General features: G+C 41.7%; 3 protein-coding genes, 1 long non-coding RNA gene and 1 other non-coding gene across 9 annotated transcripts; 4 read left to right on the top strand and 1 right to left on the bottom strand.

Moving 5' to 3' along the window:
- Nucleotides 1-17,409: 17,409 nt before the first annotated feature.
- Ybx3 (Y-box binding protein 3) lies at nucleotides 17,410-40,540 on the top strand. The gene is made up of 10 exons (XM_034511452.3): nucleotides 17,410-17,984; nucleotides 21,391-21,454; nucleotides 22,392-22,425; nucleotides 25,021-25,110; nucleotides 26,537-26,659; nucleotides 29,934-30,140; nucleotides 35,049-35,140; nucleotides 36,902-37,073; nucleotides 37,546-37,644; nucleotides 39,989-40,540. Exons 1-9 carry the CDS (start codon nucleotides 17,747-17,749, stop codon nucleotides 37,609-37,611), a joined length of 1,086 nt encoding a protein of 361 aa, XP_034367343.1. The 5' UTR covers nucleotides 17,410-17,746; the 3' UTR covers nucleotides 37,612-37,644; nucleotides 39,989-40,540.
- On the top strand, nucleotides 25,573-25,706 carry LOC117715925 (small nucleolar RNA SNORA70). The gene has a single exon (XR_004607706.1). It is a non-coding gene; the product is annotated as a small nucleolar RNA SNORA70 (small nucleolar RNA).
- Nucleotides 40,541-62,557: 22,017 nt separating the features above from the next.
- Nucleotides 62,558-113,901, top strand: Styk1 (serine/threonine/tyrosine kinase 1). Of its 4 annotated transcripts, XM_076940665.1 has the most exons (11): nucleotides 62,558-62,778; nucleotides 91,296-91,460; nucleotides 98,810-98,965; nucleotides 99,296-99,430; nucleotides 100,715-100,981; nucleotides 101,848-102,029; nucleotides 105,892-105,975; nucleotides 108,217-108,431; nucleotides 110,657-110,697; nucleotides 111,425-111,521; nucleotides 112,464-113,901. In XM_076940665.1, exons 3-11 carry the CDS (start codon nucleotides 98,902-98,904, stop codon nucleotides 112,666-112,668), a joined length of 1,290 nt encoding a protein of 429 aa, XP_076796780.1. In that variant the 5' UTR covers nucleotides 62,558-62,778; nucleotides 91,296-91,460; nucleotides 98,810-98,901; the 3' UTR covers nucleotides 112,669-113,901. The 4 variants fall into 4 exon arrangements, with proteins under 4 accessions (XP_076796780.1, XP_034368154.1, XP_076796782.1 ...); XM_034512263.2 differs by lacking the exon at nucleotides 91,296-91,460; XM_076940667.1 differs by lacking the exons at nucleotides 62,558-62,778; nucleotides 91,296-91,460 and adding an exon at nucleotides 77,713-77,785.
- On the bottom strand, nucleotides 106,726-118,997 carry LOC143443561 (uncharacterized). Its single transcript, XR_013112675.1, has 2 exons — nucleotides 118,614-118,997; nucleotides 106,726-108,409 (listed from the first exon to the last, which is right to left on the bottom strand). It is a non-coding gene; the product is annotated as an uncharacterized LOC143443561 (long non-coding RNA).
- An 8-nt stretch (nucleotides 118,998-119,005) lies between these two features.
- On the top strand, nucleotides 119,006-127,586 carry LOC117715449 (protein mago nashi homolog 2). Of its 2 annotated transcripts, XM_034512262.2 has the most exons (6): nucleotides 119,043-119,180; nucleotides 119,744-119,839; nucleotides 122,772-122,830; nucleotides 123,880-123,990; nucleotides 126,242-126,324; nucleotides 127,243-127,586. In XM_034512262.2, exons 2-6 carry the CDS (start codon nucleotides 119,827-119,829, stop codon nucleotides 127,340-127,342), a joined length of 366 nt encoding a protein of 121 aa, XP_034368153.1. In that variant the 5' UTR covers nucleotides 119,043-119,180; nucleotides 119,744-119,826; the 3' UTR covers nucleotides 127,343-127,586. The 2 variants fall into 2 exon arrangements, with proteins under 2 accessions (XP_034368152.1, XP_034368153.1); XM_034512261.2 differs by lacking the exon at nucleotides 119,744-119,839 and having other exon boundaries at nucleotides 119,006-119,180.
- The last annotated feature ends 16,593 nt before the right edge of the window (nucleotides 127,587-144,179 follow it).

Below are 144,179 nucleotides of genomic sequence, written 5' to 3'. Positions count from 1 at the left end.
GTACAGAATCCTTTAAAGAGACATAATCAGGACAAGGAATGGTGCTGAATCCCCAGGGCTGACAATAGCAGAGTAGCCACTAAAGATCCCAGGTTTCAAAGAGGAAGACAACAAAGTTACCAGATCCCAGTTTAAGGGAAATTACTATAAGGGCAGCCACAAGACAAGAACTGCTGTCTTCTGTAAAATGACCCATGACCCACCACACTGGGGGAGGGATCTTTGGACAGTAAATATCCCAACTCAGATTGTTCCCTTCCTTTTGTTTCTTAGTAATGCTTAGTAGTGGCTGGACCCAACCACAAGCCAGAGGCCATTTACAGAGGGTGTCCAAAGCTGTTAGCTTCCTAGGACTCAGAGAAAGAAGGAAGGAGAGGCAGCAAGAATGGACTTAAGGCACATACTGGCACACACGGGGTGGGGGGGGGGGGGGGGGTGCACACACACACACACACACACACACACACCAGCCTGCATCATTTTTCTTTCCTTCTGTGTGTTAGGCAAGCACTCACTCTAACACTAAACCACATTCCCCATTGTTTTTATTTTTTTTTTCAATGCTTTTATTTTGAGACAGGGTTGCACTAAATTGCCAGGGATAGGCTAAACACACTCTGTAGTCCAGGCAAGCCTTCAGCTATCTTCCTTTTAATTTTTCCCACTTTTAATTTTGACAGTGTCACACATACATGCAATGGATTGAGAACATACCCATCTTTGCCACGCACTCTTGTTCTCTCACTCCTGTTAACCCCCCTTTTCTTCCCAAGTAGTCCCCTCCTACTTTCACATCTTATTTTGTGTTTGCAGGTTTTGTACAGGTGGCCATCCTTCAGCTCTTCAATCTTTCTGCCCCCTTTTTGATGATGTTCCCTGAGCCTTGAGAAGGAAATATCCCCATCCAAGACCAAACACTCAACAGTCACTTAGTCTCAGCACTTTGTCCAGTTATGACTCTCTATAGTAACAAAAACCACTCAGCCAAGGCCAAGAGACGCACCAGCCTAGAGGCATACATGGATCTAAGAAGGCGCTTAGACTGCATGTCCATTCAGCAGAGCCTCAATGTTAAGATCTCCCTCTAGGACCTGTGAGCTCTGCAGTCACAGGACTTCCCCCAAGTTTACAACAAAACAGAAATCCCTTCCCATGATGATAATTAATCATGCTCTGATTACACCAATAGGAACATTTTGTCTGGCAGGCATGAAGGTCTTAGCAGTTTGCAAGATTTGCAACTAGGTAAGACCAATGATGCCTTTTGCCTGCATGTCACCTGCTGGTACCATGATGATCAGTGGCTTCCAGCTCAGTTCCAGCTTGATTTACGTAAGTGCTCCTTAATCATAGGGTCTTACTCTCTAGTTCTCCAGGGTTCTCCAAGAGCAATGACAATAGCCTCCATTGTTTTGGGATCCTCTTGAGGCTCCTAGCCAGTATCTCATAGGGAAATATCCCACACCTGGCACTGGAACTTCTAATAAAGACCTGTGGATTCTGAGGACAGCATTGATACAGGGTAGCTTTAGTCAGACTTTAAAATAATTACATCTTTTATTTAGCTTGCAAAATAATAGGTTTCTATATAGAGTTTCCCTGTATTCTAAGTTGAGGTTACTTTCCCCCAGTCCCCACTACCTCATCGGCCACCTATCCCCATTTGAACCTTTCCAGCCTAACAATCCTTTTCTCTACAGTACCACATGTACCACATGTTGTCATACTCCACCTGCCAAGACATTTTTCCTACACACACACAGTTTCTTCTATCACCTTTCTTGCTTCTGAGGTTTTACAGACACTCACTCCAACACAGAAATTTAAATTTTTAAAGCTAGGATCTGTACATGAGAAAAAAAAAACAAAAACAAAAACATAATGGCATTTGTCTTTCTGGGTTGTGGTAGCCCCCACTTGGTATAATACTTTCCATCTCTTTTCTCAACATGGCAAACTTTCCTTTCTTCTTCACTGATGAGAATTCCATTTGGTATATATACCCCATCTTTATTATGGAGTCATGTGATGCACATCTAGGTTGATTGCATTCCTTAGCTATTGTGAATAGAGCTGCAGTGTGAAAGTGTCTGTTGCAGGATATTTGATCACACTGTGAACCCCAAGGTTGTCTTAGGGTGTTGCTCAGCCCTTAGCATACCTAGTCCCTCTGGTTGGAATACAGACAGGTCCTTAGTGCACATCTTTAATCTCTAACAATGAAGGTAAAGTCAGTTTGTAGAAGGATGCACCCAGGTTTAAAGTTGATGTCTAATTGAGTGGCAGCTGAAGTGACCAATCAGAGAAAGATTTAACAGGATCGGATATGACCAACTCTCATGAGAAGAGAGAGGAAAGGAAAGTTTTTTAACAAAGCGATGCAGAGAGAGTGCAGGAGAAATGTAGTTTTATTGGGACAGGTGTACCAAATCAGGTTGCAGAGATAGAACAAGATAAACATAGATGAAGACAGAACGAACTAGAGAAGTCAGTAGGAGTCAGAAGATTAGAACAGATTGGAAGAGTTAGTTTGAAGCCAAACAGAGCAACTCAAAAGCTGGGAGAAGACAGACTGAATCAGTCAGCTTGGAGAGGAGTTTGAGTCAGAACAGGTGAGTTGAACCAGTCAGCCAGAGATCAGAAAGGACTTAGGAAGGATGAGCTTAGTTAGCAGTAAGTCTCAGAGGCTGAAAACATTCTAAGCCTAGATTGGATGGAGACTAGAAGCTTCCAGGACTAGGTCTAGGTTAGCCGACAGAGGCAACAAGCTTCCAAGATGACAATTACACCAGGCGAATAAAAGTTATTTTTACAAGTGTCTCTGTAGTAGAATGTGGAGTCATTTGGGTATATGCCTAGATATAGCTCGGTCATGTGGTCATTCTATTTTTAGCTTTTTGAGAAACCTCCATTCTGGCTTCCACAGTGACTACACCAGTTTTCAGCCACACCAACAGTTTCCTTTTCCACGTCCTCATCATCATTTGTTATTTGGGTTTTTTTGTTTTTGTTTTTGTTTTTTGTTTGTTTGTTTTTGTGATAATCATTCTTACTGGGCTGAGATGGAATCTCAAAGTAGTCCTAATTTATATTTCCCCATGGCTAAAGACGTTGAGCACTTTTAAAGATGGTTATTAGCCATTTGTACTTCTCTGTTTATTTCTGTACCTGCCTCCTGCCTTTTAAACTGAGTTCTTTGGTTTCCTGAGGGTTTTTTTTTTTTTTTCTTTGCATATTCTCAACATTAATCATCTGTCAGATATACGGGGTGGTAATGATTTCTTTCTCATTCTGTAGTCTGCCTCTTCCTTCAATTGATAGTGTCCTTTGTTATGCAGAAACATTTTAATTTGATGAGGTCCATCTATCAATTGTTAGTCTTAATAGGGGCAACAGAGATCCCAGTTAGAAAGTCCTGACCTTTGCCAAAACCTCATACAGTGCTCTCTGCCTTTTACCTTAGAAGTTTCAGGTTTTCATGTTACATCTTTGATATATTTACAGTTGAGTTCAGGACGAGAGATAAGGCTCTAGCTTCATCCTTCTACGTGTACACATCCAGTTTCCCCAGGACCGTTTGTTGAAACTCCTATCCTCGGTGTAGCTTGAAGTTAGGCGTGGAAAATTAACATTACAATTAACCTTCCACCCTGCTAACCCCAACCCCTCACTCTGCAGCACGTTAAGGGTTGCACTGGAAATCTGGAAATTTTTGTGCTTTCAAAAATGAATTTGAAGGTTGTTTTGTTTCATTCTTTTCTGTGAGGAATGGCACTGGCGTTTTAATTGGGATTGTACTGAATCTGCGGTTTGCTTTGATCATTCTGTCCCAGATTGTAAAGTATCAAGGATTAAAGATTTGAACTTTCAAGCCCAGCTAAATTATTCTCTTCTCTCCTTTTTTTTTTTCTTCTTTTCCTTTTTCTTGCTTCCTTGCTTCCCTCCCTCTCTCCCTGCCTCTCTTCCTCCCTCCCTCTTTTCCCTCCTCCAATCCTTTCTCTTTGTTGAGACAGGGCCTCATACAGCCTTGGTTGCCCTCAAATTCACTATGCTGCTGAGGGCTACCTTGAACTCCTAATCTTTCGGGTTCCCCAGTTCCACTTCTCAGGTACTCAGATATATAGGCAAGAAGCACCCTCATATGGAGCTTGGCTTGTTGTTAACTTCAAATTGGCCTTATCTGGAAAGCTATCTCATCAAGGTGATAAGAAGTTCAGTGATTAGCACAGGTCTGCCTATCCTCCCTGACCATATCCAGCTTGTAACTTTTACAAAGAACACACCCTTCAGTCTGTGACCCCTGTTCACATGTACACTGACCACTTTGCACCAGTGCCCAAGCTTAGTGGTTCTATAGTTCTGTACTACAGTGATTAAACAACATTTTTCCAAGGACAGCATTCGATCCAAATCCACCAGCATAAAAATCCCTCCACCTCACAGTCATTCCAAGAGGCACAAAAGGAGTAGACAAGAGTCTCAGTTACCCATAGTAGCTGAATGTTCCTTTCCTATCTGCAAGAACCTCCTTGCCTTGGATCTTGTCTTCATGTCTCTTCTAAAAGTCACCTCTCTCCTCCACTCCAAGCTCTGAAGCGTAGTTTCCTTAGTGGGTTTGCATTTTCACAAAGTCAACATCTTCTTAAGACAGATTCTGTGTTCAGCCTGCCAGCTACTAACTGCCAAAATCACAGCTTTCCTTTTGGAACAAGAAAAAAATAATATGTAAAAGCACAGAAACAGACCCAGTTAGAATTCTCTTGGATTTTTCTACTGCAACAAATAAGAGACAATTGAATTTACATAAATCAAATTTAGAAATGTAGATAGACTTGGAACTGCTTAGCAAAAGCTAGCATTGAGGATGAGTCTAGCATATGATAGAATACAAAACTCAGCTTGTAGGACATAGAATAGCTGAGCTTGGCACGGTGGCACATGCCTTTAACTCAAGTATTCTGGAGGCAGAGGCAGGCTGATCTCTGTGAGTTCTGGTCAGTCTGTCCTACATATGGAACTCCAGGCTAGTCAAGGCTACATAGTGAGATACTGTCTCTGGAAGAAAAGACAAAAACAAACAAACAAACAGATAACAAAGTACCTACAGCCTTACCATTTATCTCATTAAATAGATTCCCCCCCCCCCCCCCTTAGCTCCATGTACCTGAGCCTGGGAGACTGGAAGAAGGTGGGAAGATGAAGGTAGCCACAGGTTGAAGTCATTTCCCAACATCTAACTTGTATCATCTGTCATTCTAAGCAAGTGTTCTCCTGAATGAACACTGAATCACTGGGCTTTCTGGAGCTGGTGGAATCATATCATCTACTTGGAGAAAATAAAACAACAACCACCCTAGCTTTAACCATCCTGAGTTTGAGTCCCAGGCCTATGATTTCCTAATAAATGACAAAGTCAAGAAAACAGTCTGAATTTGGGCTTCGAAAATCTGGTGGAAGGATTAGAAATAATAAACATAAAGCCCCTTTGTACTACTCTGGAAGACACCAGAAAAATAATAGTATGTTCTACTAACATGGAACTCCTAATAAACCATGGAAACAGCAAACCTGCAAATTTGATAGAGCCAAGCTGAGCTGAAGTAGGCATGGTAACTCATATAAGTGCAGGGGAGATTGAGGCAGAGGGTCACTGCAAGTTTGAGGTCACCCTAGGCCATATAGTGAGTTTTAGGCAAGCCTGTGTTCACAGGGTAAAACCCTGCCAAACACACAAACAAACAAACACACAAACCCTGGACAGGATCAGTTGAAGAGATCAAGTCTAGGAGGTATTTAAGTCTGTTCTTTCTTACTTTCTTAGGGGAAGGAGAGGGATGAGCTGGGACAAAGGACATCAGGAATCCCAATCCAGCATTTTCTTGACAGTCTTCTATTGCACATAGCATCATGACCTATTTCTGTAGGCTCATGTGGCGTGCTAAATAATCTTGGCCATCACAGAGACCAGGAGGCTGCCAAATAATCTTGAGGGACAACACATTGAGGCCATCAGACACTATGATGAAAGCGTGCCCAACTACACCTGCTGAGCACTATTCATGAAAGTTATTTCCTAGGCCACAGAGAGTTGACTGATGAAAAGAGCATGGGTAATGCTCTAGAGTTAACTTCACCTGATGAATCTGGGTAATAGAACAGCCATGAAACCTACCCCTGTCTCACAGACAGTCAAGACCATAGCCAACCATCAACTAAAGCCTTGTCCTTAAAGATTGTGGGAATACCCACAATCAACTTCTTAATGTCATTATATTAAGTTTCTCCCCTTTCATACTTAATAAATAAAATTTTAGGTTAGAGCTGGTAAGATGATTCAGTGGGTAAAGGTATTCACTACAAAGCCTAATGAATACCCATAATCATTGTGGTCAAAGGAGAAAACAAACTCTCACAGGTTGTCCTCTGACCATCACACCATACCATGGCCCAAGCGTGCCTCCTTCAGCAAGTATGCATACATACACACAGAGAGAATAAATGAAATGTTTGAAAAGTCTTTAATTCTAATTGTTTTTGTGTGCACATATGTATAATGTGTGTGTGATTGTAGGCATGCACATGTATATGTGTGGTTGTTAGGTAGTAAGCTTCAGGAATTGATTCTTCGTTTCCACCATGGGTCCCAGAGATTGATCTCACACTTGGTGACAAGTGTTTTCCACACATCAATAGCATTATTCTGTTTTCTTAGGGCTTTATTTGCTTCTTGGTGCCCTTTAAATATGCTGTTCCTTACTTTAGTGTTAGGGAACTCATTCACTTCATGGGAGTTATGTTATATGAATCTTTTCTAGTTTCAGTGAGGAGGGTGTGATTGAGCGTCACTATGAAACCTACAATAGCCTCAAACTCTTGATCCTCTAGGCCTTAGTTTCTCAAGTTCTAGGATTATGGATGTATGCTTAAGTGTGGTTTAGGTTAGGAATTCTGAATGTGAGTCAGGCTCATGACATCAAAACACTTGAGAACGGGAGTCAGGACCTGATATCTAACCATAGCTTAACTACTGCCCATCTTCTGATTGACAGATGTGTAGGGTTTCTTGTTTTCTAGAATGGCAAAAGATGATAGCAGTCACTCAAAACATCACCTCCCAAGGCAAAGTAATGTGGTTACTTGATTCTTACGGTTTTGTTTTTATGAACTAATTTAATTGAACTGAAGTCTCCATGTTTGATATTTCTAATTTCGGTTTTTAATTTGCCACTCTCGAGACAAGTTTCAAATTAATTTTCTTGGTTTGTTTGCAGGTGTGTGTGTGGCATGCATATGGACACACGTGGGGGATAGAAGATAAAGGGGAACTCACAGGAGTTGGTGCTCTCCTTCTACCACGTGGATCCTAGGGATTACACATAGTCACCAGGCTCGCTAGCAAGTTCTCTTACCAACTGAGACATCTTGCCAGATCTTTAAAAAAAAATCAATGACTTTTATGGTGTGTGTGTGTGTGTGTGTGTGTGTGTGTGTGTGTGTGTGTGTTTTGCATGTCTGTATATTTGTAGGCCAGAATTTGGTATTGAGTGTCCTTAATTGCTTTTTGCCTGATTTTCAGGGACACCATGGCCAGACTTCCAGGAATCCATCAATCTCTGTCTCCCTCAGCATTGGAGTCACAGATGCACTCCATACCCAGCTTCTACATGGGTGCTAGGATTCCAAACTCAGACCCTTATGCTTGTGGGCTGGCATTTTACTGACTGAGACACTACCTCTTACCCCCATACCCACCATCTTATTTTTACATAGGCACTCGGGATCTGACTCCTACTCCTCATCTGTCTTGTAAAGGGCTGATAGTAATGGCTACAAGAGAGGCCAGCATAGGTAGAGGAAAAGAAAACGAACCTGCAAGGGTCTGCTGATGGTGTAGTCGGATTTCTGGAGATCTATTCACTTGAAAAAGGTCAGTAGTCTTTTTTATTTATTTTTTAATTTGAGACAAGGTATTACTATGTAGTCCTGGCTGGCCCAGAACTTGCTCTGTACACCAGGCTGGTCTCAAACTTGTGACCATCCTTCTGGCTCTCTTCCTGCCAATTGCCAGAGTTATAGGCAGGAGTCATCTACTCTTCTTGTCTATACTTAGTCCTTACTATCAAACTAAATATGATGGTAAATACTGCTATTTTGTAGTAATTTTTTATATATTTACATTCATTTCAACATTATAACTATCTTATGGACACTAAGATGGTTTCTGAGCTAATTTTTTACTAGTGTAATTTTATGAGAAGCCAATATCCCCCAAATTTCCTCAATCTCCAGTTGTTTAACTGGAGTACCATATATAGGGTGACAATGCTTCTCTCAGAAGGCATACGTTATAAACAAAATCTACCAGGCATAGAATACCTTCCTTCAAGTTTTTGGTCAAGACTGTCTCAAAGAACCCCAATAATACATCGGTTTCAATTGCCTATCAGAACTTGATGGTAAAACCAAATTGCAAAAGGCATCACAAACTTTGGTCTCGGGCATGATAAGTCAATGTGATACTGACCTACCTGATATGGCTAGGTTTCATAGTGCTAGAAGGTGTTTGGTAGACTTTTAGGAAGAAAATGCATCAAGGGTTTTACCCCCCATTCCTTACCTCACTACTCTGAACTCTACTAATTACAGTCATGATCTGCCTGGTAAAATATACCCATTGGTACAATAGTAGTAGCTAGTGGTGTGAATATTTTGGGTGTAACAAATAGCTTTCTGACTGGATTTACAACCTGCTTCACAAGAGGGAACTCAAGTCTGGTATTATAAACTTGCCCCTAAGCCCACAGCTGAGACGACCATGTGCCCCAGGGAAGAAATTGTCACTGTTATTATCCTCAATGGACAGAGCATTGAACTCTTTTCTAAATACTTATCTTTCTTTATATTAGCGCAGCTCTTACCCATCATCAGAGAAGTTTCTTATTGCAGCAGATGCAAGTTGACAGAGAGATTCACAATGAGGCAACGTGCAGACAATTCGTGATTATCAAATGCTAGAACCCAGATGGAGCCTGATATCATCCCCCTTCAAGGTTCAGAGACTAAGAAGAAAAACGTGACGGTGGGGATTGCAGGAAGCAGAAGTCAAGAAAGAGTGCATGAAATAGTGCCTCCTGGACACTACAGTACCTTTACATTCATGAACTCACAGCAGCATCTGTGGTTGTCTGCTCAACATCAAGCCAGTCTGTCAACATTCCAGCAGGGATGGGGGAAAGGACTCACTCAGGAGGCCTCACCCTTAGCTGATAGCTATTGGCAGTTGATCGCTGGCGGGAAGTGGGAGAGGGCGAGTTAGTTTTCTTCATGGGTGTGGCTCCTTGTAGGTTGGCCTTGCTCCAGTGGATGGCTCTACACACCCACGTGCAAACAAGCAGCTCTAGTTGGGCTCAGAGAAATATAAAGCAAAAGGAGAAGGAAGAAGAAGAAGAGGAGAAAGACAAAATGAAGGAGAAGAAGGAAGAGGAGGAAGAGAACAGAGTTGAGAGGAAGAGGTGGGGTGGGGGCATCTATGTCAGAAGATCCAGGAGGGAGGAATATGATCTAAACACGTTGTGTATATGCATAAAATTCTCAAAAAAAAATTCTTTGTGCTGGGGAGATGGCTTGACCAATTAAGTGTGTGATGTGAAAGCTGGACAGGAAAGCGATGTGGTGCAAGTCTGTAACATCAGAGCCAGGAGTGGAGGCAAATTTATCCTAGGGTTTGGCTAGGTTTCTGTTCCAAAATATAAAGAGGAGAATGATGGAGGAAGACACTGTATGACATCACTGACAGTCTTCCACATTTACTTGGAGGGGAAAAAGCATCTGTATACACACACAGAGAGAGAGAGAGAGAGAGAGAGAGAGAGAGAGAGAGAGAGAGAGAGACCCCAAAAAGAGAAGAATTACAATTAAAGGTCTGGACATGGCTCAATGTTAGAGTAGTTACTTGTATCCACCAAGTCCTGGGTTCACTCTTCAGTACCATACAAGAATCAGAAAGAGAGGGGGCGGGGTCTGATTGGTGACTCATATCTTCAGTTTCAGCACTTGGGAAACTGAGGATTGCAGAATGTTCATGATCAGTCTTGGAGACACAGTGAGTTCTAAGTTAGCCTGAGCTACAGCATGAAACTTTCAAGGAGGAGAAGGAGGAGAAAGAGGAGAAGAAGAAGAGGAAGAGGTGGAGGAAAGGAAGAAGAAAAAGAAAAAAAAAATCTAATTAAACAGTTGTCTGTAAGAGCAATCACTAACAGACCACTGCAATAAGTAGATAAACAAGCTTAAGAGAATCCTAGTAGAGGAACACTCATTAGAGATTCATTTTCTCTTTTTCTTGTGGTTTTTTTTTTTAGACAGGGTCTCATGTAGCCCTGGCTAGCCTTAAACTGGCTATATAATTTAGCATCACCATGAACTTACCAGCTGTTGGTCTCCAAGCCTATATATTGGGTTTACACTACCAGGCCTGGCCTCAAAAGGAACACGTTTAGTCTTTCCAACCCTCCTATACTTATTTTTATTTTTTCTTAAATCAGAAATAGGAGTTAATAAGTATATTTCGTGTTAAGACAAAGAGAAGTATTCAAAATAAAATAACAACCAAGAGCCAAGATCTGGGTTTCTCAGAAAAGTCCCAGAAGAAAGAAAAAAAAAAAAGAAAGAAAGAAAAGAAAATATTGCTATTGTTAGTCTACCGTAGGTAAGAGTGTATTTCTCAGCAATATCATGTGTGCCCAAAATTTAAGACATTACATCTTCCAGACAAAAGTTGATGTTAGGTATACCATAAAGTTGTCATGAAATTTAATTCCCAAAGCAATAGGAATATGAGGGAATAAACTATAAATTCATGAAGTAATTTGGACAATGAAATAATAAGCAAAGCAGATGTAAGTAGTTTTTTTTTTTTTTTAAAGAGGAAGCAAGGAAGGGATAAATATGTATGAAACGGCAGAAGAGAGCTTTTTACGGAAAGAGATATATTTTATTCCTAGTTTCAGAGTGTTCCAAGATGCTCTAAGAGAAAATTGCATGCAGCTGTTTAGTTTCCCCTGCAGAGGTTCTAATTGGAAAGATCTGCCCTTCTTCAGTAGCCAGCAGCCGCAGGACTCTGCTGGGAGGGAGACTCACACTCATTGTCTAAATGCTTAGTGGAAGATACCTGTACTTGCTCAGCCATCTTTCCAGCCCTCCTATATTTATTTTTATTCATTCTTAAAGCAGAATTCAGAGTTGAAACTTTTTAAAATATAAAAATATTTTATAGGCGTAATCACAAGGGTTAAGGCAAAGAGAAGAATTCAGAATGAAGTAACATCCCAGAGCATAGATGTGGGTTTCTCAAAAGAGTCCCAGAAACTAATCCATATCCAACTGTAGGTACAGGATCTCAAGGAAGATTTCACTCTTTTATTCTTGTGGCTTACAAAATTTAAAGTAGGGTGTGGTGGCTCAGGATGTCATTCCAGGCCTTTGGAGGCCGAGGCAGGAGAATCATTATGAGTCTAAGTTTGAGGCTAGTCTGACTACATAGTAAACTCTATTCCATCTTAGAGTATAGAATAAAATCCTGTCACCTCCAAATATAACAAAATGTGGGATTTAGATGCACATTGTGGTGGTTTGAATAAGAATAGCCTCTATAGGCTTATATATTTAAATGCTTAGTCACCACAGAAAGAAACGGAAAGGATTAGAAGGTGTGGTCTTGTTGGAGAAAGTGAGTTACTGGGGGTGGACTTTGAGGTTTCAAAAGCCAGGCCAGACCCTGTCTCTTTCTCTCTCTGCTTGAGGATCAGGATGCAGTTCTCAGGTACTGCTTGCACTAGCGCCTGCCTGAATGCTGATGATGGACTAAACCTCAGATACTGTAAGCAAGACCCCAATTAAATGCTTTCTTTTCTAACAGTTGCCTTGGTCATAGTGTCTGTTCACAGCAATAGAATCGTGACTAAGACACACATACATGAACACATATATACATAATATATATGTGTGTGTATTGTATATACATGTGTTACATATTTAATATACTTATGTATACTTATATACATAATGCACATATGTATTATATATGTGTAATATATAATCCACATATGTGTTATGTATGTGATATATACATGTGTGTGTGTGTGTGTGTGTATGTGCATATCTCACATTTGTGGCTCCAAATACATTACAGTCGGGGCAGTGCTGATCTAAATTATAATCTCCCCAAATATGCTGGCTATCCTTTTAGGTCATGTCTTTATCACCTAATGGGACCAATCAATAACTATGCTGAAAGTAATGTTAGCAAATGTGAATGGAATGGGATAATCAGGCTCCTATCTCCTCCCAATAGTGCCAGGGATACTCTGCAATGTTTACATTCTATTTATAGCCTAAGATTCTAACCTGCTTCCCTTCTGTGTGGTTTTAAGCATATCAAGTTTACATGACCAGTTCCCTGTTTTGGTACTTGAGTGTATTGTGGCTTCTTTAAAAACATATAGAATCACCATAGTCAATTAGGACCGTTTTGTTTCTTCTTTGAGGTGATTTGCTGGATAGTCTCCTGTCGACTCAGCCTTATCCTGAGCCTCTTTGGAGCTAGAAACTATACTTCCCAGCATTTCTTTCTCTATTACATATTTCCAGCTGGGAATCTGTCAGCAAGAGCCTTAGAAATCAAAAGAGAAGGATGCCATGGTTCCCCAAAGCCAGTTAAAGGAAGATGCCTGGGCAAAGTACAGGTTTCAAGACACTTCCAGAAGAACATCTGGAGAAGCTGCCAACACGGAGACAGCTGGTTGTAGGTGTGGTGCCAGGAAGGTAATAAACTTCAGAGCTCTTGCCTTTCAAGAACTTTTAGTGAGATTCTAAAACGACCTTAGCAAATTCAGTCTCAGAACTTGTATTAGTTACTTTTCTAGTGCTATAATAAAACACTATAGCTTACGGTTCCAGGGGACAAGAGTCCATTGCGGCAGGGAATCCTGGCACCAGGCAGCAGACATGCAGGAACAGCTGAGAGCTCATGTCTCAAATGGCAAGCACAGATACAGAGAGCATACTGGGAATGGCCAGGGACTCTTACACCTCAAAGCTAACCTCCAGTGACACACTTTCTCTAACAAAATCATACCTAAGGCTCCCCAAACAGCACCACCAGCTGGAGATCAAGTAATCAAATACCACAGCCTGTGGGGGAACAGTTTCCAACACAGAATTATAATTACAATAAAAATATTTATTTGTCTTTGAGGAGAGGGCACATGCTCAAGTGTTGAGTGAAGTCAGAGGCGAGGTGGTGAGGGTTGTTCTTTCCTTCTACCATGTCTGCCTCAGGGATTGAATTTAAGTCACCACTGTGATGGAAAATACCTTTACCACCTGAGCCATCTTGCCAGCCAGCTCTTTCTTTCTTTCTTTCTTTCTTTCTTTCTTTCTTTCTTTCTTTCTTTCTTTCTTTCTTGTTTTTTTTCAAGACAGGGTTTCTCTGTGTAGCCCTGGCTGTCCTGGAACTCACTCTGTAGACCAGGCTGGCCTCGAACTCAGAAATCCGCCTGCCTCTGCCTCCCAAGTGCTGGGATTAAAGGCGTGGGTCACCACTGCCCACCCTTTATTTATTTTCAAGGGAGGTCTCTGAATTGTTTTGGCTTTCAGTATCATCAAACTTGGATATACTGGTGAAGGACTACTAAGAGCTTCAGAGAGATGGCATAGACTCCAGAGGGACACCACAGGCTGAGAGCTTTGGGAATGCTGCTCTGACACTCTCCCTCTGCCTTTGCAACCATCATGGATGTTCTGACCTTCTTCTTACTAGGAAAATAGTAGCATTTGTTCTCAGGACCAAGATAAGATAGCCGCTGTCAGCAATTAGATTTTGTATCTACTTTATCTCAAATTTAAGAAATAACAATTACATACTTCTAAGAGAAATAATAAATGATAGGTATAGTAACTCATCCTATAGTCTCCAAACTTGTGAGCATGAGACAGTAGGCCTGTCCTAAGTTCCAGGCCAACATGTGCTACATTGGGAGACCCAGTCTCAAAAAGCGACATTTAAAAGGGTTGGAAAAAAAAGAAAAAGAAAAACACTTGAATGTCACACAGTGATCTCGGGGAAGTCTCAAGCAATGTCTGTTCTTCATAGTGCAGTGTTTTTTTACGGTGCACTGGAGCGATTCACAGTTGTGTGAGTGCAAGAGTGAATGAGAAAGTGGAGGACTGGGTGTCTATGTGCACTTGTATCCAAGGTGGTTCCAAGTTAACATTATTAAGAAGATGACATAGGTCATGTTTGCACTTGCCCCATTCTTTCTAGATTTATCTAGCTCAGGATTAAGAACTCTCAGCTGCTTTCTTCTTCTTTTTTTATGAAAACAATGAGTAGAGGAGAAATTATTACAGCACAAATTCTATGAAGCCCTAGTAAGAACATCTACAATTTCTTTAATGTCCTCCAGAGATTGGGAGTTATTCTCCAACAGCAAATATATTTTTCTTTTCTAGAGCTGTGGCACATCTGCCACCCCCAAAGTCAAAAAGTGGAGGGGGAAGTTGAAGGAGGTAGGTAAGGTGGGTAACAATCATGTTATACACATGTGTATTATACCTTGTCATGGAATAAATAAAAGGTATTCTAAAAATAAAAGAGAAGTGGAGTTCAAGGTCAGCCTCAGCTACATAGCAAGTTCAAAGTCAGCTGGGGCTACAAGAGACCTTGTCTCAGCAAACAAACAAACGAACAAACAAACACCATCTTGACGGGGCTGGAGACAAGGCTCATCCATTAAGGGTACTTGCTTCACTTGCAGATGACCAAGGTTTAGTTCCTAGAATCCACATGGCAACTCACCACCTCTGTATTTCCAGTTACAGGGGATCCTGTGCCTTTTTCTGGTTTCTGTGGGCATCAGACACATACGTAGAGCATAGGAAGTCCAACACTCATACACATAAAATGAAATACATTTTTTTGAAGCCTTGATATTGGATCACTTCAATGAGTTCAACTCCTCTCATTCGTTTTTCCTTGTAACACAATTCTGACTGGTAAGCAGCAATGATCACTATCCTGTTCTGATAAGAAAAGCAATGGCCAGCTGTCACCAGCATAAAGCAGAACTTACAGTTTGATTATAAAACCACAAACATGGGGCTTTTCCAAGCCACACCTATATTTTACATTTAAGAACAAATTCTTAACTGTTATTCATATTTCATATTCATATTTTCATTTGATTTCAATACGAAACACACAGTGATGCTATTTAAAAACTGAGAACTTATAATTAAACCTTTTAAAAATTTAAAAGATTACTTATTTATTTTGCTCTATTTTTTTTTTTTTTTGGTGGTGGAGAGATGAGGTTTAGTTATGTAGCTCAGGTTGGCCTTGAATTTATGATCTTCCTTCCAATCTCTCAAGTACTGAGATTACAAGGCTATGATACCTCAACCCTGTCTAGAATTTACATTTATTAACTTTTTAACATTTTCATTATTTTGTGTGTGTGTGTGTGTGTGTGTGTGTGTGTCAATAAGTATGGGTGGCATGTTTGCCACAGCACAGATGTGGAAATCGGAGGACAGATTTCTGCAGTCCATTCTTCCCTCCACCTGGTGGGTTCTGGGAAGTGAACTCGGGTCATCAGGTAGGGCAACAAGTACCTTCTTTACCTGCTAAACCATTTCACCTGCCCAACGATATTTTTTTTAATTGCGTTTGTCATGGATGTACTATATTGATAACGATTGCATTGATAAGTACATGGCTTTGGAATAATCGAGTCGTTTTCATTTTGCAAACATTTACTGTGTGCAAATTGTAGGCTTGGGATTGTGCTAACCAGTGGAAATGCAAAAATGTGCGTTGTACTTGAGAGCTACGGTCTTCATGGCAGATGGTGACTTGATCAACAATCTCCACGGTGTGAAAGGAGGGTAAATACGTCTCTCGGAAGAGGGAATTTTAAAGGAAAACTTTCATTGGACCAGACACTGAAAACATGTATAACTTAGCTTCTTGTCACCTTTGGGAAACTCTATAAAGGCTCTATGACAATGAGAAGCTGGCCCATATTAATTTGATTAGTAAAGAGAGGCACTGTTTTGAGCTCTGGGAGCAAAATGGCCCTATATCCCAGATAGTCTTTGGTACAGGGCTCAGTTCTTTGGTCACGCGCTAAACTTCACTCTGTAAAGGGTAATAGGGACTTCTCTGCTAGGAGAGTTTATGGGTAATTTGCGTCTTTTATGTCTTATCCTAGAGACCAGGAGGACTCTTGTTTTATTTTCCTTAAAAATGTTCTTAAGCTGGGCAGAGCAGCACACAACTTTAATCTAGTCGCAGCACCAGTGGGAGAGGAGGGCAGAGAGGTAGGAGGTTCTCTCAGAGGTTACCTGCAGAGGCGATTCAAAGACAGCCAGGGCTAACACAAGAAACCTGTCTCAAACATACATCTTTTTGTTTGTTTGGTTTTTTGGTTTTACATTTATGGGGGTGGTGGGGCCGCACACTGTTGCCGCAGTACATGTATGGAGGTCAGGACAACTTGAGAGAGTTTACTATCTTCTTCCATCTGGTATGTCCAGGGAAGAAACTCAGGTGGTCAGGCTTGAAGACAAGCCTGTACCTGCTGAGCCATCTTGCAGGCCCTACTCTCAGTTGCTCAAGCTTTCCCCAGTTTAGAGCTAATTATAGCCAACTGGAGCAAAAGGTATGATGTGGATTTATTTCACTCTTTCAACGTAGGTTATTAAACACATATTAACAGCTGTTGCCTCTAACTGGTGTAAACCTTGCATTTACAGCAATTCTGGAAGATCTAGATTTTCATTTTCTCACATAAAGCTGTTAAATGAACCTTTTAGTTTTTATAAGAGTAATTGTTTTGTTTTGCTGGGGGATGGGAGTGGTATTCCTGCGCGTGTACACGGCTCTTTGGAGAGAATCTCTTGCAGCCTTTAAACTTCTTCTGCCCATGATGACCTTGAACTGATCCTTGCAAGCACTGGATTCCCGAAGTTACGTCTCCAACCCCTTGCCTGTTTTGGTGTTACTACTTGGAAGGAAGGGTAGTTGAAGCACAGTCTCAGTAGCCCAAGCTAAGCTACTCTCAGGGACATTCCAGCCTCAGCCTCTTAAGTAGTAGTATTAACGGAGTGGGCCAACCACAGCTCCCAGGTTATTCTAGTTCCTAATCGCAGGACCCAGAATATTTTCTGGTGTCTGCTGGATGCGCAAATGTAAAAGAGGGTTGTTTTTTTTTTTGTTTGTTTGTTTTTTTTCTTTTGTTTTAAAGCGCTGTGTGCCTGCCCACTCCACCTCTCAAGAAGCAGGCTCAGGTGAAAGATGTCTTGGGGAGGGCACGTCTCCTCTGCTTCACCGTGACCTCGCCCCCGGTGCCCGCCTCCCGGTACCTACCAGCTCCGGGAGCCCTGCCGAGTAGCTCAGGCGCCTTTAAATGCTAATGAGCAGCCGCGGCGGCTTTCCCCACCCTCTCTCTCCCCGCCCCGCGCCCGCCTGCCCTCCCGCCGCCCGCGAGCACTTGCGCGGGGCCATCTTCGGGGCCGGGAGACCCAGCGAGACCGCGAGCGCGCGCGTCCCCCGCCCTCGAGCCGCCGCCCGCCGCCGCGCCGCGCGATCCGCACCGGCCTCCCCGAGAGCGAGCCGGCCGCCGCGACCGCCACCGCGCTAACCGCCGCCAACCGCCACCGAGGTGCCCGGAGAGAGCGGAGAGGCGGCATGAGCGAGGCGGGCGAGGCCACCACCGGCGGCACCACGCTCCCGCAGGCCGCGGCCGACGCGCCCGCCGCGGCGCCCCCGGACCCCGCGCCTAAGAGCCCGGCGGCCAGCGGCGCGCCCCAGGCCCCGGCGCCCGCCGCGCTGCTCGCGGGGAGCCCCGGCGGAGACGCAGCCCCCGGGCCCGCCCCGGCCTCATCAGCTCCCGCGGGCAGCGAGGACGCGGAGAAGAAAGTTCTCGGTGAGTCCCCGGCTGCAGCCCGGGAGAGGCGGCTGGGGAGGATGGACGTGGATGCAGGGCGGACTGGGACACGTGGGCCAGGTCTGGGGAGTCTTTGCCGTGGGTCCGGAAAGCAGCACGTTTCCTCTGGGGGGAGGATGGGTCTCCGGGGAGGCACGAGGGGGGGGGGTGACTTGGGAAGATTTTATTGTGTGGTGTATTTTTTTTTTCCCCTGGGCCTGGGAGGGTCAGGTGTCTGTCCCCGACGCCCTTCCCTCGTGGGCTTGGGACAGCGGCCATGCTCCTGCGAGCCACATGCCGGCACAGGGATGTTGCAACGCCCCGGGAAACTTGGGGCGGGCACCCTCCTCCCCTTGCTGTGCCCACAGATGCAAAGGGCCTTCCAGTACCCACCAATTGGTGCCCATTACCCTCTCCCGCACCGTGGGAACACACGTGGTGTGACGCCTGGGAAAAACTTAGTCGGAAATGGAGTAGGACGAGTGTCCAAAACATGGTTACCTTATGACTTGTAACTGGAAGGGAAACGGGACGGTGGGGACTGGAGATTTGGGGGGGGGGGGGACAGAGGGTTTGCAACGGTGGCTGTAGTAGCTTGTCGCCTATTTGGGTGTCCTCATCTTCCTTAAGGAACGCCCGGTGTGAGGCCTTCCCCAGGCTTGCCCAGCAGGTGGGTGGTGGATAAGCTCCCCGGAGGGTGTGTGCGTGCGCAAGTGGTTCACTATCCGAAACAGGAAAGTTAACAGATGGTGTAGGATGCTTCAGAAATGTTCACTGTTTTTGGGTGGGGCCGTTTAGGCTCGCCTGCTTTCCGAGCTTCCTCCCCATTTAGCAAGAAAGCTGAAGGAGTATTGTGGAAGAAATAGAACACCATTCGATGTTCCCCACCCCAGACAATCCTCCAGTTCTTGTTTTCCTAAGGCTTTAAAAACTCAGTTCCTGCCAATTTTTTCCCCACCCGCACTAAAAAGTTCCTTAAAGGTCTTGTGGGTGTTACATTGTAGCACTTTATAGCAGATGCTCCTTGGACCATTTCCACACAAAATGAAAGATAGAACCCTGTGTTGCTAGCCGAAGCAGGTTCTTAATGATACCTTACTAAGGGCAGGTGGAATCCTACAGGTTTTTACTTGATCCTTGCACTTTTGAGATAAGAAAAGTAGATCATATCTTTGGAGATGGGGGTGAGGGGGGTGGCGATAAAGGAAGGTTAGTTTCCGAAATCTCCAGCAATTTGGTTCTGTTTCTGCCAGATGCCTGGTGATGAGTCTGGTGTCTTTCATTCTGCCACTCAAAAGTCCAGACTCTCAAAATGAAGGGCAAGCCTCCACCTGACACTTTCAGCGCTGTTTGTCTTTGTCCGATGTGGTCTGCCATCTCCTGTGCCAAGCAGACACATGGATACACAAAGTGTTCTGGACTCAGTACTGACTGAAATGGATATCTTGGACGCTCTCATTCTGGTCTCTGCAAAGGGGCCTTAACTTTGGTTTATACCATGTAGTCCTTTAGGGAAAACAGGTTTATCCAAGTAAAAAGAACTGGATAGGCTTATTCTACCAACTGACTCCTTGTGTACTTGAATATAGTATTAAAATTATGAATGAATTTGTTTGGCTGTGAAGTTATTGGAAATATTTGTACAGTTAGTATTTTAAAAAACACTTCGAGAAGAAACACCTTCAATGGTGAAGACAGACTTGAGAATGTTTCTCATCCCCACCCCCTTCTGCTGTTACTATTGCCTTTCCTTCTCTTCTTTGTGTATCTGTTTTTGTGCTTTTTTTTTTTTTTGACATTGGTCTCATGAAGTAGCCCAGGCTGGCCTTGACCACACTCATTTTGTACCAGAGGATAACTTTTAACTACTTGTCATCCTGCCTCCACCTCCCAAGGGGCAGGATTACAGGTGTGCACCACCACACTGGGCTTCTTAGTGTTTCTTTCAGAACGCCCATGTGCATATCTGTATATATCCAGAGTTTTTGGAAGAAACACCAAATCCTGATGTGTGGAATCCTGATGTAGAGGCCATGCTGTTTATCCAAACCTGACTTCTCTGTGTTGACATCAGAAACATCAGTTATTTTTTCTTATTTGCTCTGCAGCTCACATTAGATTGGCTTTAATAAGCTAAAGGCTGAGGAGCACATCAAAGAAAGCTAAGAGGCTTGTGCATGCCCATCTTTGTGCCACACAAAACCACAGCATCTCCTCGCTGAGAGGCTGTAGATCTGGCGTGTCCACTCCTGAGCTTTTCCCTTCTAAGTGTAGTCCTGCCAGGTTTTCCTGTTCACTGAGTGTTGGTGACTGTCTTGGGCATTTCCTTAGTTTAGAACTATCCATTTCCTGGAGATACTAAAATGGACATTCACCATTGATCTCAGAAGTCATATTTGGAATCTACAAAATGTAGATTCTTTTTTTTTTTTTTTTTTTTTTTTTTTTAATGAATTTTCAAGTGAGGCACTAAAGAGAAATTATTTTGCCCATGACAGAGGATAGAGACTAGTAGTCAGTCAACTCTAGAGAATGCCAGGGAATGCCAGGGTTTCCTTCCCAGCTGCTGAAGACAGCAGGTAAACCCCTTGGTGTGAAAAGGGTCTGTTGTGTCATGTACAGAACTGCAGTGAGACAGCTTCAGTTCTTACTCTGGACTTCTGACCAGCCCTCATTTGGCCACCAGACAGTTTCTTTATATCTTTGTAGGTTGGTTACTAAGAAGGAGCTACTGTGTTGCTTTTTAAGTTTGTCTAATATTTTAAAGTACGAGGATTGATAAGATGACCCAGCTTATTTGTTCTTTCTCTGAGGTTCTTCCTTTGTACATTGGCAGTGTCTGGGTGAATAACAGGAATTTGTTATGTGTTTCGTGTTGTCTTTTTTTCCCCCTAATTGTTGGTTTGTGCTTCTTCTGAGGCTCACACCTGTTGCTTCTTGAATGAATGTGAAGTGTTCTACCAACTGAGAGCAACTGAGAGCCAAGTCCCCAGTCCTGGGAACTTTCTGGAGCCTTTTTGTTTTTAACAATAGTCTTCAGACTCCCGATCCTTCCTGCTTTTACCTCCTAAGTGCTGGATTTATAGGCATATGCAGCTGCCTCTCCCTTGGAATTGAATCTTTACCAGCATGTTTTTCTCAACTACCTTTCTCAGTTTAATTACTACAGAATTGTCCAGGCACATGGCCATCCCTTGAGTCCTTGGTAAAAAGTCTGCACAAAAGCTAAGGCTTGAAATAATCATCTCTTTATTACATTCCCACTTGTTTTTTGTTTTTAATTAAACCATTAATGGTTTACTCAAGGGTGTTTAGGCTTTGTGTAATGATACCAGGGCCTTAGTGATAGGAGATTTAGCTCTTTGTAGGTCAGGTGCTAACATATCTGCTTAATCCCGCCTTGTAGCCACCAAAGTCCTTGGCACTGTCAAATGGTTCAACGTCAGAAATGGATATGGATTTATAAACCGGTATGTGTCTGCATGTTTTGTACCTACTTTGTAGCAACAGCAGTTACAAATCCATTGTTCCACTTTCTTAATGGGTTGTATACATTTTAAGATTCCTAGGCGTGGTAAATAGTTTTATTTCTAAGCCGTTGGTCATTAAATATTAATATGCATTTCTAGAACATTCATATACTCTAGTATTTAGAACAGAGATTAAAAGTATAGTCAGAAATGAAAAGAACATTAGATAGTCCATATCCATACTCTAACAGATGGAGAGAAGAGAACCTGGTTAAGCAACTTAAGGTCACAAACTAGAGAGTAACTGAGCTGGGTTGTGAGCCCTGCTCTCGTCTGCTCCAAGTCCTGTGAGGAAACTAGTGTTAAACCATGGTGACTTGAATTGAGGTAACCACAGGCCACTTGGAGATACAGGGATGTATTTTACAGGGTGTTGATGTTTTTCTGTTTTCTTGCTTTTTAAAACCAATTCCTCCAGTTTCTTATCTGTCTGAGTTGGGTGGAGGTTAGGGTGGGGTGGTGGGAAGGATGTTTTAAGTTTCAGTGTAAGGAGAGCCTAGTTCACAGCTGTGCCCTGTCCTTTTGACTGTCTTGCTTTTGCTGGGAGGGAAATTTAGGGCTCTGGTTACATAGCATGTGATTGAGAAAGACATGAGAGCAAATGGGTGTTCCTGTGTTGTGGAATCCAATGCTTAGACTGCCACAGTGCAGTGTAAAGCAGGGAAGGGGCATCTGGATCTAGGAGAGACGAGGGTTGTGGGAATTGATTATTGGCATCTGTTTTGAAAAGACAAACTGTTTAAAAGGTGGTTTTTCCTTTTAGGTCTTGATCTTTGTTTATAATGCATTTGTTTTTTGAAGCTTCTCTGAATGCTCAGACCCTCTAATTGTGAGTTTTCCTTTCTCTCTCTTTTTTTTTTCTCCTGCCTCTCAACAGAAATGACACCAAAGAAGATGTGTTTGTACACCAGGTAAGAGGGATTACAGCAGTATACATTGACTGTGTGAGTCCTGCAGATGGTGGTAGTGTCCCGAACTCATTCTAGAATGCGAGCTCAGCTCAGCATTATTCAGAGTGGCAGATAAACCTTCCTGTCCCACTGTATAAACTGTTTTCACACATTTGGGCTGTTTTTAACTTTGAATGAAGTCATTTTCAGTTAAATTACTTTCTGGTTTTTAAAGCCTGTAAGTCGTTAGCAAAAAAAAAAAAAAAAAAGGAAAAAAATCTGCTTCCATGTCAGCACTGGCCTAATGGTGTAGTTCTTCTTGGTGCTTGGCCAGAACCGCCCTGGCTTTTTGCCTGAGCTGCCGTTGGAAAACTCCTTTGGTTTGTGAATAGCATCCAGAAGAGGATTAGATGTATGTAGGCCTCAGACATGAAAACGCTTCCATTTCTTAGACTATTTTCCCTCCTGTTGGTTGAGACATATCTAGCACATGCCCAAGTCCAAGGACAGTTTCCATCTGTTTGAAAAAAAAGAGAGAGAGCAAATAGGCATCGTGGATCGATGCTTCATGTGTCTTCATCCTCAGATGTTCTTCATTACTGTCCTAGGTTGTTTGCTTTATAAAGTAGGTTAAGAGAAGTCACCTGTTTTTGCTGTTCCTTTTGTACATTCCGTCTGAAAGGGGCCTGCCACTTTCAGAATCTTGATGAGAAATCGTGGCATTGGCCCATGGACCTGCACGGCTGTGATGCTGTACATGTTCCCTCCTGTTTGGGTTTGTGTGTGTTGGGCTGCAGTTTGGCATTTGGAGATAGTCACATCTAAGAACCTCTCTAGCTGTATTTTCCATCCTTTCTAGGTCTGCTTTGTGGGATACGTTTCTGTTGTACCTAGATAATTGGAGTGGATTTGTTGAGATATAACTTAGAGTCCTAGCAGACTGAAAAGGAAGTGTTGTACTTGTAACATGTGCAGGTTAATGACCCTTTGGAGAAGCGCCCTATTGAGTGACTGCTGGGAGAAAGGGCTTTCCATGCTAGTGGCTGGCCTCCCCTGTGAGCTAATGACCTGATTCCAGCCCCATGAGGCTGTGTAGTGAGTCACTTCAGTGTGTTGAGGCCTGCCCAGTTTAACAGGAAAAAGGGAACGAGCCGGCAGGGAGGGGCTGTTTTTTGGGATAGCTAAATCATGCTGTGCGAGAATACATCCTGTCCTGAGCTGCCTCCTTGTGGAGTGGGTGAGGTCTCTGCCCTATTGGCTCACTTTTCCCCCCCCTCTTCTCTCCCTCCTACTCAGAGTAGAGGAAGGCTGGATTACACATGTCTAATCGCTTTATAAAATAAGGTTGACCTAGTTCCATAGAAACTCCCCAGCCCTTTAACTGTTCAGAGATGCCAGCCAGGGAAATGGAAGTTTGTGAGGCTTCTTCTCTCCTGTATTTGAAAAAGAGAAAGAGCCTTTTCTTAAGCAGATGCTAGAGGTGCAGATGCCTTATGCAGAGTGGCTCTTCAGTTCTCTTGAGGGTTGACGTGTGAGGTGGAAAATGCTGAACATTCAGTATACAAATTTTCTACTTGCTCTTAGCTTTGTAACCCTGATCAGGTAAGGCACCACCTTGTGTTTCCTCTTCCATAAAGTGGAATACCTCAGAGACCAAATTAAATTACACTTGTGTGCCATCAATCCTGAAATGTTCTGGTTTATTATATTATCAGTAATTATGGGCATAAACGTTTATCTCTTTGATACTTCTTTTTTATTTATCACTAATGTGTTTATTTTTGTGAGATAAGTTTTTACTTTGTCTGCACTGGTCTTGAACTTCTGGTTGCCCAGGTTGGCCTCAAGATCATAATAATTCTTATGCCTCTCATCATCAAGTGCTGGTCATTCCAAACACGAGCCACTAAGCTGTCTTTCTGTATTTTTGAGAATCTAGTGTTAAACTCCTGATCATCCTCCTCCTTTCACCTCCCGAATGCTAGTGTTACAGGCATATATCACTATACCCAGCCACACTAACTTTTTAAGTCCTTTTTATTTATGTGTATATGTGTTACATGCAAAAGTGTACAGTGCTGGTACCAGAAGAGGAAATTAGATCCTCTGCAGTCATGGGCAGGTATCTATATAATGTTGGTATGGGAGCCCAACTCAAGTCTTTTCTTGCAAGAGCAGTGTATGCTCACAAATACTGAGCCATCACTCCAACATGCTACCCCCATGTAAAAAAGCTTCTGTAACCAAACCGTGCCCATGTTTACATAAGGTCTCATGCTCTCATGGAAGGAGCCTGAGACAGAACCTCAGGAGCCTTTTGGCTTGATGTAACAGTCTGATTCAATATCTTGATTGAGTGACAGGATGGAGCAGGTGTCTGTAGTGACTGCATCTCTCTGCCACCTACTGGGATACATTTTGAAGCGTCCCACAAATCAGGGAAGACGTGTACACTGTGGTATAAGAGTGTGGAGAGATGCAGGTTAATGGAAGAATGGGGGAATCTATTTTTTTTTAAAGCAAAATACATAGATAGTATTCTGGCTAACATGAAATTGATGAACACATTTCAGTATTGGAATACACTTCCAATGGTGTTTTCTGTTTCCCTGACAGACTGCCATCAAGAAGAATAATCCACGCAAGTATCTGCGCAGTGTGGGGGATGGAGAAACTGTAGAGTTTGATGTGGTTGAAGGAGAAAAGGTGAGAAGCTGGTGATGTAAGAGTGTGCCTGCACATAGTTTTATTGTATAACATGTGGCCTTTCAGCCTCCAAAATAATATTTAAATTTTTGTGATAGGAGGAAGTGGAAGCAGAAATATTCTTACTGGATGCCATTATAAATATTCACTATGTTCTATATTTTAGTTTCTTGATTAATAAGGGAACTCTGAAATAAAGCCTGGTTTCTTCAAAGTCTTAAGATACATTTTTGTTTGGACCTCACACTGTCTTGGTCCAGACATGTAACCCAATTAGTAGAGTGCTTGCTTAGCATGCATGAAACCCATGATTCAATCCCAAGCACCACATAAACTAGGCGTGATGGTTGGTATGTGATCCTTAGAAAGGCTGAAGGAGGAATGTTGAGGCCAGGCTATGCTACACAGTAACATTCTGTCTCAGAAGTGTACCCCTCCCTCCTCAATGACAGAAATGTTCGACTGCAGCCAGTTAAGCCGACCAGCTTTCTCTCCTGGTGGAACCTGGTGTGCAGTAGCTGCATACAGCAGCCTCCTGGGTAGTGTATGCTGCCTATTTTTTATATAGGTTGCTCAAAGGGACCTAGGAGACAAAACTTTCCAGGAAGTGTTCATGTCTCTGATCTTACACTGTCCAGAATTTAGGCTTCAGACAAGTATTGAGGGTGACTTTGGGAAGGACGAGGGCTTCATAGCCAGAATTCATATTGCCCAGATCGTGATGTACTTCTGTACCTAGCTGCATAGTAAAGAATATGTGATTGAAGTTTCAGACAGGCTTACATTGCCTGGTCCCTAGAATATCCTATATTTCAAAGAAGTAGGGCTTTTTAATCCAGATTTGTTGCAGGTGAAGTTAGTGATGTAGTAGCTGGAGATGTAGCTCTGTGTTAGAATACTTACTGCCTAGCATGCTTGAGTTCTTAGCTTCATTTCCTAGCACTTAGGGGGAAGAAAAAAAAAAAGCAAGTTAATGTCAAGAATATAACAGGAAGACTTAAAGGAGGACTATATGGAGACTATTCTTAAGTGAAGGCCCTTTTCTTCCTTGTTTCTGCCAAGCTAAACAGTAATTCAGAGTTACTTAGTGCAGCTGGAGCCGGTCAGTCAGGATTCCAGTGGTACCTCGGGGTACCATAGATTTCAGCACGTGCTAAGGTTTCATAGTATTTTGTCTCTCTTCCATTGAAGTGTCCTGTATTCATTCATTCATGTTTGATGTATGCACTGCTCCTAACTTGGCTGATCAGACAAGGGGGTAGAGTGTCTCAAACTACAAGTATGTAGTTCTAGAGGTCACCCTAACTGAGATAGTAAAACACTATTTTTGAGATATCAGTAGGGCTTCTTAACCCTGTAGCTGACTATTACTGTAGTTGGTTACTTGATTTCTTTTAAATTTGGAGACTTTTGTTTTCTTCCTCAGGGTGCTGAAGCAGCAAATGTGACTGGCCCAGATGGAGTTCCTGTAGAAGGGAGTCGCTATGCTGCTGATCGGCGCCGGTACAGACGCGGCTACTATGGCAGGCGCCGTGGACCTCCCCGTAATGTATGTTGTCTGTGTCCCTAATCAGTGGTTGCAAATGTTCCGGTACTTAAAACTGAATGAACTTAGGAACTGATAAATACCGTATTTGAGAGTGCCATATTCTAGACATATGGCATATGATCTTTTTTTTTTTTTTGAAAGGAAACTTTAGTTTCCAGAATTTATTGATAGCTAGAGGTCCCATTGGAAACTTGCCAGTAAGAAGTTGTATCATTTAAGGTAGAGTTGGCTGCAAGTAACAGACATTCACTTATCTTGTGACCAGATTTAATGAAGGTGCCAAGTTTTCCAAAGGCTTTCTCTTCCTTTGGCCAGATCCTCATTACGTGGTATTTACTGGCACCAGGATTGGGGTTCCCATCACAGCTGTGCAACCTGTTTCCTGCCTTGATGCTGAGACAGCTAGCCTCTGAGAAAGCCTGCATTTGTCTGGCAAGAAAGAGTGGGGCTATCTTAGGAATCACGGTGCATGCTGGCATCAGATGTGTTACATGACATGCCGCAAGTTAAGAGTCTGCTTGGTGTAGGAAAGCCTTTTGTTCTTAGTTCAAAGTAAAGTGGTGAGAAATGACAGATCTTTAGGTATTTGGGTTAGTCTCCGTCCAGGTGAAGCATCTTTAGGTGAAGTGAATCTGGCTGGAACATTCTTAGGTTGAGTTTAAAGGAATATTCTCAGGGTAAATATAATGAACCTATTTGTTGTCATAAGGACCTTGTAGATTTTCAATAAAAAGGTATGATATAATGGTCTATATTTTTAATGTAGAACCGGGTGCTAGTACCACAGACTCAACAATCAGGGATCTCAGCACAGTAAGGAAGTTACCCATGTCACACAAAGAAAAACTCATAAAAATCTCAAAAGGACAAAATATCTTCAGATTAGCTAGTTGTGGTGGCTCATGTCTGTAATCATACATAGCATTTAGAAGAGTGAAGCAGGCAGATCTCTTGAGTTCTAGGTCATCCAGAGCTACAAAGAAAAAAATACACAGATAAAAATGACTTGGCGCTATTTTGATACAGATGCACCTTCTGTGTACTTCTGCTTTCAAGCTGCTATCCACTCCTGTCCTGTGTTGATTTTGTTGCATTCCTTATATTTCATCTCTGTTTTCCTTTGACTTACTATGTTTGTTAACAGTTCATGAGGGCTGGGGAAAAGGCTCAGTCAATACAGTACCTGCCATGCAAACATGAAGACCTGATTCCAGCACACACTGGGTGTTGTTGCAGAAATCCCAAGTTCTGGGACAGAGACAAGTAGATGCCTGTAGCTCATCCAGGTATCCTAGCTGAGTCCATGAGCTCCAGGTTCAGTGAGAGACCCTGCCTCAACAATATCCAATGGAGATTGACTGAGAAAGATACCCAATGTCAACTTCTAGCCTCAGCATGTATGTACACACAGACAGGTACACATATGTATTCCTCTTAATCTTTGAGGGGTAGGGATGGCTAGTTTGCTTTGACTTAGTTCATTCACATTCTAGATCTCTAGCTATGATCAGTTTAATGTCTAGGTCAATTCAGAAGTAAAAGCGGTAGAAAATCTTCAGTAAAAATTTTTCTTGAACATTTTTTCCTCCAAGAGCTGGAAAAGAAATGCAGTTAATGTATGTGGTGGTCTTCCATTGCACTGACTGGAGCATGGTCAGCAAGGGTGGCGCCATTGTGATTGTTTCATAGAGGTCTATATGAAAGATTTAGGTGTATGAACTTAAAGATAATGCCTTCAGAAATTTATGTGGTGAATATTTCTTATGCAAAATATATCTTTACATAACTGTGAATCATTTATTCATACAGGTTTTATAAAGAGTAGAATGAGCTAGGCCTTGTGGCGCAGGTCTGTAATCCCAGCTACTCGGGAGGCTGAGGCAGGAGGATCGCAAGTGCAAGCCCTGTTTGGGCTACAGAGTGAGTTCAAGGCCAGCTTGAGTAACTTAGGAGACCCTGTCTCCAAATGAAAAGTAAAAGGGCTGGGCTATGGCTCAGTGGCAGAGCGCCTGCCTAACACAGACGGGCCCTTGAGTTAAGTCCAGTCCCTCAGAACAGTGTGTTATTGGTGTGTGAAGTTAAACCAAACCAGTTCTGTGGGGAGTTTAGTAGTTGGGTGTGGGTTTAGTGTGGAAGCTCTGAAGCTTAAGTAACCCATCCTCTAAGAGAGACTGGTCACTAGCTTACTAGTGTTGAGTGCAGTTAAAAAATATATATATATATTGCAGGTGTTTCTTGTAAGACTTTGTCATTTCATATTCTTTAAACTGAGATTTGAGTTAATAAATTCTTTAGGGATATTTGTTTAGTTTTTAAAGTAAAAAAATAGAAAAATTAGTTCTATATTTTAGAATTGATTAGTATGAGGATTTCCTGCTATTAAAATACAATTAAACCTTATTTCTACACATAGGAAGTATGATGCGCTGGATCTCAGCCCTCGCGCTGTTTGAGTTTTGAACCCACCTTTAGGCTTAGATGGTGTTAGGATCTCAGTTATTAATAGTATGATACTGCTATTATATTAGAAATTAAATAGTTAATTTAACAATAACTCATTAATACTGGTAACGTTTTGATTGAAAGTCCTGTGCACATTGGGAGAGAAGACGGGCGTAGTACTACACCATTGCGTGCCTGTGGTGCATGGTTTGATAGAAGATAGTCTGGTTCTTCTGTCTGCTTTGTGCTTGGTCTTTTGAGAGTGCCTCCCATTCTATCCCGGAAGATCCACCACATGCTGGTGAGAGAGAGATGAGCATCTTAGTGGAAGTGTGGTAGTGCTTTGCCTTTGTAGCCCACGATGGCTTCAAGAGAGCCAGCTGCCCTAGGAAGCTTACTGCCCAGGTCAAATCTACTGATGCATCATAAAGTGGGTTTGGTTTTGTTTTGTTTTGTTTGTTTTTCTTGACCGTTCTTGACTTTCCTCACTGGGTAAATTTGGGAGACACATTAAAAGGAGCCAAACAGTGTAACGCTGCTGTTCTATCTAATTCAGTGTCTTTTTGATTTGGTAATAGATTGATTTGCTCTTGCTTTCCTGCTGCTCGGTATGATATCTGCATAGATCTATTTTAATCTCCATGTAGTTCATCCCAGTCAGTCATTTGATTGTCTGGGCTATGTGTGTTGTGTCTGCACAATGTTGTTCACAATGAAGGGTCACTGCTCTGGGAGTTGGGATTTTTCCTGGTGATAGCTCATCCTAAGTGGTGTTCTTTGGTTCTTGCCTCGCTGTAACTTCTTCTGAAACTATGTTTCTTTGCTTCGCTAGTACGCTGGGGAGGAGGAGGAGGAAGGGAGCGGCAGCAGTGAAGGATTTGAGCCCCCTGCCGCAGATGGGCAGTTCTCTGGGGCCAGGAATCAGCTGCGCCGCCCCCAGTATCGCCCTCCATACCGGCAGCGGCGTTTCCCGCCTTACCACGTGGGACAGACCTTTGACCGCCGCTCTCGGGTCTTTCCCCATCCCAACAGAATGCAGGTAAAATGCACCTGAGACTCCTCAACAGTCCTCACCCTTCGTCCTTCTGTGCCTCCTCCTTCTCCTCCTCCTTCAACTCCAGCTATCGCTGTCGGAAGTAACACATTGCTTATTGCTTGCAGCTTCCCGTGCTACCAAAGCTGCAGCAAGGCTCCCTCTGCCTGTTTAGAGCACTTGTAAGAACATCTTTAGAAGTACATCATAAGCCATGCATATCATGGGACAATGGGTAGGGTGTCTAGTTTGTAGATGTGTAAGGAAAACAAGCTAGGTCTGATGATGCTTGCTGAGGCATGTTTTCAAGACTTTGTACGCTTACCTCAAAAAGCGCCTAGATTTTATTCCTGTCTCTTACACTTTTTGAAAAAAAATCAGGTTTTGGAGAGATGAAATTTGCCTGTGAAGTGGAAGCATGGGATGCCTTTACTAGAATGTTGTATTAAACATGAGAGCGGGGCACAGAGTACAGTGGAAAATGTAAAATACCAAATTAGATGAGAGTGCTGTTTTTCTGATACACTAACAGAATGAGATTGTTGAGTGTAGGAAAGAGGTAGAGCTTTTGAGAATCCGTTAATAAGGTTTACATTTTAATTTCCAGGGAGCTTGGGAGGCTGAGAGGGGGTTCTTATAATCACCAGCCACAGTTCTTCCCTCTCAGTGTCCCTGGGCTTCACCACCCCCCACTCCCCCCTAAATGTTTTGACTGAACATTATGTTCAGTCTCTTTGCTACACTCCTCCCATTCCCATCATGCATAGCTGTTGTTTCTACACGGCTTCTTGTTTTTCCCTTCTAACTCTTCAACAGCTGCCCCTGACAAATGTGCTAAAAATAACAAGGAGTGTCAGATGTATGGAGACACTGGGTACATGAGGCAGAGCAGGCATCTTCAGGGCAGCATCTGAGGCTTCTAGGAAACAGAAGCAAGAGCACTCAGCCGGGGTCAGCTCTTTAGCAGCAGCTTCTGACCTGTCCCTACTAGTTAGCATATAAGGCACACTTCCTGAAACCATTGTGGTGGGGTTTTTTTTCCCCCATGTCTTTTAAAAGAATATAGTTCACAGTAAAGACAGGGGCAACATGATTTCTTGGTGTCATAGAAAGAGTAGCATGTGACTTAATGCTGTGTTTTTGTTTTTTTTTCCCCCAGCAGTGTGCTTACTCTTTTATTCTTGGCAACATAAAGTACATGTGGTTGTTTGGAACACATGCCAACCATAGCTGTTCCATCTTGGAAACAACCCATGTTAGATGTCTGCAGCAACTTTTCCATTACACTCTTTCATGCATACTACTGCACTATTGATACACGGTTACTAAGTCAATTGATACAGAGTTACTAAGTCTCCTTATACCAGATCAATAGCTCAAATTGGAAACTTCTACTTGTAACTAGACATCTTCAAGGACATTGTTGTAAACTATTTTTTTTAAAAAGTGAAAGTTGATCTCTAGGGTAGCTGCTACAGTATATTAAGTTCAGGTGGAAAAGGCTTTGACTCCTGCAGAGTGAAATTTTATGGACCAGTGCAGGGCAGCATGGGAAATGATGCCATGCAGCATGCAGGGCAGTGGTTGTGTAATGCTGAAGGACATACATACATACATACATACATACATGCATGCATGTAAAATCAGCCGCCAGTGGTGCCCATTCTCAAATAGGATGGTTATGTGTATTTGAATAAGCTTCAGAGGGTAATTGAGAGAAGGAAGCAGCACTGTGGCCCCTACCAGGGGACAGATGTTTGAAATCAGTCTTAATTTTGTCTTTGGCCTATGGGCTAAGCAGTGTTGCTTCCATACTTTTTCTTGTTTTTCTTACAGATGAAGAGATTTGAATGTTTTTAACAATTAGCAACTTTGATGACTTTGTCAGTGGTTCTCAAAGCACTTGCCATGCAAGCATTAGATCTGAGCTCATATCCCCAGGAACTGTGTGAAGCTGGACATTAGCACTGTGCATATGTAGTGCCAGCTCTCCTACAGCAGGATTGGAGACAGACACAGGAGAAACTACAAAAGCTTGCAGGACAGTTAGTCTGACCTCTACAGAAGCCAACAACAAAAGACCCTATTTTAAAACATGGTGGGATGCAAGGACCCACACCTCTGGCTGTCTTCTCTCCTCTACAGGTGTACTGTTATATTTCTATATCCATTCTACCACAGTGACACATTCTATAGCCAGACAAGTTCTTCCACACCTTTTAATACCAGCTTCTGAGTTTGAGGCCAGCCATCATTGTCTTCAGAGTGAGTTTCAGACAGCCAGGGCTACACACACACACACACACACACACACACACACACACAATCCTGCCTTGAAAAACCAAAGCTGGGCAGTGGTGGCTCATATCTTTAAATCCCAGCACTTGGGAGACGGAGGCAGAGGCAGGCGGATTTCTGAATTCGAGGCCAGCCTGGTCTACAGAGTGAATTCCAGGTCAGCCAGGGCTACACAGAGAAACCCCGTCTCGAAAAACCAAAAGAAAAGAAAAACCAAAAAAGAAAGAAGAAAGAAAACCAAAAAAAGAAGGAAACCAACCAAACACACATTATACGTTCCTACACAAGATAATGCATTAGTTACTTTTCTGCCTATCTTTTATTGGTGGTGGTATGGTCAAGATGTTAAACGTAGACTTAGTTTGGTTGGGATGGTGAGTATGGGGGAGGGAGGGAGGGAATGGGGTGAGATCTTGGCGAGGACGGATTGTTGCTGCTAAAGCTCAGTAAGGACTGTCGTCTTGCTGTGAGCATGATGACATCAGGATGGGCGTCAGATCCAAGAATAAGCATCATGAAGCTGTCCTTGATAACCAGGCTGTGGGAGGAGGGGCAATCAGAAATCAAGGAGATGGTTGGGTTTGATAACTTAGAGGACAGTGTTCAGTGAGGAAAAGTTTAAATGTGGCAGGGAGTGGGAAGAGAGAATGCATGTTATTTGACGTTCCTAGTGCTTGATAGTGATGGCATAAGTTTTTTTTGTAGCCAGTGAATCTGTAAAGGACTAAAAGAAATGATTCATTTTTTCTATGGTGCTGAGTTGCCTCTTGCCTCACTTGTGCCCCCTAACTCCCAAAGCTGTTAGATGAGGCGTATGCATGGATCACGTTGGATTGCCTGTGAGTGTGTAGCAGGGATGCGCTAGGATACCTCCGCAACGCTACGTGTGGCCCAGCCTGAGCTGCTTGTTTCTGGGTGGGATTCTTTGATAGAAAGAAGCCCCTTTTAGAAATACTAGTCTTCAGAGCTGGGTCAGAGAAAATACCAGTAAAAGCCTTGGCCATCCTGTGCCAGAAAGGCAGAAAGTACTCTAAAGATTGTTGGAGACTTGTCAAGAAGCTATGAGCCTGCGTGCAGACTTCCTCCTATTAGCCAGTAGTGATTTGTTAAAATTATGGCTCACTGAATAAAATCAAAACCCCAGAGTCCATACAGGCATAAATAAATACACGAATCTACTAAATATTTGAGGAATAGGGCTATTTCAGGCTAAGGGACCTTGCAAAGCACTAACTGGAGACTTTAATCATCCTTCAAAGCATATATCAGCAGTGCTATGATACCACCTCACAGGGTAGGAAAAACAGATTATTCTGCTACTTAGTGGCTTTTTTATCAGAGGTACATGAATTAAATTTAATGTATCCCAAATTTAGGTGCTCAGATCAGAAAGCTAAGAATGACCAAGCATCCTAGCTTAAAAGAAAGATAAATAAATTTAAAACAGGATTCTAAGTTAGCTTGCTTCGTGTGTTGAAAACAAAGTGTGGATGTGACCATGATGCCTTCCCTTATTCATTGTGAAAAAAAAAAAATGAATCATAGGAGGCTAGTGGGCATACTGGGGAATTCTGGAAATGCTCGTTTCCCCTTTTCTTGAAGAGGTGAAACAAGGAGGTGGGTTTTTTGTTGGTTTTGTTTATTGGTCTCATCATGTAGCCTAGATTGATCATGGACTCATGATACTCTCCTGCCTCAGTCTTCTGAGTGCTGGAGTTAGAGACTTGGGCCACTATGCCAGGCAGGGATGGGTTGTTTTGTGAGTGAATATGTGTGTGTTTGTGTCAGAGGCACCATTGTAGTACTTTGTCTTAGCTCCCCTCCTTCCAAAGACATACTTTTAAATGTTACACTTGTCATAAGCAGATGAAAAAGCTTCGCCGGGCGGTGGTGGCGCACGCCTTTAATCCCAGCACTTGGGAGGCAGAGGCAGGTGGATTTCTGAGTTCGAGGCCAGCCTGGTCTACAGAGCTCCAGTACGGCCCAGGCTATACAGAGAAACCCTGTCTGGAAAAACCAAAAAAAAAAAAAAAAGCTTAAGGTATGCTTTTAGGATTAGTCAGGACTGGGTTGAAGCCAGTCCTTAACTCCTGCCAAGGAGACACCTCCTCAACTTCCTTTAGCTATGGGTGACATAAACATGACTTTGAAACCTGTGTACCTTAGTGGGTCAGTGCATCTGAGTCTGAAGCAGTTGAACATGCTCCATAGCTCAGAAATACAACGTTTCCTTTATAAATACATTATAAATACGTTAAATTTGTCAGCATTTGGTGCTGGGAACTAGTACTTCTCACATACTAGGTGAGAGCAAGGCAGGTTGAGCCCTTAAAATAGTCTCTTCAGTATTGAAAGGGTCAGATTTTAATATGTGTAAAGCTAGGTGTCCTGCGCTAAGGAAGGGCAAAGGCTATTGTTGTGTAGGAATGAGTTTTCATTTCTTTCCTGTCATTCATAAAAATAGCCAGTGAGTAACAGACTCAGTTACTTGTGCTTCAGCCTGGCAACAAAGCTCTTGACTCAGATTTGCTTTTAAAGCCAGTCTTCTACACGGGACTGTGTGCTTTGAGTCCTGCCCTGTGTCCTGGCTCATTTCCAGCTGTCATTGCCCTCTAGGCTGGTGAGATTGGAGAGATGAAGGATGGAGTCCCCGAGGGAGCACAGCTCCAGGTCCATCGGAATCCAACCTACCGCCCGAGGTTCCGCAGGTATGAGTGCCATAACTATGAGAGAGGTGGCGGAATGGATGAGGGAACTGTGGGTCTGTTTCATGGCCTTGTTTGTGTTATTTAAAGATATGGTTGCTTTGTGATGGGGAGCAGCCCAGGTCTTCACACACATCTCATTCTCTGTACAGCCAGAGGGCTGTTCTCTGTCTAACAGGGGCTGGTCATGGCCTGCAACTTGAAGTGGCATAAATAAATCTCTTCTTTTGTTTGTTCTGACACAGGGTCTTACTGTGTAGCCAGGTCTTCATATTTATTATGTACCCTTGTCTGGCCTTGAACTTCCTCTTGCCTTAGCTCTCCCCCCCCCCCCCACGTCTGGAATTATAGGTGTTTGGCGCCATATTTGATTTAATGCCTAATTTTAACTAAGCTAAACAAAGTAAGCATTAATTGATGTGCATGTTATTGTGTCAGAAATGGAGGGAAATCGAAATAGTAAACATTTTAATTAAGGTAGTCACTGGGGCTGTTTGAAACCTGGCTGAAGAACACATAGCCCATGAAGAACCCAAGAGTTTAGTTGCTCTGTATCCTTTGGCATGTTTCTGGCCTCTGCTGTGGCCACCCAGTCTGTACCTTGGACATTTAAAAAAGTCATTTAAAGCTGGAGGCAGGGGCAGGTGAATCTCTGAATTTTATGCCAGCCAGGGCTAAACAGCGAGACCTGTCTCAAAAATAAAAGTGAGGGTTGCGGGGGGGTGGGGGGGTGGGGGGTGAGGCTGGAGTAGTTCAGTGCTAAGACATTTACACGAATAAATGGTCACCGATGCTTACCACAATGTCCTCTGACACCCTGAGTGTCAGTACCCCTGCCATTACTGTCACTGAAGGCTGGACCATTTTAATGTGCTTTGTCTCTTGCTATTCCTCATTTGGGATAGACTCCCTTACGATCCTTTGGGTTGTGGTTTTGTTAGGTTTTATTCTTGTGTGTGTGCCTCAGCATGTATGGGGAGGTCGGAACACGCATCTCTCATGGGTTCCTGGGATGGAAACCAGGCCTCAGGTCATGTGTTCAGAGTGCAGGTGCTTTTGCCCACAGAACCTCTGGAAGCTTCATAATAGAGGCTTTTGTCAGTACCATGTCACCCTCAAGGTGAGGGGAACAACTGGGGCTTCCTGGATTGTGTGTCTTACATGCTGTCCCTCCCCTATCTAAAACACTGGTTCCAGAGAGCTATTCCTGAGTTCAGACTTTGGAACATTTTCATGTGTTTTATTGGTTAAACATACTAGCTTATTATCAATAGGGGTTTATTAAAACAAAAACAAAACAGACTGGGAAAGAATTTGTACCAAGCCTTCCTTACATGGTTGGTTCCAGTTTGCAATATTGGTTAATCACTAAGGAGTCTCACAGGAACAACCTTGGTTTCTGTTAGATCATCTTATGTGCAGGCAACAGCCTGGGCCATGCTTCCTTCTCCAGTTTCCTTGGTGCCTATCACAGTGTTTGGTGAGACCCTATGTATTTTACTGTATTGTGTGTTTACTACAAATATGTAAACAAGCAAAAGAATGGAGAAATACTGGTTTTCACCAAACACCATCCCATCTGCATTGCATGCACTGGTCTGGTCTGTGATAATTGAGCAAGTACTTATTAATTAGTTAATCACTTGGCTCAATAGTAGACAAACCTCATGCCCTTGAGTACTCCTCCCCACCCTACCCTTCAACCCCACCCATCCCACCTTCCCACATGTAGCTTTCTTATGTAACTTCTGTTCCCTGCTGTAGGGGACCCGCTCGCCCACGACCTGCCCCTGCTATTGGAGAGGCTGAAGATAAAGAAAATCAGCAAGCAGCCAATGGTCCAAACCAGCCGTCTGCCCGCCGTGGATTCCGACGCCCCTACAACTATAGGCGCCGCCCCCGTCCCCTCAACGCTGTTTCACAAGATGGCAAAGAGGTAAAGCCAGCAGCCAGGAGGGGCACACCCAGATCAGCCTGAGGAGTTGTGCCATCCTTTTTAAAGTCCTAAGGATGGTCTTTCCCCATGTGACACTGAACACTCACCAAGCACAACGTTGCTTAAGTAGGCTCCATCTGTAGACAGGATTCTCTCCTGTAACGCAAGCTAAGCCGGTGATTTGAGCTTGTTAAACAGTCTCTGGAGGAATTAGACCAGCAGGGATTGGGAGCTTAGTAGGAAGGATAGCAGTTAATAGCAGAGAAACTCCTGGTGCACAAGGACAAAGTAACAGCCATTGCGTGCTGTGAATTCTAGGGTGCAAGGGATTTATTGGTCAAGTAGAAGCCACTTGGTCTCTGAGCCATACATAAAAGAAAAGGGAAAACCCGTACTGTTATGTTTCTTCTTAGTTACCCTTAAACGCTACATAGTCCTCTAAAGGAGTTTGCATGTGGTTTTGCTCTTTCAGACCAAGGCAGGTGAAGCACCAACTGAGAACCCCGCTCCAGCCACCGAACAGAGCAGTGCCGAGTGACCCTGGCTCCCAGGCACCTTCACCAGCAGCAGGGTGAGCCTCGTTCCTGTTCTCAGCAGCACACTGGGCCTCCATGGTACCTGCAGTGGTCTCCATTGTACCTGGGTGGTTGTGGAGGGACGGGGATATGGTTGGGGTGTTCAGTATTTTCGGGACTGGTCCTATATAAGGGTCAGTACCTAAGTTAAGGTATAAATATGTAGACAGGTTTAATGGTTGCTCCTTGTAGGGTGAGTCAGTTCTGTTGAACATGGGATCTGGAGATGGAGCTCGGAAGGTGTGAATAACAAGCGGCACCTTTACCCACTGAGCCAACTTGCTGGCCCAGTTTTATCTATTTATTTAGATAATGCTTTTTTAAAAACTTAGTGTCCATAAGTTTGTGTAGGGATATGTGCTTGTGAGTGCCAGTTCCCACTGAGTCCAGAAGAATCTATCAGATCCTCTACACTTAGGAACCACCCAGTGTTGGTACTGGAAACTAAAGTCCTCTGCACAGGCAGCACACTCTTAACCCACTGAGCTGCCTCTCCCAACCTATTACCTGTTTTTTTTTATGCACATGTTTGCTGGTGGTGTTGTAACGTGTATTGCTTTGTAACCCTGGCTGACTTGGTACTTGCCCCTTTAAACTTACGGTAATCTTATTTTAAGTTTCCCAAGTGCTTGGGTTTACAGGCTTATGCCACAAGCCTGGGTTGACAGTCAACATTTGTGTTTGCAGCGAGCAGAGGTTGCTTTTTTCTTCTTGTTCTTTCCCACGTTACTTGCTGGCACAGGGTCTCAATGAGCCCAGTGACTAGACTGGCTGGACAGCAAGCTCCAGGGATCCTCTCTGTCTTCCATGGGGCACTAGGGTTGCAGACAGCCCACTGACTCCAGCTTCCTGTGAGTGTTTGGAATCTTTCTTGTCCTCATTTTTGTGTGGCAGGCACTTACGAGCCATTTCCACAGCAAGGACACTGGGAAAACCAGTGCTATTCTGTCACCTATCAGCCAATGTCATTGTTTTATTTTGTAAGACAGTCTTTTAGTAGCCAGGAGTGGTGGCATACATTTTATTTCCAGCACTTAGAAGGCAGAGGCAAGTGGATCTCTGTAAGTTCAAAGCCAGCCTAGTCTACATAACAAGTTTCAGGACAGCCAGAGCTACACAGAGAGGCTCTGTCACAAAGAACAGACAAACAAAAAGACAGTCTATATATTCCAGGCTGTCTGAACCTGAACTCAGCGATCCACTTTGGTGCTAGGATTGCAAGCATGCACCGCCATAGTGGGCTCAGTTTGTTAATTTAAAACTTCCTGACCAGAGCCTGCTTTTGAATTCCAGGGAAGTGTTGCCTGCAGCATAAATGTGAATGGTTTTTCTTTGCCCTTCTTCCAATCAGTGTTACTTGTTTTGTGGCCATGCAGTTTGGTATGAGATCTAGTGAACCTCTGCAGTTCTGGCCTGCTTGGGATTGAGCAATATTTCCTCTGTGGCAGTGATAACAAACTAGTGATGACAAGAGATGTCACAGTGGTTGAAGTACCTAAGGTATTCAGATGGGGAATGGAGAACAGCAGCCCTTTTTCTATCTTGCTAAAGATCTTGTCAGTTTTATCTACGTAGATTGAAGTTTAGCCAAGGCTGTCAGAGTTAGGCTAATAATGACTTTATTCCGTATGTGATTTTGATTTGGGGTTTTCTTTAGGTGGGCTCAGGGCAGACAGTCAAGGGCTCATTCTGTAGGCTCCAGGTGGCCAACAACTCACTGTAGTCTTGAATTTTGCCCTGAGTGTTCGAATTACAGGCGTGTGCTTGAGCACCTGGTTCATTCCCTGGATTTTACCTATCGCCCTTCTAACTCATTTTTATGTATTTCTTTCTTTCTACATTTATAAACCCCACTCTGCCCATGCCATTTTATTGAAAGTACAGTTTGGGGTTTATAATGAGCTTCCCCAGTGCTGTGCTGTGGGATTGGAGTTGCCTGTCTGTGAGGGCACACTGCCGTGCAGGGTAGCAGCATTCCTCGTCTCTCTAGGCAGAATGGACAGTCCCCCTTCTGGACCTACATTAACCCATTGATCTGTGTGGAGAATTAGGCTAAGAGCCAGCAAGCCCCACCAGTCCCCTGTTCTACTTTTTACAACACTGGCTTACGGTGTTCATCCTCATGCAGGCTTCTTATGTACTTCTGTATACTGACTCTTCTACTCTGTAGAAGTATTCATTAAAAATAAGCACTTTTGTCCCATTATGCCTGTGCAAGACATATACCTGATTTAGAGCCTTGCAAATAATTTTGAATTGTATGGAAATATTTTTTGCCTGTTCGTCCTAACTTTTGGTCATTGTATATCATTCTTAAAATCTGATTTTAACTTCTTCTAGGTGACCTTAAGAAGTAATGACCATTCAAAAACAAGGCAAAAAAGCACACCCATGACCTTACCAACACCAAAGAAACATCTAAGCAATAAAATGGAAGACTAACCAAGATTTGGACATTAGAATGTTTACTGCTATTCTCTACGAAACTAACAACTGCAAAGTGAACGAGCCAGCAAGTGTCCACCAAGCTGTGTCCCGGGAACCTGCACAGGCTCAGGAGAGCAGCCTCCCCAGTTTCAGCAACCTAGTGCTTTATATTTTTTTCCTGGTTTTTACTGTTTTGGTAATATGAATTAAAAGAAGAAATATTAATACCACATGGGGATTGCCCCAACCAAAGAAATCTGAAATATATAGTAAATGCTCTTTTTCCTTTGTTGTTCATTTTGGATGCTGGTGCTAAACTTCCAAGTGTCATGATTTAAGAAGAAATTTTATGCCCTTATTTATTCCTAGGATGAGGGGAGAACATTTTTGCTTTCTTACATAGCTCTCTCTGAAATGTGCAGTAACAAGTTCCTCAAAAATAAAATTTTTACCTTCAAAGGAAAAGCTGCGTAACTGTTGTGTATTTCCCTTTTCCCCTCTTCCTCCTCCTTGTGTGAATGTTTGACCTGTGCCCATGTTGATAGCACAGGAGTGCCTGGTGCACTGAGGCCCAAGAGGGTGTTGGGAAGTTACGGGTGACTTGAGCTGCTGAGTGAGTATTGGGAATCAAGCTAGTCTTTTAGAAGAGCAGCAGCCTGTGCTTTTGACCACCATCTCCCCAGCCCTGTTAAATGCTCAGCCGAGCACAGTTTTGTTGTGAGTTTGAGATTGTAGGAACTGGGTTGGTGTCATTGAAATATGCAACCCAGAGATAAATTTATTTCTGGTAGGTGTGAGGTGTTACAGGCTGAATTTCTAAACCGGTCATCAGAGCAACAGTTGGATGGCCTTGAGGTGAATGGTTTCAGATCCACTGTTGATTTTCTGGGGACTTAATGAAGAACTCTTAACTTTATGCCTGAGGTTTTGAGATCAAACTGCTATGTCTCATGTACACACCTGTCTCTGGCTGTTCATTCAAGGGATATCTCTGAACACCTTGAACCATAATCCCTGTATGCTCATAGCCTTCACTAAAGTGGAATATCTCAGCCCTTGTCATACCTAGGTTGCCCGCAGACAAGGTAAATGCCCTGTAAATAGTTTACAGCTGTTTTAACAGGATAAGAGGTGGTAGCCATAATGGGTCAAAAAGGCAGGAGGGTTTCTACACGGTTCTCCACACGGTTCTCCACACTGAACTCCACTGTTCACTTCAGTGTGTCCTCTAGTCCTCATCAGCAGAAAAGGCTCTGCTCTGCTTCCCAGGAATCCACGTTCCACACATCCCAGTAGGTAGTTTGGTCCACAACATGGTGTGGAAGGAGATACATGTCTCCCCACTGGTTTAGAGCAGGCTAGCTGCTGACTAGGATTGACAAGCTGTCCCTGGAACAATTACTTCTCTGGGCTTAATAAAACAGATGAGTAATTTGTAGTCAGGATGATGTTTGAGTAGTATGTGTAGTACTTACGGCTAGGATATAAGACTGCTCTTGTTTTTCAGAAAGCATACTTTACATTCGCTCTCAGTTATTTCTCTTTCTCCTGCTCATTTCCTTCCTCTCCGAATCTACATTGTGTGTGTGTGTGTGTGTGTGTGTGAGTGTGTGATATTCTGAGTTTCATTTGGGTATTATGGTTGGTTTGTGGAACACTAGCAACTTCCCAGTGATTATGAGACTGAGGAAATTTTCTCCCTCAACAACTGTTTATGCATCCTCTGAACATTAACAGGCCTTATCTTCAACCAGATACTATCAAAAAGATAACTTCTTAACATGTATTTGTAAGCTTGTGTGTGGGTGCTGACACATGTGAAAGTTAAAAGGATTGCTTCCCTTTGATGAGAGTTCTAGATCTAGTCCCATAGATGCTCCCACCAATTTCCATTATCACACTCAGCCATCTGTCAACACCCCTTCCCCTCCTCACTCCCAGCCAGTTTCCTCTCTTCGTCTACCTCCAATGACTGTTTTGTTTCCCCTTCTGAGTGGGATCCATGCTTCCTCTCTTGGGCCCTCCTTATTACCCAGTTTCTTTGGATCTCTGGGTTGTAGCATGGTTATCCTGTGCTTTATGGCTAATATCTGAAGGGGTTTATTTGCATTTGATGGATTTCCTCACCCACAAAACCTTTTCTCGATTAGCTGATTGTGTCTGCCCGTTTGCTGTATTTGAGACTTTCACCACACCTGTCATGCTCAAACCTAACTGTTTCCTCTCTTCATCTACCTCCAATGTCTTTAACAGGCAGAGAAAAGGAACTTCATTTAAGATAGTAACACGGAATGAGAGCAAATCCTCCAGGGAAAAGGCTTCCTGGTAAATTTCAGGTTGATTCTTCAGTCTTCTACAGTGTTGTTTAATTGTGTAGTAGGAGGAATGTTGTACTAATATCGATTAGTTGTGGCTTGAAGACAGTGCTGTTATCTACTATCCATGCCTCAATAGACTAACTATCTAAGGTAGATAGTTTCTGCTTCAGTAATGTATGGGGATCAACAAGGGAATCTAGATTCCACATATTGACTGGGTTGTAAGACCTCATCTGAGCCCCAGCCTGAAAGAAGAGCACAGTATTAGCTCCTTTTCTACTTTGAGATTCACCTGTAGACTCACCTAGGGCTAATATGTTTCTTAACTGATGGGAAAGTTGAAGGTGGAGTGGGAAGACAAAAGCTGTAAAGGACTAGAGGTGTTATCTCAAGGCTCTAATCCCAGCTGTTGGGAGGTAGAAAGTAGATTAAAGAGGTCGAGGCCAAACTGAGCTACTAGTGAGACCCAGGTCTGTTTCAAAAAGGCAAAACAAAGGCCAGGTCTTGAGGTAGCATGTTCTTTCCTGTGTGTCTAAAATAAAGCTGAATAAAGAACAAGTGGCAAAAAATCAGAAGTGGATTCTCTTCACTACATGACACACCTGATCCAGCTGCCAGCATTAGAGACCCAACGTGCTAATTCTTCATCTGCAGGCAGCTTTAAAAGGCAATGTGCTCCTCCACTCCAAGGCAAAGCCCCCTGCATTACAAATGTTCACTCACCCACATGTACAGAACAAGTCCTCCAGTGCATGACTCATTTCTAGAGCCCAGAACATTGACTTTAAAAGTGATCTGTGAAAGAGTTAAGCAAAAGAGACATAAAAGGAAAAAATGCACATCCAAATTACCACTAAGAGGAAGACCAGAAGGAAATGAAAACAGAAGACAAAGGGACGTTGTTTCCATTTTCACCATCAGAAAATGGAAGACCCAGTTGCTATAGAGGAAAGTTTTAACCCCCAAGCATGATGAGAGGTGGGTTTCTTACCCACATTGATAAACTGATATTATCTCCTTAAGAAATCCCTGAAGCAATCAGATGCTGTTGAAGAACTCAAGAAAGCTCTCGAGCCCGGAGCACTGGTTCCTTCCGGTCTGGGCCCAGGAACTGAGAAGATCAGAGACGGCAGCTCTGCCCCCAATCACACAGAACCCAGAGGAAGCAGGGCTCCCAGGAACTCTAACCCGGGCAGTATCTTAGGTAAGCAGACAGCAAGGCTCGCCCCAAACAGGGAGTAACTGGGACCCACAAAGACCCAGGAAGTCACTCCTGGCCCGGAGCACTGGTTTCCTTTGGTCTGGGCCAGAGCACTGAGCAGATCTTGGGCGGCAGCTCTGCCCCCAATCTCTAAGAACCCAGAGGAAATGGGGCTCCCAGAGCTCTCACCTGGGCAGCATCCTGTCTGTGCTTGAGCACTGAGCAGATTTTGGGCCCCAAACCCCAGGAGTTACACCCACCCCACAAAGTTCTGATACAACCAAGATAATAGGAAAAACAGGCTCCAGTCAGGGACAGGGCAGGTAGCACTAAGGAGATACAGATGGTAAAAGGCAAGCACAAGAACATAAGCATCTGTAACCCAGGGTACTTGGCATCATTAGAACCTAGTTCTCCCACACTAGAAAGTCCTGAATTCCCCATATCACCAGGAAAGCAAGATTCAGATTTAAAATCACTTCTAATGATGATGATAGAGGACTTTAAGAAGGACATAAATAATACCCTCAAAGAAATTGAGGAGAACACAGATAAACAGGTGAAAGCGCTTAAAGAGGAAACACAAAAAGCCCTCAAAGAATTATAAGAGAACACAACTAAACAAGTGAAGGAATTGAATAAAACCATCCAGGACATAAAAATGGAAGTAGAAACAATCAAGAAATCACAAAGGGAGACTACACTGGAGATAGAAAACCTAGGAAAGAAATCAGGAGTCATAGATGCAAGCATCACCAACAGAATACAAGAGATAGAAGAGGGAATCTCAGGTGCAGAAGATAACCATAGAAAATATCAACACAACTGTCAAAGAAAATACAAAATGCAAAAAGTTCTTAACACAAAATATCCAGGAAATCCAGGACACAATGAGGAGACCAAACCTAAGGATAACAGCCATAACCTACTGGTAGAAATATGTATAATTGCTATTAAGATGAAGTTATAATTTCTTAAATGCTACAAAATTTACTTTGATTTCAAATTTAAGGTTTTCATTGGTACAAGCTTCTTATTAATATAAAAGTGAGATGAATATTGTTACTATCATAGGCATTGCGCCTGTATAACACATTTAGGAATACAAGGCTTAGACCCAGTCCTTCGTTAACTTTTTTAACTTATTTGAGACGGTTAGCCTGTGAGTTAAGGGCCTATAGCAAATTCATGGCTTTGAGTTTATTGTTAGGGTGTTTTCTATATTTTCTTTAGAAATAGCTGAGAGGAGTTAACAGATAACAGTCCAGATTGCCTTACATAAATAGTTGGTTTTCAAAACATCAGAAGTCCACAGAATTGATGTTACAAACATTTCTGTATTAATGTTCATTTTGATTAGAGACCTGTCTGCTCCTGACAGCTTCCTGTCTTGGATTCTAAGAAGAAATTGAGCATCTTTGGAGTTATTCCAATTGTGGTGAGTCAGCCACTAGGCAAGAATTGCCTCTTTCCATCTACAGACAAATCACTGTCCAGAAAAGGACACACTTGCAGAATAGTTGACTGATTATATCTGCCAAAACAGAGTAATCAGCCCTTAATAATTCTGCATCACTAGGTCTGTCAGATGACCCTGGGCCAGAAGGCTGAAGATCGGATGCTCCAACATTCTGTAGTATAGGGACTGTCCAGGTGTTCAGCGGTCTCTATAAATTGGCTATGTTTTAACAGCTATGCTTTGTGCTTTCCATAATTTCAGTTAACTCAGTCATGAAAGTAGTGTCTTTCCTCCCACTGAAGATTTATTAACAGAAGGTGTGAAGGTGATATGTCTGGAGTGTGGCCAATGCAAGGTCCTAATATGTTCTGAATTCCCAAAGAAGGTGAATTCATGTTTAGAATAAGAAAATGGCAACAAAGAAGTGACTGTCTAAAAAGAGAATTTGGGGGACCAAAAATACCGGACAGAAGCAGAAATGCATGGGAGGTTGGTGAGTATGTGGATGTTAAAGAAGGAATACACAGAAAGGGTAGAGAGATGCCTCAGTGAATAACCCAGATGTCCCTCAAACTGAAGAATTGATACAGAAAATAGTTCATTTACACAATGGAATACTGTTGCCGCCAGCAGCAACAGTGCTGAACCGGGTTCACCTGTAAGAGAGGCTGAGAATAGGGAAACGGGTGAGAAGAGATGAAGCCAAGACAAAGTTCTCTGATCAAGGCTCGAAGTTAAATAATTTGCTTTCACATATAAAGGGGAAGCCCCACCCCCCCAGAGTCTCTTCTAGATTCAGCCCAGGGGCTGGGCAAGGAGATAGCTCAGCAGGCAGTCCATTCTTCTTAGCTCAGGTAGCAGGCTCCAAGGTGCCAAGGCTGGTAATGCAATGCATCTCCTAGGTCCTACTGTTGCTTGATCTATTGTGGTAAATGACTTTGCCGGCCTGCTCAGGCCTGGGGGAAGGGCACAGAATACCATTCAGCTATTAAAAATGAGAACATCATGAAGTTTTTCAGGCAAATGGATTGAACTAGAAAATATCATCCTGAGTGAGGTAACCCAGGCCCAAAAGGACATTCATGGTATGTACTCACTAATAAGTGGATATTAGCCAAAAAGTACACAATACCCATGATACAACTCACAGACCATATGAAGTTTAACAAGAAGGAAGGCCCAAGTGTGGAAACTTCAATCTCACTTAGAAGGGGGAACAAAATAATCAAGGGAGGCAGAGGGGGAGAGGGACCTTGGCGGGAGGGTGGAGGGGGATGGGAAAAGGAAGGCAGGATCAGGTATGGGGAGGGAGACAGGGGAGAAGCCCAAAGGGCAGGAGAATGAATGAAAATATGCAACTGTGAAGGTGGGGGATGGGGAAACCTCTAGAAAGTCCTGGAGACCTGGGATGTGACAGAGGCTCCCAGGACTCAATGAGGATGATCCTTGCTGAAATGCCCAACAGTGGAAATGGGGCCATCCACTACCTTCAAAAATATGACCAAGAATTGTTTCTGCCTAAAAGAAATGCAGGGACAAAAATGGAGCAGAGACTGAAAGGAAAGGGCATCCAATGACTGGCCCAACTTGGGATTCATCCCATGGGCTGGCACCAAACCCTGACACCATCACTGATGCCATACTGTGCTTGCAGACAGGAGCCTAGCATGGCTGTCCTCTGAGAAGCTTTACCAGCGGCTGACTGAGACAGAGGCAGATACTTACACTTAAGCATTGGACTGAGGTCTGGGACTCCTATGGAAGAATTAGGGGAAGGATTGAAGAACTGAAGAGGATGGCAACACCATAGGAAGACTAACAGTATTGGCTAACCTGGACCCCTAGGAGCTCCCAGAGACTAAGCCACCAACCGAAGGATGTATACATGGGCTTTGCTGTCCCCTGCCATCCCAGCTCATATGTAGCCTTGTCTGGCCACAGTAGGAGAGGATGCACCTAATCCTGTTGAGGCTTGATGCCCCAGGGAAGAGGGATGCTAGAGTGAGGGGTGATGTGGAGGTGGATGGATGAGGGAGGGGGAACCAGAAAGGGGGTACCATTTGGAATGTAAATAAATAAATAATTTAGTAATAATAATTTTAAAAAGACAAAACCCGCCAGGCGGTGGTGGCACATGCCTTTAATCCCAGCACTTGGGAGGCAGAGGCAGGCAAATTTCTGAGTTTGAGGCCAGCCTGGTCTACAGAGTGAGTTCCAGGACAGCCCAGGCTACACAGAGAAACCCTGTCTCGAAAAACCAAAAAAAAAAAAAAAAAAAAAAAAAAAAAAAAAAAAAAAAGACAAAACCCATACCTCATTGCATTTCCCACCAGGTCCAATCAGGGCCAAGCATATATCCTGACATGAAAGTCTCCTGCCTGCATGTTTCCTGCCTATATCCAATCAAGCACACTAGGTGCAAACAAACTTGATTGGGAAAATAAAATCATGTGACTTGGTATTTCCCAAGAACTACAACTCCCAACATTCTAGTAAGTGGGGTTTACAGTTAATTTTGGCTCTTACTAAGAACTCTGGCTGCTCTTGCAAAGGACCCTGCTTTGATTTCCAGCACATACATAGCAGATTACGGCTATCGGTAACTCCAGTCCCAGGGGATCTGACATACTCATCTGGCCTCTGTTCACATGGTATGCAGATATCATATTCATATATATATATATATATATATATATATATATATGCAGGCAAAATGCTTATATACATACCATAAATCTAAAAAATATTTTTAACAAGAATACATAGAAAAAGGGATTCAAAAGGAAGAGGTATACATATATATATATACATATATATAGATAGATATACATATATGTACATATATATGTATACCTCTTCCTCATACCTCTCTCTATATATGTATGTACATATGTATATATGTATGTATCTATATATCTATATATCTATATATAGATATATGTGTGTGTGTGTGTGTGTCTGTGTGTGTGTATGCCAACCCAGAGAATGAATAAATTCTTAAAATAAGGACTGCCTAAGGAGAAAACTAATAATAATCTGAAAAATTTGTCAAAGAATTACTACTCAGTTTTGAAAACACTGATATCAACCTAGGTGCTACTTCCTTGATTAATAAAATAATAAAAAAAAAAAAAAATCCCAGGTGTTGTTGAAACTTTTTATAGTGTGTGTGCAAGCACATGTAGTTGTGAGGGCCAGAAGAGGGCGCAGGAAGCCCAGGAATGGATTTACAGGCAGCTGTGATCCTCTACTATGTCCCTGTATGTCCTTGAAAGTGAAAGTTCCTGGCAGCTACTCATTCTTCTCATGTTGCTTCTATTTAGAAAGAAAAAGTGTGTATTTAAGCCACGATACCATGGTGTCGGGTCCTTTACGGCAAGCATCCCTGAAATCAGAGGTAACATGTATTCAGAATGACGGAGAGTGTATGAAGACATTTTCTGGACATTGAAAATTTCTGGCTCTTTGTTCCCCACATGCCTCCGCAGAGTCTTTTGCTGATTAAGTTTCCTTTTTAGATGATATACTTGCTTTGCTGGTACCATGCACAACTTGGAATCATTTGTATCATTTCCAACAAGTAGCAACTAGTGAATATCAGAATATTAGACCAGTGGGATTTTTTTTCTAGTAGTTCTAACACTTTTTATGGATGTAACTGTTGTTGGGAAGTTGTGACTCTTAAATACAAGTGTATCTTTGGCTGTGAGGTGCCTAGAGTAAACATTACTTGGGAGTATGTATATTAGTAAATTTATGTATTTATTTATTTATGTATTTGTTTATTCATTTATTCATCTGGTTGTTTTTGTTATTGTTTGGTGGATTTTGCTTGTTTTGAAGAGGTCTTGTGTAGTCAGCATGATCTCAAGCTGATTATATAGCCAAGATTAATCTTGAATTCTCTCCTTTTTAAAAGGGGAGTTGAGAAAGGGTCTTTCTATTTTGTAACTGTCTATGTAGACCAGGCTGACATCTACCTTTCTTTCCCTCCCAGTGCTGGGATTAGATGCCTGTCCCACTATATCCAGCTAGCCTTGAATGCTTGATCTTCCTACATTAACCTCCCAAGTACTAGGAATATAGCCATACTCGGATTGTTGGGGTTTGGTTGATAAAATATCACCTTTATTGCAAAGCTATTTGCTTTTATCAAAACTGTTCGCTGGCTCAGTGTACTCTTCTCAGGAATGATGACAGCAAAAGTACAGGGTTGTCCTATAAATGGAAAAAAACATAATTCAAGTGTTAGAACTAAATAACTGTCACATGATAGCAGGAAGCTTCTCTGTAGTATGAATTAATACTGCATACCCTACTTTCATTTCAGGGTACACTATATTTATTACTTTGATTTTATAAAGTAAACAACTCTGACAGCAAAGACTCACTCATTCACACACACACACACACACACACACACACACACACACACACACACACACACATACACACAAAGTATCTACCACCACAGCAGTTAATACAGTTTGCTGTCATAAGGACCAGAGTCAGAACCCAAGCACCCATGTTTGGTAGCTCACAACTTCCTGTAACTCCAGTTCCAAGGGATCTGATACCTTCTGGCTTCCAGAGGCACCTGCACACATATGTGCTGATCCCGCCTCCCCCCCCCCCCAAAAAAAAAACTAAGTAAAAGAGGGTCTTTCAGATGGTTAATCACTTCACTCCATTCTTTTTTCAGGATGCTTTTCCTTCCATACATGACACAGACTTTGCAACTGCCAATGTGCTATTGTCACTTTAATCTATGAAATTTTGAGATTTTAAATGAAACACAACTACCTTTTTTATTCAATATTTTATTTAGTTACTTTTCAGATGCCATCCCCTTCCCCATTCCCCCACCCATTAACCCCTTATCCCATCCCCCCTCCTCTTTTTTTTTTTTTTTTTTTTTTTTTTTTTTTTTGCCTTTATACTGTTTAAATTACATGCAAGTATTAAGGTCAGTTCTAGGTTGAGGAGCTAGCAATACAATAGATACAAATAGTCCAGGAACAAGGAAGACAATAAACCCAGATAATCAAAGAACATGCACAACAATAAACAGAGTCCTGTGATCATTCCTGTGATCAAAGTATCTGAGCCTGCTTCCCTGTCCTAGCCCAAAGTCGTTTTCATGCCTGAAGCCTATTTCTTTGTTCTAGCCTAAGATTTAGATTCCTGCCTGAAATTTTTTCTTTGTTCTAGCCTAAGATTTAGATTTCTGCCTGAAATTACTTCTTTGTTTCAGCCCAATGTCAGATTCCTGCCTGAAGTCCATTTCCTTGTCCTTGGCCTATGTCAGATTCCTGCCAGGCAGCATCAAAAGCTCCCCACCTCTCCTCTTTTTTATTTCATAAACCAGACTGAGTCTGTCTTAGGTCATTCTGACAAGAAAGCCTTCCTTATCCATCATGGAATAAACATTATCATAAGCAATGCACTTCTGTCTTAGGTTGGTAAGGCTCTGTGCAGAATCTTATTCATCCTTGCTTGCCAGCCTGTTAAACTGATAACTCTGTCTGGGGGTCCATTTTCAGTTTCAAGTCATGTACTTTGGTTGCCAGCCTGTTGATGTAGTTAGAGACAAGCTTTAACACTATGGGAAGGAATAAAAGTATTCCCAGGACAAGAAAGGCTAGCCTGATCAAGCTATATATGCCATTCCTGAGGTTTGACCAAAATGGAAATACTGACTTCAGGCCATGGATAATTTTATCAGCATTATCTGCAGCATCAAAGCTCAACAAAGCAGCATTCTTTTGTTTGTTTGTGTGTGTATATATTTATATATATATATATATATATATATATATATATATATGTATATATATGTATATATATATATACATATATATGTATATATATGTATATATATATATATACATATATATACATATATATATATATATATATTTCTTTAAAATACATTTCAGATTTTATCCCCTCACCCCATTCCCCCCACCACCCAGGAACTCCCTATCCAGTTCCCCCTCCTGCCTCCACAAGGGTGTGCCCCCACTTACCTCCCTCCCCCCTTCCCACCCTCAAGTTCCTCCACACTCAGTGTTCAGCCTTCATGGGACCAGGAATCTCCTCTCCCACCCATGCCCAACAAGGCCATCCTCCCCTAAGTATACAGCTGAAGTCATGGGTGCCTCCCTTTGTGCTCCCAGGCTGGTAATTTAGACCCTGGGGAGCTCTGGTTGGCTGGCACTGTTGCTCTCCTCTTGGGGCCACCAACCCTTTCCTTCAGTCCTCTAACTCTTCACTGGGAACCCTTGATCAGATCAATGGGTAGGTGTGAGCATCCGCCTCTGGATATGTGAGACTCTGGCAGACCTTCGAGGAGACAGCTGCATCAGGCTCCTCTCAGCATGCACTTCCTGACATCCACATCTATCTTTGGTGACTCAGAGCAGCACTCTTTAAATTCATAATCTCACTATGCAAAGTTGACACACCCAGAGAGGTGTTAAGATTATGCCAAATATCCTACAGGTGTCTTTAAACTTTTTTATAATTATAATGACAATCATTGTAAATTTTAGAAGTAACACTACTCAACATGATGCTCTATAACCCATTCAAATTATCTGAAGGAGGTTCAGGGTTCAAGAGTTAGGAGCCATCCCAAGTGTCATGAAACCCGACTATCTTAATGAGGGTTTAATTGCTACGGAGAGACACCAGGATCACAGCAACTCTTATAAAGGAAAACATTAAGTGGGGCTGGCTTATAGTCTCTTAGAGGTTAGTCCAATTAGCATCATAGGGGAAAACAGCCACGTGTAGGCAGACACGGTCCTGGAGGAGCTGGGAGTTCTACAACTTGATCCACAGACAACACAAAGAGAATGTGTGCCAGACTGTGGCACACTGGGCATGGCTTGAGGATAGGCAACCTCAAAGCCCACCCCCAAAGTGATACACTTTCTCCAACAAGGTCACACCTCCTAATACTGCCACTTCCTATTGGTCAAACATTCAAACACAAGTCTATGGGGTCCATTCCTATTCAAACCACTAACTTATTTTCATATATTCCTCCCCTCTTCTCTCTTCCCGCTTCTTTTCTTTTCTCTTCCTTCTCCTCCTTGACGGATGAGGATTGAATTCCAGGATCCATCATGCTAGGTAAATCTTTGTATCATTTTCCCAACTTACATATAGCTCACTAAATAATCCAAAGACCAGGCACTTGTGAAATGCTATATTTTATCGTTATTGCAGCCCAACCTATTTCCCTTTTACTGACAAAGAAAATATGCCTCTGGAACATTCCTAGGATGGGTGTCCTTAGGGTGAGTAATGCCTGCTGCTGTTTTAATGTGGGGCCAGGGAGATGGAGAGGAGCAGGCCTGGAAAAGTAGGGCTGAGGCATGCCCAAATCCTGGAAATCTCATCCTGAGGTTGGCAGGGGCAGGATCACACCACTGCCCACTTTGCACTAGGCCTCTATGTCCTGGCAAATGTGTGCCCCCACCCTTGACTCACCAGAGGATGTCACATAGCCAGTAGCTAGGTTAAATTTCTTCTTCACTTATAAGGTAATGGCCAGCAGCACCTGGAATTTCTGCTCATGCAAATGAGGCATCCCTAGTACCCTGGCCCCAGTCAATGATGTACGCTGATCCCCAGAGCCTCTACTCATCCCACAAAGGTTCCATTAGCCTTTAGTTCCCCCAATAAACTGAACCAGTTCTCTGAAGCTGTTCCTCCAGTATGTATTTCTTTATCCATGCACTCACAACTGACCAAGATCCTGCCTGTACCCAGTCAACCCAGCTAAGTTTCCCTCCCTCCAGTCCAGCTCACTGTTCAATGGGCCAGACTACTCAGAAGGGAGAAGTGGACCCCAGACAGCATCCGAACAACCTTAAATCCCAGAAGCTTAGTGTGTTTGGTTGGATGCTTTTCCCCAGGTATGTTGTTCCCAGTGGCTACTCAGGAATGAAGTTTCCTTCAACTTGTGGCTCTGTCTCCTTTAGAATGTGGTTTCAGTCTTAGTTGTTATTCAGCCAGTACACAGGGTCACTACAGGGCCGTTTTCCTTCAGATAAGGTATACAAATTCCTGTTTCTAATGATATATAAGTAAGTGCTACTTATATGTAAATTATGTAAATGCATACAAACAAACAAACAAACAAACACCAACAAATCCAAAACTTAGCTTAGCTTAAATAAACTGATTCGAACAGCCTCTGCCACAATTCCAAGACACAAACTCCAAAGAGAAGGACCTAATTTCAAACATGCTGTTTCTGCGTTCTACATTCTCCTTCCCTTTCATGCTGCCTTGTTAGTACACAAAGGTGAGTTAGCTCGTAGTAAGGGCACAACCGTGGGGACACGGGATCTGAGCTCATTCTTATTTCTTCATAAATTACACAATCCTTACTTCATGAAGGATATTTTAATGCTGTGTTTATAGAAATGACATATAATGAGTGGCATTCTAGTAAGGTAAATTTTAGAATTTCCCTGGGATTATGGAATCTTTCAGAAAGATATTAAGTGTATTCACACACACATATGTATTCACACACATACACGTATTTCAACATATATGTATGCGTGTATGGCACAAATATATATGACATTAGAAAACAGAATAAGTGAAAAACTGGTAAGACAACAAGGTGAAAGAAAGACACTTTGACATCAAAACTGGCATAAAGCAATAAAGTTATTTGAAATATGAAACACTGTAGGGGTAAGGTGGGCTAAGAATTCAGTGAGATATACAACAGATGTACTTTTAAGTTAGAAACATTGTATCAAAGAGAGAAAATCAATTGCCTCAAAACCTCATACAACTGCACTTTATGCTTACTCTAGAAGGGAATATAAGCCAGGGATTTCTGACATTATCTATCCTTCACACAAATTGATACTGTGTGACTATTACATGCTATCCGTTGTTTTAGGGTCTGGGGTTATATCTATGAGCAAGACAAAACTGTGTTATGAAGTTAGGGAACAGAGAGGATAAATAACAAAGAATTGTTAGTATGTCTGGGAGTTGTGGGTACTGAAAGAGGAGCCTGGTAAGAATGATGGATGTATCAAGATGGGTTAGTATGGACATTCAGGAAAGGCATTACTGCAAAAGTGACATCTGAGCCAAGACCACGGAAGTGAGGAGGTTCAGTATGCAGACCCCCACTCCCAGTGCTCCAGGAGCAGCAAACCACGAAGGCACTTGTCTGGAAATGTTTAAGTTCTTTAAGAAAATTATTTTTTCACAATTTCAGATGAACATCCTGTGTTATGAGTGTATCTCAATTATCTCTTATCCCCTTCTATTTCTTCTTCCCAATAAATTCTGATCTTATGTTATTATGTCTTTTGGTGTGTGTATGTGGCGGGGAAAGGACTTTCACTTGGGTTGCTTGCAAGGAGGTGATGAGGGGTGATTTGCAGGAGTGTTGGCACCTTAACTAGTGGTTATACTGGTGGAAAAAAGTCCCCCCCCCCCCCCCCCCCCCCCGCTCTTCCAGAAACTTAATAGCCTATAGCTTCTCAGATGTGGTTGGGATCTTGTAATCCCCTTCTCCAGTCCATGGTGGAATGTTGATGGCTTATACACTCACAGATTCTGTGATTTCTAGAGAAAAAGATGTTATACAAAACTACCCTCTGAGCTTCTGATCCTCCTGCCTCCATCTCTCAAGGGCTGGCATTACAAGTGTATGCCACCCCACCCCCTCCTCCACCTACACTCCTGTTATTTACTTCTTGGTGCTTGGCTCCCTTTTTATGAGAATCTTAGGGACATTAGTAGGTTAATTACTCGAGATATCTCTGATTCTTTTTTCATGCAAACGCTTCTCTTAGAAATCCTTTTCTACCCCGAGGTTCTGGTAAGTTGTACTTCATTTTCACTTGATTCTAGGAATTTTACATGTTCATCCTGTCTTGTTTGTTTGTTTTGTTTCTCATGATTCATTGGTCATTTAAGAATCTGGGGCTCAGTCCTCACATATTTATAAAGTGTTTGTACTTTTGCTTCTTGTTGACATTTCTCATTTTTGCTCACTGCTTTCATAAGGTACATGAATTATTTTGATTCTTTTTAAACATTTTAGTTTAAAAACATTTTTAATTACATTTATTTTCTCATTTATGTGTGTATATGTATGTATGTGTGAGACCGAGAAAATGTGTGTATGTGTGTGTGTGTGTGTGTGTGTGTGTGTGTATGTGTGTGTGTGTATGCACACGCGTGCGCATGCAGGATATGCATGTGTGTTGGGCCCATTTTGGCCCTGGTTTAGATCTTGTGGACAAGCCCGAGCCTGCTTCGGGTTTCTTCGGCCTTATGGGAGAGCCTAAGCCTGGCTCAAGTTTTGAGACCTGTTTCAGTCACTTCCATAAGGGGTGACTCAGTAAGACCGGTTTCGCCCTGCCTCTGCCCCACCATTGCTAATGTAGAGCTTTGCCATTGGCCCTGTCAGTCACCCCATACCCTCCATCACCCTTCCCCGCCCCCTATGTCATCTCACCCCACCCAAACTCCTCCTCCCTATGCTTCGAGTTTGTATGAATAGGAGGCTGATACATTAGAGTTGAGTTCCTGCTTCGACAAGACTCCCTGCCTGCTGTGTTTCTTTCCTGCTCAGCCCAGAAGAGACCCAGTGGGACTGGGATCGCTCTCTTCTCTCCTGGACTTGCTAGCAAGGAGAGGACAGACTGGTGCCCTGTGTGAAGAACTTCTCCCCCCTCCTCCTGATCGCTGACTGGCCAATTGGTCTGCGGATGAGTGTACTTCCATAAGTTATGCAACAGTCCGCAGCTGTCCCTGATCCCACCCTAGAATCCCTGTATTCTTCCCCTGATCCTTTTGGGGAGGCTCCTTGGTTAAGCTTCCCCCTCCAAAGCCAGTTGCTCCCAATCCGATCCTCCCACTGATCAGTTCCATGTTCCTCCTCCTTCTGTGCTCTCCACTCTCCTACCTTATTCCGGCAGAGGCCCTGACTCAATGAAACCACTCACCTCTACCCCATTAATAACCCTGGGGGCGTGCCCTCACTACTGTGTCTCTGAAGAGTTGCCTTCCACACCAATGAAAAAAGAAGGCCAAGGAGCCTCCTTCTGATGCACAGGTGTTTGAACCAATAGTGAAACCAAAACATAGTCCTTGTGGGCCATTGCCCAAGGAACCTCTTTATTCCTCTTTGGACCCCTTTGACAATGTCCCTTGACTGGCCTCCAAGCAGGCGACAAAACTGGCCTCCCCAGACCCCTCAAGCAACCCTTCTCAGAGTCCCTCTGTGCCTTACAATAGGGAGGGGCTTGGCACCCAGTACACCACCAGCCTTTATCCAATGATTGTCAACCCTGGTGGTAATCAGCCAGCTGCCTGGTACCCTTGGGAACCCCAAGATCTTAAAGAACTCAAGAAGGTGGTGGCTGAGGATGGGCCAAACTCTCCCTGGGCTGAGACCATCCTTGAGGGCCTGGCGCACCACACATGCATCACCCGAGATTGGAAGGATTTGGCTAAGGCTGTCCTCTCAGGCCCTACCTTAGATGGACCACCTACTTTCAAGAAGAATGTTGAGTTCAGGGGGAGGAACCAAAGTGCTCAGTCCTCAGTCCCCATCACTGCTGGCGTGCTTGCTGGCACGGCAGATCAGTACTCTACCGACATCGAGCAAGTGGCTATTCCCCCTACACTCTGAAGATAGTGAGATGTTAGCCTTTTCTATTCCTTCTGTTAATTTTGGCGGGCCTGTTTCTAGGTTTGAGTGGACAGTTCTACCCCAAGCCATGGCCAATAGCAACCCCTCCCAATATTATATGCTTAATATTTTTTCATCCCTCTTAGATGATTCCAATATTTTATTTTACATTTATATGGATGATATTATTTTGGGTGCCCCTCGCTTTTCGGGCCTTCAGGAGCTTACTGATAAGTGTCTCTCCATCCTTAAATATAATAATTTTCGGGTTGCTCCTGAAAAAGTTCAAAAGGTGCCGCCATTTAAGATCCTGGGCTCCATGCTCTCCTTGGATGCTATGTCCCCTGTTAAGCCTCAACTTTAAATTCAAGATTCCTATACCCTCCCGCAGTTACAAAAGCTTTTGGGAGAAGTTAATTGGAAGAGGTCTTGGATCTCCATTGCCACAGAAGATCTAACACCATTATTTGACCTCCTTAAGGGAAATGACCTCTCTATCCCTATAGTGTTCACTTCTGACCATATCCAGCTGTTGAACAAGATACAATAGGCCATTGATTTGACCACCCTTAAGTGATATAATCCCAACCTACCCCTTATTTTATATATTTTCCCTGGAGAAACATTGTGCACCACACTACTTGGTCAAGAGGGCAAACCTGTCCTTTGGATACACCTTTCAGTGGGAGGGGCCCCTTGAATTTATCCTATGGCTAACCAGCTGGCCAACTGCATTGTTAAGGGGAGAGATCTTTCCGTTAGGCTCTTTGGGGCAGAGGCTTCTGTCCTCATTACCCCATTTAAAAATACAGATTTCCTTTGATTACAGAGAAACAATAGCCTGGTTGCTCTAGCCCTAGAGGGCTTTCTCGCTGGAATGGATTGCCACTTTGGACCATATAAGTGGATGAGTTCCTTTTACAGACTTGAATGGAAGCCCCAGACTCTTTCTTTCTAGACCCAACCCAAATTATCCCACTGTCTTTACTGATGGTGGGACCTGGGGTCCTCCATTGTTGCTTTCCCCACTTCCTCATCAGACAAAGGTCCATCGCCTATAAATTCAGACCTCCAAGAAATTGAGGGCTCTCGCCAATTTAAAGAATTGTTTGCAATGGTTATGGTGTTACATATGATTTCTGAATCTTTTAGTTTGTTTTCTGACAGCCTTTATGTAGTAAACTTACTGCCTAATTACCAAATTACCAAAGGCTCATATTAGGCTTGATTCTAACTAACCCCATCACCCCCCTGATGATCCAGGCACATACCCTACTAAAACAAAGACAACATCCTATTTTTCTTCAACACCAACATCAAGACCTCCCAGGGGTCCTATCCACAGGAAACTGCTTGGCAGATCAACTTGCTTCAGGCTTACAATGTCATAATACTGTTGCTGAGGTGACTCAGTTCCACTCATTAACTCATGTCAACTGGAGGGGCCTAAGACATACATAACCCCAGCTCCCCATAAAAGATCTTTAAAAGATCATCTGTACCTGTAATCCTTGTCAGCCATTCCTACAGATACTTCCCCTTCAGCCTATGGGGAACAATCCCTGGGGGCTCCACCCTAATAATTTTTGGCAACTTGATGTTACTCACTATCCCTCATTTAGAAAGCTAAAATATATATTTATGACTGTTGATATTTTCCCCCATGCATGCTGGGTGTCAGCCCATGCCAGAGAGAAACTTAAAACATGCTCTTAGCCATATGCTTCAATGTTTTGCCATTCTTGGGCTTCCAGATAACATCAAAACAGATAATGGCCCACGTTTTACAAGCAAAACTTTTTCAGAGTTTCTCCATACGTGGAAGATCTCCCACACTACGGGCATCCCTTACAACCCGAGAGGACAATTTTTGAAAATCAAAATCAAGCCTTAAAGTTTCAGTTACAAAACCAAAGGGGAGTCTTTACTCCCACATGATCAGCTAAAAAATGCATTATTCACTTTAAGTATTTTAAATTTTTCAAAAGAATCTTCAGTTGTCCCCATTTTAAAGACATTAGACCTTTTCCATCTCTTATAACTCAATATGAGTCAGATGGAGGTACCCACTGATGGGAGACTGGAGAGGACCAGACCCACTTCTAACAGCCTGGAGGGCATTCTGCTGCATATTTCTCCAAACTGAAAAAAGATCAATCTGGATACTGACCAAGATATAAAGTATATGCCTCAACAAGGGGAGGCTGACAATGGCATTTCCGGGGAGTTCACCTTTCCTGAGAACCACGCCCCCCCCCTTCTCCTGCAGGAGACCAAGATGATCAGGAAAATGACCCAACACCTGGCTACTGACATGCATGCTGCTCCCCATCTTGACTGAGAGAGGACTTGGGGACCCCCGAGGTGCACAAGAGATCTTTAAAAAAACTGTCAGGTGACCCCTATTACTGTAAAGGAGGAGACAAGAGCTCCAAGACAACATGTTGCTGACTAAATTTCATGGCCTATTACCCTATTTCCTTCCCCTCCCTGGCCCCTTCCTTCTCCTCCTTATCTTGACTGTTGGGCCACATGTGCTCAATAAACTGACTCAATTCATCCATTAGAGGCTAGAGGCAGTTCTGCTTCATCAAGTTGAGGTCTATTACCAAAGACTTGTCTCTTCCAAGCCAGGCTCTACATATTCCTCTATAGCTCTCCACCTGACCAACAATGGGTAAGATCTCAGATGTGCTGAGACAACCTAAGACAGGTCATGGAGCACCCCACCCCCCCTTGAGCCAGAGTGACACATGGTATCCAGAGATGGATAAGATCCCTATGTGGGGGACAACCTAAGACAGGAGCCATGTAACTTGCTCATTACAAAAACGAAAGGGGGAGTTGGGCCCCATTTTGGCTCTTGTTTGGGCCTTGTGGACAAGTCCGAGCCTGGCTCAGGTTTCTTTGGCCTTATAAGAGAGCCTAAGCCTGGCTTGAGTTTTGAGACCTGTTTCAATTACCTCCATATGGGGTAACTCAGCAAGACCCATTTGGCCCTGCCTCTGCCCTGCCATTGGTAATGTAGAGCTTTGCCATTGGCCATGTCAGTCACCCCATACCCTCCGTCACCCTTCCCCACCCCATATATCATCTCACCCCACCAAAACTCCTCCTCCCTATGCTCCAAGTTTATATAAGCAAGAGGCTGATACATTAAAGTTAAGTTCCTGCTTTGACAAGACTCCTGGACACTCACCATCCTGTTCAGCCCAGGAGAGACCCATCGGGACAGGGATTGCTCTCTTCTCGCCTGGACCTGCTGGCAAGGAGCCCACACATGTGGAGGGACAATTGTGGGAGTAATTCCTCTCCTTCAGTGTGGGAGCTGAGACTGAACTCAGGTTATCTGTCTTGGCATCAAGTATTACTCACTAAAGGAATCATTTTGATTTATTGTTTTTGTTAAGGTATGGTTTGTTTTGTTTTGTTTTGTTTGTTTGTTATACAGAAATGTATAACAGTGAAGAAAAGGTCAAACATGTAAATGCCAGGTGTGGCTTTGCTCTCCTGTTACCAACACTGAGGATGCTGAGGGAGTAGGGGCACCAGAGTAGGCCAGGCCAGCATAAGTTGCCAGTGATTTCAAGACCATCCCTAGTGAGACCGTCACCATAACTATTAAATCATCTGGAGTTTGGATGAAGCAGCCTCAGGTTAGTGACAGCTCCCATAAGCATTTTTTTCTGGACAGGAAATGGGCACCAATAAAAAGGTTAAAAAAACTTCTAATGAAAACAGGAATCCAGGGGGAAGGGTAGAACTTCTTGCCAGAAGGCAAGATAGGTGAACCGATAAAGTACACACAGAGTTGTAGCAAGCCTCTGCTTTATTCAGGCTAGCTGAAAGACTGTCTTCTGCCAAGGATCATGTGACACTCCATCTCATCAGGCCAATACAGGAAGAAATAAACACATGTTGTTTCTGTTGATTTAATCTTACAGTCAGTTAAAGGCTGTTCTATGTAAACTCAAATGTCAGGATGGGTGAATGAGACAGCAGATGGGAGCTAACCAAGTTGTACTACCGTGAACTTACCTTTCTAGCTCTTTTTGGTGTTAAGCCAGGAAGGCACAGCTATTTGTCATTTCTGTCACCTATTTGAACATAAGCTTCAGGGCCCGATTAGGGTTCCAAGCTGCTTTACTGGTTCAGTTTCAATTAAATAACATAGGCATTTTGAGTACTGTTTGCTGAGCTGTCTGTCTTGAAAGCATTAAGCGGCCTCATTGAGAATCTTCCTCCCTTTCCAATTTCCTAACCTCTGGCTTACACAACTACCTTCTCCCAAAAGAAAACTAAAGCTGGGGAGGGGGGTGTGGTTTAGTGGTAAAGGACTTCCAAGTGTATGTGAGGTCTTGGGTTTGATCTGTATGATTGAAAACGTGAAAGGACTCCACCTGTTACTGCCTTGCTAGCTTTGACGATGAAAGAAGAAGTGATGGAGTAAGCTGTCTGGTAGCAAGTCGTCAGCTCTGAGAAAGCTGGATCCAGAGTTGGATGCTAGCCCAGCAGCACTCCACTGTGGATAATGACTGTAGTAGGCACAAGTTTGGACCAAACCAAGGATATTGGAAAAACAAGGAAATGGATCTTCCCCAAGATTGCCCAGAAAGGAGTATATACAGTCATTTTAGTACAAGAAGACCTTTGTTGAACATCCAGAATTCAGAGCTATAAAATAATAACTGCGTTAGCCAAACAATGTCATTTGTGTAATTTGTTAAACCAGCCATAGAAAACTAACATGTGACTGAGCTGACAGAACTTTAAAGCCAACATAATTCACATAAGGACATTTACTCATGACCAACATTCCCTGAGCTACAACAACCTAGTGTGTTAACACAAGGTCACTCTAAGAGCAGCAGCCCACATTTACTTCCTCGTTTTTAGCTGATCATACAATACCTTTTTTTAACCTTACAAAATTTCCCTCTGTGACTCCAAGAATCCTCAGTGTGGTAGGAGATCTCATTTATTCCTATCTGTGTCTCGCAGTTTCTATCGCCTGGCTTAAATTTCCTCAGGACATGTGGAAATTGCTTAAGGTACCAGGCACCACTGTAGCAATTCCAGATCTGACCACAGATCCATCAGAACTTCTTTGGTGATCTCTTATTGCTAGGGAAGCCTTTCAGGGAAAGTTTGGGGGCATGACTAGGCGTTACGGTCTCTTTGGGGTCTCCTTGCTTTTAGATAAAGTAAAAAGAGTCATTTGCCTCACTTCATGTTAAATGTCTTTGAACGTTTCAAGGCAATGTGCCTTGGGATTGAACATCTTTAGGTTTTAAAAATGCCCTTTTGATGAAATAACTCTACCAGTTATTTCAGTTGAATTATAAATTCCCATCTATGCTTCAACTGTACATCAAGGGGACTTAGACAATGGAGTATATCTCCACTTTCCCACACACCTTTCCCCAGGAGGCTCCAGAACACAATAAATTTCTAAAGCTTCTTCCTACATATTTGATGAAGTACTTCTAGTACGTTCTTTTGCATTTATTACTCTTAGGTTTCTCAGGGTCGTGGTGGTGGCTCGTTTGGTTTGTAGCACCTGGCAAAGCCTTTGAGTAGATACTGTGTCTGGAGTCTTCCAGACAATTTCAACTTCCCGGCGAAACGGCTGGTACAGGTTCTGCCAGGAGGTGGCGCTGTTGGCCTTCACTGTGACTCCGAGTATCCTGGAGCAGACTTTTCTCTTGCACTGTTCATTCACCTGGCAATCGCAATCGAAAAAAAAAAATGAGAGCGTCGCTTGGCAACAAGTCCAAGTTTTACAGTTTCGGCCGAGGTTTCCTGCTGGTTGCTGTGTGGTGAGTTCCGGAAACCTCAGAGCCCACAGACTTCCCTTTGTGGGGAGCCCCGCCCCAACCTCGTCTTCTGTGGGCAGCCACGCCCCACTGGGGGAAGTTGAGACTGGAAAACCCTTCCTTGAGGCTGGCACACCTTGCTGTGGCTCACTTGTCTCTTCCAGTCCCCTGACTGGTCAGCTCCATCTGAGACCAGAGTGACCGGAGGAGGGACAAGGTACCATCTGGCTTCTGCAGTCAGAGGGAGGGAGAGGCACAGAGCGTGAATCTGAATGCTTTGAAGTTTGGGGAGAGGAATGGAAAGAGAGAGGGAGCTAGGAGTGGAATGGCCAGGCTGGCTGTATGAGAACCAAGGTGCTTTCCTTGATCGGTATTTCTTTGGAGCAAGTGTCTTGTGGCTTTTGACTTCTGGCTTTTTATGATATGAAAACTTCAGTTTTGGCGAAGAGAACAGTAAGATGAGATTCTCTGAGAAGGAACAGCCAGGACCTAGAGAGTATAAAAAAGAATGAAGGCATATTACTCATCTTGGGGTCTGTAATGGTATCTTGGGTTCAAGCACGCTCAGTCTTGGAATGAGGTATTCAGGTTTCAGTTACTGCACAAGGCTGTAGATACTTTAAAAGAGATAATATTTGTATTATCTCGTATTTCAAAACTGCATGTTGTCCTTTGTTGGGCCAAACCTTTTTTCCCCTCAGTTCCTTAATCTTCTCTCTCTGTCTCGTCTCTCTCCTCTCCTCTCCTCTCCTCTCCTCTCCTCTCCTCTCCTCTCCTCTCCTCTCCTCTCCTCTCCTCTCCTCTCCTCTCCTCTCCTCTCCTCTCCTCTCCTCTCCTCTCCTCTCTCTCTCTCTCTCTCTCTCTCTCTCTCTCTCTCTCTCTCTCTCTCTCTCTCTCTCTCCTTCCCACCCTCCCTCTCCCCTCTCTCTCATTTGTATTACTTCCTTCTGTAAAAATTCTTCTCCGAATGTGAGTTTCTTCTGTATATGAGATATTGCTTTTCCCCCACTTCCTATTAAGCACCATCAATGGATGTAGGAAAACAGCCAGAGGCTGCTGGTACACTGCATGGACCTGGATGGACACTGAACTTTGCTAAGCCCCTAATTTATATCATCTTGCCTCTATCAGCATCTCCACTCACAGCCACTAGAGACTGATCCTTTTACTGAGACATCTCGAAGTATTTGTGCCACTGCAAATTACAACCTACCCCCCCATCAGGGTTTGCACAAGCAAAATTCTAGTTTCAAGCTGTAGAAATGGCAAGTGCTAAGAACATATGTCTTCAGGACTGTTGCTCCTGAGCTCCTGGGAAGAATTTATTCTGGGTCTTTTCCCCGGGGGTTGATAGATGGCTGTCTTTATATTACAATGCCACTCCCCCTATGTTTGTCTGCCTTTGCGTTCTATTTTGTTGGAAGTAGATCAGTCATATTAGGCTAAGGCCAATCCTACTTATCTCACCTTTTAAAAGATTCTGTCTCTAAATAGTGCCAAATTTGGGGATAGGAGGTGCTTCAACCCATGACAACAGTTTAGTCTCTCAGATACCCTCCATTAAAAGTGTGTTAGGATCTCTTGTGACTTGCTCATCTGTCTCCTGCAGAAGCCTCCTTCCACCTTCCTCATCTCTCCCAGTGGTCTCAAAAAAACCAAAAAAAAAAAAAAAAAAAAAAAAAAAAAAAACCAAAAAAAAAAAAAAAAAAAAAACCCTAACCCCCCCCCCCAAAAAAAAAAAAAAAAAAAAACCACCAAAAACCATGCTCTGAAGTTGAAGTTGCATGATCTGGGATTCTACACTTCTGTTTTGTTATACCATGAGATCTTACCTGTGCTGCGGGTGCTATAACAAATAAACACACACACACACACACACACACACACACACACACACACAAAACCAAAACTGGTGGCATAGAATACACAGTCAAACATGAACGGGATGACCTCTTTTTTTTTTTTCCCCTGGAGACTCTAAAGGAAAATCAGTTGCCTGTCTTGCTTGTTTCTAGAGCTTCTGCACATATCTGGGTTGATGTACCTTTGTCCACCTTCATTCCCCACTCTGCCTGGGTTTATTTTCTTCAGTCCTTCACTCTGATGCTTTGCCTCCTTTTAGACTACTTAAGGGTATTTGTGACACATCGGACTCACTCTGTTTTTCCTTATTTGATTAATTCTATCTGTAATGTTAATCCCCATTTGCTATTTTAATACTAATAAAAATCAACATGTTAATAGGTTCCAGAGATTTAGGGCCTGGGCATTGTGAGAAGAGGGAGTAATTTTTCTCAGTCTTGTACTGAATTGATTATCATCTCCCAAACTCCCTACCCCTCTGTTTTTTTTTTTTTTTTTTTTTTTTTTTTCTCATTACTGGAGATTAAACTCATGGTCCTGTCACTATATCCTCAGATCTCCTTTCCTTCCTCTTTCTGTCCCCACCCCCGCATTCTCTCTCTCCCATACACAACGGCTTTTCTTTTATTAATTTTCACATTATGTTTGTGTTAGTTGCATACATAGACACATACACCATAATGTGGATATGTCCACATGAGTGCAGCCAAGAGGCATCGATCTTCTAGAGATGGAGTCGCAGGCAGCTGTGGGCCACTGGAGTTGGGTGCTGGGAACTGAACTGGAGTCCTCTCTAAAATCAATACCTCTTTAAACCACTGAACCATCTTTCCCGCCCTGTCTTAGCCCTTTTTTATTTTCTACTTTTCAACGGGGTTTTGGTTGTCCAACCTGGCTCTGAACTGACTCTGTGGCCCAGTCAGGTCTTGAACCTTCTGTTTTCATGCTTCAACTTCCAGAATCACTGTTAGTATCCACTTTTTACTCAGAGAACAGTGTTTTGCTTGCTATGTATAGCAAGGAAGTTTAAATCATTTAAATCATTTTTATAGAGAAAACATCAGCTTTCCCAAAGATAGAATGAAAAAAAATGTGTGTTCACTGGGCAGCAACTGGGTACCATGATACTTCCCGTCCAAAACTGTTTAAAGAAACTCTTTGGGGTGGTGAAATGGATCAGTAGGTAAGATACTTGTTACATAGCCTGACAACCTAAGATGAACCCCCAAAACCCATGTAATGGTGGAAGGAGAAAACCAAGCCCCAAATGTTATCCTCTGAGCTATACACAATGAGCATGTATGCATACACAGACATGGTCTCTCTCTCTCTCTCTCTCTCTCTCTCTCTCTCTCTCTCTCTCTCTCTCTTTCTCTCCAAAAATATATATGTATACATACACAGACACACACACAGACACATACACATTCTCTCTCTCTTCATACATACATATGTGTACACACACAAATACACACACACATATATACATATAAAACAAAATAAATGAAAAAAAAACTCACAGTTTTTTTCATAGTTGTCATTGCAGTTTGTTATGCTCAGTCAATTTCTATAGCTATTTTCTTATAAGAATGACTCGCAGATCCGGGAATACATTACATTTATAGACAAATTGGCCTATTCCGTAAGCCTCGGTTCTGGGGATATAGCCATAAAAAGGATAACCCAGCACCCACATCTTTATGCTCATGAATGTCCCCTCTGCTCCTGTACTCTTGTCACTTCAGATCTGTCCTCAGCAGTACATGTTTAGTTGGTCTTGTTTCCCACATGTTCCCTGTATCTATGTCTGTCTGTGCCGATGCAGGGTGCAGACAGTTGGACTGTGATGCCCTGCAGGGAATGAATGTGGGTGGGAGTGAAGAGATAATAATAGGAAACTTGGGTTAAGTGTGGGCTAGTGGGCGCTGAATGCTCTCCATTCTTTGGACTGTGCCTTGGACACAGTTTCCAAATGGGGAAAATGAAAGAAGAAATGAATTCCCCAAAGGTAAAGCTGCCAGGTGCTGAGACTGCTGAGTCCTGTCTTGAGTCCAGATCCTGAAATAATTTTATTTTTGTTTATTATTATTACTGTTGTGGGGATTTTTTTCTGAGTTGTTATTGGATTTTTGTAGTTGCTTGTTTTGAGACAGGTTGTCACATATCTCTGGCTGTTCTGAAATTCCCTATGTGGCCAAAGATGAGCTTGAACTTCTGGTCCTCCTCCTTCCTCCACCTCCCCAAGTGCTAGGATTCAAATGAGAGCCACTATGCCTGAGTCTGAGATTTATTTTAAGTGCTATCACTCTGTGACCAAAGACAAAAGCACACAGCTCTCTGTCTTTGGCTACACACACACACACACACACACACACACACACACACACACACACACACATATATATATATATATATATATATATATATATATATATATACACACACACACATACACACACACACCCCTCTAAGGACACATTCATGTTTAAAACACATTCATGTTTAAAGACTGGAACCTTTTATTCTTGAGCTTGGAAGAATTTCTTTGAGTTCTCTACCTAGAATAACAACAAGAAGATAGGTTAAAGTGTAGCCGGGGACACTTACTTTTGGATAGTGTAGCCTCTTTCCTGAGTGTGCCTATGCTTTATCAACTCAAGGCAGGCAGCCCTCCTCTTACAGTTCCCTTCCCACTGCACCAACTGAGCGGCATGCCAGGACTAAAGACTCGACAAGAAGCAAATTAGGGGCAGAAGAAGTAGCTAGGTTCATGATTGGAGACTTCCTTCTATCAAGATGGGACGAAGCATGGTAGTGGAGCTTGTGGTCCTGATGGCAGAAAGGGGACGATTTTCAAACGGGAGGGAATGTGCTCCCTCCCGTCTGTCTCAGGTACCTCAGGCTGGCTTTGAACTTTTGATATAGCTGAAGTAGTCCTTGAACTCCTTGATGCTGGGATTACAGGCTGCACCACGGCACTTGGCTTGACTTTCTCCTTTTTATTCAGTCTGGGATGGAGTCCATAAAACGGTGCCTCCCACGTTTAGGGTGGGTCTTCTACTCTCAGTTTAACTTTTCTGGAAACAGCCTCAAGGACACCAGCAGAAGTGTGTCTCCTTGATAACACATAGAGGAGGACACTGGCTGATGACAGCAGCATGTGGATGCAATGGACTCATCCACTTAAGTGCAAGCAACACACACAGACACATACACACATACACACATACACACACATGCACATACACACACATACACACATACACACATACACACACACACACACACACACACACACACACACACACACACACAAACACACACACAGACTTAGTATCAGCCTCTTTGAGGTCAGATTTGCTGGACTGGCTCCTACTGACTCTCATCTAAATGCTCAGTGAGTCTTTGTTAATCTTGGCCCCGAGTTTAGTGCTGCTTCTTCTAATGAGTTGGTGGGCACAGCAGCAGGATTTGTCGGTATGAGAAGCAGAGATGATGTACTTTGTGACTGATTCGAGATGGGGAAAGGCTAAAGGGATGCTGACAATCCGACTTGAACATTCAGTCTTCCGTCTGATTTATAATCACATTCCACAAATTCAGTCACTGTGGTTGGAATCTGGGTGGGCCTATCTGGCTTCTTGCCCCTTGAATTTCCCTCCAGGCCTCAATATCTGATTCCTTCATGGTTCCTTGAAGCTGACAGTTTGGTATGAGCCAGCCTGGGTTCTGTTAGAAGAAAAGAACAGAGTCCTAGATTGTTCTTAATAGTTTTAGCAATAAGGATACGGGTAAGTGGCAAATCCCATCTGTGTGCAAGGGCGGGATTCAGAAGCCTGTTCATCCCGAGACTTGGTAGCAGAAGATACAATGGCAGTACATTGGTACAGCCATGTCCACTGGAAACTGCAAGTGTCATAAAGCTGCCACAGCTGCTTACACAGTTCTAGCAAAGCTAAGCTGATGACTGCAATCACTGTCCTTTCATCTCTAAACTTTTTGAGTTTTGGTCTCCGCATGTTGCATAACTGGGAACTTTCTGCATTGTGAATCACTTTGATTTTTTTTTTTCTGAGGCAAATTATGCCTGGGTCTTTAAAATCCTAAAATTAACTTTATCTGGCCACTATTTGGAAGTCTTCTTTATGCCCCGGGGATCATTAAGCACAGATAAGTACATAGCTGGATGAGGCCGATACTTCAGGAATCTGTGTTGGGTATCTGCCTCTGCGCAAATTCAGTGTAATTGATGCCCAGCAAACAGATAATTAACAAAGCCTGACTGGCCTGGAGAATGGGTTACAGATTCAAGGTTTTGTTTTATTATAGGCCTAGAGGTCTCTAAAAATGTCGTTTAAAGATAGGAAGTGTACAGAGTACACTCTTGAAGAAATACCACTCCACAAATAAAATAGGTTGACTAAAGTAAATGTTGCCTACTTTATAGCATAGATGATGAAACATATAGTAAAAGAAGTTAGGTATTAGTATTTGCTACTCATAAGAAGTTCAGATAGTTTCCATTTCTCCTGAAGTGTTTTCAAAGAACAAACATTGCCATCCTAAAAGCAAGTATAATATATTAAATGTCTTTGCTTTAAAGGAGACATTCTTTAGATTCTTTAAATTGGAGTTACAGCTTTAGATTCTTTAAATTGGAGTTATGGTGCTAATAATAATAATAATAATAATAATAATAATAATAGTAATAATAATAATAATTTGTTCTGTTTGTGTTTACTAATTGTGATTGAACTGTAACCCTGGACATGTAATAAAAAATCAAACATATATTCTGTACCACCTGGATAATCAGTAGTCTGTCTTTATTCTGTGAAACCTGTATAAATAAAGAAGCACCTGATTGCTAGTCAGTCAGCTTGAGATTTCGAGATTCCCTTCTGGCTCTCTTCTCCATGCTGGGAAGATCCCCTGCCATTTATGGACACTGTGAATTCCAAGATCCAGGATCTCCTGTCTTATTCTCATCCAAATAAAAAACTCAGTTAAACGCAGAAAGACTACACATCATCTGGCTTCTGAGTGGTAAGAACTTGTAGTGGGACAAGCATTTGAAACACCCAATGCCAGCCTTAGCTTCAGTGCTAGTTAACTGCTGGGTAGATGTGAGTGGTTCCGGTGGTTGTTAGAGGGACCTTATTTCATTAGTTGTAATTTATGCTAATTAATGGTACAGAACAATGGACCATCTGGTGATGCTTTCATGTCACCCTTTCTTACTCTTTCTCCCACTATGCTCTTTCTCTTCTTAAATAATTTTTTCAGAGGACCCTTGTCAGAGCTCTGTGGCATTTGTGATACAGGTGCTGCATTTCGCCCTGTGTTAATGAGGGGGTTAATGAAAGAATGAGCCAGGCCAAAGTGGTGCCTGCCTTTAATCCCATGGGAGGCAGAGACTGGTCGATCTCTATGAGTTCAAGACCAGCCTGATCTACATAGCAAGCTCCATCTGTGAGTTCAAGACCAGCCTGATCTACACAGCAAGCTCCATCTGTGAGTTCAAGACCAGCCTGATCTACATAGCAAGCTCCAAGAAAGTACATGCTATGTAATAAGCCTCAAAAACAAACAGACAAACAGAAGGAGTAGATAGGGATGTCAAAAGGCAGTAAGATGGCTTAGCAGGCACAAACACTTAACCTCAGAAACCTTCCTATATGTATTCAATCCCTAAGAGAAATAACCTACTGGCCTGCACACACGCACTTTGGCACAAGCTCATGTACGTATATGCAACACCACACACACACACACACACACACACACACACACACACACACACGTTAATTTCTAAAGAAATAAATAGCAGAGCTCTATTTCAGATATTTTTGCTTCTTCTTTTTTTTTTTTTTTTTTTTTTTTTTTTTTTTTGGTTTTTCGAGTCAGGGTTTCTCTGTGTAGTGCTGGCTGTCCTGGAACTCACTCTGTAGACCAGGCTGGCCTCGAACTCAGAAATCCACCTGCCTCTGCCTCCCAAGTGCTGGGATTAAAGGTGTGCGCCACCACCGCCCGGCAATATTTTTGCTTCTTTAGTTGAAATATGACTACCATGGAATGAACATAGAGGTCCTCAGTACATTTACAGTGTGTTAGCAGAAAGGCTTTCTGATGCTAAGGGTTGACTTGTTGTATTTGCATCACTCCTTAATTCTCAGGCTGCTCCTCTTGACCCTATGTGACCTCAATTTCATCCTTCTCTCACCCATAATTCCAAACTCAGGATGACCTAATAATACACCCAGGATCAAGACATCACATGCCATTAGGTTACATTAGGTTCCATCTCTGCTTTTTTTTCCCCTCCTGACCCCAGGCAAGGTTTTTGTTTTGTTTGTTTCTTTGTTTTTGGTTTTTCTCTGTGTGTTGGTGTTTTACTTGCATGTATGTCTATATGAGGATGTAGGATCTTGAATGGAGTAATGTGAGTTGCATTATGGGTTCTTGGAATTGAATCCTGATTCTTTAGAAGAGCATCCAGTGCTCTTAACTGCTGAGCCATTTCTCCAGCCCCAAGCAAGGCATTTTTAACTTAACACTTATGGTTTCCATATGTATTATATTGTTAGTACAATAGCAGTGAGGTGTTCTGACCTGGTTTTCTATTACAAGAATGAAGGAAAACTTGAAGAGTACCTCAACAATGTAAGACTGTGTGAGTGGAATGTTGATAACCCAAATAGTATTTGCAGTTGTTTATGTCCACTCCATCCTTTGTCAACATACTAATCATTCCTCTTTCTTGGACCAAAAATGAAAACAAGTGATTTTCAGTCCCCTGGATTAGTAATGAGTTGGGCGTGGAGGCAGCCTCACTTGAAAGTGAAAGCAGGAGTGTCAGGGCAATGAACACCAGATGGTATCTGCAAGGCCATAACTGGTGATAGGCTGTAGGCTACAGGTATCAGACAGTGTGACATAAATTTCTTAAAAAAGGGAAATTCTTTGATGGCTTGGATAGAGTTGATGGTAATGGACTTTGTCTATCCTCATGCACGAGTGAATGGTTTAGCAGTGATATGGGGGCTACAGCTTTGTCGGCTTGAGTGGAGGTGTAGCTCAGTGCTGGAGAACTTGCCTGACATGGATAAAGCCTGGGACTTGATTTTTAGCACTGGCAAAAAAAAAAAAAAAAAAAAAAAAAAAAAAAAAAAAAAGAGAGAGAGACCAAAAATCCTAAAAGAATAGAGGGATAGAGTAGTAGAAATCTTGTGAAATATATTTTGAGCAGCAAGGAAGCAGTGGGTTCTGCTGGAGGATAAATTAATAAAAGTCAACATGGAGATGGAAGTTAGGAAAATGGATTCTTTGAATGCCCTCTTGGCCATTCAGGAAAGTGAGATTATCCCAGGATTGTCGTCAGCAAAAGTGAGCTCGGTTCAAATACCAACAGAACGATACATGGTGCTTTTGTTTCTATCTGTCAAGCAGCGGTAGAGTTGACCAGTGGCCCCATTTCACACCACAGTGCTTGACTTAGATACCATTCTGGACAGTCTCTAAGAGGTCCTGATGGTCAGCTTGTTTATACGTGTGTTCTCCAAGAGACAGAACTTCAGTTGCCTCAGGAAATCACGTATGAACTGATTTCTTAATTTTTAGGTTTACCTACAAAGCAATGGTTTTCAATATCACATTTTCACACACATCAAAGTATCATTATACTTCATTCTCATTCATTTCCCTCTTAGTTAAGGATTATTTTTTTTTTTTTTAGATTACACTTTAATTTATTTATTTTGCATATCCGTGTGGGCATGAATGCGACAGCACGAATGTGTAGGACAGAGGTTAGAGGTCAGCTTGCTGCTGTCATTTCTCTCTGTTCTGAATGTAGATCCTGGGGATTGAAGTCATTTCCTCAGGCGTGGCAGCAAGGACCTTTACAGGTTGAGCCATTTCACTTGCCCTTATTATGGTTTCTTCTGCTGTGATAAACACCATGGCCACCATCAACTTGGGGAAGAAAGGGTTAATTTCAGCTTACGCTCACACTGCATAGTCCATCATTGAAGGAAGTCAGGGAAGGAACTCAAGGTAGGAACCTGGAGGCAGGAACTGAAGCAGAAGCCATGGAGCAGTGATGCTTACTGACTTGCTTCTCATGGCTTACACGACCTGCCTTTACTAGCACCCAGGTCCGTTAGCCCAGAGATGGCATCATCCACAGAGAACTAGCTCCTCCCACATCAGTCATCAATAAAGAAAATGTACCACAGGCTTGCTCACAGGTCAGTCTGGTAAGAACACTTTGTGAGTTGAGGTTATCTTTTCTGAAGTGACTCGACATTGTGTCCATTGATAAAGTAGACAGCTCGCCCTCCATCACTTCTCTCCCTAATCCAGCTGCCAGCCCTTCTAGCTCCTTCCTTCTGTTCTGAACCCATCATCCTTCTGCTTTCCTATCATAGATACTTCATTACCCTATTCCCTTCTCTTTTCCCCTCCTTTCATGATTTCTCTTTTAGCTCCATGAAATTTCTCTCTCAATTTTTAACTTAGTTTCAGAATGTAAGAGGAAATATGTAGCATTTGTCTTTCTGAGTGTGGCTTACTTCTTTTAACATATGATGTCTAGTTCCATGTGTTTTCAAGACAGTCTCATTTTATTTTTATAAAATTTTCTGTATGTGTGTATCACATTTTCTTTATTCATTCATATATTGATGGCATCTAGGCTGGTTCATTCCTTGACTACAGTGTCTAGTCTAGCTATAAGTGTGGATGTGTAAGCATCACCTATGTGAGTCCTTAGTCCCAAGAGGAGTATAGCTGATCTGTATGACATTGTGGCAATTCTGATTTTTCTGTCTTTTGAGACATTGCTACATTGATTTCCATAGCACTTACGTAAGTTCTTATTGCCCCACGTCCTCATTAACATTTGTTTTCTTGATTATGACTAAGGTGATTCATGAAGTTTTATTCTACCACCTACCTTGGCTCTGCGATTGGCTGCACTACCAGCCCTCACCCGTGGCTTCCCTTTTGCCCTATCTGCTTTTAGATCTGGGAGGTGAGATGCACTACCAGCCCTCACCGGGCTTCCCTTGAATTCTTGGATAAAACCCACCCCCCCACACCCCCTCCCACACGCAGAGTTTATTCCTTTATAACTTGCCTTCTTAGCACAATTGCTGGATGCTAATATCTCCCACCTGGGAAAACATGCCCTTACCATTTTATTATCTCCATTTCTCCACCTGCCTTAAACTTCAGTGGCTAGTCCCACCTAGCCCCTGCCAAACATCCCTGACCACCCACCTGTAGTGGTGGCCATAGGCCCCAGCTCCTCCAGAGACCTCACATGAGTGCTGAGTTCTCCGTCCTCTAATGCATGGCAGGAAGACCTCCTCTTCTTCCTTGCATCTGCCTTTTCCTCCTAAGACCCGGAAGTCCTGCTGTACCTTCCAACCAGCAGTTGGCCCCCAGCTTTCTTTACTGACTGACAAAGCAAGAACAAACTGGGAACCAGGACCTTAGCATCAAAATTGTCCCTTTCAGGGTGAGACGGAAACTCACTGTGTTTTACATGCATTTCATTGACAGCTATTTATTACCCATTTATATTTCTTCTTTTAAAAAGTGCCACTTGAGCTCATAACATAAGCGTACTTATTGACTAGATCATTTATTGTTGTGATTCGTGTGTGTGTGTGTGTGTTTAATTTTTGCAGTTTTATGCATCTTAGATATTAATCTTTGTTGGATGTGCAGTTAGAAAATATTTTTCCTCATTCTGTAGACATTAATCTTTCCTCAGTCATCTTTTGATTCTGTGATTGCTTCCTTTGCTGTGCAGAAGTTTTGTAATTTTGTTGTAACACACTGCTCAGTAAGGTGTTTGCCCCACAGGCATGAGTAGAGTTTAGATCACCAGCACATAAATGCCAGGTAGGTGTAGTGGCCCATCTATAATTGAAGCTCTTAGGAGGCAGAGACTAGAGCAAGGCAGCTGTCTAGACTAGCTAAATAGCTGAGGTCTGGGTCCAAGTGAGAGACCCTGACTCAATACTTGTGATTGAAGAAGACAAGTAAGTCAGCTTCTGACTGCCACTTATATGCATTTACACATACACATGTGTACACACACACAAACATGCATGCATGTCTATGCACATCACAGACTGCTGTGTGACCCTATCCCTAGGGAGACATGAACAAATATCTTCTTACTCTAGATAGGGAACTAACAACAGATTAGAGTAAGGATACTATCAAACTTCAATTTTGTAAATCAATGGGTTTATCCATATCCCTATGGATATGGGACTATGGATACGGGGTTACAGGAGCAAAAATGACTCAGACAGCTACCTTACCAAAGCCTACCCTAGCATGGGTGACATCTCACAAAAGCTGGGAATGTGGAATACATACCCTGCTGACAGCTCAAGAGGTTGAAGAATGTTCTTTCTAGGCAGTCTAGTTGGCCTGAGCCTCTTATAGGCCAATCGGCTGCTCTTAGCTTTCTTTAGGCAGCTCAGCTTGTCTTCAAGTATATCTGAGCAGTCCTTATTCTTTATATAATGTTGGGGAGGAAACAGCCTAGTGAATCTGGTCAGTTTCAGGAATTTCCTGAATTTGAGTTGGTTAGTTCCTGAACTTCCCAATAGGGTAGAATTCCCCCCCCCCCCCACATTTAAAATATCCTTTCTTAAAATACCGATATTTTGACTTCTTCCTTTACAATTTGTATCCCTTTGATCTCCTTTTGTTATCTGATTGTTCTGGCTAGGACTTTGAGTACTATATTGAATAGGTAGGAAGAGAGTGAGCAGCCTTGTCTAGTCCCTGATCTTAGTGCGATTGCTTCAAGTTTCTCTCCATTTAGTTTAATGTTGGCTACTGGTTTTCTGTATATTGCTTTTACTATGTTTAGGTATGGGCCTTGAATTCCTGATCTTTTCAGGACTTTTTACCATGAAGGGATGTTGAATTTTGTCAAATGCTTTCTCAACATCTAGTGAGATGATTATGTGTTTTTTTTTTCTCTGAGTTTGTTTATATAGTGGATTACATTGATGGATTTCCATATATTGAACCATCCTTGCATTCCTTGGATGAAGCATACTTGGTTATGGTGGATGATTGTTTTGATGTGTTCTTGGATTTCGTTTGTGAGGATTTTATTGAGTATTTTTGTATCAGTATTCATAAGGGAGATTGGTTTGAAGTTCTCTTTCATTGTTGGGTCTTTGTGTGGTTTAAATATGAGTGTAATTGTAGCTTCATAGAACAAATTGGATAGTGTTCCTTTTGTTTCTATTTTGTGGAATAGTTTATAGGGAATTGGTATTAGGTCTTCTTGAAAGGTCTGATAGAATTCTGCACTAAAAAGTCCTGGGCTTTTTTTTTTTTTTTTGGTGGGGAGACTTTTAATGACTGGTGCTATTTCTTTAGGGGTTATAGGACTATTTAGATGATTTATCTGATCCTGATTTAACCTTGGTACCTGGTATCTGTCTAGGAAATTGTTCATTTCATCTAGATTTTCCATTTTTTTGAGTATAGGCTTTTGTAGTAGGATCTGATGATTATTTGAATTTCCTCAGTTACTGTTGTCATGTCTCCTTTTTCAGTTCTGATTTTATTAATTTGGATACTGTCTCTGTGCCCTCTGGTTAGTCTGGCTAAGCGTTTATTAATCTTGTTGATTTTCTCAAAGAACCAGCTCCTTGTTTTGTTGAATCTTTGTATAGTTGTTTTTGTTTCTACTTGGTTTATTTCAGCCCTTAGTTTGATTATTTCCTGCAGTCTACTCCTCTTGGGTGTATTTGTGTCTTTTTGTTCTAGAGCTTTCAGGTGCCTAGTGCTTGAGGAGGCCAGAACAGAATGTCAGATCCCTTGAAACTAGAGTTTTAAATAATTGTGTGTTGCATGGAAATTTAAAAACACTGTACTGCCTTCCAAGGATCTGTGACCCTGGAGTTGCTGCCTGTGATATGGCCCCTCTCTATTCCCTTTTGTCCCTCCTAGCTTTGCTTCACCAAACCACCAACACTGACCCAGCTTCTTTCGCTACCCACATTTGCCCCATGCATGAAAAACACTCAGCTTTATTATTTTAGAATTTACCTACTAGAACGATTGCTGGACTCAAATGCTTCCCACCTGGAAATTCCTGCCCTTATCAATTTAGTGTCCCCATCTCTCCTCCTGCCCTAAGCTTAATGGATCATATCAGCTAGCCTCCACCGACCTCCTTGGCTATCCTGCAGTTGATGGAGGCTGCTGGTTCTAGCTTCCCTGAGATCTTATATGATTGTTGCACGTTTCCTTTTCCAAAGCCTGACTGAAGAAGCCCCTTCTCTCTTCCTGCATCCCCTTTTCCTCCTGGGACCTGGAAGTCCCACCTGTCTCCCAGCAATTGGCTCCTGGCCTCGTTTATTGACCATATCAATAGCAAATTAGGGAATCTTAATATCAGCACCTCCCCTACAATTGTGAGCCACCAAGAATCAAACCTGGGTCCCTTAAAGAGCAAGTGCTCCTAACCCCTTGAGCAAGCTCTTCAGCCCAATGACATATTTTAAAGTAATACGGTGATGACAGTTGTGTAACCTTGTGAATGTACTGAAACCAACTTTTTAAAATTTGAAATGTTGAATTTTATGATACACAATTAAAAAAGCAACATTAAAGGTAATTCTAACGTTGCAAAATAAAGAAGGAAAGGAGAGAAGGTAGGAAAGTTGGGAGAGGGAAAACTGGAAGGAAGGAAGGAAGGAAGGAAGGAAGGAAGGAAGGAAGGAAGGAAGAAAGAGAAAGAAAGAAAGAAAGAAAGAAAGAAAGAAAGAAAGAAAGAAAGGAAGAAAGGAAGGAAGGAAGGAAAAGCTTTAAAGAGATAGTATAGTATACTATAAAAATCAAGAACATAGACTTCAGGCCAAAGTTTCTCCATCTGCGAGAATTACATGATTCACTATATGCAGTGCATATGTGAGTATGTTGTCCATGTTCAGCACCATAAACACAGTCAATAGCACCAGGCAACAGGGAGAGAAAGCCAGATCAAGTAAGCTCAGACTGAGTGTCAGTTAAGGAGCTGCACGGTGGGGCAGAGGTTGATTATGTGAACTCTGCTCTCCTGATAGGGGGAGAGCCTGGTGTGTAATATGGAGATGCAGGTAGTTTCCGGGTCTAGTATTTCTGATTGGTTTTGTTTTGCCACTCTAGTCTAGGCTAGCTATGGACCAATGTCCAACCTCTAAACCTTTTCAATCCTCCTGGCTCAGCCTCTCAAATGCTGGGATTACAGGTTAGAGATACTCTTTGGAGCTGTACCTGGGTCCTATGAAGTCCAAACGTGTGTGAAGAGATGGTGAATGGCACTTCATGAGGTTTGTTACTTAATGAAAATAATGACTATACACATACGTCTGAGGAGTATTCTTCCAGAAGTCAGGCAGGTAACAGGTCATCTTTGTCCTCTTGGTCTAATATGAAGTTACCTTTTCAAGAAGACTTAAAGTTTTAATTGTGTGTGTGTGTGTGTGTGTGTGTGTGTGTGTGTGTGTGTGTGTGTACATGTGAGTGTGGGTGTCTATGCTGATGACCATAGTCTGTACCACTGCCAGATACCATGCTGAAGTCCATGGAATGGGCTGACACTGGAAGCCAGATGGCTATCTCTGGTCCAAGCTATTACTGGATACCATGTGGAAGTCCATGAACCATGATCCTGCTGTCTGTAAAGGACAAGACAGCTTCTTCTGGTGGTATTGATGAATGCAGGTTCATAGTCGAAAAACAGAGACATAAAATGCTCTGTGACACTCTCTGACAGCCTCCCCTCCACCCCCCAAAACATAACAACCTAGATAGGAAGCCATCAAAGAGATGTAAAAGTATGGGGCTTTTCTATACTCTCCATTGCATCCAAATTATGGTATGGAGACCTGGTATATTTATTAAAAAGCATATTGCATTTTATCTGGGCAGGGTTCACATCTATTCTAACCCAACTACACTGCCTGCTAGTCAGCCATGTGCTCCATTAGTCTTCTGCCATCTTAGTCTTGCCATCTTAGTCTTGCTCCTGCTCCATCCATGTCCCATGTCCTCATGGTGCTTCTCCAGTGAAGCGCTCATGGTGAAGCTCTCATGGTGAATCTCCTTTCTCCCTGGCCCCCACCGGAGACCCTCTCACTGGGATCAGGAGTCACACCTCATCTCCTTCTGCTAGGCTATTGGATGATTAGATCTTCATTATCTTATCAGAGGTGACAGAAAACAATTCTTACACAACATTGAGACAGGAGATGCTTGACCATGCTCCTTGACATTTGGACTGCAACTAGATCCCTGGGCACAGTAATCAGCATGTGAAAACACAGTGCACAAACCATCCCCCAACTGTACCTTTTAGTCCAATAAAGGCTTTCTCTTATATCAATAGGTAATATACAATAAGAACAATTAGGAAAACTATCAGGTAAAAAATGTATTCATAATGTCAAGTCCACTAGTATTTGGCAGTCTTAGGGAAAGTAGTCTATTCTATCTCGGTGAGTGCAAAATTCTGTATTTAAATCATTTTCTATCATAGTGTGCATTTACTAATCTATAAATATCCTTTTAGACTTTAAAACACGTCTTAATTTTATTTAAATTCTAAACAACTTACTCGTAATTGTTAGACTATAACTATCTAGTCATCACCCCCATCAGAGAACTGAGAAGGATAGAAACTACCTGAGTAAATAGGAAGTGCAGAACAAGCAGCTTTCAAAACTACGGGAATGACAGAAGTTGCTGGCTACATGAACAGTCACCTAAGGTTTCCCTGTGTCATTGGAATATCATCTTTGACCATCTGGCTCAATATATGAATTTTTTTTTCCTGGGAAGCAGGAATTATGAAGGACTTGAATGTTTTGTTCTTGCAAATTATGGGAATCGACTTCTTCTGTGTCCTGTTTGCCCACAGCTTGGACAGCATGCTCTCTGCAGTTGAGGCAAGGGTAGTTTCTTACCCAGTGGCTAGCTTGCCACATTTGAAGCAAACTCCATAAGAAGGTTCTTCAATGCTCAGCATCTTCTCTGAGGTAGAGTTGGGGTGCTGCCAGGAGCTGATGTCTCACTGTGTCTTGAAAGCCTTTTATTAATAAACTATCTTTCAAGGCCATATTCTGTAGATCACTGAGGTTTTGTAGACTATCTATATGTAGTATATCTGAATAGGCAAATGTTTCTTTTTAACTATCTACTATCTGTTCAATTTTGAAAGCACCCACAGGAAGATAAATAAAGCTTATTTCTGTAATTAGCTAAACTAGTCCCTAATATGGCTACAAGTTTAATTGACTATGAACTCACATTTATTAATTATCCTAAGCAGCTTGTAATAGCAGCTTTCAAGGACTAGAACTTCATGTTGCATTTTTAAAATGAGTTATATAGGTACAATATTTTTAAAAAGAGCTGAAACATAATACAGTATGTTGTAGCAAAGATATTATTAAATTTGTATCAATATACAAAATTCCATACCAATGTAGAAATATTTGACTTATTGATGTTCTTCAGTTTAAAAGTAGATTCTGTTAGCATTCCTTCTAGGCTCTGCCCTACTGTTACCTGGCAACAACCAGGTATGCCTGGCTTACTATAAGAAGGGCTGTTCATCCCCTCCTCACTCTCTGCTCTCTAACTCTCTTACTTTCTGCCCCCTCTCGCCCTGCTCCTTTCTTCCTCTCTCCTCTTCCACCTCCCCCCAACCTTGTTCCTCGATGGCCTCTCTCTTCCTCCTCTTCCTCTTCCTCTTCCTCTTCCTCCTCCTCCTCCTCCTCCTCCTCCTCCTCCTCCTCCTCCTCCTCCTCCTTCTTCTTCCTCTCTCTCTCTCTCTCTCTCTCTCTCTCTCTCTCTCTCTCTCTCTCTCTCTCTCTCTCTCTCTCCTTTCTCTTTGTCTCTACTCCCTTCCAAACTCCCTTTTCCATACCCTAAATAAACTCTATTTCATACTATATCTATCCTATGGCTGGTACCTCAAGGGGAGGAGATACCTCAGCATAGGCCTGCCAAGGCACCCCTCTCACCATACTGACTTTACAAAACATATTCCTGGCTCTATTTTTAATAAACACAACAGACTCAATAGCCTAAAATTTTATCCTATCATTCCTATATTCCCCCTTTTATCTCTTCTCCCAGCTTTTTCCTAACATTAGATAGGAGAGAAAGAAGAACAGAAGAAACAAAAGAGAGAAATCCCTGAATCTAACTTCTGATACTTTCTTTCCTCCCTAACGAAGACCATTAACAACTTTTAACCAATCACCTTTAAACAACAAACATCCAACAACACCCATTGAATGATCAAAATCTACCCACCCTGCTTTTAGGGAATGGTGCATTAGTGGTCTCTTTAAGTTGATTCCTGCTGTCTTGAGACAGTGTTCTCTTTTGGGGGCCCTAAGAAAATTGGGAAATAGGGAAGTCCTAAGAAAGCTAGCTGTATTATTTGCTATCCAGTCTCTGTGTGGTGTGAAGGTGCGAGGCTTAACTGAAGTCCTGGCAGGAACAGTCTGTGAGTCTGGACCATCTTAGCTAGCCTTCTTGAAATTATTCTGCATGTACATTCTTGAGGAAACAGATACTGAGGCCATTTGTGAGGTTGGATCATCTGGGCTACCTGTCTTATCTTCTTCGGTGTCTGGTTGTTTTACTTTTCAAACATATAAACTTTCAATGGTAATATAGATTTTTTTTTTGCTTTAACACATGTAATGGAAGGTGCAGTGTACATAATTCAGTTAAAGATGATTCTGTGCTCTCTGAGTAGGTTACGCATCTGTTCTTTTTTGTAAGTTAGATTGGACTGCATAACCAAACTGTAATATGAATTTTCATCCATGCTGTTTGAAAGAATGGCATGATAAGTCCTGAGGACTCTTGTAGCCAATAAGATTTATTGGCTATGCTTAGGTGAAATCCTGGCTAGAAATATTTTCATGTCTCAGCCAGTCTCAGAGCTGTTCCATGTAGAGGGATCAGCATTCATGTTACCTGTTTTGTTGTTCTTGTTTTTTCCCCTTAATGTCTGCAGCCATTCTGAAGTTAAAACATTTATATGATGATCAAATTCAAAGTCCTTTCTAAAATCCAGTGGCTTTCAGCAGCTGTGTTAACTGTCTCATTGACATTTAAATATTAAAGTCAAAAAAGCATTATTTAATCAATCTCTGGGAGAACCCATATTCCCTTTCTGTTCTATGAGCTTTCCTTTTAGAATTCTGTTAGATCTCTACAGTTGCTTGACTTGAAGGATTGTAACATATATCTGTAACATTTTCTATGCCATAATGTTAAAAAATTGTTGTACTTTACTGGATATAGATGCCAAGGATCATCAGCTTCAGTCTGCAAAGGCATTTCTGAGATAGCCATCATCATTAATAAATGTGCAATCTCAGAATTATCCTTTTCTGAACTTAAGGCAGAAGCCCATTGGAATGTTGAACATGTATCAACAGTATGAAGTATCAACATATATTTTAAAATTATGAAGTATCAACAAATATTTTAAAATTTCAACTCTACAAAGTGAAACACATAATCTATTTATGACATTGTTCTAAGGCAGCATAATTAAACAGAATCTGTGTACTTTACTGGGAATATTGTATCTCTATGGGTTGCCATTACAATTTCTCAAGCCTTTGTGGATTTTTCTCATCTGGAAGTATCTTTTTTTTTTTTTTTTTTTTTTTTTTGCTGTCATTGTAGGTTCCAGATTAGATTCTCCTGAAGATACTATTTTCTACTTTAAATAATCTTCTAAACTCTATTCTATGGCCTCCAATCTAGGATTTTAATTTTTAGTCTTTTTCTTTTCTAAGTCTGCTTTTTCCAGATCTTTCATAAAGAGGATATTTACAACTAATATTATTACTGGACAGTAATAATAATACTGCTGATTATTGTAGTAGTAATAATGCCACTGCTGGTTACACCCCCTGGAAGAGCTTCCGCAGGTGCAGGCATGACAATCAAAATAAAGTTAAATGGGTTCCAAATGCCCTTTATTTCTTACAGTGTTTTCCATTTTTTTAACATGGAAAATACTTTCTTTTTTAATCTCTCTAATTCTCTCCTTGCTCCCGAGACTTTGTCTTTTATGCACACTTACAGACCATCTTTACTTATTTTTTCTCATCCCTTCCTCTGCAGACTTTAATGTTTAAATTTAGTATTTCTATGACTCTGTGTTCAGTTTCTTTACTTTCTTTAGTATCTATGCATCTTTTAAAACGTTTTCTACCTATTTTTCTTTCTCTTCTTTACAGACTTTATCTTCTATGTGTATTGATTTGCTTCTCTCACATTGCTTTCTCTCTCTTTGTGTACTTTTGTTTTATTAATTTCAAATTCTTTATATCGGTCTATGATGTTTCATACCCAGTTCTTTCTTCAGCATTTAAGCACAAATTCACACAATTTTCCTTGATCAGCAGTTCTTCTGTGTTCAGGTTTCTTCTGCTTTTGCTTGGATTCTGCATCCCCCTGTGATTTGCTCCACCCCAGCCCTTCAGCTCACAAAGAAGAGGCATTTCCACCATCTCCATGTGCCTGTGGCTGGTGTCTGCCAAGTCTCACATTTGCATCATTAGTCGGGATCTGTGTCTCTCCAGATGCTTGACCCCTGTCTGGAGGCATGCCACTGCTGGTTACACCCCCTGGAAGAGCTTCCGCAGGTGCAGCATGAGCTGCCTAGTTACTGCCAGCCTTATGTGCCACCTGGCTTCTGGTCCTGGGTTCCTTGCCACAACACTGGGGAGTCTTTTTACCCACAGGCTGCAGTATGAACATATGCAGTATGTCTACAGGAGACAAGCACACGGCCTCTCAAAGTCTCGGCTCTTTCCTCCCTGCTGCTCATAGACTTCTTTCCCTGTGGCCATCACCTGGTGGTCTCCCTTTGGGAGGAACCCTGCTGCTGAGTACTCTATCTCCACCCTGCTCAGTTATTCATTCATTCATTCATTCATTCACTTTACAACCCAATATCAGCCCCTCCTCTCCTCCCAGTACCCCCCTCACACAGATCCTCACCCTATTCCTCCCTTTCTTTCTCCTTTGAGAAAGGGAGCCCCCTTCTAGGTATCATCCCCCTCCCAACCCTCCAGCACATCAAGTCATTGTAGGACTAGGTGCCTTTTCTCCCTCTGAGGCTAGACAAGGTGGCTCAGTTAGGGGAACAGGATCCACAGGCAGGCATGAAATAGATTCAGGGACTTCCCCCACTCCTGTTGTTAGGGGACCCACATGAAGACAAAGCTGCACGTCTGTACACATGTGCAGGGGACCTAGGCCCAGCCCGTGCTTGCTCTTTGCTTGGTGGTTCAGTCTCTGGGAGCCTTCAAGAGTCCAGGTTAGTTGACTCTGTCAGTCTTCCTGTGGAGTCCTCCAGTTCCTGTATCCTTCCCACAACTCTTCCATATGACTCCCCGAGCTCCATCTAATGTTTGGGTGTGAGTCTCTGCTTTCCTTCTGTTTCCATTATCTACAGGGTGGAGCCTCTCAGAGGACAGTTATGCTAGGTTTCTGTCTGCAAGCATGACAGAGTATCATTAATAGTGTCAGTGATTGGTGCTTGCCTATGGGATGGGCCTCAATTTGGGGCAGTCATTGGTTGGCTATTCCCTCTGTCTCTGCTCTGTCTTTGTCCCTACACTTCTTGTAGGCAGAACACATTTTAGGTCAAAGGTTTTGTGGGTGGTTTGCTATCCTTATCCCTCCACTGACAGTCCTGCCTGGCTACAGGAGGTGGCCACTTCAGGATCCATATCTCTCACTGCTAGGAGTCTCAGCTGGAGTTACCTCCATAGACCCTCTGGGGCCTCTCCCCAACCCAGGTCTCTGGCACGTCCTAGAGATTGCCTCCCATACTAATCTCCCATCTCTCTCCCCTGCTTTCCCATGATCTCTGCCTTTTGTCCCAAATCCCTCCCCATCCCATCTTCAACCCAGTTCCCTCCTTCCATTGACTTCCAATAAATATTTTCTTTCCCATTCTGCAAAGATTCAACCATCCTTCCTTGGTTCTCCCTTGTTATTTGGTTTCTTTGGGTATGTGGATTTTTAGCATGGTTATCTTGTACTTTATGGCTAATATACACTTATAAGTGAGTACATACCATGTATGTCCTTTTAGGTTTGAGTTACCTCACTCAGATGATACTTTCTAGGTCCATCTATTTGCCTGAGAAATTCATCGTGTCCTTGTGAACACTCCTCCGCTGTTAGTGGGAGTGCAAACTTGTATAATCACTCTGGAAATCCATTTGGGAGTTTCTCAGAAGATTGGGAATAGTTGTCCTTCTAGACCCAGCTATACCACTCCTGGGCATATACCCCAAATATGCTTTACCACCCCACAACTATGTTCATAGCAGGTTTATTCATAATAGCAGAAACTGGAAGTAACCTCACTATCTCTCAACTGAAGAATGGAATTTTTAAATGTGGTATATTCATACAATGGGCTACTACCCCACTCAGTCTTAAAACCACTAAGCCTAGGTTGTGGTGCCAAGCTCAAGAGATCCTGTAGAGGCATTCCCATGGCTGTGGTCTTTGGGATGTTTTTCTCATGGGCTGGAGCTCCAGAGCTGTGGCTCCACCAAGCAGTGACTGCTCCCATGCCCCCTCACTATCATTGGGAAGTATGCCACTGGCCTTCTTGCATAACAGGGTCTCTAAAGAAGCTGCCTGTTCCTAGCAGAGTGCTTGTTAGCACCTTCTATCTGAGATCTCTCTAATACCTGAATCCTTCTGTCTAAGTTTGGATTCTGTGCCTACTATGTTGGACTTGGATGCCAAATGTAAAAGTACAGGACTTTTCTACCCCATCCATTGCACTTGAATAATACTACAGAGACCTGCTGTATTTATTAAACAGCTTCTTGCATCATAGCTGACCAGGGTTCACATTAATTCTAACCTGACTGTGTTGCCTACTACTCAATCATGTGCCCCATTACCTGCCATTTTAGGCTAGCCCTGGCTGCTCATGGTCCATCCATGTCCCAACGGTGATTCTCTCTAGCAAATCTCTCATGGAAAAATCTCTCCATGGCAAATTTTCTTTCTCCCTGGATCAGAGGTCCATCCTCTTCCTCTCCGGCCCAGATTTTGGCTGATTAGCTCTTTATTAACCAATCGGAGGTTATGGGAAACAGTTTTTACACAAAGTTGAGACGGTTAATGCTTGACAGTGCCAATGTGCAACCAGAACTCTGGGCTCAGTAATGAGCATCTAAATACACAGTGCACAAAAACATCCCCCAGCGAAGAGAACTGTTAAAATATATGATAAGGATAAACTATAGCTCTCCATGACAAAGGGCTATCAGAGAGGCTGGGGCTGGGGAAAGACTTATTTTTCTTTAAGGGGATGATTGGCTGATCACTGGGAGTTTGACAATGCCCCAGTGACTATATGGACAACACTAATTGAACTTAAGAGGGGGTGGACCTGGACCTGGACCCGAGAGTAGTAGGAAGGGTGATCAGGGTGCATTATGTGAAATTCCTAAATATTCAGTAAAATATTATGGTTAAACAATTGTTAAGTATTGATGTAAGAGAAGAAAACATGCAGCCAATAAATGGCAAAGTCATGTGCAGAACCAGCTTGACCTTTAAATGACCAGCGCCACAATTTACCAGATGCTCAAGTTGTTTACTATGGAGCTTCAACTCCAGAAGGTAGAGTGCCTTGGAAAAGGGAGGGAATAGGTGTGAGTGGTTGGAGGGGCACAGAAAGCATCAGATCATCCTACCTGGGAGATTTTTAGCACTTTAGTCTTGAAACTTTGAAGTACTTTAATCTTTCATTTATTGTTTTGACACAGGGTTTCACTCTGTAGCCCAGGTTGGCTTTCTAACTCTTGATTCTTCTTCAGCCTCCTGTGTGCCAGGATTTACAGGTGCTCACTCCCACACCCAGCTCTTTCACGTGATTTATCTCCTTTGTTTCTGCCAGCATGTCTCGGATAACGTGATTCATAGTTTTATAGATTAAGACTTAGTATTGTGATTCATTATTTCATAGATTAGGGATTAAAATACAGAGAAGGGATGACATTTGCCCAAATGTACATAGAACATTAAGGGAGGGCAGGAATTGGGGAGGCATATGTGTGTGGTATTAGAAAGATGGATGGTTGTGCGTACAAAATCTTTTCTTGTGAGTTAGAGCCTAGTGAATTTTCTTTGGATTACTTTAAAAAGAGAGATAAGCAGAGTTTATCACTAGAAGGATGAGCATATTTGAAGTTCATACTACACTTGTCCAGGACATTGTAGGTACAACATTGATGCTTGGTTCTCATTAGCAGGGAGAATTTTATCCCCTTTAAAATTAATTATAGAAGCATTCTAAGGAATGACTTTTTTTCCCTTCTTCCTCTTTTATGGCCTTTTTGAAAAAAACTCAAACAGAACCGCTGATTTCAACTTGGGAGTTATTGTCTAGAAAAGGAAGTGACACTTAGATAACATTACAAACTGGGTAAGAAAGAGAGAAAACAATAAACAGCCAGCGAGCTCTAGAGACAGGTATATTTGATTTCAGAAATGGGATTTATTTACTATACTTCAGAGACTTGACGCTAAAATTGAAAGTGAGCTGAATTCCACATGTGCCTGATGGATAAGCAAAATAAATATGCCTTTACAAACAGCTACAGAAGTCTGTAAGGAAAAGGGGGCAGAGGCAATAATATGCATACATTCAACCAAGAGGGAGTGCAACAGATGTTGGACTAGCTGCTAGACTACAGCGAGGTTGTCTGGGTAACAAACCAGCTGGAACACCTCCTTCTACACACCCACATCCACACCTGTGCACACACAGCTTTACACTTCTGCTCATTAGATTATTTCTCAACTGTTCTTTCTTAACATTTAGGAAGTCTTTCACTGAGTTAAGAGGAGAAGGGACTGGATTCATTTCTAGGTCTGTGCTTTGAAGGGGAGCTTATTTTCCTGAGAGGATGGCAGTGAATCTGTAGCAGCTATCAAAGAACTTCAGGTTCTGTGATATTCAGAAACACAAAGTCAGAATCTTTTGTCTGAGAAGCAATTATAGAAACAAATTTCTTGACTTGGTAAGTTGTTGGTGAATGAATGATATTATCACTTATGTGCACTGGAGGATTGGCAGATGCTAAGTATCCTGTTCTATCTAATCTAATCTAATCTAATCTATCTACCTACCTATCATCTACTTATTTTAAAAGTATTTACATTTATCTATTAATGGGGTTGCTGCGGTTGACCCTGTGAAAAATGAACATGAAAGTCAGAGAAAAACTTGAAGGCATCTGTTCTCTCCTTCCATGTAGGCCATTAGTATCTCCTGAGCTATCTTGCCTTTCTCTCTCTCTCTCTCTCTCTCTCTCTCTCTCTCTCTCTCTCTCTCTCTCTTTCTCTCTCTGTTTCTTTCTTTCTTTCTTTTCAAGGAAGGGTCTTATTATGTAATCTAGTCTGGCCCCAAACTTGATATTTGGCTAAGGTTGATCTTGAATTTCTGATCCTCCTGCCTCTACCTCTGAAGTCCTGGCTTTACAAGCAGTGCCACCATGCCAAGTTTATATGGAGCTGGGGAATGAACACTGGGGTTCAGTGATACCCTCTTCCATCTGGGCTACACCCCCAGACTCTCTGACCCCACTTTAGTTTTTTTATTTTTATTATTTTTTAATATTTCTTTACAGTTAGGCTTCTATCCCCCTCTTGATCCCAATCCCATACCTCCTCCCTGTTTCCAAGAGGATTTCCCCACTCCCTTCACACACACTCCACCAGGCCTCCCTACTCCCTGGGGCCTCAAGTCTTTTGAGGGTTAGGTGCATCTTTTCTCACTGAGACCAGACCAGACAGTCCTCTGCTGTATATGTGTTGGGGACCTCATATCAGCTGGTGTATGCTGCCTGGTTGGTCGTTCAGTGTCTGAGAGATCTTGGGGGTCCAGGCTAGTGGAGACTGCTGGTCTTCTTATGGGGTTGCCCTCCTCAGCTTCTTCCAGCTTTTCTCTAATTCAGCCATAGAATCAGCAGCTTTTGTCTATTGGTTGGGTGTAAGTATCTGCACCTGACTGACTCTTTCAGCTGCTTGTTGGGCCTCTCAGAGGGCAGCCATGACAGGCTCTTATTTGTAAGCACATCATAGCATCAGTAATAGTATCCCCAGCTAAATCACAATCTGGTCCAGTCCCTGGACCTCCTCTCCCTCTGGTTCTTCTCCATTTTTGTCCCCGCGGTTTCCCTCAATAGGAACAATTCTGGGTCAGAGTTCCTGATCATGGGATGGCAACTCTATCCCTCCACTTTAAGCCCTGTCTTTCCACTGAAGGCAAACTCTACAACCTCCCTCTCCCCACTGTAGAGCATTTCATTTAAGGTTTCTCCCTTTGAGTCCTGAGCATCTATCTCTCAAGTCCCAGGTCTCTGGTACATTCTAGAGGGGGCTCCCCACCTGTTTCCATTCTTTCTGCTGGCCCTCAAGGCTTCGGTCCTGTTTCCTCACTTCCTCTCAATATCTGATCACGTTCCCCTCCTCCCTTCCCTGTCCCCTCTCCCACCCAGGTCGTTTCCTCCTTCTGCCCACCTTGATTGTTTTCTTTTCTCTCCCAAGTGTGATTGAGACATCCTCACTTGGGCCCTTGGGAAAGGGGACAGGGAGAGGAAAAGAAAAACATGACCAGATATTGGGAGGGAGTGAAAAACAGGACTGAAAGAATGAAACTTTCAGTCTGTTGAGATAAGTCTACCCCAGGAATCTGATTCTTGTCTTTAAGTTCTTTCTGCTACTGGAAAGAGATAATACATTAACTTTATTCTGTGGACTTGGCTGTCTCCCAGGCTGGGCCAGAGAGTGCTCTTAACAAGCACCAGAAAGAAGTCATTAAACTCAAGACTCCACCATGACTGTAGGTCAGGAAAGAAACTTTGAAAACTCCTTGAAATAGGCAAAAAATTATATCTGGTCCTGTTTCAAAGTTTTTTGGCACATGGGCTTACTGTGTAGGGCAGCCTTGAACACACAGTACTCCTCTTGCTCTGCCTCCCATGGTGTGAAATTATAGGCATGTGTTTAAATGTATTTTCAAAAATTACTAATTAAGCTGGGTGTGGGGGTACACTCATTCAATCTTGATACTTAGGAGGCAGAGGCAGGTATATCTTTGGGAGTCTGTGGCCAGTAGGATCTACATAATGAGGTCCAAGCCGGTCAGGGCTTTATAGGGAGATCCTGTCTCTATGATAAAAAATAAAATAAAATTACTAATTCATATAAAGATCATTCTTGGTCTAATTTGTTAAACATTTAGACCTAATGAACTTACCTCCCTCCATTCTTAGCAATTTATTTATCAGCATATCAGTTTTCTTATTATCATAAAATCATTGTGTTTTTATGCTTATCAATGGGCTTTTTCAGTGTGATTTTTTTTCCTGTGGGAAGATATCTCATCTTTGAAGTTTATGAAGTAATAATCATCAATCTCATATAACCTATAACATGAACATATGCTTTTCAGAAAGATGTTTCTTTTTTTCCAACTAAATTCTATTTTGTTATCAATGAAGTGATGATGTAAATTATTTTTGATTGAATAAGTAATCCACTGGCTGAACTTTAGTAGTTCTCAACCCCTGCTGCTGGTCAGCATCTCTTGGGAAGCATTTCCACTACTATGAGATGCTGTGTGGACTCATAATCTAGGACCATTTAACATCTCTTCTCTGGGAATGGTGGGAAATGAACAGCAGGGAATTATTTTCACAAAGTTCCCGAGAGTGCAATGCTTCAGGCAGGCGTGAGGACGACTGACCTGCTGGAGCCCTGGGGTGCTAAACAGGCCAACCTTGGAAGCTCACACCGACTCCTCCCAGTCCTCTCTCCTCTCACTCATAATCTCCCAAATATCTTTGGAACATTGTTTGGGCACAATTTGTCACATGCTCCCACTGGTTCAGTCCTGGACACACTCACTCTGGTCTAGCCTCCACTATTTTGTGCTCCCCTCCCATCGCTTTAGTCTGTGTCCACTAACCTGTTACTTTGTAACCCTCTCATGTTGTCCAGTTGTCTTCTATGCTGATGCTGACTCCCCTCTTTCAGCCTCCATAATTTCTCATTCTCCTACTTCCTTCTGTGCTTTCTTAAGGCCTTTGTACATTTTCTCTTTGGGTATACTTTGCTTCCTTTATGTTTCATAAATCTTATGACATTTGCATCATGCACAGATTCCTTTTTCCTTCCTCTCTTATTTTCATTTTTCTCTATCCTTCCTGTCCACTTCCAAAACTTTAGTATCATCTAACAGCTCCTAGGGCTGGAGGGATGGCTCAACAGTTAAGACCACTGACCGTTCTTCCAAAGGGCCTGGGTTCGATTCCTAGTGCACACATGGTGGCTCATAATCACCTGTAACTCCAGTTTCAAAGGATCAATTCCCTCTATTGGCCTCAGTTGTCATTAGGCACACAAGTGGTGCACAAACATAGATGTAGGCAAAAGACACATATACACAAAATCAAAACAAAAACTAACTCCTGCTGATTCATCTTCAGCCCAGAAGTCTACTGGACACCTCAAATAAAATATCAAATATGACTAATATGATTACACATTATTCTTGTCTTTCACTGTCCTTCTCCTTTGCCCATCATACAGATCCTGTGTGCTGCAGGTTCAATCTCTCTAACATTGCCAGTCTTTATTTTTACTGTTAGTATTGTAATCCTTGAGCCCATTGGGAAACAACTGATTCTTCATATTCATTCTTATCTCTGACTTACTATTCAGTGGTTAGTAACATTAAGTTTTTCCTTTTAGGTTGGAAAGAATCACATGGTTACAGGGAAGAGGCAAGGAGGAGAACCTGTTTCCACCTGAGTGTGAACCTTCTATTCCTGACTCATTTCCTGCTGCTCTGTTTTTCTCCACTGCTCACAGGACTGAGAGAGGCAGGTTTCCTAATTCCTGGAGGAGGAAGAAAAGGTCGGTCAAGGTCAGATGCTGTTGCATCTCTAGGTGCTTTAGGAATTACCCACCAAACCTGAGCTCAAATTGCCAACCTCTGTTATCCTAGAGCCAAGTCAGTGCTGGCTCCTCCTCTTACAGACTTTTGACAGCTCACAGCCACTACTGACCCACCCTCAGCAGGGACCACACTCTGCCTCGGCTCCCAGATCTGCAGAAGGAAGTAGTAATGTGCTCCTGGGGATACACTTTTAGTCTGGCCAGATACCTGTTGTTTACATGGGATTGTGTTCTGTGTACAAAGTCCTTAGTGGACCACACCTTGCATGACTCTATACTGAGGTAAAGACAGCTGAGTGGACTTCCTGATTGTGGACCTGGACAGAAAGAATGTGTGTGTGTGAGAGAGAGGGGGGGAAGGAAGGGAGAGAGGGAAGGAGAGAAAGAGGAGGGAGGGAGGGAAAAAGAAAGAAGAGGAAGAGGAGAAGGAAAGGGGAGGAGGAGGAAGAGGATGAAGAGGAAAACGAAGAGGAGGGTATTGCAAGCCCTCTGTGAGCATATGCATGGTCCTCCAGTCTCTTTTCTTGACCTCAGCTTGAGCCTTTCTGTCTAACAGAAGTATAGAACAGATGATAAGAGTGGCCAGAAATAAGTTCACCTTGTTTATGGAGGAAAGTGTAAGGAGGTTGTGTGTGTGTGTGTGTGTGTGTGTGTGTGTGTGCGCGTGTGTGCTGGCCTGTACTCAGACTCACACAGATCCATCTGCACTCTGGTCTCTGCCTCTGGCTCTTCCTTCTGAGTTCTGGGATTAAAGGTGTATGCCATCACAACCAGCTGTGAGATTTTTAAAGACCCAGAAGCACCTACTTAATAGGCAAAGGCCAATGGGATGAGTCAAAGATGGGAACCAAGCCTTGAAAGCTCAGTGTAGTGGACAATAGGGTGAGCAAGGAAGGCATCTGGAAGAAAGCTTCAACAGCACCACAGGTCCAATGGGGAAAGGAAGACACAGATGGATCTGAGGTTTCGGTTTGGGGTGGACAACATTTGTGTGCTTTTATCTTCCCTCTTTGGGGAGCTCTTATTGTAGATGAGGGAAACTGAGGACTTTGGGAAATTGTGGACTTTTTGGGAAACTGCTAGTAACTCCAAAAGAGAGTGATGAATAAGAAAACATTTCAGAAACACTATTTCTGAGCTTTTAAGGTTTCAAAGTAGTAGATGGTGGGTCACGGAACTGTGGACATAAAACATAGGATGAAAATCTGACAAGAATCAATGCTTTGAGTGTGTAAAATGCCTCACAGGAAATCAGATTTGCTTTGCACATCATTGTCACTCTTTGTGAGCTCTGATGCTGTTGGTTATATCTGAGTTTACCTTGATGCTTTGAAGATTGTCTGCTGTAAAAAGCACTTTGTTGCTTTCCAAGGTCAACTATCCTGAGGCATCAGATTGCAAAATAGGCCACCTCTCCTCTGCCTTACACCACAGGTCTTCTGACATTTGAAAGGTTGATAACAAGCTTTGTATCAAAAGATTAGTGTTCAAACAGGCTCTTTTTGGTGGGTTTCCAAGTTCAATTCCAGCCCCAAGTCTCTGGAAGGTAGATAGGGAGAAAGTCAAACCTAATCTCAAGTCCAGAGAGGAGCAGGGCAAGGGGACCTCTCACCTAAGTACCCTCTCCCCACCAGTGGATAGCAGAGATACTTATCTCCAGGGCCTGCATGAGCCTGCCTCTTTGGGGATCCTCTGCTGTTGTCTGTTTATCTGGTCTCTCACAGGTTTGTTCTAAGAGAAAAGGTTGAGCCTGAGATGGAGAGAAGTGTGTTGAGATCTCAAATCTTCAGCCTCTGCTCTGTCCTTTTGGATAATGACCCCCTTCTTGGATAGCAGGCACATTAAAGGATTACTATTCCTGAGAACTGAGTCTTTACACTCAAAAAGCAGATGATAGAAATAGAATTGAATGTGTGTGTGTGTGTCTATGAATATACATGCATACTTATATAGGCACACACACATGCAGTAGTTTAAAAAATATTGGGTTTATAAATAAGAGATCTGGGACCAGATATAAAATCTTGCTCTGCCATTTATTATTCATGGGGCTAATTAAAGACTCCATCACTCATAAGCCAATACCTCAGAATCTGCCTTTCCTCTTTGGCATGGAAAAGACTTGCACAATGATTGGCATGCTGTATTTGCTTGGTATCTAAGATCTGAAATCAGGAAGGGTAGCTTGTTTTTCAGGATGTTGGACATAAGTTATACTGAATTCTTCTGGATCTGAGCAGTTCTCACTTTTACTGCTAAATGAATGTGTTCACTCTAGCAAGGGAGATTTATTGTCAGGTGGCTCTGGAGGAGAAAGGAGAGAAGAGTGATCAGTGATTCTGGAAGGAAAGTGGACCCTCACAGCCTGATTGATGTCTCTCCTCCACAAATGTTTCCCTCTCATTTAAAGCAATCAAGATTTCTGTTCCATATCCCATAACCACTAGTAATTCCCTTGACCCATTGTATTTACCTGGGAGGTGGGTCACTTGGATCTCTAAAAATCACCTTGCTGGCAGATCCACAAAGGCTTTTATGCACATGCTCAGACTGTGAGTGAAGCTGCAAACAGATGGACTCACTCCTCAGTGGAACAGGTTCAGATGTAGTTCCAGGGAAGTTCCTGCAGCACACACAGAGCCTTTGTTTTCTTCAGGACAAGTTTGATTTCAAAGTCCTGTGTGTGGCTGTGCTGTGGTGGGAAAAGTTTCTTCTGGAAACTGGGGGATAGACTGGCGATTGTGTCTGGTGAATAACATTGTATTAACTGAATAGAAAAATCAGGAAAAAGGGTTGCGTTATTGTTGCCACTAGACCTACCTCTGATGCATCAAAACAGGCACAGAAGCACCCTGTGGTTCATGATTGTGTTGTGAATCTGTGTACCAGTTTGATAGTTACTATTGGTATTTAGTTAGATTCTGGTTATCACTAACTTCTGTTGTCTCTGGAATGTAGTCTTGCAACTAATTAGGGCCCCCGCTCACCTTTCCTTCTCATTCTCTTTATACTGTGTCTCCTTTGTCACTGTGTGATTCATTCTCCACTCAAATGGGAAAATTAAACCTTCTATGGGAAAGTCAAGACACTGAAGTAGCTGAGAGGAGAGAAGTCATGGAGAGACAAGCCACTGCTGAGGCAGTGCTACTGATTCAGGTAGAATCCTGCCTGGAGAGCTTTAGCATGGACAGATGCATGCAAACTGTAGGCAAGCTATATCCAAACATATTTTGCAACTGTCAAATGAGGGTCAGAATAAAGAACTTCACAAGTGCAAGAGCTCTGTGATCCCAATGCATGTGTTTTTTTATTCATGGCACTAACTGTGGATTAATGTTTTACATTGTTAACTATTTTGCAGTCCACATAAGAGGCCCCGTAGCCATGCTACAATTTTTTTTTAACAAGATAGGAAAATTATGTAAATATTAATATAGTGTTGTTTTAAATATGGCTTTAATATATTTATAATTTCAATTATATTATTAACCCACTAGTGTTCTTTTTAGGCATCTAAGTGACCTATCTCCCCTTTTAGATAGATTCCACACAGGATCTAAGGAATTATTAATGGTTATGGGCTATTGGACTCAGGATTCCAATATTTAAGTATATTATACCTATTTATTGGTGTTCTGAATTAATTTAATATATTTATCATATTTATGAGTATAAATGTTGGCTATAGGAATCTTCTAGATAAGCCAGATTTTAACTCTTTAGAAAAATCATCCCAGAGATTTGGGCATTGAGTCATGCTTTTTCTCAGCTTGATACAGAATAAACAAAGCCATCTGCTAATGGATTACAAATTTCAGGAGGAAAGTGGCATAGGAAGTTTCCTTGCTGTTACAAGCGAATGTGAACATCTTCTGATATATAAGCTTGGAGGGAGACAGGGGTCTGAGTGGCGAGGTTTCCGGCATAGTTTTTGGCTCTGTGGGTTATACCTGGTAAGTGTGCCTGGCGTGTTTGTTTTAAAAATCCTCATCTCCTTGGTTATATGCCACAAGCCTTCTGGCAAACTGTAACCATTGTTTGGAAAGGGCTTATTAATATCTTTCTTGGCTTTGTTTTATTTTTTACATTTATTTACTATGTATGTATGCACACACACAGACACACACTCACACACACACAATGGTGACTGTGTGGAAGTCAGGGGACAACATTTGGGTTCCCACTTTCACCCTTAGGTTCCTGGGGGTTGACCTCAGGTTGTCAGACGAGCACAGGAAGAACCTTTAGCCTCAATCCACCTCCTAGCCCATGACTATCTTGGAAGCAGACTCAGAGTGTGTTTGCCTCCTTACTCCAGGGTCCAGGTCCATTGGCTGTCCGGGTGTTAATGATCCCAGTTTCCTTAAAACAACCAGGAGCAAGAAGCTGTCTGAGAATCTGGCTCAGGAAGAATAAGTGAAGGCCTGATGCTATCTTAAGTGGATGCTCTGTATATTCGAGCAGGAAAGAAGGGTGGGTTTGGGTCACTACTGAGGGAAGGTGTGTTTGGCCATAGTCAGTTCGGTGTGAGGATCTGTGCACAGTCTTCAGTTACTTCCTTTGGTATGTGCTAGTGGGCATGTAGTTTGATTTCTGGGCGTAGCTCACAGTCTGAGCTGGCTGCTGACTGACTTTTTTTTTTTTTTTTTTTTCCACTTGTACAGTGTAGAGAGATTGTGTTCCTAGCACCTACTCACCGGAGAGCCAAACTTGTTCAACTGGCTGCTCCCTAAACAAAAATAATTACTTACATCTGATAAGGTCCCAAAAAGGAAGTAAGAGGAAATGAAAACAAGATCACCTGAGCCCTGAGACATTTTCAAACAGGCTCTGAGCACTGAGCTGAGCTCAGACTGTAATGCCAGGGCCTTCTCCTTTGCTCTACCTGCTGGGTGCAGTTTCTGCTGATGTTACCAGGACCTCTTCTGCCCCATGGTCTCTGGAGGGGGAGGGTGGAAGCCTTCTGAACTGCTTTTCTCTTTGCTGTTTTGGCTCACCACCTGCCCAAATGAGGTAGACTTTGCCATCTAATTGTTCATTGTCTTTATAGATTGTGTGCTGTGTGCAAACTCACAGACAAAAACTTTTCTCTCTATCCCTCTGTCTCCCTACCTCTTTCTCTCTCTTCTCTCCCCATCCCCATCTCTCCTTTTGGTTTTTTGAGAAAGGGTTCATCTATGTCATCCTGACTGTCATGTAACTCACTATGTAGACCAGGATGGCTTCAAACGCACAAGGATCCCCCTGCCTCTGCATTCTGAGTTCTGGGATTGCCTGGCTGATTTCTCGCTCTTTTGTATGCAATTTTTTCACCATCTGTCCTCTCCTGATTAGCCAGCCGGACACCTGTCTCCCTTCTGCCTTGTTTAATAGTGATTCAGTGTCTGCTCATGAGCAGGGAAAAGTGAGAAAGTGTGAGGCTGGAGCTGGCAGATTGCTTTGCTTTATCTATCTATCTATCTATCTATCTATCTATCTATCTATCTATCTAAGAGCCTGTGCTTCAATAAGTAGCACTTTGATCATCAGCATCAATACTAAAACTCAGTATGTAACTGTGATGGTCTGTGACTTAGGATGGTTAACTGACAGTTAAGAAAATCCCTACATTTGGTTTCAGACTAGTCAGAATTAAAGCAGTAGGCTGCACTGACTCCAGAGCCACCACATCTCTCAGCAAGGGCTTCTCTCAGTAAGTTGCTAGACACAGAAGAGTGGGAAGAGTGGCTTCTTTTTAGAAAGAAGCAGGCTTGAGGTGTCACTTAAAAGGGGTGTGGGTTGTATGGAATTGTTGAAGGCAGTTAGATAAAGAACTTGCTCAGTCACAGCAGCTGTGCTATGAACAGTAGCACTGGAACCACATGGCTGGGCTCTCCCAAGTCAGCTAAGGAGGGAGAAGGGGCTCCTGAGCCCTACCATGTGCTGCTAATCTATTGTTAACTAACAGATTTTTAGCCGAGTGGGAGGCAAAGCATACAGCTGTGCATCCCACTGGTGATTTAGAGTCACAAGGTGGTTGTAGTTAAACCCTATGGGATAAGAAAAAGAAAAAAAAAACAAAGAAGCAAAAATTCCACAAACTAATACATAAAGGAAGGAGTAGGTAAGGAAGAGGCAGGAAGAAAATGTGTGTGTGTGTGTGTGTGTGTGTGTGTGTGTGTGTGTGTGTGTTCTGTGTGTTGGGAGAGAATCAGGATGCATTATACACTTGTATGAAACTTCCAAAGAACAGAGCATATTAATAATAAAAAGAATCTCCAACAGTAAACAAGAAACTCGTCATTGTAATCTATTTGGAAAATTGGTAACTGGAGCAGGAAACATTTTTATGCTATAATATTTTACATTATGATTTTATTATCTTGTGTGAGTGCCTGCATGCTACCTCATTAGTATGGAGGACATCGTCCTGACCTAAGCCTCTTGTTTCAGGCTCTGTTTGTTGTTTTTCCTGCAGTGTGCAGCAGACTAGCACGCCTGTGAGCTTTAGAGGTGCTCCTTTCTCTGCCTCTCATCTAGGAGGGTTGGGATACACAGATTCCAGGGATCCAACTCAGGTTCTCAGGCAGTTGCAGCTAGCACTTTCCATATTGAATCATCTCCAAGCCCCATGTTTGTTTGAAACACATTTTCATATAGATGTACTTTCTTTTTCTTTAAAGGAGAAAAACAAAAGGTGGCTCTTTCTATAGTGACACTTTCTATAGTCTAGAACCTGGTTCGAATGTGTTTGTTGAACTACCTCTGATAGGTACACAGAGGAGGTCTACATAAGCTTTCAGAGCTGAGGGACCAAATAACTTTCATTAATAAAGGATGTCTACTCAATTCTTCAGAGGGTGAAGGTATATCAGAATAGGCAAGAGAAAGCATAAATAATCTTTTGACATTGCCATATATATTTATTTATTCAGACAATGGTTTGGATAAAGGTGGAATGAAATGCTATGTGTATAAAAATGTGACATGTAGCTGAAAGGAATTTAACATACTTCAAGATTGTAGTGGGGGTGGATATTTCATCAGCGGTCATGATGGCGCTGTGGGTCCCTTCTTCAGCATGGTCACAGAAGTCTAGGGTGCTTTTACAATACTTTCAGTAACAATGAAAAAAGGACCATGGCTGGAAAGTTGCATAAGAGAGAAAGTAAAATGCATCAGGGGAGAAATGAATTTTGTTCAGACTGGGTTTTAGACAAAAGAGCAGAGAGGAGTGGGTGGCTCAGAAAAGACACTATGCTTAGTAACTAGAGAGTCATGGGTATATTGAAATTTTCTGCATGTGCTGTTTTTTTTTTTTTTCCTAGCATAACACACAGAATCCTTGGAAATATTGTATGCTTCGCCTGTGCTCCCTGCATCCTCTGTGGACCTAGTAGAGAAGGCTGGCCCCGTGGACATGGGAGAGAAGGGCCACCTGAGCCGGGTGCTGTTGGAATGCAGTCTCAGTGACAAGCTGTGTGGTAAATGCAGACACCACATCTGCCTGTGACCTGCTGCCAGAACAATGGAGACTGAGTTCTGGATGGTTCTAGAGGAGGAGGGCTGGTTTCCTTTCTAGTGGAAATGAGTAGGGGTAGAAGGCATCATTTTTACAGGGTGAGGGATACATGCCAATCAGCGATAACAAAAAACGATCTTGATGGTCTAAACCACAGGATTATTTTCTGGCTAACGCTGTCCTTCGTGGGACTCCATTGAAGGGAACGAAGGGAAATCAGGAGCACTGAAGCATGCTGGGTAGGGGAAACTGGTAGGCTTCTTACTTCTGTTCCTGTTTATGGCCTACACAGTTGTTCGAGAGGGGCAGTATGAAGTAATCATTGTTCCGGCTCTCCTGGTTGGCTGCTTCCTCATCCTTCTTGCAATCATCCTGTGGCTTTTTATCAGAGGACAGAGATCCCAAAGGCAGCGCCCTGGACCCCGAGGTAAGGCTCAAACTCTAGGGCTAAGCATGGGCTCAGGGAATATTGATTTTAAGAAAATCATAAGCCAGGTTTTCAATAGGCCCAACCCATAGTCAGATCTTACAAATTATAAACCCAAGCCGCTCAATATCTCTCACTCCCAATGATTTTTCTCAATACCTGATCCCAACTCTATAGTGACCTAGTTCTCCCTTAGTAACCTAAAATTATTCATGAAGGTCATGACTGGTCTCTCAGCTCTTATACTTTAAAACCTTCCAGTAGCTCGTTATGTTCCATAGAAGAGAAAATAGTAAGGTTCTTCCCATGGCCCTATATGATCTGGCCTCCCTGGCCCTGTCTCCCACATCTGTCCAGCCATCACACTTGGCTCCATCTGCACAACCTTCCTTGCTGCTCCTTAAACATCCTAAGTGTATCCTTCTCTTCTTACATCTTGTATGTTCTTCATACATCTTGTTTCATGTGCTACAGTGCCATCATGGTTTGCTCTGTAATTGCTTCTAGGCCTTTATTACATGGTACCCTCTCTGAAAGGCCTATTTTTGGCATCTATAGGTAAAATAGTATCTCCTTTTGCTATTTCCTCTCCTAACACTGTCTCATTAATTCTTAATATTATATGTCCTGTGATTGAAAACTAATCTTGGGCAGATCTGAACTGTGTCTGTCCTCAAGACATCCTCAAGAGAGTGCATGTGGTATATATTGATATTTACTGAACAGATTGATTGATAAATTTTTAGAAATCTCAGAAGGAAACTTTCTTATCCAATTGTAATTGTGGCTATAGATGGGAGATCTTGACTAAGATTCAGGGAAACATAAAATGATTCCACATTTGAGTGTAACCTGGAGAAAGAAAAACTACAACTTATGGCTGTGTATCTATTTATATTCTTCCTTTAATTCTGGAAGTCATATGACTGACTTAAAGGTTATCTCTGCTGGTAGTAACTGTCATGTTTTGGTACTGTGGTGTGGATTTCTTTTTAGAACTGTCTTGTCTCGGTGCTATACTCATGGGAACACCAAAGGTAATTCCATAGATTATTTTTTTTTTTTTAAAAAAAGACCACTTTCAAGGGCTTCATTTTTAGTTTTCTACAAGGAAGGAAATTATTATGACCATTGTAGAAGCTCAGTGTTGGTATTCATTTATTGAGAAGCATCAGAAGATATCCTTGTGTTAGTTATATTTTCCTGGCCAGTTTGTTCAGTCTGCTTTTCTGGTGTATTATGCAGGGCAGGGGACAGTTGATGGACATTATCTCTTTGTTCTAGGCACTACCTCTGTACCTGCATCTAGGGGCCAAAGCCAGGAGGCAGAAGGACACGGAGAAAAAGTGCTTGTGCCTCTTAAGGAGACCTCAGTGGAGAGCTTTCTACGAGCAGTCACACCTCCCCTGGCTAAGCTGCAGGTGCCCAGGGAACAACTCTTGGAGGTTCTGGAGCAGATCCACAATGGTAGTTGTGGGACCCTCTATCATGCAACAATGACCACCGGGGATCACCCTAAGCCAAAAAGTGTTGTCCTCAAGGCTTTAGAAGGTGACGTAGGAATTCAATTTCTCTCCCCTTTTTACTTCTTTGCTGTGAACCTGTACCTGAGACACTGGAAACATTAAGATGCCTGTTAGCACATATGCTTATAATTGTGTGTAAGGGAAGCTTGATGCAGAGTTGTTCTTTCTGGGTCTTTGGATCTTTAGCTCACTCTTGCCTACTGAAGCCCGTAAAGTAGACATTTCCATAGTAAATGCTACTTGGCCTAGGATTATGAGGTTGTTTCTTCATTCTTCTTTACTGTTTTTTATTTATTATTAAATAAAATCCCTTTAAAAATTAATTACTTAATGTGTGCGTGTATGCACGGCATATATGTGTGAGTGCAGGCGTGTGCTGTACATGTATGAGGTCAGAGGTGAGCTTTCAGGTGTTGGTTCTCTCTACTGTGACTGAAAAGCTCTCAGCCTTGCATGTCACTCACCGGTCACCTGCTTTCAGGGTCCTTTTTGCCATATGTCCTTTCTTGATATTGTGTCTCTTCTCCTCCCTTTCTTTTTTCTCTTTCAACTAGCATTGGATACATAGAACATAAAACAAGGAAGGGCTAAACATCACCAAAAATGTCTGTCAAAGCTCCCGGATGGTGATGTTGTGATATGAACAGAACACTGTTTATTCAAGGAGGTGAAAACCTGTCCAGTTCCAAGACCCTGACTCCTTTATTTCTGTGAAAGGATGGGTGACTGAGCACCACTCTCTTCTAGATGGTCCTCCCTTCTGTCCCCTTTATGACTGCACTTCTTCCACTGTTTGAGTGTCACCATCTCCATGTGTCATTTGCTCCTTGCCTCCTACTTATCAGCTGTACTTGACCATTCACTGACCCCCTAGTCTTCTGTTTTTCACAGACCCAGTTGGACTCAAGGAGGTCCAGGATTTTATAGGGCGGATCCAATTCTACCAGTACCTGGGGAAACATAAGAACCTAGTACAGCTGGAAGGCTGCTGTACAGAAAGGCTGCCACTCTACATGATGCTGGAGAATGTGGTCCCAGGGGACCTGCTCAGCTTTCTTTGGACCTGTCGAAGGGTGAGTAATAGTGAACCTACACTGGTAAGGAAAAGCTTTGATTAGTGTTTCACACGTCAATTGACAGCACAAATGTCAAAATATGCAGCCTTTATAAGGATGAAACAATTGTACCATGACAATGTAAGTGTGAAACAGTTATCACAGAGCTGGTGTCTGTGGATGTGTCTCACTTGGTAGAATGTTTGTTTAGCACTAAGCCTGAGTCTGATCCCAGCACAGAATAAAACTGGGATTGGTGGCATATACCTGCAAGTCTAGCACTGGGGGGTGGATCCTGAGTTCAAGGTCATTCTCAATTATTCATCCATTTGTTTTGTTTTGTTTTTGAATTTCACAGAAATTTATTGGGTAGGACAGAGGGCTATATTTCTGCCTGCTCAGCCCAAACATTAAACTGTTACTGCTCTGAGAACCCTAGTGATTTCCTTCATGGTCTCCATTGGAGCTTGAAGAGAGTATGAACAGGAAAGCTCAAAGCTTCCTTCCTTAAACACAGGCAGTATTATTTACAGTTCACCTTTACACTGGAGGTGAAAATCACACTGGAATTTATCACTAAGCCAAATTTATTTTTCCTTCTTAAATGTCTTTGCAACATAGTTTAACTTTTCTGGTAACTTTTTGTTCTTAACTTCTTGGTGTATACAATGTTCTTCATCTTTCTTTGGAGTTTTTGCATCTTTCTTGGTACCTCCAGTTATTCTTGGCTTAGGTTCACTGTCCAATTCATCCATTTGAAGGCCAGCCTCAACTCCATGAGACTCAGACTAAAAAAATAAAAATTCTGTATCTGTTTTGTGCACCATTAGTTGCAAGTCATATGTGACTATTAAATACCTGACTAGTAGCAAGAGAAACAGAAGGTGAACATTTTGTTTTGTGCAATTTTACACATTGAATTGAAAAAAAAAAACCTGTGTGGGTGGGGGGGGGTCACTATACTGTTAGACGGTATACATTTAAAGACTCGTTCTTGCACCCACCACCTAACTTTGTGACTTAGGCAAGTTTTGTTTTTGTTTTTGTTTTTTTGCTATTACTTGAGACAGGTTCTTCTAAGGAGCCTTGTCATCCTGGAAGTTGCCATGTAGACCAGACTGGTATTGAATTCACAAGTATCTGACTGTCTCTTTTGTAATGTCTCCCCAAATGCTAGGATTAAAAGCATGTGCCATTATGCCTGGCCTGAAAGATAAATTCTAAACCTGAGTTTTATAAATAAATTATAATAAAATGTCAGAGACATTAGATATGTAAAGCATAACAGCAATTGTTATTTAGTAAGCAATCAAGATTGCAGCTGTTAATGTTATAATCACATAAGATATACTACTCTCAGTAATAATGGTTATTCTGTTCTTACCTTCCCCTCTGTAAGAGCACCCTACTGTGACAGAGGTGACAAGGGAAAAATTCAGCTATACAAGTTTGTGTGTCAAAATCTTGAAAAAATAAAATGATCAGAAGTTTCTAGATTCTCACAGACTTCCTTTTTTAAAAAAATTAATAAGGGAAAAACGTATCAATTGGTTATCCAATATCAAATGGCCAGGTCTTGAAAACATATATATTCAACTAAGATACAGATTGAACAGGTTGAATTTATATAGTTATGAATATTCACACACATATATGTAATAATTAGAGAGAAGAGGTGAGGGCAAGGGGGGAAATAAATTTGGAAATTTATGAGGGAGGTTAGGGAAGGGGCAAGTGATGTAATCACATTACAATCTCAAAAGCAAGTTATTAAACCAACAAAATACTGCCAACAATATCCTTAGTTTCCTACGTGTTCTTCCCTGAAGATCTGAAGAAACCAGTGCCCCTGGTTTCTCACTTGCTCATGAGCCAGCTCAAGATTAACTGGAGCCTAAGATAGGCTGATCCTCACACAACTGGAGGTGGGTACAAAGGTGCCTGTTGACTGAAGTCTTTGCCCTGTGCTGTGAATAAAGGAGTGCAGACCCCGCCAGTTTAAACCTTTCAAGAGATCATCCATCTGCCACCAGTTCAGGGCTCTTGCCAATGAGTCACTTCCAACTCTTCAGAGCTGCCATCTTCTCTGTTTCAGATCATTTGCATCTGTTTTCCTTACCAAACAAAGCTTCTCTTGTAGCTTATGTCTACATATCTTTCATCCTCTTATCTTCCCCATCCTTGAGGTGGCTCTCTTCTTCCTGCTAGCATCATGCGGTCTGATAGGTGCTGCACATTTCCTGCAAACATTACCATATGTAGCCATTTATTTATTTACATTTCCCTGATTGTGGGTCACACAGCTAGCATTTAGTAAGTCAGGAAGGGAGCACCTATCAGGCTCAGATGAGAAACTGCACAGAATGACTTTCCTCAATTTCTTTTTGTTTGTTTGTTTGTGAAATTTTTCTTTTTAAAAAATTGTATTTTCTTCACTTTTGAATACCAAGTTTTTAACAGGGAAACTGGCATATGTAGGCATTCCCTATGGATATTTTAATCATGTGCATGTCTGTACAGATAGCCCCAAATAAACTCCTCATGTTATTCAGTGGAGAGCATCATCCCTGCTTGCTTTTTTTTTTTTTTTCCTGCTGTTCAACAGCTTTCTTTAACATTTGTGCATTTCAGGGCACCTCATGCCTCTGTATATCTGAACATAGCTAATGTCTGTCTCTAACTTAAATACTTTTCAGGGTAGAGAAAGCTGGATCAGCAACTAAGAGTGCCTCTTGCTCTTGTAGAAGACCAGGGTTCAGTTCCTAGCATCTACCTGGAGGCTCCAGATAATCTTTAACTCTAGGTCCAGGGGATCAGATGCCATTTTCTGGCCTCCAATGGCACTAAAAATGCATGAGGTGCACATACATACATGCAGACAAACATTCACACTCATAAAAGGAACATAAATATATCTTAAGTTTTTGTACTTTCTCTTTCTGTGTGTATGTGTGTGTATGTGTGTGTGTGAGAGAGAGAGAGAGAGAAACAGAGAGAGACAGAGAGACAGAAAGACAGAGACAGAGTCAGATATAGAGAAAGAGACAGAGACAGAGAAACAGAGGCACATGAAAGTCAGAGGATAACTTGCTGGGAGTCCTTTCTGTGCCTCCACCATGTGGATTCTGGATTGGCTTGGTGACAAGCATCTTTGTTTTTTTTTTTCCATTTTTTTTATTGGATATTTTATTTACACTTCAGATGCTATCCCCTTCCCCCATCCCACCCTTAGAAAACTCCTATCCCATGCCCCCTTTTTGCATTTATACAGTTTTTAAAAAATGTTAATCATAGGCTTTATAAGTTTGGTAATGCTCAATCAGAGGTGTAACCCACTACCCAACCTAAATATATCAACTATCTTTGACTGGTGGAGATACGTGAACATCTGCCTCCCTGTCTCCCCACTCTTTCTCTCTCTCATCACCTAGCTTCTCCTCTCCTTCTTCTCCTCCTCTCTTACTCCTTCTCTTCCTCTCAGTACTCCTCCCACCTTAGCTTCTCCTACATATCACCCTTCCTGTTAAAATAAAACTTTTCTCTCAAAATACAATTAGAGCATAATTATGCCAATTTGTACCAGTGAGGTACAAGATAGTCCTAATATCCAGTCCATCATTTTGTTGACTAACCAGAACCTCTGTCATCTATCCTAACTAAAACACTTAGTTCTGAACCTGGTTTTTTCCTTGGGTTTAGAATGAATGGTGACAAGCATTCTTGACCTTCTGAGCTATCTCTCCAGACAAGTCTCCTTGACTCCTGATCCCTATATTTTTATGTTTTCCTTAGCTTTGATATCTGCATTCCAGAGCTTCTCTACTACAACTTAAAAAATATGATCAAGTCATTTTTTTACATAGTTTTCTTTGCTTTTTAGGATGTGATGACCATGGATGGCCTACTTTATGATCTCACAGAAAAACAAATATATCACATTGGAAAGCAGGTCCTTTTGGCCCTGGTAAGATCAGCATCAATGGAAACTGATGGTGTTATTTTTCTGATCAGCCCAGTAGTTATGGTATTTCCCACATTGACAATTCTAGATGGAGGATCTATTTTAAAGGTAGTTAGACAAAGCCAGGGGAAGACTCTTCACCAACAGTTTGTTTTTCAGGCCCTTATTTATAAAATTATTGAGGTAATACCACACACTATAAGGTATTCCAGGCAGAGGACTACTAATTTAGGATTGGTACAGTGAGATAGAGGGACTGTGAAAGTTTACTCAGTTTAGATTTTAAAAGCAAAGTTGGTATCTGAACCCAAGTAGATGGGAAAAAGCAGGGAAGAGGGGAAAGAAGATGGAGGAGCTTTAGAGGGAGGAAATAAATCATTGGAAGGACAGAGACACAGACTCATGCCCGAAGAACAAGACAAAGCAGCTCAGGATTGTGTGGAGTGGGAGGCTGGCTGTGATGGTAGATGTGACAGAAAATATATGCATTATATAAACTTTGAAAAGTAAGGAACACAGATAAGAGAAATAAAACAGGAAAGTCCCAACTGATCTTTTATTTTTAAACCAACTTAAAAGGTTTTAAAAATTCAGGGTTTCAGAAAAAAAAAACAAAAAAAACAAAAAAAACAACAACAACAAAAAAAAAAACCAACCTTTACCAGAATTACTCAGGAAGTTTATATAAGTATGCCTGTGAAATTATTTGGAAATATTTCTAAGGGATTTTATTTTAAAATAGAAAGACCAAGGCACTGTGAAACTATGTTAGGCTTTATTGTATTTTGCTACCACAGCATGTGAAATGGATCAGGGACTCTTTTTGTATGTGTGGTGGTAAGGGATGCATGCCTGGCCTATCAGGTATCTACATGGAAATAAGACACCGAGTAAAAAGGAAGTGATGGTTCTGGTTGGAGCTTCCATGGGATGAGAAGACATGGGATGAGAGAACACACCTCACATGGCAGTTATCTGTGCCTCTTGGAGGGTGTAGTCATAACATTGCTGAACTGTGAGTTCCAGCCTACCTTACCTCTGGAATCATAACTACAGAGGTGTTCTACAGGGGTGTTCTCATCAAGCAGATGTACCCATCAGGCTCTGTGTTACTTGTCACACAAGGCAAGGCCAGGCTTTTTGTTGTTACCTTCAGTGACCTTAAGTTTAGTACATTCTTCAATTTTTCTCACTATAGTATAATTTCCTTTTATATATCTTAATTCTGGTCACCACATTTAGTTCCTTTGTTCTAAAAATTTTCCAAAAGGCAGAAACCTGCCACTCCTGGTCTCCTTCTTCACCAGTGATTGGAAACTATCACTTTAACTTTCTAAATGTCCTTGTTCTGTGTTTGAGAGTCAAAGCCCCAGATCTCTGGCTCTTGGGTCATGCACAGGTTTCCTCCTTTTCCACACAGCTTGACTGGCTTCATGCCAGAACAAGTGATTCAGCACATGTCACCAAGCTACCTTGATTTTCACCTGCTTTTCTAACCACACCAGAATCCTTCGATCCTTTATAATGCAAGTCAGTACCTCTCTCTGCCTAGATGGGGGGTTAGCAAATCTCTGCTAAAAACCTTAAAGTCTAGTTTTATAAATTCTCAGAGAATTTTGATCTGGAGCCTAGCTTATGGATTATTAGTGGATCATTAGGGTCTGTACCACTTCCTGAGTTAAGAGACCAGATCTGGGCACAATCTGGGCCTTCTGGTGTTCTTTTGCATTTGCCTTAAAGAGACTTCATCTAGCAGTAAGGACAGAATGAGATGGTGATAACCTTTGTATAAGTTTATGACATGGCATTCAGCTTTACTGTACAGCCTGCTCTTTGTTCCAGAACCTACCTGAGTACCATCTAAGGGAAAGTACAGTTAAGGGGCAGGGTAGGCTGTAGGGTTGACTACAGCACATGAGGTTATGTTTTCCGAGTCCAGTGTTAGGGCTGGGCATGTAACAGAGAGCAGAGTGCTCACCTAGCATGCATGGAGCACCAGGATCCGTCCTTAGCACTGGAGTGAAATCCCTGCGTTAGTGCCATTTGGATTATTCACTGAGTTTGGTGATCCTAAACCTAAGGTGAAAAGCTCCAATCCCCTACCCTGTTTTGGAAATGCTCTCACTGATTAATGAGAGTGCTGGGAGCAGAGAAGACCTTCGTCTTTTGCAGGCCACCTAGGACTGTCTTATCTGTGAACTTTGACCTTCAGAAGGCTGATTACTTTTGATCATATGCTGATAGGAATTCCTGCAGGAGAAGCATGTGTTTCATGGGGATGTGGCCGCCAGGAACATCCTGATCCAAAGTGACCTGACTCCCAAACTTTGTCATCTGGGCCTGGCTTATGAAGTTCATGCCCACGGAGCCATCTCCTCTGCTCGCTCCAGCACCATCCCTCTCAAGTGGCTCGCTCCAGAAAGGCTTCTCCTGAGACCTGCAAGCATCAGAGGAGATGTGTATGTTATTTCTGCTCTTTTGTTTCCTCTCTTTGTGGCCTGCGCTTTCCCCCGAATATGAATATGCAATTATTTCTGCAAAAGAGTCAAACATACTCTTAAGCAAAAATGTTTGTCAACTGCCATCAATCTTTTTTTTTTTAATGCTTTTCCCAGTAGTTCTTGTGATTAACAACACTTTCATTAGGAAAGGAAAAAAGTGAAAATAGTTTTCAAATCTATGTCAGAGGACTTAGTTTAGTAGTCTTGATTAAGGTAAGTCTTGCTTAAGGTGCTACCTTAAGGGCACAGGGTTACTTAAGAGCCAGGAAATGAATTTGAAATAAAATATTTACACATGTTTCAAGTCATCTCTGTAAAAAATATTTACTTCTTATGTGCATGTGCCTGCATGAGTTTATGAGGACCATGTATGTACAAGTGCTCATGTTGGTCAGAAGAGAGTGTCAAATCCCCATGACTAGAGTTATAGGAGGTAGTGAGCCAATATTTATGTGCTAGTAATGGAACCCAGGTCCTCTTCAGCACCACTGAGCTATCTCTCCACTCCCAGCTCATGTTAAGTGAAAACTTTTGCATAAATATTTTTATTGGACTTTTGAAGTGAAAAAAAAAATCTATATTTTTATGGTGGGTATTGAATACCCAAGTATAGCACATAAGCCACGATCCTTCTGCCTTCACCTCCCAAGTGCAGGAGTTACATGTGTCTGCCACCATGCCCAGATATAAATTGTGTTCCTTCTGAATAGCAGCTGTAGTGGTGACTAATGGCTAGATGTCCCTTTGAGATGGTTCTGAGTGCAATGAGAGACCCAAAAATATTTGTGAAAAGTCATTTATTGTTTTCCCCTACATTTAGCCATTTTGTTTTGTTTTTGTTTTTCAAGATAGGATTTCTTTGTGCAGCCTTGACTGCCCTAAAACTATCTCTGTAAACCAAGCTAAACTTGACGTCACAGAGAGTCACCTGCCTCTGTTTCCTGAATGCTGGAATTAAAGGTGTGCACTATCACTGCCTGGTTTCCCCCTTATTATTATTTTCTTTTTACAATTGACTCATCAATACAATTTTATAATACTTTATTTGCTTTTTTAAAAATCTGGGATGGGAGTAGAGTTGAGACAGGGTTTTTCTATATAGCCCTGGCTATCCTGGAACTTGCTATGTAGAAAACTCTAACTTTGAGCTCACAGGAAATCTGTCTGCCTCTGCATCCATCCCATATGCTGGAATTAACAGCATGCATCATCACATTCTGCTCATTTTTTTTGAAAGTCAGAGTCTCCCTTTGTAACCAGACTGTACTTAAATTGGTGACCCTTCTTCCTCAACCTCTCCAGTGTATTACAGGGGTGTAGTATGATTCCATCACATTTTCTTTTTAGCAACATCCTCTTATATATTAGTTTTAAACTACTCAATGTATTTTAAAGTTATATTGCATATATCTTATGTAAACAGTTAAGTAGCATCTAGAGCATTTAGTGATCACACAACGTAACTACAATCACTTATACAGTTAGTATAACCAGGATTGTAAAGAACTGAAACTGACCTTTAGGAATCATGTACCTCAGTTGTTTGAAGACACATAAAAATTTGTGCAGAATACCGTACTGTGCATCCATATCACAGATGGCATCAGGAATTTAAACCTCAATATTAAGAGTCAATTAAGAAGCTTCCACCGATGTGGCATTGATATCTACTTTTCAAAAGACTTTGGGCAATTTTACAAAATGTCACTTATTTAATGACGGTATTGGTAGTGAAGTATGCACCTCTCAAGTCATATTGATTAGCCAAACTCCCTGTCCAAATATCTAATGTTTATTTTATTAATATTTTCCCTAGGATTGAGTAAATAGATCAACTGAGAAAGCTGTGGTTAAATTAAGAATCTCTGGTTTGTGTTGAGTAAAAGCTAGAATCTGGGCACAGAGAGAAGGAAAAGATGAAAAAGATAAAGAAGGGCATTATAGTTTAGTGAGTGCACACTCACATACGATAATAACAAGAGCAAACATACATTATGAAGACAGGAGATAGACACGTTCTTGAAGAGATTAGATTTTGAAGGATGTAGACAGAAATGTCCTCTCATAACTCTGTTAAACTATTCAGCTCTCCTTAACTCTTTTGTCTCATCTCTGGTGTTAACATAAGCTCTCTTGAGAAGATAAACGTTGAAATTAAGCAGGCGACTCTGTTTCTTTTACAGTTGGTCCTTTGGGATCCTGCTTTATGAGATGGTGACTCTAGGTAAGGATGACCTCCTTGTGAACAGGCAAGCTTGCTTTTTAGAAGGTGGGTGTAATAGCCCTTGAGAAATTCATGCAGAATACCCTACTGCGCATCCATTCACAGGAGGCATCAGGAATTTAAGTGTCAACATTAATAGTCAATTAAGATGCTTCCACTGATGTGTCACTGATAGCTACTTTTCAACAGACTGGGCAATTTTACTTCTGAGAACAGGATGGACGATTGCACTGGGTTGATATGGATTCTGATCCTCATTCCTCTAAAGTCTACTAAATTGATGATTCCTTTTCTTCTGTCTCCCTTTCCCAGACTTACTTTAACTTTCTTTAACTCTCCTTTTTCCCCCTGTAAACCATACCAACTGTATAAGCTGTTTTCAAATCCAAAGGACAATTCCCATAGCAATATCATATATATGTAAAAATGTTTTCTTCAATTTAGAAATTGTGGCTCTTTTTGTATTATGAGGAGTGGAAGGCAGGCCTTATTTCCTGGCTTGCCTCATTTTACTACTTTGCTTAAAATTCAGGACCTCCTAACATTACCTCTGTTCTCCAAAACACCTTTTCTGCATGTTCACACAATCCGCAGGAGCAACTCTACTGTACATAGTTTCCCCACGGTTATGTTTTAGGGGCTATTTCTCAGGTCAATGGAGATTGGTGTTATTTTCATTTCATATTTAGAACCTCTCTCACTGTTCTTGTGTTTTCCATATTGACAGGGGCACCACCATACCCTGAAGTCCCTCCCACCAGCATCCTACAGTATCTTCAGAGAAAGAAAATCATGAAGAGACCCAGCAGCTGCACACATGCCATGTAAGTGGCTCTTAAAGGCTTGAGTTTCTGTAATTCCCAATCATGCTTTGCTCCCTACTAACCACACCCTCTTTAATGTGCCTCAGAGGATCTTTAGACATGCTTATGTGCTAATGCCCAGCCATAAATGAAGCATGAGGTAAAACAAAACCACTTCTGCTCCAACAACTGTGTTATCCACTTTTCTATTTGCTGTGACAAACTGCCCAACAGAAACTGCTTTAGGGAAAAAAAGGTTGACTTTGCCTCACAGTTCCATTATGGTGGGAAAGTCAGAGCAGAGGTGCTCAGTCTGTGACTGCAGGAGTGCATAGACAGTTTGTTCACGTGCTTGTGGACCAGGAGGTATCAAACAAAGGCTGGAATTAGGATGGCTATAACTTCCAAAAGCTTTCCCCTAATGCAGCAAGCACTTAAAACATGGGCCTGTGGGGGACAGATCAGGCTCAAGCCATAAATGTGTCATATATGTTTAATTATCATATATGCATACATATGTATACACACATCCACACATACAATCTTGAAGCTATTGCTGAAGACTCAATTAGGAACCTGTTTTTGGCTTCCAGAAGAAGGCTTTGGACAAAGTTCCTGACTTTAAAGAACCTAACATTCTGATGAGAAGATAGTTCAAACATTGGATGAGTAAAAACCCTGTCACTCATTACATAGAATGGAACAGACATTTTCTCCCAGCCTTGTTACTCAGTTGTACTACATGGTGGAAAAGGCAGCACTCTTCTGACCTTCTGTGGTTTGAAAAATCTCTAGTATTCTATTATAAAACGAAATCACATTGATAGGATGTTGAGAGTTGATGTAAAGAGAATGGTAAAGTACCAGTTTCTGGAAATATAGTGGGAGACAGAGCAGAAAGATCAAAGAACTGAGGGTTTTATTTTGTTGTTGAAGAGGAACTATGTTCCTTTCCTTTCACAGGTACAACATCATGAAGTGCTGTTGGCGCTGGAGTGAGGACAGTCGTCCCTTACCTGTTGAGGTGCGCCTGCGCCTAGAAGCTGCCTCTAGATCTGCCAATGACAAGGCTGTGTTGCAAGTTCCAGAGTTAGTGGTGCCTGAATTGTATGCAGATGTGGCTGGCATCAGTGCAGAGAGCCTTTCCTATAGCTACAGTGTCCTTTGAAGATGGTCCCAGACAAGTGACTGTATGTGTGTGGAATGAGTTCCTTCAAGAACAAGGAACTTTCTATGGCCCACCAAGGGAGACAAAGGACATGAGTCCTGCATCTTTTCCTAAACCTTTTCCTAGAACTATGAAATGCTGCTGGATGAAGCTCTACCTCTACACACCATGTACACTTGAGCTAAGAGTCATCATTAATCACAGTTTGCTTTCCCGCCCCAAGGGATGAAGTGCACATGGTGGAAAGTGTCCTTCCAAAGGAGGTTTTTAAAATCTGCCTTGTTAGGGAATAGGGCAGAGGGGCTGGTCCCACTCACTCCAGGCTGGTTTACTACCGAAACTATTTTTAAAATCTAAACTATTACAGAGTAAAAATAAACCACAGGGGCATGGATGAATAGCTTCTAATTTTAACCATGAATCGAATATAGAGTTCATGAGAAAGTTCAAGGTTCTTTCTGCTGAGAAGTGTAAGGTAGATCAATATATCCTTCAAGGAAAGGTTTTGTCTTTTGCATGTTGAGGGCTCGCAAAAATCCCAGTCTCTTCATAAAAAGCTGAAGAAGAACTATACGAAATAATACTGAGTTTTTCTTTGACTATAGGTAGAAGAGCCTCCTTTTATTGGACTCTGAGACAGGTGGACCATGTATGATACTAAGTTTAGAAAGAAGGGGAGTCACTTCATGGTTAAGAACATTGTTCATCACATTTACTTGCTAGTTCGTGTAAGACTAAGGACACTCAGCCTAAAGAACCAAAGTTAGAACTGGGGATGAAGTGAGTGTGTGTGTGTGTGTGTGTGTGTGTGTGTGTGTGACAAATAGGAAGCATGGAAGCCAAGCAAGAAGACTCAGTGACCCAGGTGGTCATTAAGAGGTACAGAAAAGAAATAATCTGATAGGAATGGATGGTACCTTCTAATTTCTCATCGTCCATTGAAATACTGTGAAACAACTCATTACATTAGTATTTATTGACCAAAAGTGGACTTTTCAGGTATATAGCTGCCAAAATCTCTACAATAAAGAGGCTAAAAGAAAATAAATGAAAGTGATTTTACTAGAAAAATTGAAGAATCTACATTTTCCAAAAAAAGATTCTTTCTGTGCAAAATGAGATGACTACCTCACAGGGCTGGTGTGAGGATCAATGAGAATATGTATTTGTGTAATGTATGGAATGTAATATGTTCTCAATAAATATTAGTTTTTCTTTTTTTCCCCTTTCTAACTTGGACCATTTCATTTTTATTTATTATTATTTTTTTTAAAAAACATAATATATACTGTAGTCAAAAAGAGAGCCCTGGCCTGTGATAGTATAGGGCAGAACATACCTAAAAGATAGCCTGGTATGAGCACCACATGATTAAACTTCCACTATGTTTTGTCTATTTCCAGCACTAAGAACTGAACCCAGGGTCTTACACACACAAGGAAGTGCTCTATACTGGCCTTGAGCTAACAAGTTTGTGTGGGGTTTTCACTGATGACAATAGTCTCCTATGATTTCAAAATACTTTAAGTACCACAGTGAGGGCAATTCTACTTAACAAGTTGATGTGTGACTTTGCAAGAATGCCCTGGTACCTTGAAAAGGACAAGAAGAGCTATTGTGGTAAGAATGACTGGCAGCTGGAAACTGACACCCGGGCATCAGCTGAAATCTATGTAGTCATAATGAGTCAGCTAAAGGAGGAATGTTTTTAGTTGCTGTGGAGATACCACAGTGAATAGTCAGGATTTAAGTGGGCTGGAGAAGGAAGGAAGGATGGGATCCTACTGTTGTCCCTCAGCTATTAATTCGAGCCACTTTTCCAAAGTATTTTATTTGAGTATTTAAAAAACCAGTGTCAAAGCTTGCTGTGCCATTTAGTGGGGTATGTGTTAGATAAAGAAACAGGAAGCTTTGAATACAGTTAGGCATTCAATTTAATGCTAATTAAATAAATTAAATTGTGAATTAATTAATTGGTAATTAATTTAATGCTAATTAAAAGCTTATGTTAAATGTTATGAATGAGTCATGAGATAGTAGTAGGGAGTGCAGAGTAAAGACTCTGAATATATGGCATTTAACCCAAGACCCTAAGGAAGGGTCATGTAATGACAAGAAGAATACAAAGAACTCTCCAGGAGTGGGACTCTTTGGGAATGTATGACAACTGTGAAGTAAGAAGAACCAGTGTGGGGCTGGGGAGGCTGTTCAGTGGATAAAGTACTTGCCATGCAAGTTTGCAGAATGGAATTTAAATCTCCAGAATCCATGTAAAAAGTCAGATGTGGCAGCACACATATGTAACACCAGCACACCTTTGACAAGATGGGGAATGGACACAGGAATCCCCAAGAGATTACAGCCTGGCTACCTGGCATACTCAGTGGTCAATAATAAAAGACCCAAAACCAAACAAGATGGAAGGCAAGGATGAATACCCAAAGTTGTCCTGTGATCTCCATATGGCACACACTTGACAAATTTGCCATACATCAAACACATATATACTAAAATATGTTTTCATATTGTATATATATATTCACACATATATATAAAAAATATATATTTTCATATGTTTCATATGTTGCACATATGAAAAGCAAAACCATAATCATAACCAGAAAAAAACCGTACACAGGTGAGGGACTGAATGGCTGTGTACAGGCTTGCAGCATGTATGTTAAAGGGAAGTGGCAAAAGACATGGCTGAAATCCATAAAGAAATCTAAGATGGAATAAAAAGGAAAGGTGAGCAGACGGACATGGATGGAAATAGACCACGACACTTCCGCTTTTCCTTCACAAAATGTACCAACTTTAGTATGTTCTATTAGGCTACATACTACTATTGCTACATAGATTAATTTCACTAAAAGAGACAGCTCTGACATTGCATTCTGTAAACATATAAAACCAACAAAAATTACTGACAGAAGATGAAAATGTAAGCTTATCACCTGTTTGTTTATTAGGATATGGTTAGAGATGTTTCTGAAAATTGCAAGAGGGAATGATTTGGTCATGTTAAATAGACAAAAAGACATAGATGGGTAGAGGATACATAGAGTTCAAAAGAAGAGAATTCTATACACCTGGGGTAAAACCCAGCAGAGCAATTAAAATACTAATGACTCCAAGGAACAGCCACATCTAAAAAGGGGAGTGTGCTGGTGCACCGTTGTCGTGCCAGCATGTTCAGTGTGAGCACAAGGAGGTCGTGGATTTAAGGCCGGCTTGGCTACATGAAACCCTGCCTCAACAAAAAGCAAAACACAACCAGAAATGACAGAAACTGATGCATCCCCATACAATTGAAAAAAAAAAAAAAACCAAAAACCACTTGTGTGGGAAAAAGATTGTTCATCAAGCCTCAATTTCCACCACAATTGGGAAGGTTTGTTGTTTCCTGCCTACTTCAAAACAATTTCACAAGGTGCTGTGAAGTTGACCACAATGTTGCAAAAGCAGAAACTGTCCTTTAGTTTCACATGAACGATATAAAAACACTTATTTTCAAAAGTAAACTGTGACAATGTAATTACACCCTGATTTGGAAACTATAGTAATAGAAAAAGGAAAATGTTCACAGTATGTTTTCACTACTTCCAGTCTGATTACGGCTAGTTGAAACTCTTACATAGCTGTGCCAATCAACATGAGAAACACTAGCCACATGTGATATTTAAATGTTAATTTAAATTAATAAAATTTAAGTATTCTCCCAAATCAAGTTTCCCCAGTCTCAGTAGCTACACTTAAGAGCTCAATAAACAAAACCCTTGCCCACACCCCTCCTGTCTACCATCTCAAAAGTACCCATTTTGTACAAAATGTACCCATTTTGGTACAATCTTGACTACAATACAAAGAATTAGGTAAATGTAGTTTTCTATTTTATCTAAAAACACGTAAGTTCTAGCGGACAAATCTGAACTTACAAGCCATGCTAGGGGACCAGAGCATAATGGGCCGACTTAGGGAAGTTTTAATACTATGTATATTCCACACTACATTTAAGTAGTCTTAAATCCTGACATCTACATTTCTATTTAGGTACACAGGATGATAAACTTGGCACATGCATCGAAAAGGCAACAAGCCTTTCTGTATAGTTCAGTGAAAGGGATTTTAGCTGATATTTTCACAGATGCTATAAAACACTGCTTAAGTTTCTGTGAATTATTCTTGTAATAAATTAGGTCCTTCTAGGTTTTAAAACTAGAAGTCTTCCATCCAAAAAAAAAAAAAAAAAAAAAAAAAAAAAAAACCGCAGCCCTCCTCAAACTGGGCAAATTGGAAGGGTTGGGCATCCTAGTGGTAATTTACATTTGTGATGTATTTTCCTAAATAGCAGCCTACCACCCTACTACAGCAGTGAGTAAATTTAACAATTATGTAACTACTACGTGGGCCAAAGAGAACCTGCCCCAGTGCCTTGACAGTTACTTCACTTTCTCAAACCCTATATTCTAGCTACTGATTTCAGGTATAAATATTGTGGGTTTTTTTTTTTTTTTGCTTTCTCCAAATGCAAACATTCACACCACTCTGCTTTATTTCAAGGCATCCTTTGTCTGAAATGCTTGTCTATACTGCACGACATTCACAGAATATACTCACCAGAAAGTCAATTCTAATAGCATCTTTTATGTCTTCTTTAATTACCCCCTTGTTTATAAACGTCTACCTCCACACCCCAACAAAACTACTTGCCCTGTTCATACTGAGCTGTTTTACTGCACATATCCTTCACTCTCCCAGTTGCTTCCCTTCGCTGACATTTGCCTTACATGTTTGCTTTCTTTTTATTCTGCAGGTGTAAATGTTGTGATTGCTTTATTACTAGTTTCCATCTGCTCTGGCACATAGGAATGGCTTTTAAAACTCACGTTGCATAGATTTCAAAGCATATCATATACATGTTATTTAATTTTCTCAGTTCTGTGTTTGGCAGTTGATCACTGTGTATCTAGTTAGTTAATGATCAAACAGGTGGAGACCCAATGACTTGTCCAAAGTTAGGTGGGGACAGTCCTGAGACTGAACTCACTCTCTTAGGATCAGTACAGAAGGCCACCAGTCACCGATAGGATTACTCAGTGGCGCTAACAGAAAGGTGACCAGGACTTGAAAAGTGGGGACTGGGTGCAAGTTCAGTGTTCATTTTGTGCTCTTCAAGATCATCCCACACGGGATCCCACCTGTACTTCTCCAATTTAAACTGTTGAGAATTGTGGCCTATCCCTGCAATTACATAGGGTACTAACTATTAATCTTTACTGACTCAAAAGTTGTATTACACTATAAAAAACTCTTCTATGATGACTGTCTGGACTTTACAGTTCCATGTGAACATCAAACTCCCACCAGAGAGATTCATTTTACTTTTTGTCTTAGTCTAGGCTGCTAGCTATTGGATACTGTGAAGCACTATCCAAAGGGAGTCCTGCGGATTGTGTTCCGGTTGCCACTGGAATATATCTTTACTCCACCAGTTACAGGAAGTAGAACCACACCCCACTTTACAAGGTGCTTCCTTGTAAAAGAGATCAGCTACCCACCATAAGTACAACTTGTAAACCTTAGTTCAAAACTCAAAAGACACACCCATACCATAGGGCAACCGGAAAGTAAAAGTGGTTTACACACATTCCTTCCAAGTCCATTTAAATAACGTGAAGAAAACAAAGAAACAAAACCCCTAGCTATTTTTTCTTTGCTAAGATAAAATATGCAGAAAGATGAACAAATCTGGCAATTTTCATAGTGAGGTAACTGTGAATTATTAAGACAAATCGTATATAGGGATTTTAGCTTTTGTAGGCATGTATTTATGTTCTAGTGAATGTAGGTTATTAAACCAGAGAGGATACTGGGGGTTGGTTAAAGAAATGGAATGGGAAGGGTAACAGGATACATTTAACAAGAAAGTGCAGCGGGAATACCTGGGGCAGAAGGGTTGGAGGCAGTAGATGAGGGAGTGGTGGAGCGAGGCTCAACCAAAACAATATATAATGCCATGATGAAATCCGGGATGTTATCGCCACCATCGCGCTCATGCAGGAGGGCTTATTGGGAGGAGTGGTTCAGCGCGAGACGGGATGAGAGAAGAGAACGTGGTGGGAGCGATGAAAATTCATCATATAAGTGTATACAATCATCAAAGAGATAAAAATCGAAGAATAAAAATGTTTTCAACAGAAAAGAAAACAAAGCGCTCGAGATCGTGGTGAAGCGGCTCCAGTCAAACCTTTAGTTCTCCTGAGGGTCTCCCGCTTTATCTGCAGTTTTCCAGGCTTTCATTCCCTACCGGAGGAAGCGCGCCCTCGGTGACGCGCTTTGCCCGCGCCGGTGACGTCACTACTCCGCGCCGGCGGCACGTTGGCCCAGCGGCTAGTGGGCTTTACCGAGGGCAAAAATGTCTATGGGTAGTGATTTCTACCTGCGGTACTACGTCGGGCACAAGGGCAAGTTTGGCCATGAGTTTTTGGAGTTCGAGTTTCGGCCGGACGGTGAGCCGCGGAGGGGCTGCGAGGGAGAGCGAGTCGCCCAGGGAGCGGGTCTCTCTCTCTGTCTCTGTCTCTGTCTCTGTCTCTCTCTCTCTCTCTCTCTCTCTCTCTTTTTCTCTCTCTCTCTGTGTTTTGTTTTTTCCCTTTCTTCTTTATTTCAATTTACTTGTTTAGTTTTGAGACAGGGTCTTGTTGTGTAGGTCAGGCTGACCCCGAACTCACGATCCTCCTGCTTCAGCCTCCGGGATCCTGGGGAGACAAGCGTGTTACCACGCCCCAGACTCCCAGAAGGGCTTGAAAGGTTTCATTCCAACATTGGGAGAGTTTGCTTATGTAGCAGGCTTGTGCTGTGTTTGTGAGAGAGAGAGAAAAAAATGCTGTAAAGTAATTCAGAAAAGCGGATCATGCCACTGTCAGAAAAGTTGAACATACAGGAATCGGAGACTTAGAGCAGAGAACCTGTGCTTCGGGAGTGTTAACAGAATTACCAGGTGATTCTCCAGCGGATGCTTGCAAGCTTTAGGTGCTCTTTTTGGCCAACTCATTCATTCACTCTGTGTGTTAAGGCTGCTTTGTAGGGGAGGAACCCCGTGTCTGAACACAGGATTGTAATATGTGTCAGATTTGAAATGCAATTCTTCACCAGTGGATGACGGCCAAAGGTAAGGGAGTGAGTGAAATGCTCCTAGAAGCTCTTTTTGTGCTGCCTTCTCGACAGTGCGTCAGCCCTGTCTAGATGAGTCTGAATGTCTCCTTCCTAGCCACCAGCTGTCAGAACTCTTTCAAGTGGACAGTGAACACAAACTGTACTTTCTTCAAGAAGCAAATGGCCACAGAGGTAGCTGTTGATGCTCTGGGTGAAGAGGGAAGGTTTGTGTGGTCTCAATCACAAACAAGGACTGGGAATGATGAACAGGGTTTTCCCACAAAACAAGGCTTCTTGACCCAGTGTAGAGTATTCTGTAGACCAAGGAGAGCCAGAGACAAGTGCAGGGCTCTTCAAGATGTATTACGGATGCAAATCTGAGTGTTTTCAAATTGGTTATTATAAAAAAAAATAATATTCTGAGCCTCCGTCCCTCTGTACTTGGTCTCAAAGAGCTAGCAGAATTCTAAAGCATCTCAGTAACTCTAAAAGAAGACAATGTCTGCTAGTATGCTATTGAAAAGCCCTTAAACAAAGACTGTAAGAAATCCAGGAAGAAAGCACCCAAGATCCAGCATCTGCTTACTTCACGTGCCCTTGCACACCACCAAACACAGCGTATTGTTCTGAAGAAACAATGCACTGAGAAAAATAAGGTAGCTACAGGATAAACTAAATGTCTGGCCTAGGGAATGGAGCTAAAGAAAAATACCAGGAACAGATTTCCAAGAGATATAGGCTGTTCTTGATGAGAGCTTCTACTTTTAAGCCTGAGTCCAGTAAACAGTAAGTGTTTAAGAGTAAGAAATAAATGATCAGAACTTGAAAAAAAAAAAAAAAAAGTTTTCCCTGAGTCTTTAATCCTAGAGGCAGATGCAGATGGATGGAGTTTCAGAAACGCCAGAGCTACACAGACAAACCTTGCCCCCTCACAAAGGTCCCCCTGCCCAAAAGAAGCTTCTAGAAAATGAGCACTTGATTGAGATAAAAACCGAGAAACCTTGGTTTCTGGATGGAAGAATAACCAGAGGAGAACAGAATGATCAGGGATTTGTTGAAGCCCCTTCTGTCTTTGGACAGCTCTGCTTACCTGCACCAAGAATCTTCACTTTTGAGTGTTCATTATGTAGTGGGCAGTCTATAAACGTCAAAGCTGAAGGTACTTGGGAGATAAACATTTAACCTACCATAGGACAGCGTGGATTTTATTTAAGTGTTTTATGCATGTGTTTTGTACAAGGTTCTTTGAAAGATAAGGAAAGGACCATGTATTCCAAAGGTTTCAAGCATTTAGGAAGAAATCCACGTAGCTGTCAGTGTCCTGCTGTTATTTAGAAACTTAATAACTTCACCCTTGTTTTCCAAATTTTGTTGTTATGGCAGTGGTCTTTTAGGTTTTGTTTTTGTTGTTGTTTTGTTTTGTTTTTCTTAAAGATTTATTTATTTGTTATATATACAGCATTCTACCAGCATGTACACCTGCAGGCCAGAAGAGGGCACTAGATCTCATTATAGATGGGTATGAGCCACCATGTGGTTGCTGGGAATTGAACTTAGGACCTCTGGAAGAACAGACTGTGCTCTTGACCTCTGAGCCTTCTCTCCTGCCCTAGTTTTATTTTTTTTTTATTTGCTTTTTAAATTTATTCCTCTTGTAATTCTGTTCTTGTCCCTCCTGTCTTTGGACAACACCAGCTTGTCCTTATCACCCCGAGTCACACAAATTAAGACCTCCAAGCGTATCAGGGGAATTTTATGTAAGGATTGGTTCTCATGCATCTCTGCTGCTGCATTGTTCCAGTTACGTGGAAAATAATGAACCATGGAATCTACAGTTCCTGAGGGGTACACTCCAGTAGGGTAACCTGTCAGTTTAGCAGATGAGAAAGACATTACAGCTGTATCAGGGCACCTGACTGACTAGCCGTGCAGGGAAGCACTCACCAGGGGCTTCAGTGGTCATGAAGAATGGGTTGAAATAAATCAGCCAACAGATTTGGCAGTTTAACGTTATTTGCATGCTTCCTAGTTTAAAAAAATATTATTTTAGCCATTATACAGTAATATGAAGGAAAAGAATTAAGAGAACATTTTGGAACAATAGAGAAAGAGGTGATGTAAAACAGAACTTTTGAGATTGTGTGATCCTGAGCAAGTTGCTTAACTTGCTTTTCTCTCGTGTGAAGAGGTGAGAAAGTGAAACCTGTTCTTAGAATTCCTTTAGAGAACAGATGAAATGTTAGCACTAACACATCACACTGAAGAGAATACTTAGTGTTTAGACACAGTCACTTCGTGTCCAGGGCTAGATTAAGGAAAATAAAACTGTTTTACACAACTTTAATACCCGTACATAGGAGACAGAGGCAGCTGGATAGATCGCTGTGTGTTCAAGGCTGCCAACCTCGTTACACAGTGAGATCTTGTCTCAAAGGAAGGAAGGAAAAAAAAGGAAGGGAAGGAAGGAAGAAAGGGAGGAAGGAAGGGAAGGGAGGAAAGAAGGGAGGAAAGAAGGGAAGGAAGGAAGGGAAGGAAGGAAGGGAAGGGAGGAAAGAAGGAAGGAAGGAAAAAAGGAAGGAAGGGAGGAAAGAAGGGAGGAAAGAAGAGAAAGAAGGAAGGGAAGGAAGGGAGGGAGGAAGGAAAGAAGAAAGGAAGGAAGGGAGGGAAAGAAGGGAGGAAAGAAGAAAGGAAGGAAGGAAGGAAGGAAGGAAGGAAGGAAGGGAAGGGAGGGAGGGAGGAAAGAAGGAAGCAAGCAGACCTTAACAAACCTAACCCATTTTATGTTGAAGGTATGGAATATTTTAAAAATGACTAACCTGCTTTTATATTTATTGAGTATTTAGCATTGATCTTCCATGAGGAAAGTAGATATACTAATAAAAGTGGGATTATGAAATTGTCTTCACCTTTAAAATTACTCATAGTGTTCTTTCTTTCTCTCCACACAGGGAAGCTTAGATATGCCAACAACAGCAATTATAAAAATGATGTGATGATCAGAAAAGAGGCAAGTTCTGTTCTTTTTTTTCTTTCTCTGTTTTTCTCTTTCTCTCTCCTTTCTGTCTTTCCCTTACTCTCTCTCTCTCTTCCTCCCTTTCTTCCTTTCTTCCTTCCTTCCTTCCTTCTTTCCTTCCTTCCTTCCTTCTTTCTTTCCTTTTCTTTCCTTTTCTTTTCCTTTCTTTTCTTTCTTTTGACAGGGTCTCACTTTGTAGCCCTGGTTGTCCTGGAACTCACAGTATAGACCAAACAGACTGGCCTAGAACTCAGAGGTCCACCTGCTTCTGGCTAACTTCTTTTTACATGTCTAGCTTTTTCATTTTGTTCATTTATCTTGTCTGTATTGACTGAAGTTATTTCCAGGGTCTTTTTCAAGAAGAAACTAATTTATAGATGGAAAGGTTTTTATTTTAATTACATATGATTATAGCATTTTTTTTACAAGTTTTTTTTATTGTGTGTTTGTATAGTGGTGCACATGTAACATAGTATGCATGGTAGAAATCAAAGAACAGCTGGTGGAAATTGGTTTTCTCTTACTATATGGGTTCTAGTGGTTGAATGAAGGTCTTTTCTCTTGGCTGCCTTTACCCACTGAGCCATCTTGGTGGTTCTCATTTTAGTGATTTTTTTAAACAAAAGAGTCAACCTTAATACTGATAACCTTGTATCATTTAATTCATTTTATGAAGTGTAAATTTTAAATGAAAGGCGTGTAGTGGCAGGGCTTCAAGTGTCAGCTCATGTGTGCTTGTGCTGTGCCCTCACTCTACAGCCCTGATACTGTGAGCTACCTGGTGACCCCCGCCACCCTGGTGGAATAAGTGACCTCAAAGCAGCTAGTGTGAGAAGACGGCACAGTGAGTGAGTGGTAAAGGGCATGGGTGTAGAAAGAGTAGCATGCGTGAGAAGGACGGATTTCGTTCTGCTGCTTTGGGATCAAATCAGTTTCCACTCCTGTTCTGTTTGGATATTTAGGACGTGTAACTTGATTTTGTTATATCTTGCTGAACTGTGGGAAGACGGACGTTCAAAGATTTTATTGTAACTGATTTTCAGGCCTATGTCCACAAGAGTGTAATGGAAGAACTGAAGAGAATTATTGACGACAGTGAAATTACAAAAGAGGACGACGCTCTGTGGCCGCCCCCTGACAGGGTTGGCCGGCAGGTCTGTGCCTCGTGTGCCTTAAGTGGATAGAGTCAAAGCTGGTAATGGAATTACTCTGTTTTCAGGATGGTTTCTTATTGAAACTTTGATTATATAACTTCATTTTCTTTCTAAATGCTTTTATTTTGGTATTAGAGATTGAAGTCAAGGTTCATGCATGTCAGGCAAGCCAGGTTACACCCCCAGCCCTTAGCTTCATTTCTCTAACTTTAGACAGCATTCCACATCTTTTTTCTAGCTTGTCCAGCGAAAGTTGGTGTATTTTGACACTTATGAATTATTTATTATAAATTAGCTATTATTAATTATCTCTATTATAAGTATGTACAACATTGCTAGCTAAATTTGAAAGTTGTGGATCTCTTCATTGAGTGTAGCAATTCAATTTCTCCAATTTTTTTTGTCTTTCAAAATTCATGTATTTGAGTACCCCAGAGAGAGAGACCTGATGGATTTCTTTGTTTAAGTGAACCATTGTGTTTGCCTCTTACATTCCCTTCAGAATAATTGATATTTCCCAAAGTGCTCCCAAAGAACTTGGCAGGCCCAATTTCACTCTGTATAGACAGTTTGGCTTCTGAATTGGGTCTTTTCAACTCGTGGAGAAATAAGATACAAGGTGGAGATAAAGAAGCATTTAATCTCACTTCCGTGTGTTCCTGAGGATTGTACTTTATGTGAGCCACTCTTCTTGACTAGAAGAAAGATCTGGAGAGATCTAATACATGCTGAAAGTAGCAGTACTGAAACTGTTGTGTGGCAGGAACACAGTGCAGAGCATGGCGTAGGGAAGCAGAGGCAGTGGTCTGTGTCCTGCGGGAACCCGAGTTACAGGAATATCACTGTTAGCATAGTAGTCACTGGGCATCTGTGTCCACAGAGAACAGTGGGATGTTTTAAAACTATGAAACCTGCTTCTACGGGGAGGATGTGACCTGCAGATTTGTCTGTGCTAATAAGTTGATATACTCTTTTGCAGGGTGGGTTTTTAATATACATCAGAAAATGTTGATATTTTCCATTTATCTTTGCCTTAGTAACATTTATGACATCAATTCTAGAAAAATAAATTCAGATACAGAGAAGGTTGAATAATGTATAAAAATGTTTTTCATCTGGGGAGAGGCAGTGCTCATATCTCTGCAGTGGTAATGTGTTCTCTATGAGGGAATAGTCTGTATGTTCCAGACACTGAAGCTGGACAGTTAAACCGAGCCTTTGTGACAGTTGGAGAATCTTAGCTAATTCTCAGTTGCCTGTGTCTCATGAAGTGCATAGTTAAGCCTTTTGATTAAATAGCTGGAACTGTCTTTAATAGCATCTGTTTGATAGTTTAGTATAAAAATTCATTAAATACGCAGCCCCTTCATTAGCTTTAGATTTCTGGATGAGTACAGATAAAATTTGTATGATGATAATGATACTGGAGTAACTAGATTATATTCCAGATTATAAATTCTAGTTTTTATTGAGTTTCAAAGAGTATTAGTCTCTAAGTGGGAACATTACCGTTATGGAGAGCCAGTGTTACTCCAGGCTATTGATATCATTGTATGTTCTGTGCTTCATAAGTTTAAGATCGTACATTTGTGAAATAAGGCTCGTAAAGACTATAACTTTGTAAAGGTATTTTAGGGAGTGCAGAGAGTATTTGTAATCTCCTAGCAGTCAGGCCTGACGCGTGGTGGTTGCTAAAGCTGCAGCTACTGTTAAGGTCATATATTTGCAGAAACTTACATAAAGAGAAAGTACATTTTATGATATTTTAAATGGATTTATATTATATAGTCATTTCTATAACATGATTTAATGTGACAGCTCTCCTGTTTACCAACATCACAAGAAACATTTCTGTGTTGTTTTGTTTGAGCCCCTTATCATGATGGTTCTGGAAAGCAGTTCTGGGCCGGTCCTGAAACTGAGGCTGTTCGTCACAAACAAGTCGATGGGGTTACATTAAGAGAATTCTTTTAGCGAATTAAATTTCTTTTGGTTTTTGGAGAGAGTCTCTCTGTGTAGCCCTGACTGGTCTGGAACTTTCTCTGTAGAGCAGGCTGGCTTTAGACTTGAGTAGTTCTCCTGTCTTGCTTCGCTGGGATTATAAACACGTGTCAAGTGCTTGCCTAAGATTAAACTTCTTTGCCTGTCTATTAAGTTCTGGAAAGTTTGTACTTTTTTGTAGCATGAATATAAATGTCTTTGGGGTAGACTCTTCTTTGTTGATGACATTTCTCTACTGTTTTGTTTCTAGGAACTTGAGATTGTAATTGGGGATGAACACATTTCTTTTACCACATCAAAAATAGGTTCTCTTATTGATGTAAATCAGTCAAAGTAAGTATATTAAAGTTTGGCTCAGCAGGCTTGACTCACTAGTGAAGCTCATGTCAGAGCTGCTGGCTGTTAGCCAAGGACGTTTAGTGTTCATACCTTTAAGTAATTAAACACTTGCTTTTTTGTCTGTCAGAGAGGTAAACAGAATATCTCATTGTCTAAAGTACTCATTTGAGCAGTATGCACAATAATGCCTCACTTATGTTGGTTGTTTTGTATTAAAAAGCCTTGCTATTATGTCAGAAAATGAAAAGAAACTGTTTGGATTCATCAGCTTCATTGGGCCCAAACTCTATCATACTGAAAAAAACAGTAGGCAGTGTGAACCACCTTAGCGTCCTTAGGTTCTTTGAAGCACATACTGAAGCTTTGCTGGCCTGAATCACTGAGTCACTTCTTCATGCTCCTTTCCCTCAAAATGTCCCCCAAATGCTTCCATTGCTTTTTGTTGCCCTAAATCAGAACTTGATTGAGTATTCGCTGCATGAGAACCTGGCTCTGTCTTCAGAGTAGGCAGAGTGCCCAGGACATAGTAGGTGCTTCAAATAAATGTTAAAAAAAGGCAAAGGAATGAGTGCATAATAATTATTGTGCATCTGTGTTTACAACGAACAGCCGATGTTTGGACCTGTAAATATATTCTTACAGTTGGTGGGGATGTGGCTCTGTCCTCTGCTGGGTCTCTAAGTCGGTGCACTTCTCTTCAGAGAGCAGTGAGTGCTGGTGAACTCTATTCTTCCTTACAGGATGAGAGAAGTATTAGCTGTTCAGCTTGTTCACTGGAGTGTCAGCAAGACGATTCCTTTTTCCTTAAGTCTGTAAACTTAATTGGTACAAGGGTTTCATTTTGTTTTAGGAATTTATAAGATTATGTTTCATACAGAACAAAAGATAACTTTTGCTTTTTTTAAATTTTAGGGATCCCGAAGGCCTCCGTGTATTTTACTATTTGGTACAAGACTTGAAATGCTTAGTGTTCAGCCTCATTGGTCTACACTTCAAGATTAAGCCAATTTGAATTGGATGTTTCTGCAGTTATTTATATATTTAATTAAAGGAAGGGTTTTTCTATTGACAATTTTGGGATTTTTATGATTGTGAAACTTTTGTATATAAACTCAATATATGAAAAAAACCAGGTTACATGTTTTTCATTTCTTGGCTCCACATAGAATAGACAGTTCCTATATATAATTGATTCTGTAAATAAAAGCCACTTTTTGTTGAAATTTTTGCTCTAATAAACCGTACCAAAGCCTGGATGTAGAATAACTGTTTGTTTTTGTGGCTGAATCAGTGACTTGAATTAAGGACAGTTAAGTTGTTCTGCTTGGTAGAGCTTAGAGCAGAGCCCTCTTGACTGGAAACACACAGCCACATCCCAGCTGCTGAAAGTGCACAAAGTCAGTCTGTCACTCTGCTGCTTCTATACTTCATAGGACTTACCTTTGTGAAACTTACTGAGGTGTTTGTTTATTTGTTTGTTTGTTTGTTTTGTTTTTCTACAGAGGTTTGAGGTTTTTTTGGTTTTGTTTTTTTTTTTTAAACATTATCACAAGCCCTTTTGGAATACTCCATATTTGAATATTTTCCTAAGTTGTTGGAGAAACACAGTCAGCACCCTATATTTGACCTATCTTATTCTTATGCATGTGTGTACACATGTGTAGGAGCTGAGTTAAGCTTTACAAAGTCATACAAAATTTTGTCTTAGCTATCTGGAAAGTGCATGCCTATTTTTAGACTCATTGGAAACAGGTCTTTCATGTTTCCCAAGTCTTTTGAAATTTCTACCATTCTTCTCTTGTTATCTCTGTTAACACTGATATTGGTGTAATTTTCTTCCTCCTCTACCTGTTCTTCCCCTTCCTCTTGTTCCTCCTTCTCTTGTCTTGCTTTCTTTGAGCTCTGTGTAGACCAGGGTGGTCTCAAACTCACAGAGATCTGCCTGCCTCTGCCTCCTCAGGTTACCACTGAAGGTGTATACCACCATGGCCAGCTCTGCTACTTTTTTCTCACTTTGTTTGAATTGCCTCTTACTGATTTTAAGCTGCCAGTTGAATACCCCTTAGAAAAGTATCGTATGGTAGTAGTTTTGCATGAGGAGATGCTTTCTCTGGATGTTGTCAGCAGACGCATGTTCCCCTTTACCTTACCGTATAGTAAAGATGCTCTTGCTGTACAATAGTCCCACCTTCCAAGTGTTCGTTCTGCTCATCACCTCTCCGTTTATGGGATCCAGCGCATCTAGCAGTCTCTTCTACAGTGTGTTAACGTTTATTTCATTTGTTAGCATTTTTCTTTTTTGGTTGAAGTCTTAAAAATTTATTAGATTTTTCATTGACAATTACACATATATGAATATATACATTTTGACTGTGTAGTCAAAGCAGTGCACAGCACAGTAAAGAGAACTGGTGGGGATTATTGTTTTCTGGAAGCTCCCCCTCCCCGCTCCTCCTTACTAATCGGAACATGTTTCATTTTTACTTTGCAGGGTCCTGCCTCTACTTGCAGGTAAGAGTGTAGGCAAGAGAGCAATCAGTGTCAAGCTGGGTCTCTGTAAACATTTTCAATAGGAATACAAAAGACTGCTGAAATTGTTTTCAGTATCCTGGTATTAGACTCTTTGTTGTTGCTTTAAATGTGTGAGAACTAGGAACTGGGAGGACTGTTTATCTTGAAATTCATCTCTAATCCAATTGTTTTAATAATCATATAATTAATAAATAATGAACCAGATTAAAACATCCCTTCAAAATAAGAAAAATAACTAAGGTAAAACAGTGACCTGAGAGTTGCCATGGTGACCCAGCTTAATCCCAGGAGTAGGAAGAGGATGCTGAAGGGTCAGTTCAATGCCGGTCAACATGGTGAGTTCTAGGCTACCTTATGCTATATGAAACCCTGTGTCAAAACGCAGAATGCTGTAGGAGAGATGAGCTGAACCTATAGACTCCCCAGATGATAAGGAATGGAGTTGAGGAGATGATCAGAGTCTTCAGGGTGTGCACGGCTTCAGTTCTCTGAACTGTGATATGGAGAGAACATGGATTGAAGAAGTACAACTTAGATATGGAACAGTATTTAACTGTTTTCTCTCTTAAAATTTTTTGTTGGCTCATTTTGCTTGTATGAGCGTTCAGCTTGCATGTACATTTTGTATGTCTGGTGCCTGCAGAGGTAGAAGAAGGTGTTGGATCTCTTAGGACTAGAATTGTCCTCATGTGGGTACTGGGATCCAAACTCGAGTCCTTTGGAAGAGCAGCCAGTACTCTTAACCACCTGTCCATCTCTACAGCCCCTGTTTCTCTTGTAACCTGTGAGTGGATTTTTATCTCTGAGTGACACAGAGTCCAAATATACCTGAAACCCTTCTCAAGGCCCCATTATTCTTACTGAGTTCCTGAAGTATCTTTCAGATTTTCTAAGTCTCAATGCTTTAGGCTCTTCAAGGATTATGTGGGTAGGGTGATAATGCAGAGTGTTAGAACAGCTGTGATTAGAAATTTGGGGACATATCGGGTGGTTTTGGGCACAGGAAATCTCAAATTAGAGCTCTTCGTGGTTTTCTTAAGAGCTGTGAAGTTTACTCTATTTCAAGTGTTGTGAAAGTTCCACCTTAAGACAGAAGTACCAAGAGGTGGGACTCTGGCCAGGACCAGCTGGTCCTTGAAGTGAAGCAAGTCAATCAGCCATCTTTTCCTCAGGCTGGTGGCTACTCCAGGTGTCTCTCACCTCGGCCTGGGGCAGGAAGAGCTTGAAGTTGTATAATGATGGCACTGTAGTCTGAGGGTCTGACTGGAAGGTTTGAATGTGGGACTAGGATTGCGGCTGTCTCAACAAAAAGAACTGGGCAGTTGTGGATTCACAAAGACTTTTACAGCAAAGCAGTCAGGGAAATTAATATATACATGTATGCATGTGTTCAGGGTTTTTTTTTTCCCCCACAAAAATAAATTTAGAAGAAGGACTTCAGAAAAACAAAATCTTCAAACTTCTCACTTATCTTTTATTATCTGTTTAAGTTCAGTACTTCCTGTTTTGTGCTGCACTTTGGTCAAAAAACAAAAAAACAAAAAAACCCCCCAAAAGCCACAAAACAAAACAAAACAAAACAAAAAACCCCAAAACCACAGTAGGAATGTCAGTCAGTGATAACTGTGCTCTTTAACAGTTTACATTTCTCTAGGAGTTCAGAGCTTAATTGTACGTAGCACAGAGGAAGCTGCTGACCTTTGGATTTATAGTTATGGGCATCCTCCAGTCTTTGTACAGAACCAAAAAGGTCACCCATTCTGTGTTCAGTTTTTGTTACCTACCCTCCTCCTTCATCAGCTGCACTGGTAGGCACCCCATCATCTCCTGTTCATACTTTGGTCACAGAAGTAAACCGCTTTGGAGTTCCTGCTCACAGTCTTTGCATGATGGTAGTCAGCAAACAACAAGCAGGAAGTACAAAGAAGTGTGCCCAGTGCATGTGCTTAGCCTCTGTGGTAAGGATGGTACCCCCTCAGCAGAGATAAGGATGTAAAAAGGTCTCAGCATCATTAGTATTTCCAGGGCCAGAGTGACACAAACCCCGGAATCCGAGGCAGGGAACAGGAATTTTCTAGAGCAGCAGTTGCTCCCTGCTGTAGTGTCAGGGCTAAAGAGATCTATAAAGTGAAAATGCTCTAACTTGTAAACCCCACTTACCCAAGGACAGAGAACTTCCTGGAATGTTGTGAGCAATTGCTTCGGTAAGATAACGAGTCATGTTTTTCATGTCTGTAAACAAAGGTGGTTTCCTTAACCGCATAGGCTGTACTTGGTGACATGCAGGCAGGAGTTATTTAGACAGGAAGGACATCAAGATGTGTGATTGACCCCAGTGAACAAATCCAGGAAGTACTTAGCCGTGTGGGTTTTGCCTTTATAAGCACCCAACTAACATAGTTTGTGGCCATTTTCTGGGAATCTTTGCTATGGTGGCCATCATATATCATCCTATCAGTATTTTAATAAAGTTTGCTTCAAATTTGGCTTTACAATTGTGGTAGCGGTCTTATTTTTGCCAGCTGGCATTAATAGTTGGTCTCTCAGTTCCTCACTGTTATTCAGGTACTCTCCCTGTTCTGTTTTTCCAAACACATGCACTCTGACATGTTTTGTCAAAAAACCTAGCTCATCATCTTAGAGAAGCTTCAGGAGGTTAGTATGCTCAAAAAAATTAAAAAGAAAATTTAAAAAAAGGAAAGAAAGAAAGAAAGAAAAAAGTTCTCTTGAAATCTAAGAGTTTTTGTCTTTATTCCTGATTACAATTACTCTAAACCTAGGAAGTAGGTGACACACTCTTGATGAGGATGTGAAAACACAGCCTTGAATATTCAGTGTTTTGCCCAAAATTATATGCTAAAGAAAGATTGGAATCTTGGACAGCAAATAATAATGTTGAATGTTGAATGCAACCTACTATCCATTTGTCAGGTTATGATTGAAAACTCCATGAAGTCTGGCTTGGCTCATACCTTTAACCCCATCACTTGGTGTGGGAGGAATGAATCTGCATACCCTGACTGGCAGCCCAGCATGGCCCACACATGCACAATAGCTGCATCCTTACAACTTTAAGATCTACCTGGCACATGAATACATGACCTAGACAAGGGACAAGTGGTCATGGACCAATGGGGCATTGGTGGAGGATATAAAGGCATACCCCAATCCCACAATAAATGAGAGTCTGCTTCTGCTTCTTACCTGACTTTTGGAGTTGTTGGTTTTGTTCCTGCTTACTTTCTACCTCCAAAGACCATTCCATGGGGCTGAGGTCTAGGACAACAACTTGGGAGACAAAAGCAGGTGATTTAGATGAGTTTGAGGTCAACCAGGTTTACATAGTGAGTTCCAGGTCAGTCAGGGATTCATAATGAGACCCTGTCTCAAACACAACAAAACAAAAACTATTTGTGCATTTTATTTAACCTTCACAGCAACCCTGAAGAGAACTAGCTCTTCTGTTTTACTGTGGTCAAAGCACAAGAATCATGGGACTTGTATGAAGTCATAGGAGCCCAAGTTGGTGTTTCCACTCACCTGTTCCCAGACTCATGCTTGGTGGCAAGCTAAAACTCAGACCTTTCTGAGTCCTCATTGTATCCATATTCTGTGCATTCATTTGGCTTTGTTTATAGGCCCCAAGTTAATTATAAGGTATCCCTAAGTAAATTAGCTGACTTTTTCAAATCTTCCTTTGTAAAACTTAGACAACACAGGCATCTGCCTGCACCCAGGGCACTGAAGTGCTGGTCACTCTCTACAGCACTATAGCTTCTCCACTGCCTCTTTTCTTCTTCTTCTTCTTCTTCTTCTTCTTCTTCTTCTTCTTCTTCTTCTTCTTCTTCTTCTTCTTCTTCTTCTTCTTCTTCTTCTTCTTCTTCTTCTTCCTCCTCCTCCTCCTCCTCCTCCTCCTCCTCCTCCTCCTTCTCTCTCTCTCTCTCTCTCTCTCTCTCTCTCTCTCTCTCTCTCTCTCTCTCTCTGTGTGTGTGTGTGTGTGTGTGTAGTCATTCTGGAAGCATCTATTCACAAAGGACTTTTGCCTCAAAGGACTTTTGTTTACACTGTTGAGTTAATGTCTGTGAGCTATGTCCAGGGACCTTGGATGCATGACAATTGCAGACGTGAGTGGTAACTTAAGATATCAGGGATTACAGACCATAAAGGCGACCTGTAAGATGTATCGGTGGGTAAAAGCACTGGCCACAAAAACTTGATGACCTCCCTGAATCTGATCACCAGAATCTATGCTAGTAGAAAAGAACTAACTTCCTAAAGTTATCCTCTGACCCCAACACATGGCATGCATATGTTTAAATATATTACATAGCAATAAAAGTTTTAAAGTTATTTTTAAGTCTACAAACAATGTAAGACTGGAACTGGTGGTCATGTAAGACTTAGGTGGCATAGCCTCTTGGTGAGAATATGAGTAGGTTATGAAACAGGAGGAAATATTGCTGGTGGCTGTGAGTGAAGGCTAAGAGTGACAAATGAAGTCTGGCTAGAAGTTAGCTAAGTAAGAGAAAAACAGGAGGGTCACCTGTACCCTTGTTAAGTGGGAGTCAGGACTGTCTTTGCACCATCAGCTACTCTTCTATTCTCCAGCCCATTCCCTAGCCACCATCCCCCAGTGCTCCATTAACCTTTGTCACTTGATTTGAAGAGTGAGTTAAATTGACTTTATTAAAAACAAACCAGCAGGATTGAAAAACTGCAATCAGATTAACATAAAGTTTAGGGAGAGATTGAACATATTCTCACAGGGTTGGCTCATGGCAACACACTCTAGAAATGAAATAATCTTCCTTCCCTCTTTTTATTATTGTTACTATTATTTATTATTATTATTATTGTTGTTGTTGTTGTTATTTTGGTGCTTGGGGTCAAACATGCATATTTGAAGCAAGGTCCTTTTCTGAACCATACCCACATTTAAATGAAGTTTCTAAAGTTTTCAGCATTCACTGTTAGAATGTGAGGCCTTACTGGCAAGTTTTGGAATAAGACCTGTTGATACAAAAAAGCAGCTTTTATCCTAAAGGGAATAAGAAAGTTTATTTTGGAGCCATTTTGAGTGACTATGGCTTCATGTTCCAACGTAGAAGCAATTCCAAGAACATCAGAGGATATTCTTGTCTTTCAGGCTGGTGACAGCTTAGTGGTCTGCTAAGTGAATAGATTTCAAGAAGTTTTCTTCTGTTAGGCACAGGGTGTTAATTCTGAGACAGGTGGGTAAGGACTGGCTATTTAGGAACCTAGAGTTAGCCTGTGATAAAGTAATTAGATCCTGGACTTACAACATTCTAATTTCAACCAATAATTTTAAACAACTTCATTCTAGTTTAATCAGTAAATCAATCTTTGCTGACACAACTTTCCAGGAATTACCATCACAAACCCATGGGCAAAACTCATAAAAGAAAAATTTACCTTATCTAATCTCTAAAAGAAAAAAATTGTGAATATCTTTATATCCAAATGGTAGACTCTAAATAAACTAGAGGTCATGTGATAATAAATATCAGAGTTTCTAAAATGTACATCTGCTATAATCTCATGACTTCATTTATAAACTGTCTTTGTAAGTATATTCTAAAGCATATAGCATGTAGTTTAAATTAATAAGAACCAAACAGTGGAAACAATTTAAATGTTCATCAATAGGGGTTACACAATTACTTAATTTATGTTGTATACAAGTGATTAATAATTATACATGGCTTTAAAAATCCTGGAGGTCAATATTTATACAATGTAGAAATGTTTATTATTTATTATAAAAGATCAATCAGAAACATGGTGCAAATTGGTGTGGTGGTATACAGCTGTAATCTTAGCACTGAAGAGAATGAATCAAGCACACTGAAAGTTTGAAGGCAGCCTGGGATACAGTTTGTAATTTAAAACATAATGACTGTCTTAAATAAAACAAAACAACCAAAAAACAAAACAAAAAGATTACCAAGTATATCTCAGTGGAAGAGTATTTGCTGAGCATGCTCAGTTTCTAGGATTCAACATGCCATAAAACAATAGGAATAAGATTACCACTTTTGTAGGGATATCAATGTTCACAATGAATATTATCTTATGAATTAAAAACCTATATATGTAGCAAGGGTTTCACAGTGGACATATGAATGTTTTGAAGGCATTCCTAAAACACACTTAGCTGTAATAACCATAATTAAAAAACAAGAAGTTATTTTAATTTTTTCAAATAATAACATAGAAAACTTACAAGAGCCAATTACAAAGCTAGGAACCTAGTAACTTTAGTCCCTCTTTTCCTAGTGGTTTTGCTAAGGACACTGGTTTTGCTTTCTCTGCAGGAGTGTTCATCTTTTTGGTCTTCAAATATTGATTATGGCCATTTATTGCAGCATGATACATTGGTTGTGTAATTTCTGTCAGAGTCAGCTCTGACACAATTACAAAAAATTACACAATTTCCTCTTTTTGCTTTTGATAAGAGGAGGTGCAGAAAATCACTCAGAGGTGATTCAGTTCTGCCTTTCCTCTTAGATCCTCTTAGGAGGTACAGTCCAGGAAAGGCTAACTTCCCCAATTAGTGGGTCAAGTCCTTCTACCAGAATAACTTTCTTGTTGAGACATAGGTGACAGCTGCTTTTATGATTGTTTTCTACACATGATCATACATACTCTAGAGGATTTCTATTGTATGGTGTGACTTGAGAGTGGAATACATGGGGAAGTCCTGTTGGCTGTGTTAGATTCAGTCAACTCTGGCAGCATGAGAAAGCAGGAGTTTGGCAATCAATGGTTATTTTCTTTGGGAAATTGAACAGTGGTGTGTGGCAATGGGGGATGAGGAACTGGGAGTAACAACTAGAAAGTCCAAGGAAAGTGCCAGGAAAGCAAGAGGCTCCCAGAACCCCACAGGGATGACATTAGCTGAAATACTCCAGAAAGGTGAGGGAGATCCTGTCGAGACAATATCCAGAGGTTAGGCATGCCCCACACCTCCAAAATTTTAACTCAGAATTGCTCCTGTCTAAAGGAAATATAGGGACAAAGAGTAGAGCAGAGACGGAAGGAAAAGCCATCCAGAGACTGCCCCACCTGGGGATCCAACCCAAATGCAGACACCAAACCCAGACACTATTGTGGATGCCAAGAAGTGCTTGCTGACAGGAGTCTGATACAGCTGTCTCCTGTGAGATTCTACCAGATCTTGACCAATACAGATGTGGATGCTTGCAGCCAACTACTGGACTGACCACAGGGTTCCCAATGGAGGAGTTAGGGGAAAGACTGAAGGGCTGAAGGGGCCTTATCTGGCATCAGTGGGAGGGGAGGCCCTTGGTCCTGTCAAGGCTTGATGCTCCAGGAATGCTAGGGAGGTGAGGCAGGAATGTGTGGGTAGGTGGGGGAGCATTCTCATAGAAGCAGGGTAAGAGAGGATGGGATAGGGGGCTTGGAGAGGGGAAACCAGGAAAGGGGATAACATTTGAAATGTAAATTAATAAAACAATTAATTAAAAAAAAACCAATTACAAAAACTGACTAAAATGTAAAAAAAAATAAATAAATAAAAAAATCACCCAAGGCCATGTTTTGTTTTTGTATTTTCCCTGCCCTCCCAAGTCAAGGTTTCACTGTGTAGCCTTCCTTGGCTGTCCTTGAACTCACTCTAAGGCCAAGTTTTAACCATTAATAACCATACTCCACTTACTTCCAAGATGAGTGACCACAAGGTCACTTACTCGACTGTGAGAATTCATAAGTCTTCAGGACTGCAGAACCCAGTGAGGCTTAATGAGACTCAAGGGCCCAGAAAAGCTGGCCACAGAGGCAAGTGTTTTAAGTGTCTGTATTCACATGTTTTTATGTATTGTAACTTTTGACTTTTGAAAACAATATCCTACAGGTTCCTAGTGAAAACCGTAATCAATCCTATTTCTAATTGTTAGCTGGTAACAGAAGAAAGCTAAATGGGCAGAGCAAAACAAAGGAAGATGAAGAAAAAAGCTCTTGAGAATGAAGATATGAGAAGAGAAGCATTCTAGCTCATTGGAGAATCCATTAAGAGGGGTTTTGATTTGTTTTTACTTTTGTTTGTCTAGTCATGAAAAATTCTGAAACCTTTAAAAAATACATCCAAACTAGAGTCTGAAGAAACACTAAATGTTCTAAAGAAATAAAATCTTAAAAAAATGAAAAGTGTCCAGAAGAAACAATACTTACACTCCAGCTGAAGAAGTTGTAATTGTCTTAAATATTCTCAACATCTAATGTAACAAGGCAGCAACAGTCATCCATCAGAAGGGGAAGTAGCTTCCTGGGAAGGAAATTTCAGAGGAAGAGAGGGGATGAGAGGACTAGGGGGTATGGGAATGAGTAATCCCTGGTGTGAGTTTCTGAAAATGCTAAAGAATAATTTTGTTTATTGTCTTTTGGTGGGCTGCATGTTCCAGTTCTGGAGTCTTGTACTTGGATTGTGTCTGTGCCCCCAGTGCTCTCTGAAATATGCACTTTTGATCCTGCAGAACTATGTGAGGGTACATGCCTGTCATCCAGCTTCTTCATGGCTGAGTTGGGAGGATTCAGAACACAAGGCCAAAGCTGAAAAAGTTCAACATCCTGTGATACTTCATTCAATGCAGGATTTCTATACCAGGTGCATTTTAGGCAGAAATCTATAATTTTGAAAGCATATTTTTAGTCAGTTTGTATCATGGACTTCTGCAAAATATCTCCTTGTTTCCATGGTATAAAAAATTGTAATTATTTTTGAGATGTGTTCTTTCTGTGGTGATGATTTTCTTGCCTTTTTTTTTTTAAATTAATAAGAGTGTTCAGTCCCTTGGAAGCTCATTGTGAGACCCTTCACAATCCTTGGTTCACTCCTGCTGGTAATTTCTTAGGGTTTCTTTGCTGTGAAGAGACACCAAGACCAAATTTATTTGGGGCTGGCTTACATATTCAGAGGTTCAGTTTTTTATAATCATAGGATTCCTATGATTATAATATTATATTCCTATGATGGCAGTGTCCAGGCAGGCAGACATGGCAATGGGGGAGTTGAGAGTTCTACATCTTGTTCCAAAGGCAAACCGGAGAAGACTGGCTTTCAGAAAGCTTGGAGGGGGTCTCAAGCCACCCCCACAATGGCATACTTCCTCCAACATGGCCTTACTTCCTAATAGTGCCACTCCCTGGGCTGTGCATATTCAAATCATTACAGTAACCGTTGCAATGTTGGTGACATACAATGAGTAACTGGTATACATCTTCTTTCCCTTTCTGTTTGAGTAATAACTTTCGACACTAATTATGCAGTTAACAAATTTGTCCATTGTCCTGCCTATAATTAGGAGATGAGTCAGAATCTCTAGACTTAAATATTTTTTTCCTGACACACTGCAGTGTCCTGTTCTCTTATATACTTCTAATTTTGAAGCTGTTGGTGTCTCAGGCTCATGTTTCTTTTGATTAGTTGGTGATACTGTCTTCTGAGCTCACATGATTGTGAATATTAGGTCAACATTCTGTGAGCAGTACAAAAGCAGTGATAGCCTTTTTTTCATTTCTTCTCAGTACATATTGAGGACATGTTTAAGTAAATAGACCAGATTTGTATAAGGCTTCAGAGATTAAATCTTTTTGGATCCCTTCACATCTTTAGAGTAAAATATTCCCAGGCTGTGCTAAAACATGGCTCCATATTTGTATATTATATATTCCCTGTGCTGTAAATATAACTCTTATTCAGGAGATATAACAAATGTAATTGTCTTAGAGGCTTACGCTGAAGCTGAATAAGCTCACTGTGTCTAGTTCTTTCTGAACTCAGCTGTTCTGGCCTCTCCAACCTGATTAATTTAAGCTGGCTTCTCTTGGCTTCTAACTGAATTACTCTGCTTGGATTCAAACTAGCTCTTGCAATCTGTTGTAATCTTCTGCCTCTTCTTACCCATTCTGTCTCATCAGCCACCTGTATGTGTAAAACCATCCCAGTAAAATTACCTCTCTCTGAAATCAATGGAACTCAACTGACTCAACAGAATGCACATGAACAAATTCACAGATGAATTCAACTCCAGTACATTGACCACACTGACTGCACTCAACTGATATGCTTTCTCTCTGATCTACCCTTAAATAGCCTCTCTTCCCTCTCTGTTCTTGTGAGAGTTGGGCGTATCCTATCTCTGATTCATTTTGTCAGCTCTTTCTCTGATTGGTCTCTTTGCCTGCTCCTCACTTACATGTCGTTTTCAAACATTGCTACATTTTTCTACACACTAACTTTACCTTCACTGTTTGGGATTAAAAGTGTATACTAAAGTATTATCTGTAGGTGTGTGGTGTGTCTGAATTCAAGCCCATCACATAGTCTCTCTCATTCTCACATGCATTCTACTACTTCTCTGCTATTCTCTGAGTCTTGTTGGTAGTGTTTGGGGAAGGGAGTTTGTGGGGTAGTGGACCATGACAGGAGACTTGGTAAGTTCAAGTAGGTATAGAAACTCTGGCACCCAAATGAGGATGCCAGGCGTTTCACCTACTCCTGAAACACATGACCACAATTCTTCACATAAAAAACATGACCACTGCTCATGTAGCTCAGAGGAAAGATGTCTCCATGCTAATGAGGTATCTAGATGGGCCTTGAGAGTTTAGCCAATGAGCTTCTCTTCCCAGGCATTCCTTCCTACAAAAGGTATTTAATCTCTGGTACACTCTAAGGAAGATGAATGCAGCCATCTTGTACTACCAATAAACAAGATGGACAAGTAGAATCTTAACATGAACTGCCATGGGGTTGGGGTGGGGGAGCCTTCATTACCAAGCCATGTCACCTAAATCTCCCAAAAAAAAGGCACATCGGCTCTCTGGGATGTTCACCCCCTAAGCTAAGGTGTTCCTCTCCCCCCAGCCTGGGGTTCATCCTCAGCCCTTGAGCCCATTTGATTTCTGACACCTCATGGTTTCATGCTCATCCTCGAGGGCCCATAGGGCATCTTCATTCCTTACTCTGTGTGGTTTAACTTGGGAATCCCTGCTGTTTCAGCCCCAGCCTGAGCTTCTCATCTGGGATAGGGCTCCCATCTTTATTTCTTTATTTCTTTTGACTTTTTTATTAGTAACTTTTAAAAAATGTTAATCAAATATAAGTTTGGTAATGCTCAATAACAAGAAGCCCATACAATCAGAAGTGTAACCCAATACCCAACCTAGATATATCAACTATCTTTGACTGGCGGAGACACTCGAACATCCACCTCCATGTTCCCCTCTCTCTTTTGTCTCCTAGCTCCACTTCTCCTCCTCCTCTCCTTACTCCTCCTCTTCTCTTTACTCTTCCCACCTTAGCTTCTCCTACATATCACCCTTCCTGTTAAACTAAATATTTCCTCTCAAAATACAATTAGAGCATAACTATACAATTTGTATCAGAAAGGTACAAGATAGACCTAATACCCAGTCCATCATTTTGTTGACTAACCAGAACCTCATCTCTCCTAACTAAAAGACTTAGTTCCGAAACTGGCTTTTTTCTTGGCTTTAGAATGAATGTCAGCTGGAAACCATCCTCTCAAATCTTTTCTCTCAAAGTAAATAGCTAGGATTGGCTATGAGACTCTAAGTCTTCAACCCCGTCAGAAATCCAGAATGACTGAGTTAACTGAAATTATGGGAAGCACAAAGCATAGCTTCTAAAACTCAGCCAATTTATAGAGACCGCTGAACACCTGGACAATGCCTATACTATAAAACATTGGAGCATCCGATCTTCAGCTTTCTGGCCCAGGATCATCTGACAGACCTAGTGATGCAGAATTATTAAGGGCTGATTACTCTGTCTAGGCAGATATAATCAGTCGACTATTCCACAAGTGTATCCTTTTCTGGACAGTAATTTGTCTGTAGATGAAAAGAGGCAATTCATGCCTAGTGGCTGTCTCACCACCACTGGAGTAACTCTAAAGATGCCCAATTTCTTCTTAGAATCCACGACAGGAAGCTGTCAGGAGCAGACAGGTCTCTAATCAAAATGAACATTAATACAGAAATGTTTGTAAAGTCAATTCTGTGGACTTCTGACATTTTGAAAACCAACTATCCATGTAACTCAATCTGGACTGTTGTCTGTTTACTCCTCTCAGCTATTTCTAAATAAAATATAGAAAACACCCTGTCAATAAACTCAGAGCCATGAATTTGCTATAGGCCCTTAACTCACAGGCTAACCATCTCAAATCAGTTAGAAAAGTTACAGAAGGACTGGGTCTAAGCCTTGTATTCCTAAATGTGTTATATAGGCATAGCGGCTCCAGAAAAAAAGTCAGGGACTTCCTCTCCTCTAGAATTGATAGAGAAACAGTAGCTCCTTTAGCAGGACTGGGCCTCATGTGTGACACATTTACATTGATGGCACACATGAAGTTAGAGCATCTTTTGTTATTTAGAGTATGTGCATGATTGACCTCATTAACTCTCACTCATAAATGGGAGCAAACACATGAGGCCCAGTCTCCATTGCCTATTTCTGGGTAATATTTTTTAAAGGATTTTTGTGCTTACGTTTGTAACAAATTGGCCTGTAGTCTTCTCTCTCTTTCTTTTTTTTTTTCTCATTTCATTTTTTTTTTTTGAAACAGGGTATCACACTGTTCATTCACTGGCCTGGAATTTACTATGTAGCCCAGGCTTTTGTTGTTGTTGTTGTTGTTCAGATGTTCTGTTTCTAGCCTCTTAGGTGTTCAAATTATGGATGTTAGCAAATGTAACTCTCTTTCAAAAATGCTTTTTGTTAATTAATTAATCTATGTATTTATTTGAGGCAGGGTCTCTATACAGCCCTGGCTTGCCTGGAATTTACTATGTAGACCAGAGGGGTGCTGAACTTGCAGAGGTCTGCCTGCTGTTGCCTCCTGAGTGCTAGGGATAAATGTATGCCACCACCAGGCTTGTTTCTGTTGATGACATGGAGAAAACACTGGCCTTAAATGATGGTTTGAAATTTAAAAAGCCACTACTGTATTTTTAAAAGGTTATTCTTTGCAGGATTTAAATTTTATTTTCTAAGGTATTTGGTTATCATGAGATGATCTGAGTCTAAAGATAACCTTGTGGTATGTATCTATCTACTTAATTAAGAATAGCATTTATTAAACAGAGTTGGTGTAATTTAGACATTTTGTTTCTGTTAATTTGGGTATGTTATTTTATTTTAATATACTTGTGCCTTTTGTTAAATTGTTAAGTTTCTTTTATTTTTCTAACTATGTTAGTTTTTAAGGCTGTTCTATTGAAAAATAAACTTGATGGTTTAAAATAAGCAAGATCATTTTCTTACTTTATAGAGTATACATTTTGGTTTGTTTCTTTTTGTTTTGCTTTTGTGGGGGTCAAAATTTCATAGCCCAGCCTGGTTTCAAATTCAGTGTACAGAGGAGGATGGTTTTGAGTTATTGATCTTCCTTCCATGACTTCCACAGTGGCTAAGATTATAGGTGTCCAATACAGCTCCACCCTAGAAGCCAGATGTGTAGCTGTTCTCTCTGATTTAGGCATGACTGTTGAATAGATTAAATCAAAGAAGGTGTGACCACCTATAGAAGACTCTCATGACAGCTGTCCCATAGGCTTTTCTTGTGAGGAGAGAGTAGGGAGGCTTAAGAAACTCATAGGAGTCAGGAGCCCCAAAGAAATCTTCTGGAGACCTCTCCAGTAGCAAGTAACAACAAGCTTTGGAGAAGACTCAAGTAACACCTGTGTATAAGTTACTTGTGGTACAGCTTTTCTGAATGGTTCATGTAGCTTAAACATATTAATTTTCTGCAAATGTGTTGGTTTTGGTATTGGAGACAGGGTGTATTAATAAGGACTTATCCCTATATGGTATTTATTAGAAGAACTTATAGTCTGGGTGCAGCTACTCCAACAATGGCTGCCTAAGTCGGAGGCTAACAACTGCACTAGGCAGCTAGGAAAAAAGTGGCTCTGTTCGCTTTGCAGTAACTGAACTGTTTTGTGTAAGTACAGACCTATAGGGAGCTACTGCCATTTGTGTGATTGATACCCATTAATTGAGCTGTATCTAGTATAACTGAATGTATAATGGTGTTCCATGTATGTATGTATGTATGTATGTATATATGTATGTATGTATGCATGCACATATATATGCATGTATGTATGTATTTTAAATGGGAAACTCTTTAAGTATTCAAATCTCATGACAAATGTGAACATTGGCATCCTATCTACACAATAACTCTGTGCTGCAGATTTTTCACTTAACTTAGGAGAGTTGATATTTTTATATTTTTATTTATTATTTATCATATTGTTTAATGTAGATTTAGTTTAGGTAGCCAGATGGCTGATGGTTTCGGTCAGTGTAGCTGTAGGTCCTGGCTTAGTACCCTGTTTGCCATGATACACTCTCTGGTCCCTTTTGTTGCTCATAAATGTGTGGTCCTTCTCCCCATTTTGCTGTATAAAATCCATTGATTTACCTCTCATTGTGCAAGACAATACTCATCACCTTCAGGTTCCTTATGTGGAAATGAATATATGTTTCCAAATGACAGAACTTGGTGAATGCAGGGCATAAAACATGTTACCACCTTTTTTTTTTTTTTTTACTTAACCATCAGTCCCAAGAGAAAGAGAGAAAAACCTGTTCTCTTTGTCATGTCTCTTTGCCAGTTATTGGCTGTTACTTAAAAAAAAAAAAAAAAAAAAACAAACCAACCAGAACCTTTTTAAAACAAGACAGTCATAACTGAGAATGTCTACAGAAAATGAATGTAGTATACTACTCTAGTTGAGAAAATCAAAGGAACGAATACCACACACACACACACACACACACACACACACACAGAGGAATTTAGAATTTACTAGGTCTCCACATCTTAAAAGGGTAACAACGGTGAATCACTTAGGAGAGTGGAAGGCCTAGTTAGTTGCTAATTTGTAGAAATCCTGTCTCAACATTTGGAGTAGTCCCATTATGGTCGTCTTTCACTGGGGTTGCTGATGACCCAGTGATTGGTCAGTTCACAAGGTATTAGGGTATTTTTTTATTGTCATCTATGATTTTCTTGTTTCTTGTTTGAGCTGGCTTTTATTGGCTTGGAGAAGGCTTTAGATAATGCCCTTTGGAAAAACATTCTATACTGATTATTTTGTGTGGAGATTTTTTTTTTTTTCTGTAGTTAGGTTGGCAGATCAGCATTGTCCTTTACTCCTCCCTTGGTGAGGCTATGTCTTGTTGATACTCAATAACCACACTTCTGTTCTTTTTTTTTTTTCACCTCCTTGCCTACCTAACA

This window comes from Arvicanthis niloticus, chromosome 9, assembly GCF_011762505.2.
Source record: "Arvicanthis niloticus isolate mArvNil1 chromosome 9, mArvNil1.pat.X, whole genome shotgun sequence".
NCBI classification, from domain to species: Eukaryota; Metazoa; Chordata; class Mammalia; order Rodentia; family Muridae; genus Arvicanthis; species Arvicanthis niloticus.
The sequence above is the reverse complement of the archived record's forward strand: the minus strand, read 5'-3'. Positions and strand labels throughout refer to the sequence as shown.

Bases quoted from the DNA above. Each gene is read 5' to 3' on its own strand.
- LOC117715449 (XM_034512261.2), top strand. From the start codon at position 119,087: ATGTCTATGGGTAGTGATTTCTACCTGCGGTACTACGTCGGGCACAAG. The intron at 123,991-126,241 runs GTCTGTGCCTCG...TTTTGTTTCTAG, and splicing joins CTGACAGGGTTGGCCGGCAG to GAACTTGAGATTGTAATTGG. The intron at 126,325-127,242 runs GTAAGTATATTA...TTTAAATTTTAG, and splicing joins ATTGATGTAAATCAGTCAAA to GGATCCCGAAGGCCTCCGTG.
- Ybx3 (XM_034511452.3), top strand. From the start codon at position 17,747: ATGAGCGAGGCGGGCGAGGCCACCACCGGCGGCACCACGCTCCCGCAG. The intron at 21,455-22,391 runs GTATGTGTCTGC...GCCTCTCAACAG, and splicing joins GGATATGGATTTATAAACCG to AAATGACACCAAAGAAGATG. The intron at 22,426-25,020 runs GTAAGAGGGATT...TTTCCCTGACAG, and splicing joins AAGATGTGTTTGTACACCAG to ACTGCCATCAAGAAGAATAA.
- Styk1 (XM_034512263.2), top strand. From the start codon at position 98,902: ATGGGAGAGAAGGGCCACCTGAGCCGGGTGCTGTTGGAATGCAGTCTC. The intron at 100,982-101,847 runs GTGACGTAGGAA...TGTTTTTCACAG, and splicing joins TGTCCTCAAGGCTTTAGAAG to ACCCAGTTGGACTCAAGGAG. The intron at 105,976-108,216 runs GTAAGATCAGCA...ATATGCTGATAG, and splicing joins AGCAGGTCCTTTTGGCCCTG to GAATTCCTGCAGGAGAAGCA.